Genomic DNA, 118915 nt, shown 5'->3' on the forward strand with positions numbered 1-118915 from the left:
TTCCACAAGTTTATATATATTGGTTTTCATAATGAGAACGTACCTAATAAAATTTACTATTAAAAAGTCACCTATGTGAAAGAATAGTCTTTTCAACAAATAGACATTTTTCTGAAGAAGATATATAAATGGCCAATAAGCATACAAAAAGATTCTCCACAACATAGTCATTAGGCAAATGCAAATCAAAACCACACTGAGATACTGCTTCACGTACATTTGGATGTCAGTAAAGACAGACAATGTAAAGTGTTGGCAAGGATGTGGAGGAATTGGAACCCTCTGCACTGATCGTGAGAATGCAAAACAATGCAACCACTTTGAGAAACAATTTGGCAGGTCCTCAAAATGTTAAACCTAGAGGTCCTATATGACTGAGCACTTCTACTCCTGGTATCTACCCAAGAGAAATGAAAACATACGCCCACAAAAACACCTGTAGGAGAATGTTCAGAGTAGTATGATTCATGATAGCCAAAGGGTCAAAACAACCCAAATGTCCATCAACTGATGAGTGGCTAAACAAAATGTGGTATATCTATATAATAGGATGCTATCTGGTGGTAAAAAGGAATCAAGTATTGATTCATGCTATAACATGCATGAACTTAAAAGCATTTGCTGACTGAAAGAAGTAAGTCTCAGAAGATCACATATTCTATGGTTCAGTTTATATAAAAGGTCCAGAAAAAGCAACTCTGTAGAGACAGAAAGTAGATTAGTGGTTGCCTAGGGCTGGGAGTACAGAATGAGGGGTGACTGCTAATGGGTATGAGGTTTCTTTCTGAGGTGATGATATATAGACCATGGTGATGGTTGCCTAATTCTCTATGCTTTTTAGGCATTGTGATGAGTGCCAGAGCATTCAGCTTATCCATATTTTCAGTAATAAGGAAACATTGTAACCAGGAATCATCATAATTTTCCCATCATCAATGTCTCCAAATAAAGTCTGATTACCTAGAGGAAAAAAACTATGAAAAATATCTTATATAATATTGTTAAATACACTTGTCTTTTATAAAATTAATACAAGCTCATTGTAAAATTGATAAAACAGAACAAAACTAGAAACTGCTATTATCCTCATACCCAGCATATAATTGCTGTTAATTTTGTGGTCTATTTTCTCAGTTTTTATGTTTTAAATAAAAGTTGTATTGTCTATTTGGATTACATAGAATGTAGTATTTTATAATTATTTTATTCTCTTAACTCTGATTTAGAAAACCTAGATCTGGGCACTAGATGCACTTGTCCTTACTGGATTATCACTGCTTGTATGACCTCTCAGAGGGCAGAGATGGGGGAGGGGACACACGCTAACCCATCCATATCAATGTCTATCTATTAAATAAACCCGAGTTTACATTTCAGACATAAGACGTCTGCATACTGAGAGTGAGGGGATGGAGAAACATTTATCATGCCAATGGATGTCAGTGAGAACGCCAGAGTAGCAATACTTATATAAGACAAAATAGACTTTAAAACAAAGTCTATACATGTCTCCAAAGAAGACATCCAGATGGCCAACAGACACACGAAAAGTTGGTCAACATCACTCATCATCAAGGAAATGCAAATCAAAACTATAATGCGGTATCACTTTGCACCTGTCAGAATGGCTAAAATCAAAACCACAAGAAACAACAAGTGTTGGCGAGGATGTAGAGAAAAAGGAACCCTAGTGCGCTGTTGGTGGGAATGCAAACTTGTGCAGCTGCTGTGGAAAAACAGTATGGAGGGTCCTCAAAAAGTTAAGAATAGAACGACCCTATGATCCAGTAATTGCACCACTGGGTATTTACCTCCAAAATACAAAAACGCTAATTCAAAGGGATACTTGCACCCCCATGTTTATTGCAGCACTATTTACAATAGCCAAATTATGGAAACAGCCCAAGTGTCCATCAATAGATGAATGGATAAAGAAGATATGGCATGTATATGATGGAATATTATTCAGCCTAAAAAGAATGAAATCTTGCCATTTGCAATGACACAGATGAAGCCAGAGAATATAATGCTAAGTGAAATAAGTCAGAGGAAGGGGGCGGCTGGGTGGCTCAGTCATTAAGCAGCTGCTTTTGGCTCAGATCATGATCCCAGGGTCCTGGGATCGAGCCCCGCATCGGGCTCCCTGCTTCTCCCTCTGCCTGCTGCTCTGTCTGCTTGTGCTCTCTCTCTCTCTCTCTCTCTGTGTCAAATAAATCAATAAAATCTTAAAAAAAAAAAAAAGAAAGAAGTCAGAGGATGACAAATACCATATGATTTCACTCATATGTGGAATTTAAGAAACAAATGAGCAAAAAGAGAGAGACAGATAGAAAGACAGACAAACCAAGAATCAGACTCTTCACTAGAGAGAACAGATAGTTACCAGAGGGGAAATGGGGCCGGGGAAGGGGTGAAATAGGTGATGGGCATAAGAGCACATTTATTGTGATGAGCACTGAGTTATGTATAGGATTGTTGAATCACTAGGTGTACACCTGAAACTAATATTTATCTTTTTTTTTTTTTTTTGAGAGAGAGAGTGCAAGTGGTGGGGGAGGGGGCAGCAGGAGAGGGAGAGAGAGTATCTTAAGCAGGCTCATGCTGAGCATAGAGCCTGATGCGGGGCTCAATCTCACAACCCTGAAATCATGACCTGAGCCGAAATCAAGGTTTTAGCACTTGGGGTGCCTGGGAGGTTCAGTGGGTTAAGTGTCTGCCTTCGGCTCAGGTCATGATCTCAGGGTCCTGGGATCGAGCCCTGCATCAGGCACCCTGCTCAGCGGGGAGTCTGCTTCTCCCCCTCCTTCTGCCTCTAGTCCACCCCCTTGTGCTCTCTCTCTCTTGAATAAAAAAAAGTCGGACCCTTAACCGACTGAGCTACCCAGGCACCACATACCTGAAACTGACATAACTCTATGTTAGCGATACTGAAATTAAAATCAAATTAAAAATTTAAAAACCCCTGAGTTTATACTAATATCTCCCACTTTAATCTAGCATCACAGGGTTCATTCTACCTTCTCTCCCTCTGCTTCTTTGTAATTTGTTTCTCTCACAGTGAGAAACTGGGCTCCTATAATCTACACTTTATTTACTTATGTGCTCAACCCTAGAATACACATTAAGTAATTTCAGGATTTCTAATCTGTACCCCTTTAAGAAACAAACTTAACATCTAGAGTACAGTATTTATGTCCAGTTCATTTTGTCTTCAGCCTTACAGTATGCAGTCAAGACACTTCTTTCCCCAAAGTACGCGGGTCACCTCCTTTTCCTTCATGCAGTTCATTAAGATCATATCAGACATTTGCAATACATTTGTTACAATGTGCATTCCATCCTGAGATCCCTCAACATCCTGGATGATGTTTTAAAATGGTATACAGTTAACTTCACCCTTCGTGCTATGTATTTCTAAGGATTTTGATAAATGTAGGGTCATATATCCATCACAAAAGGATCAGAGGCAGTTCCATTACCCTAAACACATCCAAGTATGACCCCTTTGTGGTCTGCCTCTCCAACTTCCCCCAATACCAGGCAGCCACCAATCTGTTTTCTGCCCCTCTAGTTTTGCCTTTTCCAGAATGTTGTGTAAGTGGAATCATACGAGAGTATCAATATAGGCTTTTGGGTTTGGATTCTTTTACTTAGCCAAATACATGTAAGATTCTTCTATGTTGTTGCATCACTTAACAGTCCATTCCTTTTTATCACTGAATAGTATTTGCTGGTATGAACAGGTTGTTTATTTGTACACCAGATAAAAATGTTGAAGAACAGCTTGGTTGTGTCCAGCTTGGGGAATTATGAATGAGGCTGCTATAAATATTTACATTCAGGTTTTGTGCTAATATAAACTTTCAATTTACTTGGATTAATATCTAGAAGCGGGATTACTAAGTCAAAGTGTATGTGTATGTTTATCTTTCATAAAACTAACAAATTGTTCTCCAAAGTGGCTGTACTGTTCTGCATTCCGACCAGCAGTGAGAAAGAGTTACTATGACTTTGGCACCACATGGGTATTTGACATCATCATGTTGCTTCCTCCCCTGCTTCCCAACCCCCACATTATATTAATGCTTATTTGCCATATGTATATCTTCTTCTGTCAAGTGTCTCTTCAGATGTTTTGCTGATTTTAGAGGTTGTTCATTTTCTTCTTGTTTAAAGAGTTCTTTATATATTCTGCATTCAAGGTCTTTACTGGATATATGACTTGCAAATATTTTCTCCCAGTCTGGTTTGCCTTTTCATTTTCTTAATAATGTTTTTTGCAGTGCAAAAGTTATTAATTTCAATAAAGCATAATTCATTATTTATTCTTTTATAGATTGTGCTTTCGTGTCATATCTAAAAACTCATCAGCAGGGGCACCTGAGTGGTTTAGTCGGTAAGCGTCCGACTCTTGATTTCGGCTCAGGTAATGATCTCCGGGTTATGAGATGGAGCCCCACACTGAGCTCTGTGCTCAGGATGAGTCTGCTTGAGATTCTCTCTCTCCCTCTCCCTCTGTCCCTGGTCACATGCTCTTGCTCTCTATAAATAAAATCTTCTTTAAAACTTCATCAGCAAACTTGAGATCATGCAAATTTTCTCCTATGTTTTTTTTTCCTAAAAGTTTTTTCTATGATACATTTGAGTTAATTTTTGTATAAGATCGGGAGCGTTGAGGTTGATTTTTTTTTTTGCATATGGACATCTAGTTGTTTGAGTACTACTTACTGAAAAGGCTTTCCATTCTGTTCCATTAATTGATGTATCTGTCTTTTCCCCAATACCACACTCCTTTGATGACTGCGAAAACCTATTAAGTCTTGGAATTGGATGGCATGAGCAACCAAATCTGTTCTTCTTTTTGAATTGTTTTGGCTAATCTAGTTCCTTTGGCTTTCCATATGAATTTTAGAATCAGCCTGTGTATATCTATAAAAAATTTGTAGGATTATGATTGGAACTGCATTTAATCTGTTGATCAAATTGGAGAGAGTTGACATCTTAAAAATAGTTTTTAATTCATCCACACAGTATATCTCTTCTGTTGACTTAGATCTTCTTTGACTTACTTCATCAGCGTTTGTAGTTGTCAGCAGATAGATCCTGCATGTATTAGATTTGTTTATATATGTTTCTTTTTTCTTTGAGAGTAGAAATTGAAATTAAAACAACAGTACCTTTTACAATGGCACCAAAACCATGGTATACTTAGCAATAAATCGTTTAAGTTGTGTGCAAGTCCTATATGCTGAAAACTAAAAAAGACTGATTAGAGAAACTAAGGAAGATCCAAATAAGTGGAGAGAGGTGGCATGCTCAGGAGTTGAAAGACTCAGTACGGTTAAGCCTTCAACTCTCCCCTAATCTAGCTATTGATTCAACACAATCCCAACCAAAATCTCAGATTTTTTTTTGAAATCACACCAAAACATGTACACAAATGTTCACTGCACATTTATTCCTACTCGCCAAAAACTAGGAACAACCAAAATACACTCTCATTGGTAAATGGTTTAACAAACTATGATTCATCTATAGACTACTACTCAGCAATAAAAAAACAAACTACTGAGACACACAATATAGATGAATATATATATATGAATAGATGAATCCTAAGTGCATTCTGTGCAGAGAAAGATGCCCAACTTACAAGATTACATACCATACAATTCCACTTATATGACCTTCTGGAAAAGAAAAAAGTTGCAGAGTCAAAAACATACCCACGGTTTCCAGGGAGTAAGAGTGGGGGAGATGTTAACTACTACGGGTCAAGAGAACTTTTTGGAGTGATGGGATCTTGATTGTGATTTTGGTTATGTGAATGTTTACATACGTTTCTCGAAAACCTTAGAACTGCACACGAAAAAGGGTGAATTTTACTTACATATAAATTATGTCTCTCTAAACTTAAAAAAGAGAGAAATCAAAATAACAAAATTAGACAAGTTTGAGTTCCAGACAAAATATATCAAATGAGACAAAGTGATATAATAATAACAGAGTTAAATAGTTATAATACAAACTAAAGCACCAACTATTATGAAACATTTATAAACCAAGTCAAAATATGGTAGGCCTACCATTGATATAGCTTTACTAGTGAGTTTATAAAATCTTTATGGAACAGATAATCCATACTTTAAAGGAACACTTCCATAAGAGAGGGAAAGCGGCCAAACTCATTTTATAACAGAACTAGAATAAAATATTAGCTAGCCAGACTCAACAGGGTATTAGAAAAAGAAAACATCACGGTCAAGTAGGGTTTATTCTAGGAATGCAAGAATGGTTCAAGTAAGGTCAAATTACAAGTCTAGAAGGCAGAATGACTTGTGGTTATAACTTTTCCTCTGCCAGAGAAGAACTTTTCCATCCAACAAAGAAGACTTTCCTTCCACGTGCCCAGGAGCCTACAGTCAGCGTAATTAACCAGTAACCTCTCCAAGGTCAAAGAAGAGGCCTCCCTCATTACAGATACTGGAGCATGATGCAGCACAAGGAATCACCCCGAGGATCACTAGCTGCTATTCTGATTCTCCTGAAAACACTAGTGCATTCACTAGGTCTTGAATTGAGAAGGGAAGAAGATTTTGCCATTCCAGAAAGGAGAGTGCTGGTTGCCACAACCGGAATAAGGTTAGCCATCACCAAATTGAATTATGTCATTACTATTATTACCCTGAAGTCCTACCATTACAGTAAAAACTTAAACATATCTAAATACTAGATATTTGTCTACTTTCCCCATGGCATTAAGGGTGTTCTTATGATGTGAATATCTTTTACCTAGAGTGTCAGTAATCAACAAATCATAAATGAGAACAGTTTTGAATAGGGAATGAACCAGAATTATTCATAAAATATAAGTAAGAAAGCCCTCGCAGGTGATGACTTTGACTTCGTTAGTTTCTCCTGCAGACACCAAAGGGTCTGATGCCCAAGGGTCTGATAAGTACTTGTTAAAACTGATTTGAGTTAGAGGGTAAAAATTGAATAGGTTTCTATGAGTAAGACAGCAGCTGCTTTATTAGGAGGTTTAAATGTATGTGTCCTCCTAAAAATGTCGAAGTCAAGGTCCTTGACCCCAAGCGAACATTGAAGGTGTTGTAGTGTGATTTTTCATTCTCATGGGAAAAGTACCAGATCACTGAGCACAGAACCTGTAATCATTCACTCCCTTATTTCAACAATTACTTTTTTTTTTTTTTTTTGAGAGAGAGAGTGCAGGGCAGGGGCAGGGGCAGAGAGAGAGGGAGAGAGAATCTTAAGCTCAGCAGGGAACCAATGACACCGGGCTCGATTTCACAACCCTGAGATCATGACCTGAGCTGAAGTCAAGGGTCAGTTGCTTAACTCACTGAGCCACCCAGGAGCCCCTGACAGTTATTCTTTCCATAGCCATTCAGCTAATTTAGATTGAGGAGGGGAAACTAGATACAACCAGAAAGAAAAGTATAGAAGGGTCTTCACAAGATTGTTAACGTTTATAATAGACGCGGGGAACTGCAGGCAGAAAAAAAAGGCTGGGCCTTAAAAAAACTCACACTATTTACATTGTCGGAAAACCTTAGATCCTTTTGTCATTTTCTTCTTTCAGACATGCAAACTGAAAGTAAAGAATGTCTTGAACAGATCCAAATCTGCACACAACCTGAAATGATTTGCACACATCCTACCATCTTCTATTCTACACGAGGCTAGTCAATGTTCATTTATTTCTCTGAAATTTTTTCTTCCATTTCTTTGTTACTGCTTCTTTTTGACTTCTCAAAACCTTTATCATCCTTCGAGATCCAATTTGGCCATTTCTGCTTCACATGAGACTCCTCAAATGGCAACCCTTTTTCCTGGGCTCGCCCCTGGCCACCCCAAAACAAGCTACCAACCAACCAACCAACCAACCAACAACGGGCACTGTGCTTACTGACGTGCAGGAACCATTAAGATGTCGGGCCCCTATGCAAGGATTATTCTAACCAAGCAAAACATCAACATAATGGCCATTCGTGCCAACGAACACATTTCATAATTTTAAGCATCTTTAATAAAAGTCACACTGAATAAATCTAGACATGGAGGGTTTTGTTTTTGTTTTTGTTTTAACTAGGAGAAACCTACATATAGTAAACTACAAATGTCATTTGGCAGTAATGTTACGTAATATACACATATATACACACAGATCCCAAACTTAAAAGATTAAGAAAATATGCCAAAATTTTAAGTGGTATGATTTTAATTTTTCTTTCCTAGACTTTTATTTTCTAAATTTTCCTGTTACTACTCTTAAAATCAGAGACAAAAAAACCCCACTCCTTTTACTTTTGTTAAACTCATATCCCATCATAAATTACAACACATCAAAATCATAAGGATTCCCCGAAGCTTCTTCTTTTGAGTCCTTTCTTTGTATTCATTTATTAATTTATTAATTTTTCAACAAATATTTATTATCTACTTTGTGCCTGTGGGATGCTAGGTATTTTGCTACTTTATCTGAACTTCTCTTATAACAGGATGCTCTTGTGTTGTACTTATGGTTTCCTTTGCTCCCCTGAATTTGATAATAAAGTGTTTTTATTCCTCAATCATTTATTGAACACCAGGCATGCAGTAGTCACTATACTAGATGGGCATATCAAGGAAATGTGACAGCAAATTAGCACCATACCCAGTGCAGGGGCAGACAAGTGTGTAAATAGCAGAACTGGGCTAATAAGCATGATAATATAGAAATGAGCACATAAAATCTGACTGCTTTGCTCAGCCAAGCAAATACCGTCTAAAGTCTTCCTTCAGTGAAACCTTGACAGCTTCCTGATGGGCCTCCCTTGCAGGCTGAATCTCAAAATCCCTCCTGTGCCTCACTCTTTGGTGGATTCTGACTCAAAATAAACAGGAAGGTGTTAAACAGAAAAGAGTTACATCCCAGAATTGCAGTGCTCCTTTTATTGTCAAAACCCTGGGGAAATTTTTATGGGCCAGGAGTTTTGAGGTGTTTGACCAAAGACTGAAGAACATAGTGCTGATTATCCTCAATCTGTTGTCATACTGATGCTGTATTTGGTATGCTAGCTGAGGCTGCTAGCTGGGGTTCTAAGGGATTGGATTAACTAATGCAAATCTGGCCCAATATGTGCACCACGCCAGGTGACACTGAAAGGCCATATAGCACCTGACCAGTGGAGAGGAATTCAGACCGATGACACCTGGATGTCTCTTTTTTTCTTTTTTTTGGTCACTAAGAGTGGATTGATAAAGGAAGAATTTGAATCTTTCAAGGCATGCTCCCTGACCTTCCCGGTACAGAGGTAATGTTTCTACAGCCCTTTCTAAGGGCCAGGCTCTGTTCTAAGCACTTTGTGTATTAAGTCCTTTAATTCCCAAGCAATCCAATGAAGTAAGTCACATTACTATATTGACAAAGAAACTGAGACACAGAGAAATCGGTTTCTCAAGATAACACAGCTAGAAAGTGGCAAAGACAGCATTCCAACCCAAGCGTTCCTACCTTGGAAGCCAAGCTCCTACCTGCCATGCTGTATAGCACGACTGGACGAGGGAGCGTAGGGCTGCAGTTAAAGCTGGATGCCTGGTCTTGATGGAGATGGGAGGTGCCGAGGACCACCATGTCCAGCAGGCTCATAACGACAGCAGAGTAGGCACAGTGATCGTGGTACAGGGGCAACCGATGAAAATCCTGGAACTTGGCCTATTGCTCTAGTTCAAGCTCAATCCTTCCCTTGGCAGGGCAGCAATGTACCTTTACTATTCTACTGCCTCTGGCCCTGTGCCCCAGTCCGGTGGGAAGCAAGTTGACCACCTCACTATGCTATAGAATAGTAGGTTTCATGGACCTGAGGAGCATGTAGAAGCAACTTCTTAAGATATCTTGATATGGTACATGTGTGATGGAGTAGGAAGTCAAACTCAACAAGAATACACTTTGGCAAAGTTTGGGCTAATTCAGGATTCTGGAGCCTGTGGGCGCCTCCTAATCCAGCGTAAAGGACAGGCAAGGGCACCTTGCTTTCCCTACCACATAGAAGGACAAACAGTACCCGGTAGGTCGTTTGGGAAACGTGAGGCAGCACACATCACCTACCATTTAGAATATTCTGCTCTAATGCATTTTGGTTCTAAAAGTGGCAGCTTTGAGTGGCATCTAGTCCAATAGAGGCTGTGGTGCAGATCTGGTTACTCTCTTCTCATGAACCAGCAGACCCATGAACAAATTTAAGTCTTGTTTGTATCGATCTCTGTGAAGAGTCTGAGATTTTATCCTACTTGCAAACTTACAAGGTAGTTCTGGGTGCCGGGTGAAGACACCCAGCCTGCCCATTCGCTCCAAATGCCTTATATGCTTCCATGGTATTCTTCCATCTCTGCCCTTTTATGCCCCAACACAAGGAATGGGGCAACTCTTGCCCCCCAAAATGTGAGTAGTAAAGCCCTGATGAATTTTTTCAGAATTTTCTAATCAGAAAATCTAGACAGAAGTTATTCTCACTTCCACATATGTTGAAGTTTTGTGTTACATCAACATTTTATTTTAATTATGCATGGGGAGACACAATCATCTTTTCAGCGCGTATGGACTCTTAAGTGTTTTGATCTCTCAGAGGCAAATTTGCCTCTGACTCTGTCCTCAACTTCACAAAAACAAGTGAGGCAATGCGTTGATGTTCCGGGATTCACTGCGTTATTGTTACTCTGTCACCCAGAAACAGGTGGTCTTATGATAAGGAGAAGGTCTGTTGAAAGTTCATGCACAATGGCCCCTTGGACACTGGCAATTTCCCTGGCTGGCTGGAATATATGTCCCATGCCATAATCCCCAGTACAGGGTGGTTTCCTACAGCTACAGCACAGTCACTTGGGAGACAAGGGATGGAGAGTGAATGGTTTCACTTAATAAAACCCTACTGAGATTTCTGCTTTCTGTGTCCTGAACAAGGGGTCTCTCTAGCCAGTGTAGCAGAGCTTCTACCCGTCAACATGATAATGATTCTACTGAATTGGAAACCAAGACTGCCATGTGGCTTTTCTTGGCTCCCGGCGTATGAGGAAAACACACTCTTCTGGACTAGATACTTAGCTTCTCCTTACATTGTCAAAGCAGTGTGCCACCCCTTCAGAGCTTTTCCAAGAGACTGTAGCTCTGATCTCGGAATGTATTGTCATCTTCTGGCTATTTGGGAACGGGTGCTCTGAGAGAGCACGCAGAGGTACATCTTTTGGAATTTCACATGCTTGTATGTAGGTTTGTAAACCAATACCTTGCCCTGTGTTCTTCCAACACCCCCATAATGGAGGTCACATTTCCCTCTTTTTAGGTACTACTATCTGGTTTTGAAGTTGCTTCAAGAAACCCAGATGGCTTTCCCTTTAATTCCCGTGAAGCCCTGCCAGCACACTTGCAGATGAGCCTCCCCCATACCTGCCTTTCCCCGGCATGACTGCATTCTACCCATGTTCCTTCTCGAACAGAGCAAGGCTCGGGTGTCCTGATCCCACAGCATGGGCTCTGGCCAATAAAAGCCAAAAACTACCAAAAACCCATTCCAAGCTAAAAAATACAGAAAACCCAGTCCACACAGAGATGCTTATTCATTTTATAGTTTTGTAAAAACCTCAAGGAAGATCTTCTACGTAAGCATTAACAGAAGAAATTTTCCACGTATTTAAAATAAGAAAACAGAATGGTAAACATATTTGACGAGTAGCAATTTGAGTTATAAATGGTCATCCTGAAGTATTTTATCTTGTTTTTATATTAACATTTAAATATATTGTTCTAGAATTGTCTCGTAAAGCCAGCACATTAAGAGACAATTGTGATTATCATTGGTTCCCTATTCAGATTTTCATCTGTGAGCCATCTGATTCATGCTGAAATTTGACAAGTTCACTTTGTTTCTCCTCATAAATTTTCGGCATATATCACTTGGGTGGATGTTACGTATTTGAAACATAAATGTTGTGAAAATTAATCCCCCCAGCACTACAGCCGCTGCAACAGCTATGAGTGTGTGTCCTGGAAATGGCAATGGTACTTCATCAATATAAATCTGCAACAGAAAAAGCACCGTCTTTTAGCTTTCTGAATCTAGTCATTTAAGACGCTGAACTTTATAAGATTTCCATAACAGTGGAGACACTATTAATCAATTTAGCAAACTTCTGCTCAGATACATATAGATATTCAGCATCCACAAAGCCTAGCAACAGTCTCTGGACAATCTGGTAAGTAACAGTTTGCACGCAATACAGAATATAAATTCTATTGTCCTAGGTCTTTAACCGCAGAGGTCGGCAGGATACTTAGATGGCAGGAAAACACTCTGTGTTCAGTTACAGAGGAACGGACAGAGTGCCATGGGAACACAGTTAGGAAATGCCTAACTGCCGAGGGTGACCAGGGTATGTGCTTCCTGAGCTGCATCTTGAAGAATAAGTGGGTTCACAGAAGACAAGGAGAAGAACGGGCATTCCAGGGAGAGGGAATAAGCATGTGCTCCTTCAAGCTGTCATCTTTTTAGAAAATCCTCTATGTGCTAACATAGGGAAACTTCTGTGTATTCAAAATGCTTCCTACACCTGAATGGATAACTAATAAAAACAAGTGCCTAGAAGAGAGACAGGATTGTTGACAGAGAGGCACAGAGGTGTCTTTTTCTCTGAGACTTGAGGCCAGGATGGGTACCATATACGTTAATTCTAGAAGCAAGGGCATATAGAGAGTAAGGTGGTTCGAGCCCAGTGACTTGGGTTTTCTCTGTGAAGTAGGAAGCTAGATCATATTTTGAGGTAGAAGAAAGTAGAGATGAGTGGAAATAGGACAGTGGAGAATGTGGGAAAATGCTAAGGATGGGTAAGCTGCTTTAGAATACAGCTCAAGTTAAAGGTACCACCATCCTCCCAGTGCCCAAAGGAGGTATGCCTTTTCTTTGAAACAACCCTCGTATGCCATCGAATCTTTTACAATTTCTCTCAGATTCGTTCTTTCCATTCCATTTTCAATCCTGCTACTGTGAGCTTTATTACCTCACTGTGTATGAACAAACCGCTCAGCCTCCTCTCTGTGCTGTCAATCCATGTTGACATAATAACATTGCCAGATTCATCTTTGTAAGACACCCGTTTGTCTAAAAAACACTTAAAAAAAAAAAGTGAAGTTGCTTTATTTGCAACGAAAAGAATTTTGATGATACAGAACTGGTACCGGAAGTGGGATGTTATAAGCAGCAGAATTGAAAAGGTGGTCCTGGCTAAGTGGTGTGGAAAGCAGTGAGAAACCGTTCTTTCCCATCTGGGCAGATAAGTATCCTCGTGGTAATGGATCAGCTGGCTTAGCCGTCTCCTGTTGTACTTTAGAGCCAATGGTGTGTGCCCAACGGTACTGGGATTATTGGGAATTTGATAGAAAATGTTAGATATTGGATGTGATATTCCACTTGTGGTCTTCAGGATGGTACTACAAGAAAACAAAAATCTTCCTTCTAAGCAGGACCATCAGAGGAGTATGGATGATTAGCTTTGTTAAGAAAGATCTAATCTGTTTGTGGCCAATGAGAGAGACAATTGTATGCTACATGTAATCACAAAAGTGAATTTTCTTTTCCATGCTGAAAGAGCCAGAGGAAACAATTCATTGTAATCTTGGTCTATTTGGCTTTTGTTTGCATCTTTCCATTCTGCTTCCTCAGTGTTGGTTATCTCCCCTCTTAGTCTCCACAGCCCTCATGGCTGACAGCAGCTCTTGGGGCCATAAACTGTTTTGTTCAATATCATCAAGAAAGAGCAAATCCATGTCTCAGCATTTGGCGCAAAAATCCTGTGATTCACTCTGACTGGACTGCTGTAGACCATGGTCTCCATCCCTGAACACCTTTTTTCAAAAATGTTTAATAGCTTCTTCTTGCTGACAGGAACATCCTAAAGTTCTTATTATGAGCTCTCAGGTCTCCCACAGTTTGACCCTAACCTACCCACTTTCTTCTACAGAACCTTACATTCCAGCCAAATGGATAGAAGCCGTTCAAGAGATAAGCTTGACGCTTTCTCTTACCTGTGTTTTTGCTGCTGCTGTCCCCTCCACCCAGAATGCCTTCCTTACCCATTTTTTACATAAAATAAAATTTTCGTCACCTTACTAGACGCTAGAAACATTTCACTTGTTCAGTTAAGCCATCCATTATTTTTTAAGAGTAGAAGGCTGTATCACCTCTGAATTCTGTATTCGCCAGCTAAACGGCCACCTCTAAAGTTCTGGAAAACAGTTTTTCTTCAAATGTTTCCCTTCCACTCTTCTTTGACTATCCAAATATTCCACACCATGTCTAAAAAAAGGTTAAACCCCAGAATCATAGAAGTGTGTCTCCTAGACACAATATCTCTTTACTGCCAAAATACTTCAATTTGTATTTCTTAAACACAAAGAATTCACTTAAGTAGCCACAGTGTAATTGCCAAAATCAAGGCATTAACACTGAGACAGTGCTGTTCTCTAATCTACAGACGTTATTCAAATTTTGTCAATTATCCCAATAATGTCCTTTAAGGTGCGCAAAAATCCCCATTGTTTCAGGATACTTTCAAAAGCAGGTGTCAACAGTCCCAAGAAACTTACACTCTTTTTCTACTGTTGTTTAATGATTCTCCCTTGGTTAACTGTACAATCACTTCCTGTCTTTCTTTTATTTTTTTGTGGTTCCTCCTTCATTCCAGAAGCTTTGTCTCCTTCTGTTGACACTTCTTTTCAGCCTGAAGAAATTCTTTATATGTTTTTTTAAAAAGAGAAGTTCTGCCAATAGTGGATTATCTTTGTTTTCCTTCATCTAAGAGTGCTTTTATTTTTCCTTCATTCCTGAAGGATATTTTCACTGAATACAGAATTCTGGATTGGCAGTCCTTCCTCCCATGTTGGGCAACTTTCTTCTAGCTTCCATGGTTTCTGAGGAAAAATCAGCAGTCATTCAAATTATTGTTCACTTACATGGCTTTGTTGTTGCTGTTGTTTTGGCTGCTTTCAATATTTTTTTCTTTATCTTTGATTTTTAGTAGTTTGGTCATGATATGTTTAGGCAGAATCTCTATATCTTGCTCTGGATTCACTAAGCTTCTTAAATATGTAAATTTATGTCTTCACCAAATTTGGGACATTTTCAGCCTTTATTCTTTCCTCTTTTCTCCTCCTTCTCCTTCCCCTCCCTTACCCCTTCCCTCCCCTGCACTCCTCCTCCCACCTCCCTCTCCTCCCATTCCTCCTCCCTTTCCTCGCATTCCTCCTCCTCCTCCCCCTCATCGTCCTTTTTTCTGCATCAATCCCTTTTTCCTGTCCTGCATGGACTCTGGGGACCTAAAGGTCAGACTTTCGATACTATCACATAGATCCCTGAGGCCATTCTTTTTAAAGTCTTCTTTTCTTCAGAGTGGATTTCTACTGATTTGTTTTCAAATTCACTGATTTTTTTTCTCTGCATATTTGTTCTGCTAGCAAATCTATCCAGTGATTTTTAAATTTTAAATATTGTATTTTTCAGTTCTAAAATTTCCATTTGGTTTTCTTTTTTATAGCTTCCATTTCTCTGCTGAGAATTCCTCCCTTTCCCTTTTCAGTCATTTCAAAACTCATTTACCTTTACCTCACAGAGTCTGGTTATCATGGCTGGTTTAAAACATCTGTCTGATCATTTCATTTGCCATCAATTGCTGATTGTCTTTTCTTTTGAGAATCTATTATATTTTCTTAGTTATTGGCATATTGAGTAATATGGGATTTTATCCTGGACATTTAAGATGTTTCTGTCGTGAGACTCCGAGTCTTATTAAAAATTCTCTGGAAAATATTGGGGTTTTGTTTGTCTTAGCAGTTGGCTACACTGGTTGGGTTCAGATCAAGTTATGCTTTACTCTCGGTGGTGGCTCCGGTGTCAGTTCAGTTTCAAAACTTTGCTATGCTCTTGTGTCTTTCTGGTTCCCGTGCCACTCAGGGGTTATTCCAGAACTTAAGTGAGGTGTTTATATTGCAGGTTTATTTTGAAGCCTTTGCTATGCTTCTTTGTTTTTGTTTTTTGAATGACTATATTTTCACCAATTTTATTTTATTTTTTAAGTTTTTATTTAAATTCCAGTTAGTTAACACACATTTACAGCAGTGCAGATCCATTGCTGGGGCTGGCCTTAAGGCAGGGTCAAGATAGAAAAAGGAGAGGGGCGGGGGAAGAGGGAGGAGGGGGAGAGGGAAAGAGGAAGGAAAGGAGGGAGGGGAGAGAGAGAGAGAGATCTTGTTTTTGATAATGTGGTATCAGTATTTGATAATGAATGAGTCATTAATCAATTTAATCAAATCCTCATTCCTTCTCATCCTGGTAGCAATTGTCGTTATGTGAAGAAGCATAACTGAATTATTGCACATCATGGGGTAATCTGGGGAGATTGATTTTGGTTCCCAAAACTTTCAGATCTTGATGGCTTTTGGCATATTAAGACTCTACCATTACAATGAAGATAATCAGGAAGATTGTAATGGAAACTAAAATGTTATAGACGTATGTTTCTTTGGGGACATGGGGTGAGAGGAAATGTGGTAAAAGTCTGAAAATGAGTTAAAAATGGAAGGTGGAGAGAGAACAAAAACAAATACAGGCACTTATTAAAATTTTCCCACCTCTGATGGGTCCTGTTATGTGTCATACACTCTACCTTCATCATTACTGACAATGTCACCCCCCTTTCTCCAGGATCCCCTGTCTCCAGGCCCTGTCCATCACACAAATTTTGCCATTTTTCTCTTTTGTGTCTCTTGCACTGACACTTATCATGCTACTTCCCCAGCCATCACCCCATCGGTACCTTGTGCATTTACCATACCTGAAATTCTTCAACTAAGTTACAAAAAGTGACCCCCGGAACAACGGACACTCTGAAGTGAAAAAGCTCAGAGCCCTGTGGAAAAAAAACACCTGGTCATTAGCAGCATAGACACGTATGTTCCTTTAAGTTAAAATACACACTGGAGCCACTTAACCTATAGATATTGCATAGAAAGAAACAATCTCCTTCCTAAGGCATCTACTTCATGTATCAAAATAAAAATGGAGGAAGAAGGACAATAGCTGAAACTTGGTTTTAGAGTGAAGAAATATAAGGCGCCTGGGTGGCTCAGTCGTTAAGCGTCTGCCTTTGGCTCAGGTCATGGTCCCAGGGTCCTGGGATCGAGCCCCACTTCGGGCTCCCTGCTCAGCGGGAAGCCTGCTTCTCCCTCTCCCACTCCCCCTGCTTGTGCTCTCTTTCTCGCTGTGTCTCTCTCTGTCAAATAAATAAATAAAATCTTAAAAAAAAAAAAAAAAAAGAATGAAGAAATATAAACATAAAGCCTAACATGACCTTGACAGGTAATTTGGGCTAATCCTCATATTCATGATCTTGATATGTCCGCTTGTTTTTATCGGCTTTTATAACAATTACCTGGATTATATCAACTTCATGTGTTCTTACGGGCAGCTAGAACCAGAAGACATACCTGTGTACATCCAGATGAAGGATACCAAAACTGTTTTATTCCCTTAATTTTGGAAATACCCTTTCTACTCCATCTTGAAAAATAATCTATTAGTTTTGCCTATCAGCTCAAAAAATAGTAAGTTAATGTTAAATTCAACTTTCAGATACTTTTAGAAATAATAATATCAAGAGAAAGGGAGGAAAAATAAACACCCTCCATATATTTTAAAGATGCAATTTCTACCATTGATGGACACTTATACTTTAAAACTTAAACCAATCTTTATTTAGACATATATGTTTTACTTCAACGCAAAACAGGAAAAACAAAAGTGCTGTCAACTCACCTTTATACTTAAGTTGAGGCCTAAAGGATTATACACTGGAGCATTAAGACGTGGTTCTAAGTAATTTTTCAACTTTTTTACATTGTCTGGTACACTGTGTTCTAAAAGTACATGAAGTATATTTTAAGCACACTGATAATATTTTCACATTTTGCATAAAATTTGCTACATCATCAAGGTACAATGAAGGATTTCACTCTGTAACATGACTAAGTTATCCCAGACTTTTGATTCGGCTTGACTATATAGAAAATATATTTAGGGAAAATTAGGCCTTGTAGCTAACATTGCATCTCCTCAGGGACACTATCAAGAAGAATAAGACCTCTGGGGTGCCTGGGTGGGTCAGTCAGTTAAGAGTCTGACTTTTGACTTCAGCTCAGGTCATGATCTAAGGATTGTGAGGTCGAGCAGCACATTGGGCTCTGAGCTGGGCGTGGAGCCTGCTTAAGATTCTCTCTCTCCCTCTGCCCCTCCCCAAGTAAAAAAGATTTTTATTATTTATTTTATTATTATTTTTTTAGTAGGCTACATGTCCAGCATGGAGTCCAATGTGGGACTTGAGCTCATGACCCTGAGATCAAGACCTGAGCTGAGATCAAGAGTCAGATGCTTAACCAACTGAGCCACCCAGATGCCCCAAAGATTTTATTGTTAAGTAATCTCTACACCCAATGTGGGATTTGAACTTATAACCCCAAGATCAAGAGTCGCATGCTTTACTGACTGAGCCAGCCAGGTACCCCTCATTTTTCTTATTTAATAAAATTTCTGCATCTCTTAAATTATTTTACCATAGAAATTTGAAGAAACTTTGCTTGTAAAATTAGAAGATAGATTCTTTTTTTTTTTTAAGTTTTATTTATTTAAGTAATCTCTACACCCAACGTGAAGCTTGAACTCATGACCTGAGATCAAGAGTCGCATGCTCTTCGGACTGAGCCAGCCTGGTGCCCCTAGAAGACAGGTTCTATAGGCTCTCTGGCTATACTTTTAGAACTTCCTCTGTAATATCGCAAAAGCAGTCAAAAGAGACAATTAGACCAACATGTAGCACAAACTCAATCATTTTTGCCTCTCATCTACAAAACGGCTTTTCAAGTATTTTACCAAAAATGCTTTTATGCCATGAAATCCAGGGCACCGAAAGTAATAATGAAATACATGGGAGAAAGAGGAGGGGAGTGAATAGCAACGTGCCAGTTGATTCAACTTCTTCTCCAAAGAGGGGCGCCTGGGTGGCTCACTCAGTTAGGCGTCCGACTCTTGGTTGTTCCTTGTGTAAACAGATTTTATAAGCCACTTACCTAGGTAGTAACAACATTAATTATAAGACAAAATAACCGTAGAAGAAAGCAAACCCTACTTAGTTTCCAGTTTTCCCTCCTATTCACTTCAGTCACGGTAACCAGATATGGAGTTTCCACTGGGATACGTCCATCCTCACTGTAAATTTCCAAAGAAACTGGATATTGTGTAACTGGAAACTTAAAACGAGGAACCTAAAGTTCAAATTCCAAGAATGAATGTCAATTTGGAAAATTCAAGACTAATTTCATTTCCTCGTAAAGGGTGAATAAATACATTTCCCCAAGAGTTTGGCCATTCTTAAATGACATGTGCCTCTTAGGATTCCTGCCTTCTCAGCGCATGAAAAACAATCTGTCTTACAGTAGAATGAATGTGAACTCCAAAAGTAATACACAAATATTGTGGTAACAAAATTTGTAACTTTCTTTTGGCCCTTTTCAGGAATTTCTTATGATGGTATTCAAACTTTTTTGGCTAACTCATATCTCATAGGGCACTGCATGAATTGGACCTTGACCACCTCCTTTCTGCCTCTCTCCCATCCAGCCATGATCTTTCAGCCACACTCTTGAAGCTCAGGCTCTGGAGTCAGAGTTCAAATCTAGCTCTCTCACATATTGATGATGTAATCTTTGGCAAATTACCTGGCTTGTCTGTGCCTCAAATTAAATGAGGCAAATCATGGAGAATGCTTAGAGCAGTGTTTAGTAGATAGTAAATGCTCAAGAAATATTATTGCAATTCAGTGAGGGGAGAGTTGTAGGGGTATATATAACAACCCTCATAACTCACTGCGAATGCTATCCTCGATATGGTATTAAGTGATTTTATCTTTATATAAAGGATATATATATATATATATATATATATATATAGGGAGAGAGAGAGAGAGAGAAAGAGAGGGTCTATAATGCTATTATATAGTCTTACAAGGCCTTGAAATAGATCTACTTAAGCGCACATTTAACTTAGCTAATACAAACACCAATATCCATCTGATACACCTCTGAATGCTTTGGGACTAACAGAATCAAATATTTGACACAGAACCCATTCTCTTAACCAACATACTATACTGTCTTCTATTTTGTCAATACTACCAAATTGAGCTCCTTGATTACAAGGACTTCAACTTCTATATTCCCAGTACTGATACACATTAGATACTCAATAATTTCCGAATGAATCAATATCCATCGTAATCTAGTGTAGTGTATGACAGGTTACAAATTGTTTTCATATACACACATGTGTGTGTATCTTTATCAGAATCCTGTGAAATGGACAGTGTGGGCAGGTATTATTCTATTTTGCAGAGGTGGTTTGTTACCTTGTTTTGGGATATTTAAATCCAGATCTTCCTAGCTCTGTGTCCTGTTTAGTTCTATGTCATAATAAGACATTAGTTCCACGTCTTAACTTTCATATTTAATCAAAATGCACACTTCAAAATCTTATATTAATAGGAAAGTACTTAGTCTTCAGGCAATTAAAAATTACCTTACCTTTTCTCTGCAATCTGAGAAAGCAACAGCATGTGAAAACTTCTGATCATTTGTGCAGTTACACTCCTCCCGAGTAGACATGTTAGCGCACTGCTTGAATTTACCAGATCTCTGCAAATAGAATATAGGTTGACTTGCTTTTTTTGTGGCAGGACTTCTGCAAATGGAGTAAATGTTCACTAAATATTTGTTTCCTGAATGAATAAAATCCCTGAGAAGGTAAGAGGCGGGGGAAAAGTCCATTAATAATGGACTGTAAGTACAGTATTTCTGAATTTTGTTTCCTCGCTTGGTAATTTGATCTCAAGTATCAGCTTCTTGCCAGGTTGATGATTAACATGCATGAGACCTACAAAGCCTGTGTTATTCTGAATGCAGCACAGGAGGACCACCAGACTCCCTGTTCTGGGCCCCTCCCATTGCAGGCATGAAGACAGAGACCTAGAAGGAGCCAATGTGATATGATGGGACTGTGGACTCTATGGAACCCTCTCCAAGTCTACTGTTTCAAACTGCCTTTCTTCGTGGCATTCACTAATGCCATTTAAAATCTCCATTATAACTGTCCATTTGTCATTCATTTTTTATTTGATCACTCTTGCTAGAGATTGGCTTTTGATTTTGATAATCAGCTCTATTTTTTTAAAATGTTATTCTTCCTTTTACTTTTTATTTTAGGATTACCATCCCCCCCCAGCTTCTTTTTTCTTCTTCTTCTTTTTATTGAGATAAAATTCACCATTCTAACCATTTTCAAGTGTACAATTTGGTGAGTTTTAGTACATTAGCAACGTTGTTCAATCATCACCACTGTCTAATTCCAGAACATTTTCATCACCCCAAATGGAAACCCTGTACCCATTCATAGTTACTCCCCACTGGGGCTCCTACTTGGTTCAGTCAGTGGAACATGGGACTCTTGATCTCGGGGCTGTGAGTTCAAACCCCATTGGTGGGTGTCGAGATTACTTAAAAATAAAATCTTAAAAAAAATAGTTACTCTTCATTTCCCCTTCCCCCAGCCCATTTATTCATTCTATTTTCTATCTCCATGAATTTTCCTATTCCAGACATCTTATATAAGTGGAAATATACAATATGTAGCCTTTTGTGTCTGTTTTTTTGTTCAATACTGTTTTTGAGGTTCACCCATGCTGTGGCATACGGCAATACTTCATTCCTTTTTATGACTGAGTAATATTCTATTGTGTGGATATTGCCTATTTTGTTTATCCATTCATCAGTTAATGGATATTTGGTTGTTTCCCTTCTCTGGCTATTATGCATAATGTTGATATAAATTTTCTGTTTGAACATACATTTTCAATTTTTTTGGGATGTGTATCTAAGAGTAAAATTGTTGGGCCATAGAGTAATTCTATTTGTTTAACTTTCTGAAGACCTGCCAAAATGTTTGCTGCACCATTTCATATTCTCCTCAGCAATGCATGAGGGTTCTAATTTCTCCACATCCTCACCAACATTTGTCATTTTCCATTAAAAATATTATAGGCATCCTAATGTGTGTGAAGCGGTATCTCATTGTGATTTTGATTTACATTTACGTAAGGACTAATGATATTGAGCATCATTCATGGGCTTATTGGCCATCTGTATAGCTTCTTTGGAGGACTATCTATTTAGAGACTTCATCTATTTCTGACTGAGTGGTTTGTCTCTTTGTTGTGGAGTTGTAAGAGATCTTGAGAATGTCTAGATACTAGATCCTTATCAGATATATGAATTGCAAATATTGTCTCCCATTCAGTGAGTGTCTTTTCACTTTCTTCACAGTGTCCTTTCAACCACACACAAAAGTTTTTAATTTTGATGAAGTTCAATTTATTTATTTCTCTGTCATTTCTTGTGCTTTAGGGTCATATTTAACAAATCATCACCTTATCCAAAGAGACAAAGGTATACACTTATAGTTCCCTATGAGAGTTTTGTGTTTTAGCTCTTACGTTTAGGTTTTCAATCCATTTTAAATTAATTTTTGTAGATGGTGCAAGATAGGTGTCCAAATTCATCCTATTGAATGTAGATATTCATTCAGTTGTCACGGCACCATTTGTTAGAAAACCTATTCTCTCTCCTTTGAGTGGCCTTGGCACACAGGTCAAAACTCAGTTGACCACAGACGTATGGGTTTTTTCTGGATTCTCGATTTTATTCCATGGATATATATATCTATCCTTATGCCATTATCACACTGTTTTGATTACTATAGTTTTATAGTAAATTTTGAAATTGTGAAGTATGGGTTCTCCAACTTTGTTTTCTTTTTCCAAGATTGTTTTGGCTGGCAGAGTCTCTTGAAATTCTTTATGAATTTTAAAATCAGCTTTTACATTCATGCAAAAAGGCATTCAGAATTTTAATAGGGAATGCATTTAGTCTATAAATCAGTTTGGGGAGTATTGTCATTGTAAGAATATTAAGTCTTCCAATCATGAACATGGGATCTTTCCCACATTTAACTCCCTTTTAACTTCTTCGGCTATGTTTTGTAGCTTTCAGTGTCCAAGTCCTGTATTTTCTGGGCTATATTTATTCCTAAATATTTTATCATTTGTGATGCTATCGTAAATGGAATTATTTTAATTTCACTTTTGTTCATTCTAGTATACAGAAATACAATTTTTTGTGTGTATTGATCTTGTGGCCTGCATCTCTTTTATAAACTCTAAGTTTTTTCTTTGTTTTTGTGGATTCTTTAAAATTATATGTATCTTATTAATATACATATTATATATAATTATAACATATATATAATATCATGTCATCTGTGAATAAAGATTTTATTTCTTCCTTTCTAATCTGGATGCTTTTTATTTCTTTTCCTTGCCTAATTGTCCTGGCTAGAACTTCCAGTCCAATACTGGATAGAAGAGGCATGAGCCTTGTCTTGTTCTTGGTCTTAAGGGAAAAGCTTCTAATCTTTCACCATTAAGTATGATGTTAGCGGTGGGTATTTCATAGATGCCCTTTATCAGGTTGAGGAAGTTACCCTTTATTACTAGTTTGTTGAGTGCTTTTATCATGAAAGGTCATTGGATTTTGTCAAAAGGCTTTTCTGCGTCAATTGAGATGATCATGTATATTTTCCTTTCATTCTATTAATGTGGTGCATTACAGTGATTGATTTCTTATGTTAAGCCACCTTTGTGTTCCTGGGACAAATCTCACTTGACTCACTTGGTCATATTCTATAACTTTAATGATTTAAATGATTTAACTTTAAATCATTAAAGTTATAGAATATGGACTGTAAAAAATGAGATTATTTTTCCTTTAATCCATTTATGATCCTTTTACTATGCTGTTGAACTTGGTTTGCTAGTATTGTTGTAGGTTTTTTTTGTCTCTAATATTCATAAGGGATATTGGTTTGTAATTTTCTCTCAATGTGTTTATCTGGCTTTGGTATCAGGGTAATGCTAGCCTCTTAGAATCAGGAAGTGTTCCCTTCTCTTCTATTTTTTTGGAAAAGCTTGAGAACTATTGGTGTTAAATTTTCTTTAAATGTTTGGTAGAATTCACCAATGAAGCCATCTGATCTTTTCTTTGTTGGGAGGTTTTTGATTAGTGACCAACTCAATCTCTCTACTTGTCTTGGAGTTATTTAGATTTTCTATTTCATTTTCAGTCAGTTTAGGTCATTTCTGTTTTTCCATGAATGTTTCCATCTCATCTAGGTATCCAATTTGTTGACATACAATTGTTCATAGTACTCTTATAAATAAATATATATATTTTATTTTTGTAAAGTTTATAGTAATATCCCATGTCCATTTCTGATTTTAGTTGTCTTTTCTTTTTTTCTTTGTCAGTCTATTTAAAGGTTTGTTGACCTTTTCAAAGAACCAACTTTTGGCTTTGTTATTCTTGCTACTATTCTTCAATTCTCTTCTTTATTCACCTCCACTCTAATCTTTATTATTTCCTTTCATCTGTTTACTTTGGATAATACCATATTATGTTAATTACTCTTTTTGATCAATAGGAGGACAAATCCCTCATTCATTTCCTGTTCTTCAAATTATTTATTTATTAATACCTATTTTCTTTTCAGTACGAACTTTAGATAAAGCCCGTTCTGTTCCCTCAAACATATTCTGTTGGGGTTTAGACTGTAATTGCACTGATTTTATAGATTAATCTGGAGAGAACTGAGCTTTATAATGGTGAAGCTTCCCATCAAGAACGTGAGACTTCTCTCAATCCAAGGTGTTTTTTATATGTTTCAGCTAAATCATATAATTTTTTCCGTGCCTGTCTTGCACATATTTTTAGATTAAATTCTACATCTATTATTATATACAAATGAAGAGTGGGTTTTTTCCATTATTACTTCTAATTAGTTATTACAGATATATAGGAACATTACTGATCTTTCTTTGTGATTTTATATCCATTGGGCTACATTATTGATAATAATTATTAGTTTTAGTAGTTTGCCAGTTGTTTCTTCCATATTTTCTAAGTAGGTAATTACATGTGGGAATGGTGAGTTTTGTCTCTTTCCTATGTTTATACTTTATTTTTCTTTGTCACATTGGCTTAGCCTGACTTTACAAAATGAAGTAGAAGCATTAAAGCACGAATGCTTCTAATATTTAATTTTATATGTTTGCTAAATACTTCTCACAGATTTTATTTATTAGATTGAGTAGTATCACTTCTATTTCTGTTTTACAGAAGTTTATTCAGAAATGGATGTTAAATTGTATCAAACATGTTTTATGGCTTCTAATGAGATTATTTTTCCTTTAATCCATTTATGAAGTGAATCAATTTAAAATGTTTCATATGCTCAAACCTTCTCACATTGGAGAAAGTCTAGTCTCCTGAAATATCAGAGTTAGTATATTCATGCATTTGCCTTACTAGTATTTTAGCTAGGATTTTTCACAAGTCAGACTAGACAAGAGATTTAGGGGTGGGTGAATTGACGATATAGGTGTGTACGCATATACTATTTTTTTTTCATTTTTAAAAATTTTAATTTTAATGATTTAAAGTTATAGAATATGGACTGTATTGAGCCTTTTTGGAATTCATTAAGACTTTATTACAAAATAAGCAGTCACTTAGTATGGATGTTCCATGTGGACTGAAAGGAATGTACATTCTCTGTTTTATGCAGATACATTCACTATGCCCCAGGCTTTCTGGTTCTCCTGAGTCATGGAGTCCTTTCCTATGAATGCCCTTGCGAGAATACCTCCTTGCCCGGGATGCTCTTTTTCTCTCCCTTACCCTCCTCTACACTCCTCCTTTGTTGGTTCACTCCTACTCATCTTTCAGTCTGACTCCCTTGGACTAGGTTCTATACCCCTGATCCACAGTCATATTGTGTGTTTTATGTCTGTTTCTACTACTTGTCTGTCTTAAACTTAGGGGCAAGTAAGGATTAACTGGGAGATTTTTTTTTTAATGGAAATTTCAGGATTGCACCATAGTTTCTGATTCAGTAGCTGTGAGGTACAATTGAGAAAGCTACATTGTAGAAATATTCCTAGGTAATTCTGCTTCAGGTTATGCATGGTCATACTGTTCAGAAATTGTATTGAATTTGTACAACTTCTTGTTTAATTCCTATTCTCCCCCGTTACAGTAAAGATCCATGAAGGTATCGTGCTTATCTTGTTTGTTGCTGTATCCTCAGAGAAAGTTGATTTGTACAATGCCTGATAACACTGGAAATGCTGAAATTAACATGTGTTGAATGCATAAAAAAGTGCATTAAAAAACCTATTGACTTAGCTGTAAACGAGGTACATTTGCTATTCAACTCCTAAGAGAATCCTGAAAACATAAACAAACAAACTAAGGATTTCCATGTAAATATAGTAAAATCATATTTCAGTAGTGGACACAACAGGGCTTATCTTTGGAAAAGACTGGAATTGAAGAAGAATGCAGTATTATAGCTCGTCATTGCCTGGAGCAGAGCTTCTTACCCCAAAATGCAAGATTCAACAAGAAGTCAACCTCCTCATGTGTTGAGTATATAATAATATATGTACAAATGTGCATTATCAGATTGTTCAATAGTCTGAAAGCACTCCTTGTGTCTGGCACTGTTCTAGGTACGAGAGATGCAGTAAAGAGTAAAATAGATTTCAAAACAACAACAACCCTGACTTAATGTAGTTTACCTTTTTATGAAACACAGTAAATAAATGAGTAAAACGTTAAAATTGTAATAAGTGCACTGAAGAACAAGAAAGGAGAGAAGGGGGACAGGGAGTGGGTACCACTGGGGGTGGGGCTTCCAAGTCTAAATAGCATGGTCAAGGCAGCCCTCACAACGATGGTGACGTTTAAGCAAAGACCCGAAGACAGTGACAGAGTGCACCATGAACTATCTGGCAGAAGAGCGTTCCAGACAGAGCAATTTCTTTGGCTTCAAAGGCCCTGAGATGGAAATTTGTCTGGCATATTTGAAGAACTACATGGAGGCCAGTGTGGCTGGAGCAGATTAACCCAGGGGGAAATCAGGTCAGATGGAATGCCAAGGCCAAATCATGAAGGACCTGACAGACCACTGTGAGAATTTGGCTTTAGCTCTGAATTACATGGAATGACAAGGAAGAGTTGTTGTTGTTGTTTTAAAGATTTTATTTATTTGACAGAGAGAGTACATCAGGAGGAGCGGCAAGCAGAGGGAGAGGGAGAGGCAGGCTCCCCACCAAGCAGGGAGCCTGATGCGGGACTCGATCCCAGCACCCCGGGATCAAGACCTGAGCTGAAGGCAGCTGCTTAACCAACTGAGCCACCCAGGCATCCCAACAAGGGAGAGTTTTGAACAAAAGAAACAAGCATTTTATGTCTTTCTATATGTGTGTGTGTGTACTTATACAATGCATGCACATATGGAATGGGTGTGAATGTTTGTGCACATCTATAGGTAGGCAGGTGTGTTCTTCTGGAGAGAGATTCCACAGGCATCTGTGAGGTTTCCTCAAGAAGCTACCCCATCATGTACTCTTCCTCTCAACCTCATGGTTTCTGTCTGTTCTTTCTATCTTGTTCACTCCATACTCCAGAGAGGCAGAGTGCTGCTGGGTTTGGTTGTTTTCTAAGCAGACCATTGGTAGGAGTTTAAATGTGTTGTGTTGGATCAAATTGTCTTCTTTCTATAGGACACCTTTCGTTTCACTGGGCTGGCCATGTGAGATGGGTCTGGGGGCTCCTTTCATCTGAGAAAAGATGCTGTCACCCCACTAATCCCCTTTGAAATCCAAAGAGGAACCTAGGAGACGTCAGCAGAAAGAAGTCCATTTAGAGTTCTTGGCTCCAAAACCACATCCAGAAGTAGCAGTAAGAGGAAAGGGGTTAATGGGGCATCTGGGTGGCTCAGTCGGTTAGGTGTCTGACTTCAGCTCAGGTCATGATCGCAGGGTCCTGGGACTGAGCACCGCATCAGGCTCCCTGCGCAGTGGGGAGTCTGCTTCTCCCTTACCCTCTCTCCTTGCTCCTCCCCATTTATGCTCTGTGTCTCTCTTAAATAAATAAAATCTTTAAAAAAAAATGAAAGGGGGGACTAAAAGAGGAGGAGGAGGAACAAGGTAGTAGGAATAGTAATAAACACTGACATATCAGGGCAGATGGAACATTATTTTGAATGAACCTTCTCATTTAGTCCCTAGAGCTAGGTCCATCTGTAATTTCACTGAATGATTTCTTGAATTCAAATAAGAACTGGTTTGTATGTTCAAAAATTATTTACCTTTGACTTAGGAAATAGATTTCTTGGTATAGGTTTGCTGGGATCCACATGGTAAAAATTGTCTGTGAGTGGAATAGCAATTCCCATATTAGATGGAGGCCTGTAGTTTATCTGTAAGTGATTAAGCAAAGAAAACATGTAATTTATAATTATTTACTAAGTCTTTAACTTTAAAATCTTGGTTTTCCAGAAAAGCATTCAAAGCAAATATTTCATTTTTAGTTCCAGGCATTCAAGTAAATTTCTATTCTCCTTGCACTCCCTACACCTTATTTTTCTGGGATTTCAACAACCTTAGCCCACAGCGATATAATTGTTTGGAACTTGTAAATAAGTGAAAAAAATTTTTAGTATGTAAAATAGCTACCATAAAGTAAATGCGAGAAAGTTTCAATACCTTATAAAAAGTCTTAGTGGTGTATTTAGTAAATAAATCTTCAAGTTCAGTCAGTTGCTTTTTTTGACACAGAGAAAATCATAAGTAATAAGTTCATCAGCAAAGAATAATAATACACATTTTTTAAAGTGTCACAGATTCTGACAAGGCAGAAATTAAAACTGTAACTACATCGAAATGGAACCAGTAAGATGGAACTAGGACAGGTCAACAGAATGGCCAATAACTGTATATAGCACAAAATCCCCAAGATTATGCCACCATAATATAGCATAAAATAATTTTTAAGATGGTGAGACTGAGTTACCAGGAAAAGTCATTATTTCAGGAAGTGTTAGCATTTTAGAAATTAATAATTGTCACATCCTCAAGATGACAGGAAGATTGAACCATAACTGGAGTGTTTTGTGCATCTCAGGAAAGAAATGCTAAGATGGGATGGCCAGCCAACCACACAAAAGTAATATATCACAGGTAACCTTAAAACAATCTGCTTAGGTTTCTTACCGGTAAGGTTTTGATCATATTAAAACCCTGACTGTCTTTGTGAACACCGCTAATCCAGTCTTCTAGTGGGATGAGTTTACTAGGAATGTGATGCATAGATTTGAGATAACTACAGCTGTTTTTCAATGTTGGCACGACTGTCGTGACAAAGCACTCAGTAGATGCTCCCCAGACAACTAATGCCAATGAGGTTGAACCCTGAGAACATCCAAAGAAATGAAGGTTATTGAAAGTAACTGTTAAATTACTATTTCAATTTCCTTGCTGGTTATGGGTGTAGTGATCCAAAGGGGCACCAGCACCCCAATGTCAATGTCTATAGCAGTAATGTCCACAATAGCCAAACTATGGAAAGAATCTAGATGTCCATCAACAGATGAATGGATAAAGAAGATGTGGTATATCTATACAATGGAATATTACTCAGCCATCAGAAAGGATGAAATCTTACCATTTACATCGACATGGATGGAACTGGAGGGTATTATGCTGAGTGAAATAAGTCAATCAGAGAAAGACAATTACCACATAGTTTCACTTAAATGAGAACTATAAGAAACAACGCAGAGGAAGGGGATTAAGCCTCACATCAGGCTCTGCACTCAGTGGGGAGTCTGCTTGTCCCTCTCCATCTCCCTCTGGCCATCCCCTCACTCATGCTCTCTCTGTGTCTCTCTCAAAACAAATAAATAAAAAAATTTTTTTAAATGTAGAAATACTAATAACTGTGATGATGTTGTAGACTCTGGTACATCTATCCCCCCATACTCTGTAGCCATTAAAAATGGTATATTTTAAAAAATTTTTACCAAAACACATTGAACCAGAATCTATGCAGGATTCTACTATTAAAGGAAATGTGGCTGGGGGTGGGAGAGGCACAAATTAAGTAAGAGACAAGGAAACAAACATAAGAATCCAAAATGTTAGACAATCTATAACACAGCTGATCTGATTTCTACAATTCAATGGCAAATGAAGAAAATGGACTAGTATCTAAGACACTTAAGAGAAAATAATCACATACCATGTGAATCTTGTTTGGCTCCCAATTCAAACAAAACAACCATAAAAATATCTTTGAGAAAATTGGGGAATTTGATTATGGACTAGGTTTTGTAGGATACCAAAAAAAAAAAAAAAAAAGAAAAAGGAGTTTTAGGAACAACAATGGCATGATAATGGTTATATGAGAGATAATGCACATATTTTTTAGAGATGTGTATTGAGCCATATAAAGAGTGAAATGACATGATGCTTGCTTTCATTCTAAAATATCTCAGACTATAAAACAAAAACCAAAATGTTGGGGGGAGGATGATAAAACACAAGTAGCAAAATCTTGACTACCGTTTGAGTACTAGGTATATGGAAACTCTACTTTGGTCTATATCTGGAAGTCTTCATGATAAAGACAATTTTGGGATATGCAGAAAAAATATTTAGTGACTCAAAAGGATTAAATCATATAGTTAAGTGGAAGGGGAAAAAATGTTTAAAGTGTATGTACAACGCTCTCCCAGTTTTAGGGAAAAAAGAAAAGAAAAATACTGTCAGTTCATAGTGATTGAGCCTTTTCCATGTGCCAGACATTTATTTTTTTTAAAGATTTTATTTATTTATTTGATAGAGAGACACACAGAGGAGGGAACACAAGCAGGGGGAGTGGGAGAGGGAGAAGCAGGCTTCTCACGGAGCAGGGAGCCCGATGGGGGGCTCAATCCCAGGACCCTGGGATCATGACCTGAGCCGAAGGCAGACAGTTAACGACTGAGCCACCCAGGCGCCCCTCCACGTGCCAGACATTTAGACGCCCTACTTGAATGATCACGTTGAATTCTCAGAAACTACCCTGTGAGGCAGGTATTGTCATTATCATCTCCAATTCATAGATGAGGAAACTTAACCATAGTAAAGTGACCTTCCCAAGTTCACAGACGGCACCAAAAGTGAGATCTATACCAGGCAGTCTTATCCAAAGCTCATTCATTCTATAATGCTAAGGTTTTATTTATTTATTTGTCAGAGAGAGAAAGAGAGCACAAGCAAGGGGAGCTGCAGGCAGAGGGAGAAGCAGACTCCCTGCTGAGCAGGGAGCCTGATGCGGGACTCAATCCCAGGACCTCAGGATCATGACCTGAGCCGAAGGCAGACGCTTAACTGACTGAGCCACCCAGGCATCCCTCGTAATGTTTTACTGCCTTTTTGTAATTGCCCAAATGTTAAAAGTGCTTAGTCATTCTTGAGAGGTAGGATTATGTGTAATTTTCCCTTCTTTCTCTTGGCTTATATTGTAAGTTTTCCATAATTAACAGACTTTTTTGTAATTAAAGAAAATCTTACTTGACGTAAAGCTTTGCTAGCTGCAGAAATTTTCATTACGTAACTATCAGTATCATCAAAAGAGCCTTCAGCTTTAACTTCCAACAAATTTGCATTTCCAACAATGACTTTCAGTAGTGGTATTTCGAGTGTTCGAACACCTATGGAAACAAGGCTAAAGGTTAAAATTAAATCATAGTGTGTCAGTTATACTAAAAACATCTGGAAACTAAAAAAGAAAAATAATTAAATCATGAAAATTTTAAACAATTTCATAATGTCTAGCTAATCAGGATTCTAGAACAGCTACAGACTCTATTATGAACGCTTCATAATGGCTACAAATATAGTTAGGAATTTATATGGAGTTAACTTTGATGGCTCTTGGAAAAATTTAACTTCACAAATATTTTCTCACAGATATATTGCTCCCTTCCATTTCTCATTCTTCAGCCAAGGTCTCAAATGCATGAAAAGGTCACTTGGACTGTACTGGTCACACTGAGCTGGATGGCTTAGTGAAGAAACTGAAGGATGCATGCTCAACTTCAAGAGCCATCAGCCCATGGTTGCCAAGACAAAATGAGGCAGGTAACATGACCTGGCATCAGGCCTATTTCTGCCTGCGGGCCACCTGCTTGCAATCGCTCCATACTGAGAAATTTACTAGAAAAAGAGATTTGACAGACTATGTAGTCTATCTGCCATCTTTACTAATCAGTAAATCAGGGCTGAGAAGTAGGAAATGATTTGCCTGAAGTCTCATCTGCAACCGTTTCCCTTAAACCAAAGTGAGCTGGTTAGTGCTTCCTAAACAGCCACTGGGTATTACTGTTAGAATGCAGATTCTGATTTACCAGGGTCTGCAGAGGGGACTGAGTTTGTACATCCTCTACATTAGCTGTATTCAGGTATAACTGATGAAGAAAATTGTATATATTTAAAGTGTATAACGTGATGATTTCATATATATAGATATCATATATATATTCATTTATATATATATATACACACACACACACACACTGTGAAATGAATATCACAATTAAATTAACACATCCACCACCTCATAGTTACTTTGTATGTGTAGTGAGAACATATAAGATCTACTCTCTTAGCAGTATTATTATTATGATTTTTTTTTGAAAGCGGGCAGAGAGGAGAGAGGGGGAAAGGGAGAGAGAGAGAATCTTAAGCAAGCTCCACGTCCAGCACAGAGCCTGAAGCGGGTCCCAATCTCATGACCCTCTATCTCAGGACCCTGAGATCAGGACCTGAGCCAAAATCAGAAGTTGGATGCTTAACTGCCTGAGCCACTCAGGCACCTCCAATACAGTATTATTAACTATAGGTCCCATGGCATATGTTACATCCCCAGAACTTACTCATTTTACAATGAGAAGTTTGTATCCACTCACCAACATCTGTACATTTTTTTCTACTCCCTAACCCCTGGCAACCAGCATTTATTCTACTCTCTATTTCTGTGAGTTAGACTTTTAAAAATTAGATTCCACGTCTGAGTGAGATAATATAGTACTTATCTATCTCTATGTGGCTTATTTCATTTAGCATATCCTCCAGATTCATCCATGTTACTGCAAATGGCAGAATTTCCTTCTTTTTATGGCTTAATAATTAGCCATCTCTCTCTCTCTCACACACACACACACACACACACACACACACACACACGTTTTCTTTATCCATTCTTCCATCAACCGACACTTAGGTTGTTTCTGTATCTTGGCTATTATAACCTGCAATGAACATGGGAGTGCAGATACCTCTTTGAGAAACTGATTTTGTTTCCTTCAGATATATAACCAGAAGTGGGATTTCTGGATCATATGGTAGTTCTATTTTTAATTTTTTGAGGAACTTCCATACTGTTTTCCATAGTGGCTGCCCCAGTTTTCATTTCCTCCAATGGTGCATGAGGGTTCCCTTTTTGTCTACATCCTCACCAATGCTTGTCATCTCTTGTCTTTTTGAAACTAGTCATTCTAACAGGTTTGAGGTGATATCTGTGGTTTTGATTTGCATTTTCCTCATGATTTGTGATGTTGAACACTTTCTCCTATATTTGTTGGCCATGCATATGTCTTCTTTGAAAAATGTCTATTCAGGTTCTTTGCCCGTTTTTTAATTGCATTATTTGTGGGGTTTTGTTTGTTTTTTGCTATTGAGATGCATGAGTTCCTTATACATTTTAGATATTAACCTCTTATCGGATATATGGTTTGCCCATATTTTCTCCCACTCCATAAGCTGTCTTTTCATTTTGCTGGTTTCCTTTGCTGTGCAGAAGCTTTTTAGTTTGATGTAGTCCTACTTATTTACTTCTGTTTTTGTTGCCTTTGATTTTTGTGTCATATCCAGAAAAGTCAGTGCCAAGACCAAAGTCAAGGATCTTTTCCCCTATGTTTTCTTCTAGGAGTTCTATGGTTTTAGGTCTTACATTTAAGCCTTTAATCCATTCCATTAATTTTTGTGAGGGGTGTAAGATAAGGGTTCAGTTTCATTCTTTTGGATGTGATTATCCAGTTTTCCCTACATCATTATTGAAGAGACTATCTTTTTCCCCACTGTGTGTTCTTGGCTCCTTGTCAAATATTAATTAACCATATATGTGTGGGTTTATTTCTGGGCTCTCTATTTTACTCCATTGGGCTATGGTTTTTATGCCAGTACCATAATGTTTTGATTAATATAGTGTTGTAATATAGTTTGAAATCAGGGAGTATGATGCCTCCAGTTTTGTTCTTCCTAAAGACTGCTTTAGCTATTCAGGGTTTTTAATGTGATATATGATATTAACATAATGAAGGGTAAAAATCATTGATCATCTACATCACAATAGATGTAGAAAAAGCATTCGACAACATTCAACATCCATTCATGATAAAAACTCTCGACAAATTAGGTATAGAAGGAATGTATCTCAACACAATAAAGGTCATATATGACAAGACCGTAGCTAACTTCATACTCCTATGTCATCATACTCATCATACTCAAAGCTTAAAACTTTGCCTCTAAGATCAGGAACAAGACAAGGATGCCTACTCTTGCTAATTCTGTTCAACATGGTACTGGAAGTCCTACCCAGAACAATTAGGCAAGAAAAAGAAATACAGTGCATCCAAATCAGAAAGGAAGAAGTAAAATTGCTTCTGTTTGCAGATAACAGGATCTTATATAGAGATAAGTAAAGTTGCAGGATTCAGAATCAAAATACAAAAATCAGTTGTGTTTCTATATACTAACAATGAACTATCCAAAAGAGAAATTAAGAAAACAATCTCATTTACAATAGCATCAAAAAGAATAAAATACATAGGAATAAATTTAACCAAAGAGGTAAAAGACCTGTACACTGAAAACTATGAGTTTCAGTGAAAGAAATTGAAGAAGATACAAATAAATGGAAAGATATCCTGTGTTCATATATTGCAAGAATACTGTTAAAATGTTCATACCTACAGACTCAATGCAATCCATATCAATATTCCAATAGGGTTTTTCAAAGAAATAGAAAAAACAGCCCTAAAATTTGTGTGGAACCACAAAAGATTCTACACTTCTAACAAGCAGCTAGGTGCTGCTGATGTGGTTGGTCTAGGCACCCACACTTTGAGTAGCATGCACTAGGCTTTTCTTCACAAAGAGGCAATTGAGTTGATTTGATTATTACTATTTGTTTCCATCAAACTGAATGAGTAAAACTGTACCATTCAACAATGAATTTGGTATATTTTAAAGCTGAAATATTTAGAACACTGTGGGACTTATACCAGAATATGAAGAGATAACAAAGGAACAGAGTTTTAACAATCCAGAATGGTGAAGATGATAGGTAAATTGTTTACTGTATTCTGAAACCAGTTAAGAAAGATCACACTATTCAAGAAGTGATATTGGAACAACTAGCTAACCACCTACAATATACCAAAGCAAAATCTACATAAATTAAAGACTTAGATGGAAAGTTAAAACTATAAAATTAAAACTCCAAAATTACTTGAAGGAAATATGGACAATTAGTCATCTAATCAATGAGAAAGGATTCTAAGAGTTTCAAGAGGAAGTTTCTTTTTTTTTTTTTTACCGGTATTTAAGTCCACAATCTTGATTGAAACAAAGAGTTGTCCTCCAATTTTTTTTTTTTTTGGTAATTTTCACTTGTATAAATTGTATTTGATTCTGTTTTTCAAATGAGCCTTTTTAAAAAAAATCGTGTTTTGCCGTTTCATTATGATTCAAAGATCTTCTTTTGTCTCTTTAAGAGTTTTACATATAGTTGGTTTATAGTGTCTTTCTGATTTTTCTATTGTCTCAAGTCCTTGGAGATTAAAGATCAAGTTCTTGGGGTGCCTTGATGGCTGTCAGTCAAGCAGCTGACTCTTGATCTCAGGTCTTGATTTCAGGGTCATGAGTTCAAGCCCTGCATTGGGCTCCAGGCTGGGTGTGGAGCCTACTTTATAAGTAAGTAAGTAAGTAAGTAAGTAAAATGAAAATAAAAATCAAGTTCTCTTTCTTATGTTAGGTCATTTCATTACATAGTTTTAAAATGTTTTCCTCAATTCATGTTCCATGGAGATTGATTTTTCCATGGAAGTCTATGTTCCCTGGATTATGGAAATATTCCTACCAAGGGTTTTATGCTTGTCTAAGCTGGAGCCCATGTGTTATAATTATTTCTCAGCTTGGGATTCCTACAACTAGTGTGTTTGTCTCTAGGGGTTACACAGCCTTGGACTTTGGGGTTTTCACAGGAGATCCTTTTTTTCCACTTTGAGTCTCATGGAGATGATAATCCCCTGAACTCCCTCTTTGGATTGGTAGAGTTTTCATAATCCCCCTTTCATGATTTAAGCTCCCAGCTTTACTTAATGGTTTTGGTTCCAGCCTTCTACCACAAAGTATATTCTGCCAATGCCTGGGCATTAAAATCCATCCCTTTGTCTATATGGCCCATACTTGAGCCTCACACCTTTCAGGGTGCCACAAAGTAGCTAATTTCTTTGGCTTTGAGTTCCCTCTTCATTTCTGGTGACAGGATTTTCTTCTCTTTCCCTCCCTTCCCTCCATCTTTCCCTTCTCTCTTTCTAGCTCAGTTATTTACCAAAATTTTTGTTTTACTTTTCCAGTGTGCCATTTCTCCAACATCTTTAGTAAGTTTAATGTTACTTTTGCAATAAATAAATGCCATGGAAAAATGGAGAAAATAGAATACTATTTAAAAGCTATTTTTTGGCTTAAAATAAATACTTGAAATAACTACAACAATATCAAAGGAACGAAAGAGTTTTCTTTTCAGAGGACAGTAAAAATCTAAACTAAAATCCTGTGTAAACTTGGACTGCTAACTTAACCTCATTTTTCTCATTTGTAAATGAGGATTAAAATCTAGCCTTTTAGAGTTGCTATAAGTATTAAATTAAAAATACATAAAAATAATTTAGTACAGAGCCTCACACATAGTAAGTGTTCAATAATTAGAAGCTAATACTGTTATTAACAGAATGCCAGCTACTATGTAAGCCAAAGATAATGGAAATATCAAAGAGTATATTTTACATTCAAGAAAAACAACATCTCCTTTTGATGTTTCCCAGTAAAAATAAACTTACCTTTTGTATTAGGTATGACCTTAACTTCTAAAGTACGAGATTTCCCCAGATCAATGTATTTCAGGATATTGAGGGATAGGGAATGATCATGTTGAAACCAATAATTACATGGTTTTGCATATATAGACCACATTCGTCCATTCCTGTGCCCCAAGTTGTATAAGAACCAGGAGTCTTTTGGGAAGGTCATATTGTTGCGTACACTTTCAGGCATGGTAGCAACAGCTAAAGCATTCTTAGCATCTAAAACGCTTATGATCAGGAAGCTGCTGTAACCAGGAATCACCACAGTCTTCTCTATATCCAGATCTTGAAATGAGGCATTAGTACCCGGAGCTAAAACAGGAATAATTTATTATAAAATAAAATAGCCAATGTTCTTCAAGCATACTGGTGGACATAACTGATGAAAACATTATTTGAGTTTTTAAACTATGGTCTTAACCAGAGAACACAGTGGCCAGATATGAGGTTAGAATTCAAATTATTTTGTAGAAAGTATATCACAAATATGCCAAGCACAAACCTATACTTAAACCTTTACTATGAAACTAGTTCTATAAAATCCTCAGCAGAAAAAAAAAAAAAAAACACCCATGTAGGGCTAAGTAATTATAAGAAAGCTGACTTCTCTACTTTAGAACTGCCAAGAGCCTTAATAACTTAGAATCTTTATTGTGATTCTACAAGAGAAGGATAATATAGCCAGTGTTTCCCCAGGATATTTATTGATAGATGAATAATTGATTGTTTAGGAAGAGCATTAAGACTTAAAAGAAACTAGACTTTAGGGCAGGACCGTGAGAAACATTCCCACATAAGAGGATGTGAGAGGAGCCGCAAGAGGGCTGTTTCAAGGAAGGGGAGGTCGCCATAGTCAAATGTCTTTGATAGGTCAGGAAATATACCACCACACCAATGTTCTCCTCATTCTGAAAAAATCAATAGAAGTAGTCAGAAGAGACCATCATAGTTCCCTTTATTGTATATGCATGATCTAATTCCTCCCACTCTATTATTTTTCTTATGTATTGGAGAGAGAGAGAGAGAAAGAGAGAGTGAGGGGAGAGACAGAGTAGGAGGAAGAGAGAGAATCCCAAGCAGACTCTTCACTGAGCGTGGAGCTGGACACAGGGCTCAATCCCAGGACCCTGAGTCCATGACCTGAGCAGGAACCAAGAGTTGGATGCTTAACCGACTGAGCCATCCAGCCGCCCCATTATTTCTCCCACTTTATACAAACCAACAAAAATCCTTTCCCACATTCCCTCCAACTGCCACATAATCTCTCCTTCCCTTATAGCAAAATCCCCCCCCCCAAAGAGTTGCTTTCATTCACTGTCTTCAATTCCTCTCTGTTTAGAGAAATTCAATTCCTACTGTTTAGAACCTAATCCAATCAGACTTTTTGTCTACACTACTCCACCCAACAAAAGATTTTGTCAAGGTTACCAATGACTTGCCCACAGATCTGCTGGTTGGTTTTCCTTCCTCATCTGACCTGACCTACTGGTTCCCTCCTTCTTGAAAGACTTTCCTCACACTTTCTCTTAATTCTTCTCTGAGCAGACCATCCACTCTCCTGTCCTGTGGGAGAAATTATGGGGCGGCTGGATGGCTCAGTCGGTTAAGCATCCAGCTCTTGGTTTCTGCTCAGGTCACAAATTCAGGTCCTGGGATTGAGTCCTGTGTCCCCCGTCTTCCTAAACACTAACTGTTGCAATGCCAAGGATTGCAACTTTGGCCTTTTCCTTTCCATATTTGTACTCATCTTCCAGGTGATGTCATCTTGTCTCATAGCATCAACTATCATACATGTACTGACTGCTCAAATTTCTCTCTCCAGTCCAGATGCCTTCCCTGAACTCCAGGTTTGTCTTACTAAATATGAACCTCATTTCTCCACTTGGATGAGTAACAGTTATCTTAAATTTAATATAATCTCTCACCTGATTACTGCAATCACGAAATTGATTTCTTTGCTTTCCTTCTTGACTTCTATCACCTGCCCAGCCCATTCTCAACACAGGAACCAAAGTGATCTTGTTAAAACCTAAGGCCAATCATGTTACCTTCTGCTTGAATGCTTCCAATGGCTTCCCATTTACTCACAATAAAAGCCAAATCCTTACAATAAACGATACTAATGTTGAATTTATATCTATTGTATATAATCCTTCAAATAGAAATATCCTACCTAATATTTTTTTTAACATTCTATTTTTTTTAAAGATTTTATTTATTTATTTAATTGACAGAGAGAGAGAGAGAGACAGCGAGAGAGGGAACACAAGCAGGGGGAGTGGGAGAGGGAGAAGCAGGCTTCCGGCCCAGCAGGGAGCCCGACGCAGGGCTCGATCCCAGGACCCTGGGATCATGACCTGAGCCAAAGGCAGTCGCTTAACCAACTGAGCCACCCAGCCGCCCCCCTACATAATTATTTTAATATGTAGGGCAAAATCTACATGGACTTCGTATTTTTTTTTTTTTTGGACTTCCTATTTTCTTTCACTTCTCCTTAATACTGTTTAAGACAAAATAACATTATAGGAATAAATGACAGGCACTACTATTGATGAAATATTAATGAAGTTATAGCTAGATTTTATTATATTAGAAATTAAAAATTCCTCCAGGAACCTAAGTGTATGTAGATTTCAGCAGCTTGCCAATTGGACTAAATTTTGAAATCTACTGTTCTTCTATAAATGAGCATGAACAATCTTCCCAAAAGATAATTCATTTTTTTCTAGCTATCAGAGATGTACTACATTATTACACTTACTTTGTGATTGAAGAGTAAGTTTATAGAAGACATTTCCAGTTCGATTAATGGAAAGGGAACTAGACAAACAAGGGCTCGTATTCACTTCTTCTATTCCAAAAGGGTCTATCACTTCCGCAATAACAGAGGACAAAAATCCATCAGGAGTGCTATGTTGTAATACCTTTCTTATGTAAGCTGTTCCAGTTTTCCTAAAAACCAAACCAACAAACATCAAGCCATCTGGATAAAACAGTGGTTTAAATGAATAAGCTTGTGAACACATGATTTACAAATATACCACAAACAGCCAACAAATGAATAATTGGTCAACATTTGTTCAACCTCACTAGCAATCAGTGAAATGCCGGCTATAGCCACTGGATACAATTTCCCGCCCATCAAATTAACAAAGATTTTTAACTGACAGGGTTCAGGAGCAGCAAGGATTGAGTGGAGATAGGCACTCATCCACTACTGATGGACCATAAATTGGTACAAGCTTCCCAGAAAGCAAACTGACATTATGTAGTAAGAGCTCTAGCATTATATTTTTTCCCCTCTGATTCCGTAAGTCTACTGATAGGGCTCTATCCTAATGCAATAACTTGAAACACAGAAAAAAAAAAAAAAAAAGCTTTTCATACATGAGATGTTCATCATGGCATTATGATAAAAATTAAAAATAAATGACAACAATAGGAAAATTAAGTAAATGATAATACATTATCTACTTAGAACAAATGCAACTATTAAAATCATATTTAGAAAGTGTTTTTAATTACATAAGGAAAGTGGTCATATTATAACGTCTAAATGAAAGAAGCAATGTGAAAAATGCTAATTAAAAAATTAAAAATGCATATTTAAGAGGTTAATTGGTAATTCATCAAAATATTAACAGTTGTGATTTTAATTCGCTTCCTCATGTTTATCTGATTTTTTTTTTAAGATTTTTAATTTATTTGACAGAACAAGTAGGCAGAGCGGCAGGCAGAGGGAGAGGGACAAGCAGACTCCATGTTGAGTGCGGAGCCCGATGTGGGGCTGGATCCCAGGACCGTGAGATCATGACCTGAGCCAAATCAAGAGTTAGTCACTTAACCCACTGAGCCACCCAGATACGCCCATGTTTATCTGACTTTTAAGAAATTTGTACAATGAGTAAGTACAAGGAAAAAAATCTGTTTTTAAAATGTTAACTTGGGATATCCACATGCAAAAAAAATAAATAAACAAACCTAAACAGAGACCTTACACCCTTCACAAAAATTAGCTCAAAATGGATCACAGACTTAAATATAAAATGCAAAACTATGAAGCTCGTACAAGATTAACACAGGAGAAAACCTACATGACCTTGGTCATGGGAATGACTTTTTAGATACAACACCGAAGGCACGATCCATGAAAGAAAAAAACTTGATAAGCCATACTTTATTGAAATTAAAAACTTCTCCTCTGTGAAAAACACTATCAATAGCATTAGAAGACAAGCCACATATTGGGGGGTGGAGGCACGGATATTTGCAAAAGACACATGTGATAAAGGACTGTTACCCAAAATAAACTGTAGAGCAGGAAAAAAGCCTTTTTTTTCTCTACCTCCCTAGATTCTGCACTTGGGGCCCTGGAAGTTAAACTGACAAAAGACAGATTACAAGAGGAAAACAAATAGAGTTTATTAACCTGTGTGTCACGTTCACACACGAGAGACATGTCAGTGACGAGGAACTCAAGGGGATGGGTAGAACCTGGGGTTTACAAAGCATTTTAACAAAGAACAGTAAATTTCTAGAGCAGTGACAAGACAAAGGAAAAAGGGTTGAGGCTTTCAGGAGTGCCAAACTGTGGAAAAGTTAATATACGAGGGACACTAATGAAAGCGAAGTCTTGCTTAGTAAGATTTGTTATGTAGATGCCACTCAGGTCTCTGGGCTGATAGAATCTCTGGAGATTAGGGATCATCTTGCCTTTCCTAGGAGGGAGAGGAAGGGCAGAGATTTTTTTTTTCTTTCTTTTTTATTAAAGATTTCTTTATTTATTTTAGAGATAGAGCTTGAGCATGAGCAGGGGGAGGGGCAGAGGCAGAGGGTGAGAGGGAATCTCAAGCAGACTTTGTGAAAAGTAAATAAAAACAGAAGGGCAAAAATACAAAATGCTGACAACACGAAATGTCTACAAGGATGCGGAGCAACAGGAACTCTCATTCGTTGCTGGTGGGAAGGCCAAACGGTACAGCCACCTTGCAAGACAGTTCGGCAGTTTCTTATAGAACTAAAAATGTTCTTACCATGCTCTACAGTTTATTTTGGGTAACAGTCCTCTATCACATGTGTCTTTCGCAAATATCCGTGCCTCCACCCCCCAATATGTGGCTTGTCTTCTAATTGCTACAACTATTTGTGGAAGAAACGAGTGAAGGGCTCCCCCTGATCCAAACGCCTGACTCTCTAGAACCTGCCTTGGCCTGTTGCTGACTTCGGGATTTGGGGTCCCCAACCATTGACCTGCCCGGTTGACGTCTGGCTTGTCTCCAGTTCTCTGACCCTGGCTCTGTGCTCCCCTTTCCTGACTTGGAGATGCCCATTCCCTAGTTTCTGCCCAAGTAGGGCCAAGTTACGGAGTCTGATCACAGATTGTGCTGTTCCGGTTTGCAAATGCAAGTACCTCGCTTTTCCAAAGTTCACCTCACCCCACTTCACTTGGACAAAAGACCTACGTTAGCACTTGTTTTTGCTAACTGAAAGAAATCTGAAGAGAATTTTCCCTTTTACGAGAAAACGCCAAAAGTAAAAACAGCATCCAGCTTTTGTTTTGCAGCGAGCAGATCTGTTATAGGGGCCCCGCCCAGCCTCTTCCCTGCAAACGCCCCGCAGCATCTCAGCGTCAAGCCGCCAGAGCGCTGACCTGGGTGAGCACCTGTGCCTTATCCCCACTTATTTTGTGCATCTGTTAGCAGGATGTGTCCTAAGGTATCAGAAAAAGCCTAATAGAGGGTATTTTGTGGGGTCTGGGAATACTCAGAAATTTTTCCATATAAGTTAAGGGTAATTGCTTCTTTGCTTTACTCCAGTTCGACTTGTGAAAAGTTTCATAGGCATGCTCTACTTTCAGATAGTGAGGGAAACTTGATTTGGATGCTTAAGAGAATGATCATATGCTTTTAAAAATAATCAGGGTGTAAAAAATTAATATTAACATTGAGATTATATTAATCATGTTAATCTTTTAAAAAGTGATTCTATATGGTTTTTAAAAAAGACTTTATTTATTTATTTGAGAGAGAGAGAGAGAGCGCGCACAAACAGGCAGAGCAACAGGCAGAGGGAGAAGGAGACTCCCCGCTGAGCAGGGAGCCCGATGCAGGAGTTGATCCCAGGACCCTGGGATCATGACCTGAGCCGAAGGCAGATGCTTAACCTACTGAGCCACCCAGGCACCCCAATTCTATGTTTTCTACAAGGACATACCTACAGAAACTAAGTGGCTTGGAATGTCACCCATACAAAAACCACTGAAAATAAAATATAGTTTTAGAGATTACAGGTACTTTTCTTCAACACAGAAAGCTTTATAATCCTTGTAGAAAAAATAAATAAAACCTACATCAGCACTTTTTCTATCATATCTGATTTCAGTCTTCACCTCCACTTCTGTGTGAGCTGTTCCACGATACATGGAATTGTTGGCTATGGGACAAGGTGCATACTGACAGCCCAGTACAAATATAATAAACAGATATCAACCTGGTAGAACAGGACCCACTGTGTTTGGAATAGGGTGAGTTTAGGGGTGCCTGGGTGGCTCATTCAGTTAAGTGTCCAGCTCTTGATTTCAGCTCAGGCCATGATCTCAGGGTTGTGAGATCGAGTCCTGTGTCCGACTCCGCGCTCAGCTAGTAGTCGCTTAAGATTCTACCTCTGCCCCTTTCCCCCCTTAAAAAAAAAAAAGAAAAAGGTGAATTTCTGGTCATCCGAAATTGTTCCTTTTCTGGTTGTTAGATATTTCGGGAGTCGTAAAATTCATAATGTTCTTCAAAGAAAGTTTTCAGACCTTAAAGGTAGCTTTAAGGGTCAGTGGCTCTTGCTGATACCTTAGAAGCAAGCATTGCTCGGAATACCTCATACCTGGCCATGCAGTATTTCATGCAAGATAGCCTTCACTCTGTTAGATGTGTCTGTCTTTAGGACATGTGACAATGGCCATGTGTGTGAACCCTGTGGACAGTGTCCAGTGAAGCCCAGAACATATTTGAGACTCAAGATGACACAGCACATTTCCTGATAGTGCCAACATAATCAGCCCCGTGTTTCTAAGCTTGGGGCATCATTCAAAGCACCTTGGAGTCTATACGTGTATTTGGCCTTCTGAGGTATCAAAAAAAGACGTACTCTATTTCACCAAGAAAACTACTCAAAGAAGTTGCCTCAAAATTTAGAGTTTAGTAACCAGTGGGCAATCTAAATAAATGGGAGGCAAATCAGTAACTACCTGGAGTGTATCACTTTTCCCAAGTGCATGTTGCTGAATTTCTTGGTGTATGTATTTCCTTGAGGTTCATTTGCAGGCACATACGCATAAAAGATCATTTCTTTTAAGGTGACGAACTGTGGTGCAAGGGCAGTTTCAAAGCCCATATCAGGAGCCTGGAGAAGGAAAAGAACAAAAAACACTGCATTTATACTACTTTATACTTCAATTAGGGCAAAATGCAAATATCAGATTGGTTTCCAGTGCATGTCACAACAGTACTGTTTTGCTTATCAGTAAGAGTAATATTTCAACATGTTCTGTTCCTATATCCATGTGTGTGCAAGGGATAATGCATTTTTCCGTTAAGGAGGCAAAGAAATTCTGGGGAGTAAGGTTCAGTTTTAGGGTTCCTGTGCCCTTGGTAGAAGCCTGGAGTGCAAGGGTGCGTGGAAGCATGTCTTCCATTGTGTAGGAGGGGTTTGGAGGTGCAGATTTTAGAGCTCAGTTCTTACTGGAGTTTTTTTTGGTTGTTTTTTTAAGGAAGGGGCTGTGACATATGTCTCCTGACTTGAAAGTGGCTGCCAATTCTCCTTGCCTTGGGATGGTCCCCGAAGTTCCCAAAGCTGGACAGAATCAGGATCAGAGAAGGATGTGTTGAAAAGATCATCCCGAAGGGGATGTTGGGGTTGACCTGGTGGCCATGACATGAGTAGGTGGTAGATAGTGCAGACTGATTGGGGGCACAGCCATTCAATGGTGCCTCCAAGACCCATTTTCAGTCATGCCTTGTCCCCTGGGCTCTTGAGAAGAGGAAAGAGTGGGAAACAGAGGCGAGGAGAACTGGCGTGAGACTGAATCGATGTCCCAAGGCTCTTTGAAGAGCCTCTTGAAAAGGCTGAATGTGCTTTAGAATTCCCAATGCCATTCTAGCCTGGGAGTGACAAGAACATCCCACAAAAAGTGTATACAAGTCCAGCAAAAGGCCACACACGGACAAAAGCACAGGCCTTGGGACCTGCTGTCCGGGTAGATGCTTGATCCAATAACTACCCAGTGGTGTGTATAATTTGGGCTAACTTATTTAGCCTTGCTGTGCCTCGTTTTCCTCATCAGTAAAATGAAGATAAATAGTTGTTATAAAGATTTAAGAATGCACAACAGCGCCTGGCACATAGAGCCAAATAATGGCTAGTGATTATTTTTATCCAAAGAGGATGCATGCAGGGGCGCCTGGGTGGCTCAGTTGGTTAAGTAACTGCCTTCGGCTCAGGTCATGATCCTGGAGTCCCAGGATCAAGTCCCTCATCAGGCTCCCTGCTCAGCAGGGAGTCTGCTTCTCCCTCTGACCCCACCCCCGTGTGCTCTCTCTCTCTCTCATTCTCTCTCTCAAATACATAAATAAAATCTTTAAAAAAAAAAAACAAAAAACAAAGAGGATGCATGCATAGTTAGTTTTGGGGATTGGGAAGCGAACTCATCTTGAGGCTAAAAAATCCCAACTGGCTTTTAATAATTTAAACTTTCACATAAGAGAACTAAGACATTTTCTACAAGTTGTGTAGTGAAAAACGTAGGTTTCTGCTTTTTTTTGATAACTCCCACCCTCCCGCTCACGTCCTTTGATTTGTGTCTCCGCAGAGCCCACGTAACAGAGGGCAAATACACGGCAAGTCACGTGGCTGCACTGGACGGTCACGGGGGGGTCACGTGGCCTCACTGGACGGTCACGGGGAGTCACGTGGCCTCACTGGACGGTCACGGGGGAGTCACGTGGCTCCACTGGACGGTCACGGGGCGGGGGAGTCACGTGGCCTCACTGGACAGTCACGGGGGGAGTCACGTGGCCGCACTGGACGGTCACGGGGACGTGCCCACCTCACTCTGCGTTTCTCAGACGAGAGTGAAAACACGATCTTTTCAACTCCGGTCTTGGCCTGGTTAATTCGGAATGATCTATTAAAACTAGAGCCAGCCTTTATTCTCTTTCCTTTAGGACAAAGGGAGGGTTTTATTAAGCCCCAGTTTAAAACAAAAAATCTGATTCTTTGCTGACATACTGAGGAAAGTCCATTTTCGCGACTGTGTGCCCAGTGATGAGTTCTTAGGCAGATGTACCTTCACAAGTGGCACATTATACATTAAAATTATTAGAAAAACCTGTGTGTATTCTCACCTAGGAAGAAGATAATATCTCCTTTCTATATCGGCATTAGAAAAGGAAAAAATGAAGGGGCAGGGTGAATACAAAAGAGGAAGGGTAAACCAGTGGGAAAAAGGTAACTCGTGTTTCTTGGTCGACCTTGGGAGGTAGAAAAATCAAACCTACCATGAACCTGGGTTGGAAGTAATAGGTCTAAGTAATAGCTTAGAATATCTAATGGTGTTGCTGTGAAGATATTTGTAGGGACATATTCTGGGTGGAGTTAAATCTATAGAACCCTGTATGGAACTGGGAAGAAGGTTTTGGAGATGTTCTCTGGTATATGGAGGTTTCTCCTATAGTCAAACGGAGCAAAATGCATTGATAAGAGTTTGTCCCAAGCAAAACACCTTCTCCTTTCCCCATAATTCTGTGTGTAGAGTGTGGCATCTATTCTTAAAACAAGGCAAACAGTCTCAATGCATTATATCACTAACCTGTCCAAAAATACCTTTAGAATTCCCAAAGGTTCTGAGTGACACATCAGCTTCAAAATGGTCTGGAGTCAGTTTATGTATAAAGCCCATGTGGTCGTAGTACAACGTGAAAATCTTATCGGAAATAGATCCAATTTTACTATATCTTGTTAATCCTATTAGGAAAGAAACAGAAGTTTCTCGATACAGTACAACTAGAGAACTTTCAATACCATACCTTGGGGGGGGAAAAAACCCTTCACTTAAACTAAGGGGTGGGAGTAGGGCTTCGAGACTCCAGAATTAGTAAAACACATATTAGTCTTTGTTAAGTCCCTGGGAAGTCCTTTCCAGGCTGCATCTCATTACAGAATCTGTTTGCTAAGAGGTGAAGGACCGAGGCGGACGAGGTAGAAGCCTAGAGAAGGAGAGGTGAGCGCCCTCTGGTGGCGGTTCCTCTTCCTGATCCAGGAAACCGGACACCTGCATAGGTAGGAGGCCGTAAGAAAATAACCCCCAGAGACGCAAGGAGAATTATCCGCAGAGACCATTAGGTCATTAGCTATCCTAGGATAAATATGTTGAGCCAGATTTGGTGTTCTGTTTCTCTCATGCCTTAGGGCAACATGTTAAGCAGGACTGGCAGTAATCTGGTAGTCCATACAACAAGCACGCACCGAACCAGACACTGGTCCAGAGAGAGAGCCACCTCCCCTGACTGGAGCCAGAGAAAAAGCTCACGTCTTGAGATGCAAAAGGCTGATTTCCACACCCCCACCCCAATTTGGCCAGACTCTCCTGGTCCATTCTTCTGTCCCTGACCCCTGAACGTTGGAGCACCCTAGGACTCAATTTTTCGATCTCTTCTCTCACGATCTCTGGAGATCTCACCCATTTTTATGTGAATGATTCGCAAATTTAAACCTCCTGTCTCATCCAGATTTGCATATCCAGCCTCCTGCTGACAGCTCCAGATCCATGGCTGTCAGGCATCTCACAGCAAACTCATCCCAGACTGAGTTGCCAATCCCCAGGCAAACTCCTCCACCCTAGTCTTCCTCTTCTCCATCACAGCAATTGCCATTTTTCCTGTTGCTCAGTCCAAAACCTTGGTGTCATTCTTAACTCCCCTCTTCCTCTCACACCCTACATCTGATCCATCAGCAAATCCTACTGACTCCCCCCTCAAGATAGAGAACCCAACTTCTTCTCACCACTTCCTCCTGTCACCCTGCACAAGCCAGTATGATATGGGAAGAGGTTTATTATGAGGAATTAGCTCATGCAAGCATGGAGGCTGAGAAGTCCTGTGATCTGCTGTCTATAAGCCCGAGAACTGGGGGACTGGCTGGTGGGAACTCCCAGTCTGAGGACAAAGACATGAGAACCGAGAACCAGAAAGACGACTGGTTTAAGTCCCAGTCCAAAGACAGGAGAAGACTGATGTCCCAGCTCACAAGCAGGCAGGAGGCAAACAGGGTGAATTCCACTTTCCTTTACCCTTTCGTTCTACTCAGGCCCTCGACAAATTGGATGATGCTCACCCACAGTGGGAGGGCAGTCTGCTTTACAGAGCCCATTGATTAAAATGCTAATCTCATCTGGACACAGACACATTCAGAAATCATGTTTCCTCTGGGTACCCCTTGGCCCAGTCAAGTTGACTCATAAAATGAACCATTACAATTGCTGTGGTTCAATATGCCATAGTTCATCTGTAAACATACAATACACTTCTTTCACATTTTAACTTTTATAATTGCTGTGTCTTGCAATCATTGTCCACCAGGTGGCAGCCACGCTACAGTGGTCAATTTGCTACGCTTGCGTGACTTGGTATCAGCTCTGTATTGTCTGTCACTTGGAGTTTCCTGAAACACTAGTATAATAAATGTTGAATTTTATTGATGTTTAAAATGCCTTCAAAAATATTATAATTTGGGACGCCCTGGGTGGCTCAGTCCGTTAAGCGTCTGCCTTCGGCTCAGGTCATGATCCCGGGGTCCTGGGATCGGGTCCCGCATCCGGCTCCCTGCTCAGTGGGGAGCCCGCTTCTCCCTCTGCCTGTCATTCCCTCTGCTTGTGCTCTCTCTCTGACAAATAAATAAATAAAATCTTTTAAAAAATATTATAATTTGGCGTTGAAACAAACTTACTGTCGGTGCAGTAAGAGGAAAACAAAGCAGGGCATATATATATATATCAATAAAGCAAATGACACTGGAAGAATTACTGCGATCTCACATTTCCTTGTACAACCACAACCAAGTGTTTTCTAGGACCTAAGAAAGGAAGAAACTCACAAGTAGACGAAATTGCATTATCTTTTGCTAGTGAAATACACTCAAAATGATCGCCTTATCCCACACCAAGCAATGCAATTGTAGGCAGGGGAAATAATGTCAGAGTAATCCACCCATCACTCAGGATCACTGTTAAAACGCTGTGTTAAAGTTTAATTGGAAGTTTTTCTTTGTGTTAATAGAACAAAGTCATCTTAAAATCAATGAATCTCAGATTTGGTTAAATAGAGGTTTTACAACATTCTTCTGTTGGCTTTGCATATGAATAACTGGTTGAGTTGGTTCCAAATTCTTAGGTAATATTATTTTTCTCTGAAGGTTCTGAGAAGAATATGTGCTTGCTATTCATTGTCGTGGCAGCAAAATCCAAGACTGGCTTGTTTTTTTGTGCCTTTAAAATTGATTTACACTTTCTATTTCAAATAATTCAGATGTGTTTTTTGCTTTTAGTTTAAAAAATAACATAATATTATTGTCAATTTTTGTTTCCTTTATTTTTTTCTATTTTCAGTATTTATTCATTCACCCATCCAGCCATTCATATCAGAGGGAATGTGCTAGGAACTGTAGATGGATGAACAGCCACCACCTCTGCTCATCACTGGAAATTCCTCCAACTTGCAGTTTCTCAATCTTTAGCATCTATATTTATCATTGGAGATTCTTTCCACTTATTTATTCATTACACATGTGGACGTGTTTCTTATATCTATGATATGTAATAGTTTATCACTTATATGGACAATTTAGTTCCATTTTCTTTGGTGTTATTTTCACTGTTTCCAAAGTAATCTTGCTTCTTTTTGTTTCACAATATGTGCTATTTATTCTCTATTTGCCTGTTCCTCCAGATCCATCCCCAGACTTTCTTTTCTCTGCCTGCTACACTGGAAGGCTGACCCCTATGAATTGTATTATTTGTGCTGTGTTTCCAGATGCCTTCTGGTTGGATTTGACCAATGAAAGGCACTAGGAGGAGGTAAGAACAAGGGAAGGAGAGAAAAGTCTAGGTAGTTCTTCCTGCCTTTCTCCCTACTTTAGTGATGCAGTTCTGACACTAGCTTTGAGCCTCCTACGCTATACCTCTTGCAGGGTGGCCCCTGTTCCATTCCAGCTTCAACTGGGCTTAGGTGATGCTATTACCTATCTACTATCTTCTGTCTGTCTGTCTATCTGTCTATCTATCTATCTATCCATCTATCACCTATTTATTAGCATTATCCCTTAAATCAAAGGGACTGTAATGGTTTTCTTCCATTGCTAATCTCTGGTTATTTTAAGATCATTGTTGGTTCCTTTAACTTGGTCCACTGCTCTGCAAATAGTCCCCTTATAAAGGCTCTCCAGGTGAAACACTTGAGTGGAATTATGTTTCCTGCCAGGACTATAAGTGACACAGATTTTTACTAGAAGTATCCCTGGAAGATAGAATATCGAGCCTGGATTCTAGGACTGAGTTGCTCACATATTTAAGGAATACACAGATGACCTCTTTGCCTGGTAGCTACTGTGAACTGGTAATCCACAGCAAGCAAGGGCATCACAATTATTCAGATTATTACTGGTGCAGCATGAGATGGTATGTCTGTGGAGGGCAACACTTTAGATGATCTAATAGGGTGGCTGTACATGACAACAATGACAGTTATGGTTTTTACAAAGACCGTCAGGTGGTATGACTTGTATGGATATATTAAAGAGCTTACCAAAAAAACCCACTACTCATGACCTTGAATTATCAACTCAAGGTCACAGTAGAAAATCTGCCAGCTATATAGGGAGAAAAGAACCCTCACTTCATACCACACACAAAAATAGAAATTTCACACAGACCTATATAACAAATCTAAAAACAAGCTTCTAGAAGAAAACAGGAAAATGCCTTCATAACTTTGGGATAGCCAGGACTTCTCAAATAGGATATAAAAGAAGCACTAGCCATACAAGCAAAGATTGACAGAATGAACTTTTAAAAATTAATAGTTTTGCCCCTCACAGGACACCATAAAGAGAATAGAAAAGACAGAGTATTGGTTGGGCAAAGATGTTTGCAAGTTATGTTTCTAAAAGAAGACTCATGTCCATAATACATTAAAAACTCATAGAAATCAATAAAAAAGTCATTCCATTAAAAACTTGATTAAAAAGAGACTTGAAATAATTTACCAAAAAAAAGATGAAAATCGACCAACGAATGTATGAAAATGTGCTCAACATCATTACTCATGCAAACTAAATCTGCAGTGGGTACAATTACATGCTCATCACAACGGCTTACTATTTATTTTTTTTTAATTTAATTATGTTATGTTAGTCACCATACAATAAATGGTTTACTATTTAAAAGAGTAACAATATGAGGGCGCCTGGGTGGCTCAGTCGTTAAGCGCTTGCCTTCGGCTCAGGTCATGGTCCCAGGGTCCTGGGATTGAGCCCCACACTGGGCTCCCTGCTCTGCAGGAAGCCTGCTTCTCCCTTTCCCACTCCCCCTGCTTGTGTTCCCTCTCTTGCTGTGTCTCTCTGTCAAATAAATAAATAAAAATCTTTTAAAAAATAAATAAATAAAAGATGAACAATATGAAGTGCTGGTGAGAAGGTGGAGCAACTGGAATTCCTTCATATTGCTGGTAGGGCAGTCATTTGATATAGTCACTTTGGGAAAATGCTGACAGTACTTAATATTTTTTTCCACAAAAAACTAAACAAACATATACTTTATGATGCAGCGGTTCTATTCCTAAGTATATACCAAACAGAAGTGAAAGCTCTGTCCAGCAAAAGACTAATACAAAAATGTCCATGGCTTCTCTATGGTAAGCCCCAAATAGAAACAATTCAAATACCTACTAGGAGTGGAATAGATAAATATAGTATTCAGACCATGCAAGGCTACACAGCAGTGAAAAAGAACAAATTGCTAACACATGCATCAATATGGAGGAATCTCACAGTTATAATGTTGACTGAAAAAAAAGTCAGACACAAAAGAATATGTATACTGCATAATTGTATTTATGTGAGGTTCAAAACCAGATAAAACTAATCTATGGTATTAGAAGTCAGAATAATGGCTACCCTTGGAAGTATACTGATGGGAAAGTAGCATGAGGGAGCTTTCTGGAATACTGCAAGTGTTCCATACCTCACTCTACTTTCCAACCCCTCCTAATATTACTCATAGTCATTTTTGTTTGTTTTGTAATCATATGATGGCTGATCATTAGATTCTTAAATGCTACTGCACAACCATTGTCTTAAGTATTCCAGCAAATACACCAAAAGATTAACCTGATACTAATAGAAATTGAATAAAGGTTTTGTTGACAGAATAGAGAATACATAAACACAGTGGTGAAGATCTGGGGAAACAGAGTAAGAATTTGGTGTTTTCTTCTTATCCTTGAACAAGGAAGGACCAATGAGAAGATTTTATGATGATAACACTGAATTCTGCTGGTGGGTGCCAAGGACACAATACTGAGGTCAAGGAAACCTTGCTTTTTGAAGTCATATCAGAAACCTTTAGAAAGCGTGTTTAAAATCATATCAGAGACCAGAAGAAACTAGTTTGAAGCTAAACAGTCAAGAATGCTGACATATTAAAAACAACAACAACAACAACAACAACAACAACCAAAACCCAGCCTCACTCTTGTCTTGAAAACAATGTTTTTCATACTCTGGTTAGACTTAATCAGATAGCTCCAAGTTTAGCCCAAATTCCAAATTTACCCAATAATCTACAAAAGTGCTACTTGAGCATTGTTTGGAGAGACCGTATTTCTGAAGGTAGATCTCCTTGCCTATTAAGTTCCTGAATTTGAGCTTTATTTCTTTACACAATTGATAGCTTCATTGTATTATGAATACCTAACAAAACGGACCAAAAAAATATGTATGAAAACTTTCATCCTCTTTGAAGAAACATAGGAGTAAATTTTCACGACCTTGGATTAGGCAATGAATGGTTCCTTAGATAGGACACCAAAAGTATAAACAACAAAAGGAAAAATAAATTGGACTTCATCAAAATTAAAAATGTTTGTGCATCAAAAAGCACCATCCAGCAAGTCAAAAAGATAACCCACAATGAAAGAAAATACATCCAAATCATATATATGATAAGGGACTAATATCCAAAATATATAAAATACTCTTACAACTCAACAATAAAAAGACAACCCAGTTTTAAAATGGGCATCGGATTTGAACAGACATTTCTCCAAAGAAGATGTGCAAATGGCCACTAACATGGAAAGTTGCTCAACATCATGAGTCCTTAGTAAAATGCAAATCAAAACCACAATGAGATACAATTTCTTATCCACTCAGGTAACCAAAATAAAAAAAGACAGACAATAACAAGTGTTGGTGAGGATGTGGAAAAATAATGCTCCTGTGTTGCTGGTGGGAATGTAAAATGGTATGCCACAGTTTGGCAGTTCCTCAAAATGTTAAACACAGAGGTACCATGTGACCCAGCAGTTAAGACTCCTATGTATATACCCAAGGGAACTGAAAGCATATTGCTACACAAAAATTTGAACATAAGTTGTTCATAAAACCATTATTCATAAGAGCTAAAAACTGTTTAAATGTCGCCCATCAACCCAAATGTCCTAATAAACGAAATGTGCCATATCCATAAATTGGAATGTTATTCAACCACAAAAAGGAATGAAGTACTGATACCTGCTACAACATGGATAAAACTTGAAGACATGCTAAGTGAAATAAGCCAGTCACAAAAGGACAAAAAATGTATGATTCCACTTATATGAGGTTCCTAGAATAGTCAAATTCATAGGGACAAAAGTAGTTGTGAGGGGCTTGGGGGAAGGAAGAATGGGGAGTTATTGTTTAGTGGGTACAGAATTTTAGTTTGGGAAGATGGGAAAGAGGGATGTGGATGGTGGTGGTTGCACAACAATGTGTGTGCACTTGATGCCACTGAACTATACACTTAAACATGGTTAAAGTGCTAAATTTTGTGCTTAGGTATATTTTAGCACAAAATTAAGTAGCAAAAAACAAAACCAAAATCACCAGCAACAATCAAAAAAGAAAAAAAGAACAATATGCCAAAACACACAAAAGAAAGCACTAAGGAAAGAAAGAGAAAATTTTGATGTAACAGGTCACACTACTCTACACCTAGCCCTCTGAGGTCATAATAAGAGAAGGAAGCTAAATCGACAAAATCCTGAGGACTCTCAGTAGTATGCTCCTAACAAGAGAGAAGTTGGCAATGGATAAGATGGTACTCAAAGGAAAAGAAATCAAGCCCTCTTGAGTGTAGCCAGGTCTATCACCTTCCAAGGCACTGTACTGAGAGAACAGGTTCAAGTGCTACCTTGAGGAGGGGAAGCAAACAGGTCTCAAGAATAATCCACCTACAATACATTAGAGCAAATAGAAGGTCTGACCAGTGCTGCACACACTGTAATGATGAACTAGAGAAAAAGAAAGGAAGAGCAGGGATAGAAAGAAGACCTGAAGAAGGAAAACGGGTAAAGAGGTAGGTGGGGGAATAGCAGAGGGGAAGGGGAAAGAAAAGGCAAGGAAGGTACTCATAGCATAAAAATATATAAAGAATCCAGTGGAGACAAAGCCTATCCCAAGAGGAGGTAAATTTTCCCCCATATTTTGCATCAAAGGACCTTAATAAATTAATAGATTCAATAAAACAAGATCTCAAAGACCTAATAATTGAATAACAAAATAAAATGAGAACGCAGATCATAGAGATACAGACATAAATGGAGAACCATGTTCTTTTATCATTCTAGGCTCCAAGACTGATTAACAAAATTCAACCAAATTGGAAAAGATTGGGCACCTGCCAAGAAGGTCAATCAATATGAGTGGTTCCTTTTACTGCACAAATAAATTGAGAGAAGCTATATAGCCTTGATCAATGAAATCACAAAATTAAAGTAGACGGAGAGCCATATATCATTTATACAACGCCACCTCTTACAAGTCATGTGATTTTAGTTGCATCAATTTAATTTGTAAAAGTAGGCTAATATTAGCAATGTCCACAATAGCCAAACTGTGGAAAGAGCCAAGATGTCCATCAACAGATGAATGGATAAAGAAGATGTGGTATGTATATATATATATATATATATATATATATATATATATATATGATGGAATATTATGCAGCCATCAAAAGGAATGAGATCTTGCCATTTGCAACGACGTGGGTGGAACTGGAGGGTGTTATGCTGAGCGAAATAAGTCAATCAGAGAAAGACATGTATCATATGACCTCACTGATATGAGGAATTCTTAATCTCAGGAAACAAACTGAGGGTTGCTGGAGTGGTGGGGGGTGGGAGGGATGGGGTGACTGGGTGATAGACACTGGGGAGGGTATGTGCTATGGTGAGCGCTGTGAATTGTGTAAGACTGTTGAATCACAGATCTGTACCTCTGAAACAAATAATGCAATATATGTTAAGAAAAAAAAAAAAGAAGATAGCAGGAGGGGAGGAACGAAGCGGGGGAAATCAGAGAGGGAGACGAACCATGAGAGACGATGGACTCTGAGAAACAAACTGAGGGTTCTAGAGGGGAGGGGGGTGGGGGGGATGGGTTGGCCTGGTGATGGGTATTAAAGAGGGCATGTTCTGCATGGAGCACTGGGTGTTATGCACAAACAATGAATCATGGAACACTACATCAAAAACTAATGATGTAATGTATGGTGATTAACATAACAATAAAAAAATTTTTTAAAAAGTAGGCTAATATTACCTACTTCAGCCAGTGCTGTGAATATTAAACAAGATGGTATTTGTAACGTGTTAAGCACAAATGCAGCTCAGTAAGTAGGAGCTATTATTGTCTTTTAGGAAAGTCAAACATCACAGAAATCGTAAATGAGAACATAGCATGATGACCCAGGGTTCTGTTCTTTAGGGCTGTTCACAGGACCCTACTTTTGTAGACCCTAACGCTCCATCACACCTTGGAGGTACTGGGAAGACAGCAGAGCAGGAAGTGCCAGGAATCTGTCTGCTCACCTGGACAACAGTTGCACTGGCAGAATCTATCTGATGTAATTATTTTAGAATTCTGGAGTCTAGTGAAGGCTTGCAACTTCCAGAGGAAGACTTGGATGGTAAATTGTGGTTAATCTCAGCCCTTAGCAGTAGCTACCCATCTTCCACCAAAGGCACCCGGCAGGGCTGTGCACACATTCCTGGGGCAGTTTACAGGAGCCAGGGTGCGCAAGAAGGACCCTGTCCTCCAAATATTGGGGATCTGTGTTCTGATATTTTCATGATAAAAATACTTAACAGACTAGGAATAAAAGGAGATTACCTCAACATAATAAAAGCCATATATGAGAAATCCACAGTGAACATTATACTCAATGGTGAAAGACTGAAAACTTTTCCTCTAAGATCAGGAATGAGGCAAGGATGCCTGCTTTTTACCACTTCTACTCAATATAGTATTGGAAGTTTTAGCCAGAGCAATTAGGCAAGAAAAAAATAAAAGGCATCCAAATCACAAAGGAAGAAATAAAATTCTCTCTCTTCACACTGCTATGATCCTATATGTAGAAACCCTAATGATTCTTCAAAAAAAATTATTAGAATAAATGAATTCAGCAAAGTAGCACAATATAAAATCAACACACAAAAATCAGTTGTATTACACTAACAATGAATAATCAGCAAAGGAAATTAAGAAAACAATTCCATTTATAATATCATCCAAAAAAATACACAGGAATTAACTTAACCAAGGAGATTTAAGGCAACCCACAGAAGGGGAAAAAATATTTGCAAATGTTTGATAAAGGATTAGTATCCAGAATATACAGAGAACTTCTTTAACTCAGCAATTAAAAAAACAAGCAATCTGATTAATAAATTGGCAAAGGACCTGAATAGAAATTTCTGCTAAGAAGATATACAAATGGCCAATAAACACAAGAAAAGATGCTCAATCATTAGGAAAATGCAAATCAAAACTAAGAGACACTACTTCACATCCATTAGGATGACCACTATCAAAACAAAAACAAAAACAAAACTGAAAATAACAAGTGTTGGCAAGGATGCAGAGAAATTAAAACTCTCTTATACTGGCAGTGGGAATGTAAAATGGTACAGCTACTGTGGAAAAGAGAATTGTAAGGTCCAAAAAATTAAAAACAGAATTACCATGCAGCAATTCCACTTCTGGGTATATACCCAAAAGAGTTGAAAGCTCAGGGTTTCAAAGGGATATTTGTACACCTATGTTCATAGCAGTGCCATTCAAAATAGCTAAAACATGAAAGTGACACAAATGTCCCTTGTTGGATGAATAGATAAGCAAAATGTCATGTATATACAATGGGATGTTATTTAGCCTTACAAATGAAGGAAATTCTGATACATGCTACAATATGGATATACTTGAGAACATTCTGCTAAGTGAAATAACCCAGTCACAAAAGGACAAATACTATATGATTCCACTTATATGAGGTACCTAGAGTAGTCAAAATCGTAGAGACAGAAAATAGAATGGTGGTTCCTGGGGCTGTGGAAAGGCAGAAAATGAGGATTTATTATTTTATTTTTATTTTTTAAAGATTTATTTATTTGAGAGAGAGAGCGTGTGCACGCGCAAGTGAGAGCATGCGCGGGGGTGGGTGGAGGGGTAAAGGGAGAAGAGACTCTTAAGCAGACTCTGTGCTTAGCATGGAGCCTGACAGGGGGCTCGATCTCACAACCCTGAGATCATGACCTGAGCCTAAACCAAGAGTCAGTCACCCAACTGGCTGTACCACCCAGGAGCCCCATGAGGATTTATTTTTTACGGGATATAGAGTTTCAGTTTTACAAGACAGAAAAGAGTTCTGGAGATGGATGGTGCTGATGGCTGCAGAAATTTTGAATGTATTTAATACCACCAAACTGTATACTTAAAAATGAGTAGGATGGTCAGCTTTATGTTATGCGTATCTTACCACAATGAAAATAATTTTTAAAAACCTGTCACCTCTAATAGGTTTGAGACTTTAAGATTAGTTGATTAACATGGCAGATTTTTTTCATCTATGTTCTAATCCCTGGCTCACATGTAGTTCTTACACCAATAAAAGTGAATTTCTCACCTGCCTTTGTCAAGTAAACATCTCCACTTTGGGAAACAAAAGTAATATCTGAAGTATAAAAACTATGGTAAGTATTCTTTATGATATCATCATGAAAATCAGCCAATAATTCGAAGGTGTTGCCGCCATCGATTGAAAGCCATACCTAAGGGAATAAAAAGATAATACCTCTCAAGAGGCTGCCCTCTGTCGGCATTAACCTGTCAGCCTGATCTTCCTACATAAGAAAAGTCGGACAGCATGGCCTTTCTCATACTCCCACATCCATCACATGCGCGCATGCACATACAGACTCCTTACCCACTTGGTCAACACTCTCTAGTTCCTTCCTAGAGTTTGGATGACAGTGTATGTGGCAGAGTCTCAGGTCAACACAGTGTGCATGGTGAATGTGTAAAAGAATGAAGTTATCCAATCATCTCCCAAGTGAGGTCCCCTTGGTCATAAAAGGATGAAGTGCTGGGTGTACTTGGATATGAAGGAGAGAGCTTACCTCATACTGACATAAGACTTTATGTTCCAGGCATCTGGAAAATATGTATGTGAACAATGAGCCCATTGACACTTGCAAGAGTGGGTGTCCTGGGACCTTAGTAAATCTTCAAATATCCTCCACCACGTAAGTTTCTCTATTCCCTCAACTTTCAGTTAAGAGTTGCTTGAAGATAAATCGAATCCTGTATTGGATGAATCCTGCTTGCTTGGTACCTCCTTTAATGGTCTAAGTCTTATTCAGATGAAGATTTCAGGTTTTTAAAGTTCTTTTTAAAAATTAATTTTAATGACAAGTTATACCTGAAAATAGGGTTTTCTTAAATTTAAAACATTGTAAATGCAGCTGAAGTCTCTTTGACCACCATCCAAATAATTTTCCTTTTTTTTTAACCTTATGTTATATAATTGTGGTCTCCTCTGTCCCAGAGGTAACCACTGTTTTATATTTTAAAATTCTACATTTATATATATGTATATATATTTTCTATAACTATGTCTTTCTATATCTGGTTGCCATACTAACACTTTAGGCTATCTTTAACCTTGTGCTGGATTGCATGTTTAGGGCACGCATATTACAGAGAAAATGTACTGAAGAACACATGGAGACTTCTATCCCTCAGAAATTAGCGCTCATTGCTGACACAGCACAATCCATACCCTTAGACACAAGATACAGGAACCTCCAATTTTACTCTGGCTTTGGCTCCTGCAAATGTTACTAGTGAGCATGGTGGTGGGTGGGTGGGTGAGGGAAGGTGCTTTGAACAATACATTCAAAATGTCATCATACTGTACCTATTGTTCTATAAGTTACATTTGCCACTCAACAAAAATATCTCAGATCATTTTATATTAGCTCGTGTAGATCTTCACATTCTTCTATTTTGCTGCATAGTATCCAATATTATGGATATACCATACTGGAGATACTCTATTTTCCTACTAATGGACACTTAAACGTTGTATCAAAATGTTCACTGTTAGAGACAATACCACAAGCCCCATTCATTGACCTGTCTCTCTGTACTAATGTTGAAGTATATCTCTAGAGCAGATACTGAAAAATTCAGTTGCTGAGTTAGAGGCTATGCATATTTGTATAATTTTAATAGAAATGCTAAAATGCTTTTCAATTTCCCTGAACCACTTTATATTCCCATTAGCAGTGTATTCCCAAACCTCACAAATACTTGATATTATCAAAAATTTACTTTTAGGGGCACCTGGGTGGCTCAGTCGTTAAGCGTCTGCCTTCAGCTCAGGTCATGATCCCGGGGTCCTGGGATCGAGCCCCACATCGGGCTCCCTGCTCAGCGGGAAGCCTGCTTCTCCCTCTCCCACTCCCCTTGCTTGTGTTCCCTCTCTCGCTGTATCTCTCACTGTCAAATAAATAAAATCTTTAAAAAAAAAAAAAATTTACTTTTAATTTTTACTGATTACCTGAATGAAAACAATGGCATCTCATTGCATTTTTTCAATTTTAAATTATTGATCCATGTACAGCTCACTTTTACTTTTCTTATATTATTTCATAATGAACATGTGTAAACTGACATTCTAACCCAAGAATTAGCATGTTGCTAGTACTTTGCATTTTCTTCTTTCTCTCCAACCCTATCATCCTGCATCTTCCCTCAGAGATGTCCCATATTCTGAAATGAAATTTGTGTTTTCACAATTTTTTTTTTTAGTTTTAGCAATATATATGTATGCATGTTTAAGTAATATATTGCTTAAATTTACTTTTTGCTCTTTATAAAAAGATATCATCCATATATTGCCTTCTAAAACTTACTTTTCCTCCTCTCAACATTATTTAGTTATATTCATACTTGTTGCATATAGCTCAGTTCATTTGCTTTTATATTGCTGTATAATAGTTCATTATGTGAATGAACTGCAATTTATTTATTCATTCTCCTATTCATGGTCATCTGGATTATTTTCAGTTATTTAATGCTATTACTAACAGTGTCATGATGAAAATTTTATGATTTTTCCTCATATATGTGTTTCCCTTGCCAAAAAAGTGAAATTGGTGAGTCATAGCATATGCAACCATTGTAATTTACAAGATAATAATGCCAAATTGCTTTCTAAAATAGTTTGTAGTAATTCACTCTCCCATCAGCAATGGATAAGAGATCTGATTGATCCATATCCTTGTCAACATCTTATGTTGAGATGATTGTGTAGGTTTCCATCTTCCTTCTGTTAATGTGGTGTATTACATTTACTAATTTTCATATGTTGAACCATCCTTGCATTCCAGAATTAAATCCTATTTGTTCTTGGTATATATAATCCTTTTAATGCACTCTTTAATTCAGTTTGCTAGTATTTTGTTGAAGACATTTGCATGAATGTTCTTTGGGGATATTGATTTCTAGTTTTCTTTTCTTACAGTGTACTTATCTGGCTTTGGTATTAGGGTAACGCTGGCCTCAGAGAGTGACCCTGAAAATGTTCCTTCTTCAATTTTTCGGTAAGAGTTTGAGGAGGATTGGTGTTAATTCTTTAAATATTTAGAACGATTCAACCAATAAAGCCATCTGGTCCTGGGATTTCCTTTGTTGGGAGGTATTTGATTACTCAAATTCCTATTCAAGTCCTTTGCCAATTTATTAATCAGACTGCTTGGTTTTTTTATTGCTGAGTTGTAGAAGTTCTCTATATATACTGCATATTAATCCCTTATTCAATCTTGTAACTAGTTTTTGGTCTGTTCAGATTTTCTATTTCCTCATGATTTACTATTGGTAGGTTATGTGTTTCTAGGAAATTATCCATTTCTTCTAGGTTATCCAGTGTGCTAGCACATAATTTTTCATAATCTCATAATCCTTATTTCTGTGGTATCAGTTGAAATGTCTCATCTTTAATTTTTTATTTTAGTTGACTCTTCTCTTTTTTTCTTAGTGACTATAGCTAAGGGTTTATCAATTTTGTTGAACTTTCAAAGAACCAGCTCTTAGTTTTAATGATTTTTTTCTATTATTTTTGTATTCTCTATTGCATTTATTTCTGCTCTAGTCTTTATTATTTCCTTCCATGTGCTAATTTTGGTTTGATTTCTTCTTTCTATAGTTCCCTAAATTGTAAAGTTAGGTTGTTGATTTGAGGTTTTTCTTCCTTATTAACCTGTGTATTTATAGCTATAAACTTCCCTATTAGTATTGCTATTGCTGCATCCCATAAATTTGGTGTGTTTTGTTTTCATTTTATTTTTCTTAAGATATGTTTTAGTTTCCCTTTTTTTTAATTATGTTGTCAGCCACTGTATAGTACATCATTAGTTTTAGATGTAGTGTTCAATGATTCATTAGTTGCATATAACACCCAGTGATCATCACAACACGTGCCCGAGTTTCCCTTCTGACTACTTCTTTGACTCACTGGTTGTTTAAAAATGTATTGATTAATTTCCATATACTTGTGAATTTTCCAGTTTTCTTTCTGCTATTGATTTCTAGTTTCGTTCCATTGCGATTAGAAAAAACATTTTGCATAATTTTAGTCACTTTAAATGCGTTGAGACTTGTTTTGTGGCCTCACTTATGTTCTATCCTAAAGAATGCTCTGTGTGTATTTGAGAAGCATTTATATTCTGCTGTTGTTGAGTGGAGTCATCTGATTATGTCTATTAGGTCTAATTGGTCTACAATGTAGTTCACGTCTTCTATGTCCTTATTTATCTTCTGTCTGGTTTTTCTATCCATTATTGAAAGTGGGGTATTGAAGGCCCCAACTGTTATGTTGCTGTTTCTCCCTTCAGTTCTTTTAAAGTTTGCTTCATATATTAACTCTGATGCTTGGTGCATGGATAATTTTAATTGTTATATCTTCTTGGTGAATTGACCTTTTATTATTATATAATGACCTTGTCTCTTATAACACTTTGTGACTTACAGTTTATTCTGTATGATATTAATATAGCCAGCCCTGTTCTCTTTTGGTTACCATGTGCATGGAATTTTTTTTTCAATCTTTTCACTTTCAGCTTATGTGTGTGCTTAGATGTAAAGTGAATTTCTTGTAGACAGCATATGGTTGCATCCTGGGTTTTTTTTTGTTGTTGTTTTTTGTTTTTATGCATTCAGCTCATTTTTGTCTTTTGATTGGGGAATTTAATCTATATGCATCTAAAGTAATTACTGATATGGAAGGATTTACTATTGTCATTTTGTTTATTGGTTTGTTTGTTTGTTTATTGGTTTTTTTGTGTCTTGTAGATTTCTGTCCCTCCTCCTTTCCTCTCTTACTGCTTTCCTTAACATTTCATTGATCATTTGTAGTGACATTCTTTGATTCCCTTATTTTCTTGTGCATATATCCTAAATATATTTTCTTCATGGTAATCATTGCAATTACATAAAATATTTTAAAGTTATAACATTATTTTAAATCTGATAACAACTTAACTTCATTGCATGCAAAATCTCCTCTTACACAGCTCTACCTCCCCACTTTGTGTTCCTGATGGCACAAATTACATCTTTTTATATTATATAGTCATTAACATAGATTTTGGTTTTTAAAAGTTATCTTCTCATTTAAATTCTATACAAGAATTAAAAGTGAATTTATGCACCACAATTACATTAATACAAAATGCTAAATTTGTCCATGTATTTACATTATTGGAAAACTTTTTATTTTCATGGGACTTCATGTTGCTGTCTGATATCCTTTATTTTCACCTTGAAGGACTCTCTTCAGGTTTTTTTTTTTTTTTGTCCCCCCAGAACATAATCTTATGGAAGTTCTCTGGTATGTAGTGAGTCACTTTTCTCTCCTTTCTTTCAAGATTCTCTCTTTGTCTTTGACTTTTGACATTTGATTATGTGTCTCAGTGTTAGTCTTTTTGATTTATTGTGATTGGAATTCTTTAAGCTTCTTAATCTGTGTGCCCATTTCTTTCCTCAGTTTGGGAAATTCCAGCCACTATTTCTTTAAATAAGCACTCTCTGCCCCTTTTTCTCTCTCTCCTACTTCTGTAACTCCCATATTGCATTGATATGTCTGTTTGACAGTCCCTATAAATCCCTGAGGTTCTCTTCACTTTTCTTCATTCTTTTTGCTTTTTGTTCTCTGATTTGGTGATTTCAAACAGCCTCTCCCCAAAGTTTGCTGATTCTTCTGCTTGATCACGTCTGCTGTTCAACTCCTCTAGTGAGTATTTCAGTTCAGTTATTCCATGTTTCAGCTCCAGAACTTCTGCTTGACCTTCTTATAGTTTCTCTTTTTTATATTCTCCATTCGTTCATTATTTTCTAGATTTCTATTAGTGTTCTATCTGTGTTCTCTTCTAGCTCATTGAGCATCTTTTTGTCAGGCAGCTAGTAGGTCTACATTTCTTTAGGGTCATTCTCTAGGGATTTATGCTGTTCCTTTGATTGGGCCATGTTTCCCTGTTTCTTTGGCATGCCTTGTCATGCTATTATTTTGAGATGTGGGCATTTGATTACACAACCACTTCTCCCAGTGTTTATGGACTGGCTTCATGCAGACCCTTACCAATCAGACCAGCTAGAGGTTCTAGGACTTCTGAAATCTCTTATAAGGATGTGTTTTCTCTGGCTTGTGCTGTGTTTTTAGTTGTCTCAAATTGCCTAAGCAGTTTATCCCTCTCCTTTCAGACACCCATAAGCTCTTGCTGCCCCTGGCATGTGGGTGTAGAACTGCAGCTCTGAAGTGCTACAGTGATCCTGTTTTCAACAGATTCTCAACAAGGCTGCCAGTTCCATCAGTGCTCTGAGTCAGATGAAACAGATCCCCCTGCCCAGCCAGAATGTTGGGCGCTCAGTTAATTATTTTGTTTCTATCCTGAGGGAGGATCCCTGGTGGGGGAGGTTTCCTCCAAGTTGTGCTGCATTAAGTCATATAGGAGGAGAGGTGTGGATGGATATGGAAAATGCTTCAAGTTTTTGTACCCCTTTTGTTGGAATCTCTTTGGCTTTAGGTTGGTCTGGATGCTGTAGTTTCTCAAATGGATTCCAGAGTTCTTGCAAAGGTATTCTGCTCGGCATTTTGTTAAATTGGTGTCTCTGGAGGAAAGGGAGGGTCTGAACGTTCCTGCTCTACCATCTTGCCAACATTACTCCCCTTGTTTCGGCAGTTTCCAAACAAGTCCTCTCAGTGCTCTGGGTTAGGCAAGATAGAAACCAGTCCCTTGAGTAGCCCTCAGACAAGCCAGAGTGTTGCATGCAAGGTCCACTCTTGTTTCTATCCCAAAGGAGGATCCCTTGAGCAGGAGGATTCCTCCTGGTTGTGCTACACTAGGGTGGCTGCAGGTGGGGCACAGATGGGCAAATTTTCCTGCCACTTTTATTAGAATCCCTTTTTGGTTTTGCATTGGTTGGGGTGCTGTAGCTAATCAACTGGTCTCTAGAGTGCTTGCAAAGGTACTCTGATCTGTATTGTTGCTGACTCAATGTGTGTGGGAGAACAAATGCCTAAACCTTCTTAATCTGCCATCTTGCAGATCCAGAATTCTTTTTAATGAAAGTGATGCTATTTTTTTTTTATGGTTACTGTTTTTTTAAAGTCTTGTTTTAAAATGCTTTCCCTACCTTGATTTGAGAAAGATATTCACTTATATTTTCCTTTAGAAGTTTTTATATTTAAATTATTAATCCATTAGGAGTTGGACTTGATGTATGTTGCAGTGTGGGTATGTATTTCAACATTTTCCATATGTAACCAATATTTCCCATCCCATTTTGAGCAATCTCTTATTTTTCCCTCAGAAGAGTCAAACAATTTTTGGCTTCTATCAACATTCTAGATATGATGGGGCTATTCATGGGCTTTCTGTTTCATTCCATTGGTCAATCTGTCTGTTCCTGAGTCAAAACCACATTATTATAATTACTACAACTTTTTAAAAAGTGTGAATATCTGGTAATGCAGATCCCTCATTCTTATTCTTCTTTATAAGTGTCTTGGTTATTCTTGGTCTTTTGTTTTTCCATATATACTCTTTTTTTACTTCATTTACATTTTTTAAAAACTGAGGTAGAATTGACATATACCATATATACTTTAGAATTAACTTAAACCCTACAGCAAGCCTTGAGATTTTGATTAAAGTTGTATCAGATATAGATTAATTTGAGGAAGAAATTATAAGACAAGTTTTCCTATCCACAAGTATGTTTATATCCATTTCTTTATAAAGTTTTAAATGTCCTTCAGTAAAGTTTATAATTTTCTACATATAGATCTTAGGAATCCTAGATTTATTCTTATGTATAGTTTTTTTTAAAAGGTACTATTTTTAAGTAATCTCTACACACAACATGGGGCTTGAACTCACAACCCTGAGATCAAGAGTCACATACTCCACTGACTGAGCCAGCCAAGTGCCCCACTTTACAGTTTTTTTGTATGTCATTTTGCTTTGTTTTGTTTTTGCTATTGTAAATAATGTCATAAAAATTATGCTTTTAAATTTGTTGATCATGTGCAGAGATGAAATTGACTTGCCCTTCCACATTGTTTAACTTTTCTGCTTCTTTTAATAATTTGCATGTATCTTTTAAATTTTCTATATGGGCAATCATATTTTCTGCAAGTAAATAGTTTGTTAATGACTTTTTAATAGCATGCCTTTGATTTCTTAATTTTTTTCTTTGTCTTATTGCACTCCCTTCTGGATACTCTTTTACTTCTTAATAATTCCCTGATAAAACTCCAACTGTGGTTAAATACAACTCTCTGTCTTTTCCACTGTGTATGGGCTCCCACAACTGAACACAGAGAAGAATATTCAATAATGCTGAATTGGTTGCACTTGGAATTCATAAGCACAAAGCATACGCAATCATACTGACTTCCCTCAGTCAATCCACTCTCCCACCCCCCACCCCCGGGCAATTATTTCATTCTGTTCTCTTTTTTCAAATGCCTAACACTCCTCCATCCTCACTCTCAAATAATAATTTTGATTTTTGTTGAGAAAATAAAAGATAAATTCCCACACCCTTCCATTACGTCTACCCAATTATCAGCTTTAGAACCCAAAAACTCCCCCTTCTTCCTTTTACTATAGGAGCTCCTAAGACCAACCTGTCTTCTAGTTCATAGACTGCATCTCCTCTCATCTATTTAGAAATGTCACTCCAGCAATTCTTCCTCTCTCTCTCTCTCTCTCACCTGCACCATCAGTTTTTCTCTCTCTACTGAATAATTCCCATCACCACAGCCTAATTCCTTCTGTCTCTTAATCTTTTCTCTTGACCTCCCTTCCTCCTGCTACCATTGCTGCATTTCACTGCTCTACTTTTCACCAAAACTTTGCAAAAGATGTGTTTCTATTTGCTGTTACTAATTCCTCTCCTCTCATTCTCTCTTCACTGGGCCTTTGACCTCCCTGATCATCAGAGTGACTCTGTTCTTTACCTGATGTACAACCACTCACCATAGAATAAGTGAATGATTCACACCTACACTAGAGCATGAAATTTCATGTGTACGCACCTGATTACCATAAGCATACAGAAAATGGCTTCGTGGATGGAATACCATTCCAACAGGAGACGAGAATGATGAAGGAAATACGAAAAGTGGAAATTTTGGTTTTAATCCTGGTTTGTTATTTTTTAGGATGCTCACCGAGGCAGTGGTGCTTTTCTAGAAATAGATAAGCAAACCACGAACAAATCAGAAGAATATTACCATTAATATTACTAGACTATGTTACAATTTCTTGTGTTTCCTGTTACTTGGGTTTTGATTAAGATAGGGACACATCCATTAACATAGCATAGAACTGGAAGGATTAACAACCATCAATATGTCTTTGTTCTGCCTCCCCCTGCCTTATGTGTCCATTTTGTAAATGTTGAACATGAAGTTCAGGAGATTAAATAATTTGTCCAAGCTTCTATGATAAATGGCATGGGAAAATTTTATTATAGAACCATAGCTGAACTCCAAAGACAGATTCCAACGCTCATGCTTACAACTGTGACGGCAAACTACCTTTTTAAGTGTGGTTGCCTGGGCTACATTCTAGTTTTATTGGATCATGGTGTTGTAGGAGGTCAGAATATGTATCTCAAGATATGCCACTGTGGTATAGAGATTATTGTTAGCTGCAGACATTTAAGATTCAACAGATGCAGAAAAAAAGCCTTCCCTTTTCTGACTAAAAGCAGGAACTTCTGAGAAATAAGGCTACCATTAATTCTTCTTCAGAACAGATCTACTCCCAGAAGGGAGAATGCAAATAAAACCTACCCCAAATCCCTCCTCCTGGGGAGTTTTATGGCCCTGAGGAGATGGGAAAACCACTCATAGCTGTATAAACAAATATTATCACAAACTTTCTTATCTCCTATTTGCTCCCTTGTTAACCCATTATCTTTTTGCTTGTTTTTCCTTAAGTGCCTTTCTCAACTGTCCCCTTAAACTACTAAGATGATATATAGCCCCCAAATTTTAACCACCTTTTAGAGTTTCTCCTCACTGATTTTCACCTACGTGTATGTATACTGCATGCATAAATCATTTTCTCTTCTCCTGTTGATCTTTTATCAGTTTAATTTGCAGGGCCCCAATCACTGAACAAAGGAGGGTAGAGAACAATTATTTTTTTCTCCCCTAAGATTATAAGTCTAAGGCTAGTTCCATTTTTTGTTCCTTTAAACTATCTAATGGAACCTTAACTTTATATAAACCAAGCTCAGCTTATATACTCCTGGAGAATAAGGAAAGAAGAGTCACTATGCAAAGAGCATCCTGTTTTCCACTTTCATCAAACTTTCATCAATGACCAGCAGAGGCAAGGAATCTCTAGAGTGCCTTAAACTATATTATTAACCATAAATAATTTTGCTGTAACTAATTTTATCAACTTCTACTGCCACAGATAAAAAAGACTTTGGAAATAAATGTTTGCTAAGATAAATTTTCATTGTTGTATCATCAAGAGCAATCACCTTATGGCCTACTTGGCTGGAGAAGAGGTAGATTCCGGCACTATGCTCTTGGTCAACAAGAAATGTTATCACAGTTGAAGGAAAAGATTTCATTCCTTTTAAAATATGAGGTAAGCAAGGTAACCATTCATGAAATGGTTCTTTGGTATAAAAACAAGAGCTTGACTACAAAAAGAGAAGGAAAAGTTAATGCCATTTTTTAAAATGTAAGTTCTAATCAGTTATCTTAAGCACACAAACTAGCAAACCACTGTGTTGTCCTGACAGACCACAAATAATAGTGATAACTCTTTGATGTCTATGCTTCTCTTCTGGGGATGGGAGTCCAGAAAACGCTACAAAGCATCTCTTTCTGGCATAGGTTGTTTTTCTAGAACTACTGTGTAGGTCCGGGTTTAACATCACTAGGTAACTGCCACTAAACCCAAGTATAGGCACAACTGGGTGCAAAGAGGGATGAAGTTTTTCAGCCTGTAGAATTGCCATCTTTTAGGTGAATAACAATTCATGAAACAATCCAAGAAATAAAATTTCTTAACTTTTAAAATATTTAATACCAAGGGCACCTGGGTGGCTCAGTTGGTTAAACGTCTGACTTTGGCTCAGGTCATGATCTCAGGGTCCTGGGATCGAGTCCTTTATCAGGCTCCCTGCTCATCAGGGGAGTCTGCTTCTCCCTCTCCCTCTGCCCCTCCCCCCTGATTGTGCGCTCTCTCTCTCACTCTCTCAAATAAATAAATAAAATCTTTAAAAAATAAAATAAAATATTTAATACCATACCTCACTTAGAGTCCTGTTTCTCTCAAAGGTGATAGTAACATAATCAACTATAAAACATAAAGGTACAGAAATTACAAGCAGTATCTATATTTCTAAATGTATCATTAATTAAGTATATGCAAATATAATTTTTTTTTCACTTATAACAGAGCATGCCTATTGTCTCAGACTTAATTTTTCCCCTCAGTTTTAGGCCACTGACTTATATAAAGCAAGCCTACCTTTCTACTTTATCCTATTTTTATTTTATGTCATTTTATTTAATCTTTATATGCCATCTATGTTGAAAAAAGCCTGTTTATATCTCTTCTCAATTTACCTTCAAAGTGTTCTCTGTTAGCAAAACATTTTTCATTATACCACAATTTTCCTTTGACATAGTCAACCTACACGAATAAATGGAGAAATAAAAACATCATTTAGGGAATAGGTAGACTTAAGGTATAAAATTGAAAAACTTAATAAAAAAATTCTAAAGTATGATAGTTTAGGAATGGGAGGCAAATAAAGGGAGAAAAATTGTATGCCAACAAAAGAAAAGGTTGTAGAGTGAGGGCAAGGGACAAGGATATGCATTTTGAACAACACACATGAAAGGAATAAAAAGGAAAAAAACGTCATGTGAATTGGCCTCTGTTAGTGACAGATGCTGGGGTCGGTCATATAAGACTGTCATTCTGGAGCTACCAGAAGCTGTCAGGCAGTTACCACAGTCATGATGGGTCACATGTTTATAGATTGTATATGTTGGATATGAATTATGTGTGAGAGTTTGAAGATGGTTTTGTTATAGCAAGAGTCCCGTGTTCAAAGTATTGTTGAGACAAAAGGAAGACCTTGAGCTTTTATAGACCAGCAATAAAGTCTTTATAATCTGTGCATTAAAAGTCTTTTAAATAGATGTCCTAAAATAGATTGTGGTGATGGTTATACAACTCTGTGATTGTACCAGAGGCCATTGAACTGCATACTTTAAATGGGTGAATTTTGTGCTATGTGAATTATATCTCGATAAAACTTCCAAACAAAAAAAGCACTTCAAAATGGAATGGACAATTTATTTGAATGGTGCAGTATCTTCAGGCTAAGCTGTTACATCAAATGAACCTTTAGAGTTCTTATGTAAATCTTTAGGTTTGCAGGATACTGTAATTATCATTATAATATCCAGGCAATTGATCTAGAATTTTTATTGGGCCTTGACTTATTCCTTTTCTTTCTTTTTAGAGTCCTTGTTTTTTTCCTACCTGGAAGCAAACTGGTAAAAGTCCACTGAATATCCTTGGGAATAATTTAAGCTGACCAGGTTGGCCTCATTCCAAGGATGAGCTCAGGATGCAGAGATTGGTCAGGAATGAGAACATGATCCAAGTCAGGTTAATGAGTCGGCCCAGACCTCCCAGAGCTCCAGGGAAAGAATAGCTCATTCTCTACTACTAAACTGATGACATCAAACCCTAGTGCCTATTCCTACTAACAACTGGAGAAAACCAACTGAGAATGAAGCTAATTTAGAGGAAAACAGACCCAAACGTGGAAAAGACAGCGTCCTACAGACATCTATTAGGCATTAAATCCAGTCTGTCTGGAAGCTGGATCCAGCGCCACCTTGAATTCCCTACTTATATGAGCCAATAGATTCTCCTTTGCTAAAATCACTTTTAGTTTGGTTTCTGTCATTTGCCTTCCGAAGGTTCTGACTATCCGTGTAGGGGCGAGAATCCAACTATTTTTCTAAGTTTGTATCACGGACCGTGCGGAGGTTGTTCTTATGTGATATGACTTAATCACTTCACCCGACAGGTAAGTATTGTTATGCCCATTTTAAAATGAAGCAGCTGAGGTCCAGAGGGTGATAGAGCTGGTTCAAAGTTCACTGTGACATGGCTAATAAGCCAGTGCAAGATGTGGCTCTCAGTCTCCATTTACTCATGCACTGATTCCGCAAATATTTACTGAGACCCCCAATCTGCAAGGCGGCGTGGTACCTTACTCACATACGATGGCAGATAAGACAGCCCTTGACATGACACTTCTCAGGAGGCTGGTCAGTGGGCCACTCAGACAGAGGAGGGTGGTGAATGACAGGAAGTAGTGTTGAAAGCTTTGGAGATTGCACAGGAAGGGCACCCTGGTGGTCAGGGGAGGGATTCCTGAGGAATGAGGAGAAATTCTCCAAGTGAAATCAAAAGGAGAAGGAGGGAGAGCCTGCTGAGAAGATAAAACATCTTATACAATGGAGTCAAGGTACCGGAAGTGTTGGTTCATCTCACGGAAGGCGAGTGTTTACTATGGCTGGTGAGGATAGCTTGTGGTAAGAGCAGATGGGACAAGGCTGAAGAAGGTAAGGAAGGCTCTGACTGGGAAGGCTTCTGTACGTCTCACAAGAGTCTGAATTGTATCCTTAAAGAACTGACCTCAAGTCCCTGCTATGTCCATGGAACAGATTGGGGGCACTAACAGACTTCGCCTCATGACAAGTTCCCAATTTGGGGCCTTCGCACTTCTTATTACCTCTTTCTGAACATGCTTTGTTAAAACCATTCCTTGAGGTCATTTGAGTTTCTGTTTAAACTTCACCTCCTCGGAAGGCCTGCTAGAATCACCCTGTTTAAAATACTGTATTATCTCTTCTTCACTCCCTATTTCTCTTCCCTGCTCTCATGTCAACAAGCCCAAATTACAATCTGCAGACACATTATGCATTTGTTTATGAACTTGTTTGAAGTCTACCTCCTTCAATAGAGTCGTAGGCCACAGGAGACTAGAGGACTTCATCTATCTCGTTCCACAGATAGAATCTCCCTTGTTGAAACAGGCATGGGGTATAGCAAGTGTTCAGCTGATATTTGTTGAATGAATAAGTGAATGAATAAATCAAGTATTAACTCCTTCAACTTCCTGCCCAAATAGCCACATATATTCCATTCCTACCATCTTTCCTTCAATCATTATAAAGAAGTTCTTATCTAAAGATAAATCCCTATGCTTTTAAGAAAAAGTTAACTTGTTCCCTTTCCTGCCCTGCCACACTACTTTGCTATTTTGGAATACTTGTTCTTCCCCCGTCTCATCACTACCAAAAACCCCTGAGTTTTGCTGATATATTTTAGTTCAAGAAGATTTATTACAATATCCTTGCAAATAGTAAAAACCTCTATGAAGGGTAATTTGCATATTTATTCATTGTCTAAGTATTTATTAATTGATCTGCCAGTCCAAGTTCTAGAAATGTATTATACCCATATACTTGGACTACAAACCTGCCACGTACAAAATTATTAATGGCAACATTGTTTGTAATAGCAAAAGATTACAAAACTACCCAACTATCCATCAACATGGAACAGGTTAAGTCAACTCTAGGAAGTCCACAAAATGGAATACTTACAGCTATAAAGAAAGAAGGGGGAAAAAGGCCATTCTTTATGTACTAATATGGAATTTCCCCCCCAATATGTTGCTAAGTGAAAACAACAGGTATGTATATATTTAGAATATTAGTGTAAGAGAGGACATTTTATATTCGTAATTATTTAAATTTACATTTAAAAATCACTGAGAAGATAAAAGATGGAGGGGACGGGGAGAAGCAGGGTGAATATATACACAGGAGCAAGTGAGACTTCTCAATGTAGATCTTTATACAACCTTTTTGGTTTTTAACTATGGGGAATGTATTACTATTTGAAAATAATAATCTTTAGATGTTGAAAATTCTAATTTCCCTTACAACATGTTCTCTCTGTTTCAAGATCTTCATCTAGCACTCCACTTTGATCTATATAGACAGAAAACATAGATATTAGATAAAATGAGAGAAACCATTGCTCATCACTGTTGGCTCATCTCTTTATCTCCCCAATATCTGTGCTCATTGGTTTATTTTGTTCAAGTTCTGTCTTGAGTATTTTCCTTAGCTGGGACAACTGGGTGATGTATTCTCCGAATTCTTTCTCAGTCTTAAAGATGAATAATCTCTTGGCTGGTAATAGGATTTTTGGACCTTGGTCCCTTTGTCTTGATAGTCTGTAGATGTGGGTTTTACTATTTTCCAGCTTCTTTTGTGTAAGTGAAATCTAATACCAGTGACATATATTTGCCTTTGTTTTTTCTGTTTGGAAACTTGTAATATTTTCCCCTTCTCCTCAAATTCAGAAATATTATTAGGATATGCCTATGCATACATCTTTATCAATTTTTCCAGGATTTAGTGGGCCTTTTCAATAGATAGTCTTGGATCTTTAATTTCAGTGTAATCTTTTTCTATTATTTGTGTTATTATTGTCTATCTGTTCCTTTTTTATTCCTTCCAAAAATTCTCTCACCTCTAGACCTGGATTATCCTCAAAGACTTATCTTTGCCCCAGTGATTTTTACTCATCTTTCCTAGATAGTCTGAGAAGTTTCTTCCTCTTCATCTTCTCTGCCATTTATTTGCATTTAAACAGTGGTTATTCTATCCTTCAATTTATTCCATTTTTCATCGCAATTTGTGGTATTTAGTCCCAGAAAGTATTTTTATGTGGCACTTGAAACCCTAAGCTAATAAATATTAGTGGTCTTTTTTTTCTTGCTAATATCTCAGTGCCCAGTAACAGGAACCACATAAGAGGTGTTCACTGGATCATTGTTAAAGAAGTTGATTGATTAGGTTCTGCTGTTCTTGTTCAGTTGTTGTCTTCTCCATCAGCAACTCCGGTGTATGTTCTGATTCTAATGATCTTATGCTCTCAGGATGCTGGGCTGGCTTAGATGTGTTTTCAAGGGAGTGCTCAGGTCTGGTTTGAGGAACACCTCAGAATGTAGTGATATCGGAGTGACAGAAGGCCAAGAGGTCTCTCCACCTCTGGGCTGCCATTCCCACCTCACCTCAGAACCAGAAAGAGGTTTCCTTGCTTTGGTCTCCTTCAACTTGTTCACCTCAGATGCAGGGAGAATAGAGCCTGCCCACTGGGCTTCTCTCCAGGAGACCAGCCCCTCTCTCAAGGTTGACAGACACTTTCCCTGTGGGGTTCCCAGAGCTCTGCAAGCCAAGCTCTCTCCAGGAGCCCCCACCTTCTAGTCCTCCACCTACATGTCTATGTAGCCAAATGCCTTGTTCTCACATGACCCATGAGAGGAAAGACGTGCCAGGTTTCCTCAGTAGGGTTCTTCAAAGCTTGGGCTTCGAGTGGAGTCCACCTGTCCGGCATCCCCAACACCCTTAACAGACAGGTGGACAGGAAATGGAAGTTAGTGGGAGCTGAGGGGTAAGGAACAAAGCTCAGGTTATAGTCTCCTTTGTCCTTTATCTTATCACTTTTTGTGTGATTTAGTTTTAGCCGATATATTTGGATTGATTTCTGACATCTTACTTTATAGTTGGTTTTCCATTCTTTTATCTTTGCATCTGTTTTCCTTTCTTGCTTTTTGTAGGAACCGATGGATTATTCTTTAATCCTCTTTTCCTTCCTCTGGTGGGTTGGAAGCTTTAGGTTACATTTCTTTTTCTTTTACGGTAATTATCCTTTAAACTTTATCATTTGTGTGGAACTATACATTTTTCTGTCAAATTCCAAAATTATTCTGCATATTGATTCTCCTACCAAACAAGGATCTTAAAATGGGTTGGTGATTCACTGAAAATTATCTCCATTCCTCCTTGTATTATCTGGAGTTTTGGTTCCACTCAAGTACGAAACACAAAATTTGTAACTGTTGCTTTTTATACCAACTCCATTCTTTGAACAAATATTTAGTAAGTGCCTACCTTGTGCCAGGCACCATCCTAGACACAGATCCCAGAGTGGAGATCACGGACCAGGTGCCTGCCTCTGTTCGAGCTGAGAGCTCACATTCTAGCTCTGTCACTGTTTCTGGCATCCCACTCCTTCATGGGGATCTCTGGGTGGTAAGCTCTCCTAATGTCTTATCTGTGCAAATTTCTTTTCTTCACCCTCATTCTTGAATGATAGAGTTGAGCTAGGTTTGGGGTTCTATTTTGACAGGTGCTTCCCCCTGTTCTTTCTAATGTCCATCAGTTTTGACTGTCTGGCCTCCCTGGTTCTCTGCTTCACATTTCCTGCAATTAGTATGGCAAGAAGTTGATCCCATTTGCGTCCTAAGACATAAGTGCTCCTTCTTTCTAGATGGTGTGAGTGAGCATTTGTGTGCCCACCTGGGTGTGTGCCAAGGGGACTGTATGAGGATGGACGGGGGAAGGCATGGCAAAAGGCTAGGAAAAGTCATAATTTTGTTGTGGTTTACAAATTGAAGCATGCTTATGTGTTGATGGGAATGACCTAGTTGAATCACAAAACTTGACTTTGTAATAGGGAGGAAAGAAAACAAACTGATGGAACAATCCTCCCCCCCTCCCCCAAAGGCCAGAAGCAGAGCTACGGCTATCCTTTCTCCATAGGCACAGACCCACATGGGAGTAGGTGGACTGGGGAGAGAAGTGTTAGCCAAATTTCAGCCTCCACTCTCTTTCTAGCTGGATGCCATTGTGCAGAATACACCTCAACAACCACAACAATCCGGACAGAACATACAAAGAAGGGGTGGGGGCGGCCTCTGAACAAGGAGAGGCACTTCTTCCTTTGAAACAGAAGGGGAGATCATTGCTTAATGTTTGCTGGAAACATGTTTAAGTTCAAACTGTAAATCAGATCATAGTAACAGGAATGATCTATGTTGTGGATTCTTGTCTTGCACCTCATCTCTTAGGTCATCGAGGAAACACCTATCTTCTAACCAACCCTTGGGAATTTAAAGCTTCTTACCCTTTCGAAACCACAAAAGTCTGCCCTTGTAAACTACAAGAAAAAAAGAAAACACTTTAATTTTGGCTTGCATATCAGAAGTCATAACAAAACATAGCAATTTGAATTATACTAAAGGAAATGAGGCTTTTTGTATCCCAGCAGTTTGGAGCATCACACACTAAAACCAGCCTCTAACATAGTTTATATAATATTCTGGGGATTTCATCTTTGGTCTTTGCTTTGTTTCACTATTTTATTAATTTATTTGTACTTGAACTTAATTTCAGAAAGGATCTAAGATTTTTTTAAAAATCATGTAATGAAAGGCACCTGGGTGGCTCAGTCAGTTGAGCGTCTGACTCTTGGTTTCAGCTCAGGTCATGATCTCAGGGTTGTGGGATCAAGACCTTGTCAGGCTCTGTGCTCAGTGGGGAGTCTGTTTGAGATTCTCTCTCTCCCTCTCCCTCTACCCCTCCCCCTTCTCTTTCTAAAATAAATAAATAAATCTTTAAAAAAAAAAAAAAAAGAAATTCGTGGTATGCATATTATATATCCTCACCAAAATGTATATTCCCCTTCTCTCAATCCCAAAACTAACTTTTTAATTTATGTTAATTTGTAATACTATATTTAGCTTTATAAGTTACCACAAGGTATTTTGGGAACATATGTAACTATAAAATAGATAATCTTTTACATGTACATATTTAAAACTTACTATAAATTTTTATAGCAATAAAACCAGCACCATTTCAAAGGATATATTCAACACTAGAAGGCAAGGGAAAAAGTCACTTCCATTTTTTAAATGGAAAAAGCATTTAAATTCTAAGATATACCACACACAGCTCAAGTATCAAGAATCTCCACTTTATGTTACAGAAGATATTTAACAGCAATTCACGTACCGTTAAGACAGAGGATGACGGATAACGGAGATCTCCACTTACAAAGAGACCCAGAGAGGTGAGGATAACTAAAAAGTGATTTGTTAAAACCATATCCACCACTGAAAGCTCTGTGTGTTCTAAGGGAAGAAATCATACCAGGGGTTAAAAAGTAAGGAAAAGGTGAGATCCCCAGCAAAGCAAAGACATTTCATCAATACTGATCAAGTGCTGATATACACGGGATACTGAAGAAGGCACAGTTAGAGGAATTACCTTCTCCAACTTGGGAATAGATCGTATCTGTCAGGTTATACCACATGGTATCATTATAATCCCAAAATCCAGAAAAGCTGAGGCCTATGTAAATACCTAACATGAGAAAAAAGGAAGGTTAAGTCTAGATAACTTTACAAAGCGAGTAACCAACTCCTATGGTGCTCAGTCTTCTGGGGCCAGACCGCTCATCTGCCCCACCTCAACTCCCCTCCCCTCAGATGGGATCTCACTTCCCAAGCAATGGAAAGATCAAGTGACTTCAGGTTAACGTAGGAGTTTAGCCAACCAACTGATTTAAATTTTAAGGATTTTGTTTTATATCGAAGGGGATCCGAATATGCCACCCCAAAATATGCCACTCTGGCTTAAGGATTACTTTGAGCTGAAGGCAACTGAGAATCAACAGACTCAGGAAGAGTTCTCTGCCCTCTCCTTACCTGCCTAAAAGCAGAGCATAATTTTCCCTTTGGGAAACATGCCTCCCCACCCCTGTACCAGGAAGAGAAGAGCACCAGAGATGGGAGGGGAGTCAGCGCTGAGACAAGTTTGCATAAACAGACTTTACTAGAATAGCTCTTTTCTTTCATTAGTCCCCCCACATATTTCCTAGTCACTTCCCCATAATTTATCATCCCGTGAAGCCCAAACTTATTTCTTTTCTTAAATGGTATCTATGCCCCCAAGTTTAACCACTCAAGTTTCACTTCTATTCAGTTAACTCCTGTGAATGTAAATATTAATAAAAATTGTATGCCTTTTTTCTTGCTAATCGGCCTTTGTTAATTCACACACCTCATTCACTGAACATAAGAGAGTAGAGGAAGAGTTTTTTTCTTTTCTGACGGTATTTTTGTAAGCATAAATACATTCCTATTTCAGAAATACAATCTTAGTCAATACTTTAAAAACTTCAAGAAAAAAATTAAAATTCCAAGAGGAAGAACCTATGTTTGATTTACTTTAATATTTGTGATTTAAAAAACAGAAAAAATATTTACTAATGCCTCCTGAGAGCCTAGTAAAAGAAGAAGATGGAACACACTGCATATACCTTGATCTCGCCTTTCTTTGGCCATGGCTAGGAAGGTTGAGAGTCTTTCGTTTTAAATACAGAATATTAACCTGAAGTCATAGGCATAAGTATTGAGGGCAGTGGGGGAACCTACAAACGGTTGATAATCTAATGCATATACTCTGTTTCAAAAAGATGAATGTAGGACCGCTCATATCATGAAGTGTGTATTTTCACTCTCAGCTGTTTTCTGTGTAGGGAAAGATGTAGCAGGAAGTGTTGTTATCACTCACTTTTTCCAGGAAGAGGAAAGTTAATGACAAGCATTGTCTTTCTAAGCACTAAGTCTGTTCCACAGATAACACTATCCTATATTCTAAGTAGGGATGACTACCGGTGTCCCGTGTGATATCACATGACCAGACCCCTGCAAAGTTTAGAAATATTTAATTGAGAAGTAAGCAGTGCAATAAATGCCTTATTCTGGTTAATACTTTTAGACTCAAATTAAGTTCCAAGCCACTCTGTATAACAATTGACCACAACTGCACCCCAGGCTTACAGAAGCTGATGTAGACCATTGTGAAGAGTTTGGATTTTATTCTAATGGCCAAAGGGAAGTCACTGGGTGTTTGATGCCGGGAAGTGATTTGGTTTATATTTAAGAAGATCACCCTGGTGGCTGTATGGAAGGTGGGCTGTACTGTGGCAAGAATAGAAATAGGGAGACCATTTAAGCTGGAGTGGTGGGGGGTGGGAGGAATCGGGTGGCTGGGTGATGGACACCGGGGCGGGTATGTGCTATGGTGAGCGCTGTGAATTGCGTAAGACTGATGAATCACAGATCTGTACCCCTGAAACAAATATTATATGTAAAAAAAAAAAAAAAAAAGATAGTAGGAGGGGAAAAATGAAGGGGGGGAATCAGAGGGGGAGACGAACCATGAGAGACTGTGGACTCTGAGAAACAAACTGAGGGTTCTAGAGGGGAGGGGGGTAGGGGGATGGGTTAGCCTGGTGATGGGTATTAAAGAGGGCACGTTCTGCATGGAGCACTGGGTGTTATACGCAAACAATGAATCATGGATCACTACATCAAAAACTAATGATGACATAATAAAATAAAATTAAAAAAAGAAGTTATGAATTAGTCTCGTGGAAAACCAATGTTGATTTAAGATTTCAGTAGAGGGGAGAAGTGGTCACGCTTGGGATATACACTGGGTACAGCACTGCCCTGGAATGTCGTGAGAGTAAGAGTGGTCAGGAATGGGTTTTAGATTTTAATTTTGAGTAACTGGATATGAACTGGGATGAGGAATACTGGAGAGGAACAGATTTCAGAGGAAGATGAATCAAGAGTTCTGGATCAGGGGCGCCTGGGTGGCTCAGTTGGTTAAGCGACTGCCTTCGGCTCAGGTCATGATCCTGGAGTCCCGGGATCGAGTCCCGCATTGGGCTCCCTGCTCAGCAGGGAGTCTGCTTCTCCCTCTCCTGCTCCCCCCTCTTGTGCTCTCTCTCTCAAATAAATAAATAAAATCTTTAAAAAAAAAAAAAAAAGAGTTCTGGATCAGACTTACTGTATTTGAGATGCTCATTAAGCATCTCAGTAAAATAGACAACTGAATAGAGGCGTTTGGTCTCCAAGGAGCAGTCAGCACCAGCAATAGAGATTTAGGAATCACGGGCCTGGAGACGGCAATTCTACCCAAGGACTAGGTTAAGTTTCTCAGAGAGAGAAGTGGTTCCCTAAGGAAGGAGAGCCTAGGACAAAGTCTGGAGTTCAACAACACTTGAGGGATCACACCAACGAGAAGCCCATCTAGAAAACCAAGGAATGACTGGTGTGGTAGGATAAAACCAAAGATGGTATGGAGCAAGCCAAGAGAATAAAGTATTTTGAGGAGAGAGTGGTCAATTGTATCAACTGCTGCTGGGAAAGAAAGTAGAATGAGGATAAAGAATTGGCTGCTGGGGGTGCCTGGGGGTCTCAGTCTGTTAAGCGTCCGACTCTTGATTTTGGCTCACGTCATGATCTCAGGGTGGTGAGATGGATCCCTGTGGGCAGGTTCCGCTCAGTGAGGAGTCGGCTTCCTCCTTCTCCTTCTTTCTCTGCCCCTCCCCCAGCTCGTGCATGCACTCTCTCTTTCTCTAAAATAAATAAATAAATAAATCTTAAAAAAAAAAAAAAAAAAGAATTGGCTGCTGGAACTGACCATATGGAGATCATGGGTGATCTTGGGAAGAAACGTTTCAGAAGAGCGACAAGAACCAAACACTGGTCTGTAGTGGAATGAAGACAGAGTGGGAAGGTGGAAAATGTAGTACCATCTACAAAAAGTTCTTTGTGTAAATTTTGCTTTGAAGGAGAACAGAGAAATGCTTAGGATGGGAGATATTAGGGTTTGTTCGTATGCTAATGAACCCAATCCAGTGAGGAGGGAGAGCAGGTGATGCAGAAGGAAAGGTGACATTTACAGCAGAGATGCAGGCACGAGGTGCCTTGGATGGTTGCAGGGAGGATCCAGAAGAACAAGGATTGGGGGTGGCTCTGACAGATGCAGACACTTCTCATGATGCAACAGGCGAGAAGGCAAAGTGTGCAAGTATGAATGCAAGTAGACTGGCAGGTTTGCAGGTGTAACAATGAAGGAGTTCCTTGTGATCCATCATGGTTCTCTACATGAACTATGAGATAAAGTCATAGCTGAGAGCTGAAAGGGGAAGAAGGCGATGCAGAGGGTTGGAGGAGTGGGAAGAGGTCTGAGATAAGGTCATTTTGCAGTTGGAAAACAAACTTACCAGCAAAAAGAGACAGGATTTCTGGGTGGTGATGAGTGCCCACTTGAGATGTGTGATTATGAATTGACAGTGAGACCAGTCAGTGGGATGTGAAAGTGAGAATGGTGTGCAGTGTTTTCTCTGGCAACATTTGGCCCTTCCAGTGCAGGAGTAGAGGTGGTTTTACCCAGAGTTGGGTCTGCACGAGGATGCAAGATAGAGTAGAACAGGGGAGTTACCGAAGTATCGGTAAGGGTGGGCTATGCAACCTATATGGGGGGTAGAGAGAAAATTAAGGGTGTTGAGAAGTGGAGAAAGTCTCAGTGAAATCAAAGCAGTGCTGGAGTAAGAGCACTAGGAGAGACTGACTGAATGGGGAGGTCGTGGACGGTGTGAGATGCTCATGGCAGAGATTCTGCAGATAATATTATTGGAGACGGTGAGGTCCAGAATGTGGCCATAGAAGATGGGGGAAGATCACTGGAGAAGAGGAGGCCTCGAAGCTGAGTATTGCATGGGATGGTGAAGTCACTGAAAATAGTGACAAAAATAGCGTGGAGATAAAGGCAGGGGTCCAGAGGCTGAAGTGATCCATGAGGGAGTGTGAGTACCAGGGAGGTCAGCATACGCTAGCAGCCAGGAGTTACAGGGAGGTAGTCTGAGTTCAAGCAGCTGGGCGTTTTGCAGGGAAGACAGAGTAGATACTGAGAAGTAGCCCCAAGGAGCAAGGACGATGACCCCACCCCTGGGCGTGAGACATGGGGAGGCGCGTGAAAAAGGATGTTACTGGGACCAGCCAGCTGACTCTCTAGGGCAGCAAAGGGAAGGGGGGGCCATTCAGAGAAAAGATGAGCAGTACGGGGGAGATTGCTGCTGACAGACCACAAATGCCAATGACTGGATCTGGGTGGATGGACAAAAGCTTGGGTCAAACTCAAGGAAGTCCAGAACAGTGTGTGGGATACGAACCATAAGTGACCCAGGAAGCTTAGGTTTCTGAGAGTGACAGACAAAACTGGGATGAGAGGCAGGGCAGATGTGCTGGGAGCATCACGGAGGAGGTAGGTGGGTAGCAAGTCCAGACTGGAACCCAGGGGCTCCCAGAGACCTGTTCCCACCATTAACCTCATGTGGTATGGGGGCCAGGGGCTGGGTGCGTGGGATGGGGGAGGTGGGTGGGTGGGGTGGGGACAGACAAGGGCCTCACAAAGGAACTGCAAGTTTAGACAGTGGCAGCTCGATCCTATGGGAACTGCTTTTTTGCTTCAGTAGAGTGGAAGGCAGCTGGCAGTGGGGCGGGCGGAGTTGCTAAAGCTATTTCTTTTCTCAAGAGGTTGAGTGAGATCCCAAGGAGTGGAGGCTGCCCCTTCTCTCCCGTGACTCTCCACTGCGTGGCAGGTTGGAACAAGAGCGTTGAGGAAGTCTCCTCTCCTGTGGCTCAGGGCAGGCAGGCAGGTTTGGAGAGAGAGAAGGAGGGGGTCCTAGCCTGGCATCCACGAAACAAAGTTAGAAAAGGAGCTGAGTTTCCATCTGGCTGACAGAGGGGGACGAGACACAATTTCCAACTAAACCAGTTCAGCAAAAGCAGGCTCTCAAAACTAGAGAACACAAAACAACTGAGCCATTAGGAATTCAAAGACATTTGGGGCAAGGCCATTTGTTTATGCCTATACCAAACACACTGTCTGAATCTGTTATTTTATAAGTCATGGGAGGGCAAGTTTTTGTTCTTCTTTAAAATTATGCTATTCGCATTGTTTCAGTCTCCCATATGAATTTGGGGATTGGCTTGTCAATTTCCAGACACACTAAAAAATACTGCTGTAGTTTTTCTTGGAATTGTATTGAACTGACTGATAAATCTGGAGAGAATTAACGTCTTCACAATAGTAGAAGTTCCCGTTCATGCACATAAATATCTTATTTATTTTAGTATTTTTATGACTTTCGTTCAAGTTTTATAATTTCTGTCCAACAGGCCTTACAACTCTTTTGTTTCTTTGTTTATTCCTAGGTACCTTTTGGGGTTTGTTACTTTCTGAGTAGGATCTTTAAAAATTATAATCTTTAGTCTTTGGTGGAGTGGTTTTTAGATGTTATTTCATTCCTCAATTTTATAGCACTCCATATTTGTTCTGATAGCTTGGCTACTGGTTCTTTCAGATTTTTGGATGCACATATTATCTGTGAGTAATGAAATTTTGTTTCTTATCTTTTAGTTCTTTTATTTCCCTTTTCATTCATTGGGTTAGGGACTTGAAGGTCACCAATGACCTAGGAAAAGCAACTACAATAATACATTAGTAGTTGAAATGCATAAAGATGCTATTAAATACTATGGTAGTAATCTAAAAACACATACATAATAAATAAAATAATGTCATGGTGCCATAGAACATGATACTTATTTACACATGGCAGGAACAGCAGATGGATTAGAAATGCAGTGAATAATCTTGGAGAGGAAATAGCATATTAAGAGGTGGCAGGGGATACGTGAAATTAGGAGAGACACTACAGTCACTATGAACATGGCCAAAAGTCGCACCTGCAGGTAGACAAGGGGAAGTGACAAAGAGTAAAGTCACAGGTATTTTTAGGAAACGGTTTCACTCCCTTATGTTTATGCATCTAACTTGCTCTGCCAGTGAAAACTCACTGCTACAAAATACAAAACTCCACCTGCAGCTTTCAGTAAAGCCCGTGAACTTACCATTATATGTTGCATTCAAAATGAAGCCAAGTAATGCTACATCATTAGCGCATGGACACTTTGCCACTTTGAGATCCACCACATGTGGATAGACTTGGGTGATATCATTTTTTGTCATTATAGTCCCAAGATCCCACTGAAGAATAGGTTCTGTAGAAATCAAATTTAGGTGTTTCAATTGTGGCAGCAGTCTTGAAAAGGGAACGTTGTTGCTTTCCTTTCAGAGTTTTTTGTTTTGTTTTCCCAAGTTTTTATTTATATTCCAGTTAGTTTAACCTACAGTGTAATCTTAGTTTCAGGTGTAGAATTTAGTGACTTAACACTTCCATACAACACCCAGTGCTCATCACAACAAGCGCCCTCCTTTAAGGGTTTTAAAAGTATTATATAAAGGGCCTATGCCATTATCCCCCCAAATGGGTATATTACCTCACCCCTCAACAGTTAAGAAATAGGTTGATTCTTATTTTCCAGAGTAGAAGGAATGAGGTCTAACTGCCCTTGATGGGGGCTCGGTATGGTCACTACTGCAGAAAAGCATGTGGGAAGGGAGACGCTGCTTTGACCATCTTTGGAAAGTACAAGCGGTCACAGGACCTATCCCTAGAAATGGAATTGTGGGATCACAGGATATTTATAATTCAGAGAACTTCTGCTTGCTTCAAAAGCCCACGCCACACATTCACTTTTCCTCCCAATTCCGCGAGGGAAAAATCAATCAGAGGGGGACACATTCTACCCTTAAACTCGGCAATCTATTCTTGGATATGCGTGCAAAGGTTTGGAGCTGGATGAAGTTAAATTTTAATGATAAGAAAATGGGAGGATTTTTTTTCTTCTGAAAAAAATGAGGAAAGGGAGTACAAAAAGCAAGCCAGGGCAATTTGACAAAATACTGCTGTCTGAATTTCAAAAATAGTCAAAGGACTTTTAAAAAGAAATATATAATAATCAGTTCTTTAGCTGTTTATATTTCTACAATGTAAATCTTCACCATCTCCCCCAAATCTGCTACAAAACCCTAAAACTTGATGTAATATATTTTTCACTTTGTGGAAAGCAAGAAATGGAGCTAAGTTTCCATCTGGGTTGACACAGTGTAACTTAGAACAGAAAGAGATACAATTTATAACCAAACTAATTCACTCTGAAATTCAAAGAAATTTGGGGTATGGCAGCTGACTCCCCAGGGCGTAGCATGTCTATGCAGGCAATTAATAACCAGATCTTAGAGGACAGGGAGATTAGACCTTGTATCCAGGGTATGATCGCATTGAATTGAAAACACCTTTTTAATTATGTACAAGCTCCTTCAAGTCAGATACTGTATTTTAAATGCTTTAGAATGAGGGAGTGATTAAAAGTCTGGACTATTACTGAGAAGCCAAGAAGGAGACAGAAAAGTGACCCATATGAAAGGGGACGAGTGCCTGTGATTAGGAAACGTTGTAGTGGAGTGGTCTAGGGCATGGATTGGAGATTAGGAAGTAGGGTGATATTTTTAAACATCTCTTTTGAGTTAGTAGTGAATAAAGAGTTCCTACTATAACCCTAACTTTAACCCTTAATTGCCACTTCTCAATGCTTTCTCCCCAGTGTCTTCAGCATTTCAGGAAATGAGACCATCATCCACTTGATTGCTCAGTAAGAAATCTAGGATTCATCCTGATACCTCTGTCTCCTTCACCCCCAATCCGCCAGGAAGCCCTACCAGCTCTACTTCCAAAACGTATTCTGAAGACTCTTACTCCTCACCATCTCCACCACTAATCCCCCAGCCCACATCCTCTGGACCACCTCCCGAGTGGACCAGGGCAACAACTGCTAACCAATCTCCCCTCCCCCCCATTCTTGCCATCCTTCTCCAAGGGTCCATTCTCTGCACAGCGTCCGAAATGATCCATTTAGGAAGCATAAATCTGAATTTGCCTCTCCTGCTTAAAACACTAGAACAGCTTTTCATTATAATTAAAATAAACCCCGCACTTCTTGCCATGCTCCCTGCCAGCTTCTCCACACTGATTCCAAGCCACTCTGTCATTTACTATGCTTCCACATCACTGGCCTCCTTGCAGTTGCTCAAACAGATGAATCTCATTTCTGCATCTGGAACCTTTAACAACAACTAACTTGAGAAGCTCTTTGCTGCCACAGCACCTCCATTCATTCTAAATAAGTGTACACTAAAATTTTGATGCAGTATATAATATTCTGGGTACATTTCAATGTGTAAATGACTCACACTTCAAATTTTTTTTAAAAAACTGAAATAATTATAAGTTGTTATTTTAGTCCTTAAACGTAGCTAGCACAGAACTTCAAAATATCAGTCTCAAAAAGCTTGCAATTGCTATTGAATAAATGACTATTTTTTTTAAAATTTGGACACTATGACAAAACAAGAAAGCACAATATTTTGTCATTTTTGTTGCAGATATTTTAATTTTGGTTAAAGAAATAAAACAATATAGATATGACTGAAATTATCTCTGTCCCCTTCATGGCCCCATTCCCAAATCCTCCCCAAATGCAACCATTATCATGAAATTGCTGCATCTATTTCTAATCCACATTTTTATATTTTTACTACAATATATATGTACTCATGAACAGTATATAGCATTGCTTTATGTGTTTTCTGAATTTTAAGAAAATGTTCCCCTATTGTATTCTGAAACTTGATTTTTCTTTCAATGCTTTGATTTCTGTTCCTGATAATATATGTGGGTCTATTTCCTTCGTTTTAACAGATACACTACAGGTATTTGTCTTTTCCCCTACTGATGGACATTTATGTTATTTCTCATTTCTCCTATTACAAATAATACTGCATTAAATAGATTGTCAGTTGTCTCCTGGCACACGTGCAACCTTTTCTCTAGGGCAGTTAATCCCCTGCACATCAGAATCACCTGTGGGGATTTTTTTTCCTTTTTAATTACAGATGCCCAGCTCCGCTTGTAGAGGTCTGATTTTAATTGGCACATGGTTGGGTGGAGACATTATTACTCTTCTTAAAGCTACCCAGGAAATTCTTTCCATAAAATGTAATATTTTTGATTTTTACTCTGCATTCTACATAGCACCAAATCAAAGTGGGAGTAAAAGAATAAAAGTAAAAAGGACCTGAAACTTATATTACATCATATGTTAACTAACTGGAATTTAAATAAAAACTTTTTTTTAAAAAAAGGAAGGTGAGGAAAGTAAAGATAAATACAAGGTCTGGGAATGAGGACTTTTAAAAAATTTTATATTATATTGCTACAGATGATCCAAAAATCAGACTATAAATCAGACAACTGGAAAAGAGAAGCCTAGACAATTATATCACTCAGTGTTCATAACCTTAAAACAACCAATTTTTCATGGAAAAAATGTAAATGTTCTAATAAAGAATGAGCAAGAATTTTTGCTGATGGTCATCATAAAGAAGACTGTAATGCAATGAAGAGTATCTTTTATAACATGTTTCTAGAAGATGCAAAAACTAACTTTATAAAGCCATTGTTTATCATGACCCCAATATGGGTATAGAAAAAGATATATTTTCATATTTCTGTAGCACTCTTTGCAGATCTCCATTAACAATTAACCACGTGTATTTAATTCTTTGTCATTCCTGGAGGATAATGTTCATCTCACTCTCTCTCTCTCTTTAGGACTTAGCACAGAGTCTGGCATATAGTAGATTACAATGTTTGTTGAAAGAATATTATGGATTCCATTTTACTTTTATCTGTTGGCATTTACCTCGAACATTATCCAATAGTGTTCCTTCAGTAGTATAAATATTTAATCCATGTTGTAAAGTGATCCTTACTAACCATTCTTCTACAGCTGCAATATCTGAAAACAAAAGGCAAATCAGCCATTTTTTTGTATGCCAAGTTGGTGAAATTTAAGGCTATATAAACACGACCAACAACATTACTGTTCATTTCCCAATCAATTTGACTGCATTTATATTTAAGTTTCCCATGTTTTTTTCCTACAGACATTTTGATGGTAAAATAAATATAAGAATTATGAAGTGATCTTACTACCACAGCATAAATCCAGATAATATTTAATTAATTTATGTATGTATTTATTTTTGTAGGTAGCCTCCATGCCCAGTGTGGAGCCCAATGTGGGGCTTGAACTCATGACCCTGAGATCAAGACCTAAGCTGAGATCAAGAGTTGGACACTTAACCACCTGAGCCACCCAGGCACCCCTGGATAATATTTTAGATCATAATTTTTCTCCAAGACCTGTTGTGGCTTAAAAAGCAAGTGATGACACTTCATGTGCAATGGTATACTACTATTTTAAAGTAGACCATGATTAATTAAAATATATAGTGTAACTCATAGGGCCAACGCTAAAAAAAAATTTAAGGTATAATTAATAAGCCAATAGTAGAGATAAAATGGAATAAAACATAATTAATATTAAGAGAAAGATAGTGAAAGAGATGGAATAGAAAATAGCCTGATGACAGGTTTCAATGCAACCATATCAACAATCACATTAAATGTAAGTGGTCTAAAAATACCAATTAAAAGATTTCCATATTAGATGTAAAAATCAAGATTGAACTATATGCTATCTAAAAGAAACCCACCTTAAATATTTAGAAAGGCATTGGTGGGTTAAAAGTAAAAGAATGGGTGGCGCCTGGAGAAGCCATGCGTGGTGAACTCAGCCTGGGAGCTCTTACGACATGGGCCAAGGCTGAGGCTGAAATCAGGGCACACTCATGAAAAACATGCCTGACCCAAATGCCTTGGCTGCACAGGCCTTCATGTATACCCAGGCATCTAGTTGAGTCTGTGCACCAATCCAGGGAGGATATGCCTCTTCCAGTGGTTCCAAAGCAGCTGGTACCTGGGTAGATCAAGTGCTATTTGTGTTTTTTGCTGTCACTATTTTCCATCAAGCAATTCCTGGACTTTGGGAAAGATAATGGTGTGAGAAAACATCATATAGGTTTCTATAAAAGGAGCTTCCCATGTGATGGCTAACCCAAGAAAAGAAGTCAATCTTCTGATATATGACTTAACTGGCCTTCAGTGGGACGGGTTCAAAGTTGGTATGTGCATAACTATCTTTGACTTTTAAAATATGAAGAGCCCTGAGGATCCACAGGTCTTGGATAACTCTCTGCAAGTTCTGACTGAAGTCAGAAATGGTGTGGTTCCTATGATGGTACATGGAGTGATCGAATATAAGGAAAAGCATGGATTTAATTCTTTATTAACAGTAACATCCAATTATTTTCTGGATTGGTTTTGTATCAATTGCATCTCTTTCCACTTGTGTATTAGCCAGCACACACTGCTGTTTGGTGGTAATACTAAGCCTGCTCATCCTGAACACACAGGAAATATGAATCCCACCTGCAATGTGGCTAATAGAGTGAAGGATGTATAGGAAGCAGCCAAGAAGCTGTGCAAAACAGGGCTAGCTGGTCGTTGGAAGAGTTCAAGAGCTGGGAGAGGAAGAATTCAATGGCAAAGCTCCAAACAAACCTTGTCAGGTAGTGGATGTGCCCTTACACCTGCTTCAGGTGCTGTGCAAGAACTCAGAAGTTCTAACAGAACTACATGAAGAGTTCTAGGAAACAGGGATGTCTGGCTATGAAGACCCTAGGTGCTTTGGGTGAAGAAGACTTGCCCATTAGATAAGCGACCAAGGCGATGGTATCCCAGGCTGAAAAAGAGCACCATAGTACTCCAGTGCTTGGATGTTTATTTTGGCTCAGACCAGCTCGTTGTTCTCCATGGAGTCCCTCCTACAGCTATAGCTCCTCCATGAAACCAGTGACGGAGTCATTTTTCATCGGATCTTGCTGCCGTGTGATTAGTGCCCGACACCAAAGAGCACAGAGCCCCCTTACAGCTCTTGTGACCTCACACCTCCCCCCTCGTTGTTACAGAGTTGAGTGTCCACAATCTTTACAGCACTGTGAACTTCTTCCCCATTGCTGACAGCGCAGATACCTCCCGTTGCTCTTTGTGGCCCCTGGCCATGCTTGTCTCAAACCTTATCAGTTAGTGCCAGCGGCATCTGGAAGTTAAAGACATCAGCTGAGTCTGCCTTGATAATTCGGTCCCAGGGTCCTCCCCTCCCTACAGCATCCCTCCTCTACTCTTGGATTTAAAGTTCTGCCTTCCTCCATCTGATTATATTCTCAGTGGGAGGCATCAGTACTTTTGTGTCAGATCTTATTTACTGATGCATCGGTTTTATTTCAAAATTCATTTGTGTGCTTCCACTCTGTGGACTAATGTGCTCCAAAGGTTGTTTTGGGAAAACAAGGCAAGAGGGTGAGAAAACACACGTCACGCAAACACTAATTCACAGACAGCTGTAGTGGGCTATATCAATCTCTGACAAAGATTTCAGATGAAGGTAGTATCAGGAATAAAGAGGGGCCAGTGCATATGATAAAGGGATCGATTCACTAAAAAGGTGTGACAACTCTAAACGTGTATGTGCTTAACAAGAGGTCCAAAATACAAAAGTCAAAGGCTGATAAAACTGAAAAGAGAAATTTAAAAATCCACAACTATAGTGGGATATTTCAACTCTCCTGTCAATAATTGACAAAAATCAGTAAGAATCATGAAAAGCTGAACACTATCAACCAACTGAGCTAACCAACATTTATAGAACGCTCCAGGTGAGAAGAGCAGAATAAATACTTTCTTCAGGTGCACATGGAAGATTCACCAAATAGGCCATAGGAAATATCTTAACAAATTATCATATGAAATAGGTTCTCAGAACACAGAATTAATCTAGAAAAAAATCGATAACAAAGATATCTGGAAAACCCCCAAGTATCTGGACATCTTACAACATCTAAATAACCACAGGTCAAAGAGAAAGTAGCATGGCGAATTAGAATATATTTTGAATTGAAAGAAAATGAAAACACAACCAAATCAAAATTTATGAGATGCAGATAAAGCAGTGCTAGAGAGAAATATATAGCAGTAAAATATTTATAGTGGATAAAAGAAATAAATAACCTATCTGAAGCCAGGGTTGAAAGAGAGTAACGGCCTTACACAGAGTCAAGTAGTAAATACTTTGGGCTTTATGGGCCGTATGGTCTCTGTCACAACACTTTTAACTCTGCCATCAGAGTACAAAAACAGCTACAGGAAACACAGAAATTAATGAACATGGCTGTGTTCCAATCAAACTTTGTTTACAAAAACAGGCTGCAGGCCAAAAGTGTAGTTTGCTGACCCCTAATCTAAAGGTTCCCAATTTAAGGAACTAGGAAAAAAGCAGTAAATTAAACCAAAAGTAAGTAGAACAATGAGAGTAAAGGTCAATGAAATAAAGGACAGGAAAACAATATTCACAATCAATGAAATCAAAAGATACTTCTTTGAAAGGGTCTATAAAATTGATGAACTTTTCAGACTAATAAAGAAGAAAAAATGGTACCAATAAGTCATATATTAGAGATGAAATGGGGAACATCACTGCAGACTCCCTAAGGAAAATAAGAGACTATCACAAACAGCTCTTGTGTCATAAATTCAAGACTGTAAACGAAATGGAAAAGTTCCTTGAAGGATGCAAACTGCCAAAACACACTTAAGAAAAAAAATAGAAAACATGAGTATGCCCATATCTATTAAGGAAATGGATTTTGTGGTTAAAAGCTTTCTAACAAAGAAAACTCCAGGCCTAGATATTTTCACTGGCCTGGAGAATCCCACCAAACATTTAATGAAAAGATGGTACTATAAAATCTTTTCCATAACATAGGAGGGACTCTTCCTCATATTTATCTATTTATGTACTTGTCTATTTCTCTTTTGGGAAATCAGCTTTACGTTCAGGGTTACTTAGTTCTAAAAGCCTCTGTACTTACTTTTCCTTCTCACCAGGTTTACCCGCAAGTCAGGATTTCAAAAACCACAACAAACACGCAGCTTGGTGCGGGGCGGGGGTTGTTGATGGTTCCAGGCAGTGATCACCTGTATTTCATTTTGGCAATGACACCAGGACTCCCTTTCAAAGAAACTTCTGTGCAAAGTGCCGTATTTCCTAGAATGAGGCTCATTGTTTTTCAACCTTGAAATCACCCTCTTGAAAAGCAGACCCAGAAACCCCAGCTTTCAGAAGTTAGTCACAATATCACCATCATTCTAGCAATTATACATTAATAGCTCCCGAAATTACTTTATTTAACAGAGGGCCTCAAGACAAGGCGAAATTTGTCATAGCACTCTCGTCTGCCCCTGCTGACTGTTCTGGGTCTCTCCTCCATGGGAATTTTCACCCTTAAAGTTCTGGGGATGACCCCAGCTGCACTGAGTTGCCAAGCAGAGCCCATCTGGAGGGTGGAGGGGGGATTTGGACACAGGGCCCCTTGCTGGTCCCAGGGGTGCTGTCAGACCCAGCAACAATGAACTTGTTCATTATTCATAAACACTGTCCAATAAAGAGCATGAATCAAAACTAAAAAGCCAACCTTTCTGCCCAGATTCCTGGATGAAAATGATTTTTAAAAATCTGTATAATTTGGGGCACCTGGGTGGCAGAGGTGGTTGAGCGAGGGACTCTTGATTTTGGCTCAGGTCGTGATCTCAGGGTTGTGGGATTGCCAGAGGATGGGCTCTGCTCTCAGTGCAGAGTTTGCTTGGTACTCTTTCTCCCTCTGCCCACCTCCCCTTGCTCACACACACCGGAGCTCTCTCTCTCTCTCCCTCCCTCCCTCTAAAATAAGTAAAATCTTTTTTAAAAATCTGTATAATTTGAACCCAAAAGATGGCTATTAAAAATAAACCAAGAAATATCCAGAAACTGGTTTCTAGTGAAAGCTTGACTTCCAATACAATAAAATGATTTAGACATGTTCACAGCCCCTTATTTAAGCCTTCCTGAAACTCCTTAAGTAGACAGCATTTTTTTTGATGTATTGTTCCATGATTCATTGTTTGCATATAACACCAAAGTGTGTTATTGTAATTGTAATACGTGCCCTCCTTAAAAGTAGACAGCATTTCAATTCAGAGACCAAAGTGAAAATACCTTTGAAAAGAAAAGCAATGTGGCTGGGAAACCTTGTGCATCTTGCCAAACATTCTCCGCCCTGCTCACCCACCCTCCTGCACCCCCCGCTGCCCCATCATGAGCTTGGGCTTTCTGGGAAGGTCAGCGGTTTCCCAGTCAAAAACACTCTTGAAGTCATCAGGTATGGAGGGATGGAGACTCGGCATCTGGGCAGGTGTGTTCCTAGTTCCACACCTGGGGCTCAAGAGCCAAACAGCTTGATCCTACAGGGCATCGTGAAGACATTCCCCAGGGTGATGAAGATTCTAAAGCATCTGAGGCTCCATAAGAACTCCTGGATGTTATCACCTGTGCTGGGCTACCTCTACTCCTCCACAAAGCACTGTATGTCCTTTTTCAACTTAAAGTTGAGCATCACCCTGGCGTTCATCAGCAGGACCAAACAGCAGAGCAAATCATTTTATAACAATAGCATTATCGGATCCCAAAAGGAGATAAAGACCTTAGGAGAAAATTAAACTCCAGGCTGATAACCACAAGAACCTACTAGCCAAATGAGTCCAACAATATATAAAAAGGATAATACATCATAACCAAGAGTTGTTTATCGTAGGATTGCAAGGCTAGCTCAAAATTCAAAAATGAATCAATGAAATCCACCATATCAACAGACTGAAGAGAAAAATCCTTATTTTCTCAACAGATGCAGAAAGAGAATTTAACAAACTTCAACACCAATTCATGATAAAAACTCAGCAAACTAGGAATAGAAGGGAACTTCCTGAATATGATAAAGGGCATCTATAAAATACCTACAGTAACATTATACATAATGATGAAAGATTGAATGTTTTCCCCCTAAATTTGGAAATAAGGCCAAGATGTCCTCTTACCATTCTTATTCAACATGGTACTGGGGTCCTACCACTACAAATAAGGCAAGAAAAAGAAATAAATGAATACATACTGGAAAGGAAGAAATGAAATTATCTCTATTTCTGGATGAGTGATTTTTCTATGTAGAAAAACCAAAGAATATACAAAAAGCTACTAGAACCAATAAGTGAATTTAACAAGGTTGCAAGACACACAATCAATCTACAAAAATCAATCCTATTTCTACATATTAGCAATGAACAGTTGGAAATTCAAATATTAATAATAACCACATACAATACACCAAAACATGAAATACTTAGGTATAAAATTGTTTTTTAATGTGTAAGATCTCTATGCTGAAAACCACAAAGCCCTGATGAAATAGTTCAAAGAAGATATAAATAAGTGGAGAGGTATACAATGTCCATGGATTGAAAAACTCATTAGTAAGATGTCAATTTCCTCTAAACTATAGATTTAACGCAATCCAAATTTAAAAACCACAGGATTTTTTATAGAACTAACAAGTTTATTCTAAAATTTATAGAGAAAGGCAAAAGAAGTATACTAACCAAAACAATTCTGAAAAAGAAGATCAGAGTTGAAGGATTAATATTACTTATTATAAGCTTATTATTTATAAAGGCTTAAGTAATCAAGACAACGTGGTATGGGTGAAAAGACAGAGAACCCAGAAATAGTAATACAATGGAGACAAAATAGTTTTTACAACAATAGTGCTGGAATAACTGGGTATCTATATTCCCCCCAAATAAACTTCAGTCCCTATAACATACAAAAATTAACTCAAATTGAGTCATAGACCTAAATACAAAACCTGGAACCATAATCTTCTTGAAGTAAATATAGGAGAACATCTTTGTGAACTTGAGTCAGCTATGATGCCAAAAGTGCAATCAAGAAAATAAAAAACTGATAAATTAGATTTCACCAAAATTAAAAACTCTGATCTGCAAGAGATATTAAGAGATGAAAAATACAAGCCACAGACTAGAAAAAAAATATTTATAGATCATATATCTGATGAGGGACTTATATCCAAAATACATAACAAACTTGCAAAAGATTAGCATAGGTAATTCAAATGGCAAATAAGCACAAAAAAATGTTCAATGATTAGGGAAATGCAAATTAAAATTCTTAAATGCCACTATACACCTATTAGAATGGCTAAAATTACACACACACCCTTATACAAAGTGCTGGCATGGATTCAGATAACCCGATGGTGAGAAGGCAGAATGATACAGCTACTTTGGAAAATAGTTTGACAATTTCCTATAAAGTTAAACTTACACTTACCATATAACACAGCGATCCTACTACTTGGTATTAGCCAAATACAACAAAAGTTTATGTTCACAAGAGAGCCTGTATGCTTGTAGCAGCTTTACTTAAAATAGCTAAAAACTGGAAAAATCCAAATTGCCCTTCAATAAAATTAACTCTGGTACACCCATACAATGGAATACTATCCAGTAAGAAAATGGAAGAAATTACAACATAGATGACTCTCAGATGAATTATGCTAAGAAGCCAGATTCAAAAGGATACATTTTCCATGATTCCATGTATATGACTCTGGAATAGGCAAAATGATAGGAACAGAAAACAGATCCGTGGTGGTGGGGGCTTGGGCAATGGGGAGAGGTCTATTACAGGTGGGGTAATGTTGTTGGGTGTTGGAGCAGTTCTGTATCTTGATTGTACTGATTACTCAACTGTACATATTTGTGCAAACTTACAGAACTAGATGCTTTTCAAAAAAGGATACATTTTACTGAATGCAAATTATATCTTATTTACAAATGATAAAAAAGGACAAATTATGAAGTCTAAATCAAAGAGGAACTCTTTTTACTTTCAACAGTTGTATGCTGTTCAAATTTCAAACTGCCTTCAGCACTTTTTGGCTATTACTGCATCTCCCTATGGCTCCATGGGTCTCAGTTAAATCATTTGAAAATGGACATGATGGGGCATCTGGGTGGCACAGCTGGTTAAGTGACTGACTTGATCTCAGCTCAGGTTATGATCTCAGGGTCATGGGATTGAGCCCTGTGTCGGGCTCTGGGCTCAGCACGGAGTCTGCTTGGGACTCTCTCTCCCTCTCCCTCTGTCCCTCCCTCTCCCCTCAAATAAATAAATAAATGTTAAAAAAAAGAAAAGAAAATGGACATCATAATGGTACATAGCACATAGTGAGGGATAGATGAGTTAGTATAGGTAAAGTGTTTAGAGTAGTGATGAACCTGCTAGTTCTACTATCATGACAATTTTGTTACCTTTGTGGTTGATGTGTTCTCAACTACCCTTCCCAAGATGTCATGCTTACATGATACAACAATTCATGGCAGGGCAGTAGATAAGATATGGTTGAGGAAGAAAAAAAATGAATGAGCAAGTATGGTCTCCTTCCCCTGAATATATTTTTTCCTGATTTCTAGCATATTCCTAATTAGGTGCTGGCCTAATTCTTAGTCCTAATTCCTTCCTATAACCTGGTTGCATTTTATCTTTGGGCTCCATGACAAAAACAAATTTCTTCTTTTTTCTTCAGTGAAGCCAAGTTGGTTTCTGCTTTTTGCACCTATCATATTAAAATAATATGCCCTCCATCATTTTTAAAGTATGAAAATGTATTTCATGCCTCAAGATCTACTAGCTCAGTCCACTAGCTCAGTACTTATAACTTCTGGAACTCTACTTTCCTCCTTTTTCCATCTGGGTATTTACAGTAGCATATAAAGCTATTCTACCACATAACACTTAATAGTAGATTCCATAGTGAATAATATATTTCATATTACAGACTATTTTAAGGTAACCTATTGGCTCCTATTATATTATGAGCTCAAATATATTTCTTTTTATTCAGTCCAGGGAATTGTGTCAAGCGAGGCAGAGCTCATGTGGTGTCTTTCCATAAAATACTTAAGTTCTCAGGTCACCTTTGTTCCTGTCTGGGTGACCCTAGAATCACTGCATTCCTGAAATTAAAGTTTGTAAATAGAAAGAGCAAAAATAACAAGTGATCTTCACTTTTTCCATTCTCAAACTAATGTCAATCTTATGCCAAGGAGCTAGAACATTCCATCCTAATACTGATGAGAGTTAAGTTAGATTTAAAAAAAGATGAGTATAATTTTCAGGATGAATTCCTTGAAAAAAAAAAAAGTTACCAAGTTTCCAACAGATTAATTTGGAAAAAATTAATATGAATATGGGATTAAAATGCTATCTAATTCATATCAGATGTTACAGCACTGGGGCTGCTTTTGCATTTTTGTCTTTGACACTTCCTTATGTGGAAACTTCTCTATCATTTCTTCCTTACTCTAACCTTACTCTAACTCTGAAGGACACACAATCCCATATGCCCTTTAATTACTCCTGTACCTAGAGGGGTTGGCCTGTTGGATTCCCATTGTCCTGGTCCCTCATCACCATTTGATTGATATACAAGTGTGTGCTAGATCAACAGTAGGCCAATTAAAGGTACTCTCCTGGGAATTTGGAATTGGACTGGCCCCTAGGAAATGTATATTTAAAAAAATTGACTAGCAGTGAGGCAGCTTTAGAAAGCTAGTCTGCAGAGAGAGAAAAATAAATGTAGATTTACAGAAAACAGAAATGAGAAATAGGGTGAAAGTCTTGATGGTTGTCCATCTCTTAGTCCTAATTCCTTCCTATAAACTGGTTGCATTTTTATCTTTGGGCTCCATGACAAAAACAAATTTCTTCTTTTTTCTTCAGTGAAGCCAAGTTGGTTTCTGCTTTTTGCACCTATCATATTAAAATAATATGCCCTCCATCATTTTTAAAGTATGAAAATGTATTTCATGCCTCAAGATCTACTAGCTCAGTCCACTAGCTCAGTACTTATAACTCCTGGAACTTTACTTTCCTCCTTTTTCCATCTGGGTATTTACAGTAGCATATAAAACTATTCTACCACATAACACTTAATCGTAGATTCCATAGTGAATAATATATTTCATATTACAGACTATTTTAAGGTAACCTATTGGTACATGAATTTCTCCATACTACAATTTTTGAGTTCTTTCTAGAAAATGAGTTTACTTAAAGAACAATATAAATGTTATGTGTGTTAAACCAATCTAACTGTAATAGAATTGCCAGTTACATGTGAATTCTAGATGAATTATAATAATTTTTAGTGAGTATGTCCCAAATATGACATGAGACATTTATATGGAACAGCAAATAATTTTTTAATATAAGTGCTTTTTATTTGCTACATTTGGCAACCCAGACCCATGAGTAAAAGTTAAGTCAGATCATTCTTACCTGTATTTTTTGTAATGTTTTCTCTGGGAATATTGATCAACCAGTAAACTCGATCACTGAACTTGAATAAAGAAGACGTCAGAATACAGTGTTTGACAATGTCAATGGCAACACTTATTTTGCTATATCCCATCCTATCTTTAGTATATGTGCTGCCGAAGCGAGCACTCCCATCCTATCTTTAAAAATGGAAATTAAATAAAAACATCTAATGCATATACCCTTTACCCAGAAATTTCACTGTTTGGAATTTATCCTACATTATACTCACATACGTGTGAAATAAAATGTGCTCAAGAATATTTTTCATCATTGCTTGTAATAGTAGAAGACTGGAAATAACTAAAATGTTAATTGATTATGTAAAATGCTATATAGTGGCGTATCATGCAACCGTGCTCAGGTAGCACAAAACTGAGGCATTACTGGCTTGATGTGCCAGAGAACAGAGCTTGGTGTGGACAGAGAATTGGGAATTTAAGGGGAAAATCTAACAGGCAAGGGAACTGCAAGAGTGGTGAGCTCAGAGCTAAATATAAATTTCCCCAAATCCTGGGGAAATGCAAGTGCTGAGGAGACCAATGAAGGCCATGTTAAAAAAAAAATCAACCATGGAAGCTTAAAAAACTGAACAGAGATAACAGCTGCTGAAACCATAGATAAGACAGTTTACAGTTGTGTCAAGGCAAGAAAGAGCCTTTTACACCACAACCAACAACTTCCCCGCCCCCCCCCCCCCCGTTGCTACAGCTTATTATCTTAAATGTCCAGTTTCAACCAAAATGATATGACATGAAAAGAGAAATATGTAACTGATAAAAAAAAAAAAGTTAGATGATAAACTTGATAAACTGACCCAGAGTGAGTCCAGAGAGCAAATGAAGACTTCAAAGCAGCTATTATAAATATGTACACAGGCTTAAAGAAAATGTCCTAGTGAAAGAATGGACAGGGAATCCCAGCACATAAATGAAAAATATAACAATAAAACCAGATGAAAATAATGAGGCAAAAAGTATAATAACTGAAATAAAATATTTACTAGATGAGCAGATTGGTGATGGTAAAAGAATCAGTGAATTTAGAGATACAGCAGTTGAAATTATCCTATCTGAAAAAGGGGGGAAATGATTAAAGAAAAATGACCAGAGCCTTAGATATCTCCAGGACAATGTTGTATATTCTAAAATGTGCATAATTTGAGTCCCAGTAGGAAAAGAGATAGAGAAAGGAAAACATTTTTTAAGAGAAATAGTGGCTGAAGACCTTACAAATTTGATAAACTTATAATTCAAGAAGCCCAGAGAAACCCAATCAGGGTAAATACAAAGAGAAAATCTTAAAAGCATGTAGAGGAAAATGGTACATTACACGTGAGGGACAATAATACAATTAATAGTTGACTTCTCATTCAGAAACAATGGTGTCAGTTGACATATTCAAAATGCAGAATAACATATTCAAAATGTCAAAAGGAAGTGGGAGTCAACCAGAAATTCTGTATCTGACAAATGTATCATTCAAAAATCAAGGTGACCACTAAAAACCTATTAGAATTCATAAATGAGTTCAGCAAGGTTGTAGGATACAAGATCATTATATAAAAATTAAATGTATTTCTACACACTTGCAAAGAATAATCTGAAAATGAGATTAAGAAAGCCATTCCCTCTACAATAGAATAAAAAAGAGGGGCACCTGGGTGGCTCAATCAGTTAAGTGTCTGCCTTCAGCTCAGGTCATGAACCCAGGGTCCTGGAATCAAGCCCTGCATCGAGCTCCTTGCTCAGTGGGTAGCCCGCTTTTCCCTCTCACTCTCCCTGCTGCTGCCCCTGCTTGTGTTCTCTCTCTCTCCCTCTGTGTCAAATAAATAAATAAAATCTTAAAAAAAAAAATCAAAAAGAATAAAATATTAGGAACAAAATTAACAAAAGCAGTATAAAACTTATACTCTGAAAACTACAAAACATTGTTGAAAGAAATTAAAGAAAATCTAAATAAATAGAAAAACATCCTATATTCATGGATGGGGAGATAATATTATTAAAATGGCAATACCACCCAAACTGATCTATAGATTCAACACAATCTCTATCAGAATTCCAGCAGGCTTCTTTGTAAATATTGACAAGCTTATCCTAAAATTCATATGGAAGCCAGCAAATTCATATAGAGCCTAGCAAAAACAACCTTGAAAAGGAACAGCAAAGTTGGAGGACTCATGCTTCCTATTTCAAAACTTACTACAAAACAACAGTATCAAGACAACACGGTACTGGCATAAGGATAGATGTATGGATCAATGCAATAGAATTGAGAATCCAGAAATAAACCCTCACCTTTACAGTCAATTGATTTTTCAACAAAGGTGCCGAAACAATTCAGTAGGGAAAGAATAATAGTATTTTCAACAAATGGTGCTAAGACAGATGGATATCCACATATAAACTATGCATATGGACCCCAACCTCACACCACACACAAAAATGAACTCGAAATGGATCAACAACCTAAATGTAAAAAGTAAAACTATGAACCTCTTAGGAGAAAACAGAGGGGCAAATCTCTGTGACCTTGGACTAGGCAATGGTTTCCTACATGACACCAAAGAACAAGGTCAACAACAATGAAATGGATAATTAGGCTTCATCAAAATAACTTTTGTGCATCAAAGGAGACTGCCTAAAAACTAAAAAGACAACCCAGAAAATGGGAGAAAATATTTGCCAATCATGTGTCTGATAGGGGACTTGTATTGAGAATATAAAGACAAGAATAAGAAGACAAGCCAATTAAGAATGGACAAAGAATTTAAATAGATATTTCCACATAGAAGATACTCAAATGGACAATAAACATGTGAAAAGATGCTGAACATCATTAATCATCAGGGAAATGCAAATCAAAACCAAATGAGATAGCACTTCACATCCACTGGGATGGCTGTATCACCAAACACCAACAGTAACAAGTGTGGGTGAGGATGAACCCTAATACAATGTTGGTGGGAATGTTAAAAGAGTGCAACCACTCTGGAAAACAGTCTGGCAGTTACCAGACTGTTACTCTAGGACCTCACAACTCAATTTCCCAGGGTAGACACCCAAGAGAAATTAAAAAAACATATTTCCACACAAAGATTTGTACACAGATGCTCATAGCTACGTGATTCACTGCAGCCCAAAGGTGGAAACAACCTAAATGTCCAGCCACTGATGAATGGATAGACAAAACGTGGTATTGATACACTGGAATATGATTTGACAGTAAAAAGAAATGAAGTCCTGACACGTGCCACCACATGGACGAAACGTGGAGAAGTTATGTTAGCTGAAGGGAAGCCAGTCACAAAGAGATACATGTTGTAGGATTTCATTTATCTGAGACGTTCAGAATAAGCAAACCCAGAAAGACAGATGTAGTTTAGTGGTTGCCTACATCTGGAGAGCAGAGGGTGGACGGGGAGTGACTGTTAACGGAGATGGGCTGTCTTTTCACGGTCATGAAAGTGTTCTAAAATTAGATAGCAGTGATGTTGGCGCACTCTGTGAATATACTAAACACGATTTAATTGTGCATTTTAAATAGGTGAGCTGTATGGCATGCAAATTATATCTTAATAAAGGTATAATTTTTTTTGTTGACCCCAAAAATGAGGGTGAAAGAAAGACATTTTCGAGGGGATAAATCTCCCAGAGAATTCATTGCCCACAGTCTTGCACTGTAAGAAACGATAAAAATTCTTTGGGCTGAAGAAACATGACACCAGATGGCAGCTCCCATCCCAGGAAAAGAATGAAGAACGATTCAAATCATAAATATGTAGGTAAAAAGTAAAAAAACCACACGTATTTTTTCTTTAATTTCTTAAGAACTAGCGCTCACTTCAGCAGCACATATACTAATTTCTTAAAAACTATTTAAAGCAAAAAGTTTAACATTGTATTGTTAGGTTTAAAACATAAAACATATATAGGTGTGACATTATGGACTATTTAAAAAAAAAACACATCCTATGAGAAAGAGTATATTTCTCATTAATAATATCAAAGAATAAAATAAAATGTTATTACCAAAGTTAAATTAAAGTGGAAGATGCCAGTGTATGTACTATTTATAATTCCCAGGCTGGGAGCAAGTCCTCCTGATGTGAACACACCTAGAAATTCCTTCGAAGTAAGCTCACTTTCAGATTGGAAAGAACACTCGATTTTCTTTAGGAAAGAGGGGAGAAAAAAAAGTAACGACAACTTGATGGAGAGAAGCATATTTTACATTAATTTAAAAGTGAGGGGAAATCTATGAAAAGTAGATGCTGCTGAAGACGGCTATCTTCAGTAATCCTCATCTCTAACTAGGAAAAAAAAAATCTCTTTTGAAATAGTACACTTCTAGAACTCAGTCATCCATTATGCTAGTATCATAATAGGCTTTAACTCATCGATACAATAATCTTTGCTGTCAAAAAATTTACATAAAGTTATTATGTTTAATAAATATAGAATCAAAGCCATCTGCCGTCACGTGTAGAAATCCCTATTTTATTAAAATCATTATTTTGTGTTAAATTTTGTGTTAAATCCCTATTTTATTAAAATCATTATTTTGTGGTTAAAGGAGCAAATGTATAAGGCAAAACTCATTTTAGTGCATTTTATTGGCTATTTCCCAGCTTTGAGAAGGTAGATGAGAATGCAGCAATTATACATGGTAGGTTTTACTGAAAGCCAACATGAGATGGATGCTAACAGCTTCCACTCATTTGGTTATCCTAATAGTGAAGACCACTTTGGGCAAGTTACCTGAGTTTCAGTTTCCCTATCTATAACACAGGGAAACAGATTGATTCCAAAAACATTTTCCGAGCTCTTACCACGAATCTGGACAGTGTTATGGGGGCTGGGGAAACAGAACTGCATAAAACAGACAAAAATCCCTGCTCTCAAAGAACTTACATTCTAATGGAGATTGGAGGGAATATAAACCCAAACCCCCTTTCCCCTGTCTTGTCACTGATTTACAATATATTGCCCTTTGTGAAGTTGGCATAGAAGTCCCAAATTCTAATTCTCAGCCTTTTGAGTTACTTATCACTGAGTTTTCCTGTGGCTATCCGCAATGCATGTGTAAATAAAGTCTGTTTTTTTTTTTCTCCTGTTAATCTGTCTTTCATCCGTTTATTTTACAGGCCCCAGGTACTGAATCTAAGAGGGTAGGTTCAGTCCTCCTCCACTAATCTTTTTTTTTTTTTTTTTTTTAAAGATTTTATTTATTTATTTGACAGAGAGAGACATAGCGAGAGAGGGAACACAAGCAGGGGGAGTAGGAGAGGGAGAAGCAGGCTTCCCCGCCGTGCAGGGAGCCCGATGTGGGGCTCGATCCCAGGACCCTGGGATCACGACCTGAGCCGAAGGCAGACGCTTAACGACTGAGCCACCCAGGCGCCCCAGTCCTCCACTAATCTTAAGTACTATATCTTACAGAAGATTAAATGTCATCATGAACATAAGATGCCTGACAGACATAAACATTTTATAAATGTTAGGCATTATTTCTACTAATATCACTTCTAGAACTACTATTTCACAACTATACAAAATGTAGGTTATAGTTAATTCCCTTTCAGGAAGACAAAACTAGAGATGAGAAGGGTTAGGTAACCTGCCCCAGGGCACACAGACCATGTATGTCCATGCATAACTCCAAGATTTGACCCCAGCTCCGAAGGTCTCCCTTCCTCTAAAGCCCATTCTTTTTTCCATAATATGTAATCACAAAGAGGAAAGGCATTTTTGACTCAAAGGGCATGCACTTCACAACAGTTGTGAATAAAAAAGTAAATATATGTTTGGCATATCAAGAAGGAACTGCGAACTAAGTCAAGAAGACTGGGGGAAAATGTATTTGTCCTTGTGGGGTGTTTATCTTTGTTTTTATTATATTTATCATAGATTTCAAACAATCTGTACATTTTTTCTTAACTTAGGTTTTTGCTAGCATTTGCTGGATGGCTATCTTAATAGTATATTTTATTTTATTTTGGGTTTGTGTGTGTGTGTGTGTGTGTGTGTGTGTTTAAATGCCACTATATGAATTGTAAAAATCAAATCATCCCTTACCCAAATGACAACCGCAATGTGGTACTTGTTATAAAAGGGAAAGATTCTTTCTCTGGGTCATGTGAAGTAAATTTCTCTAACAGGCTACATCTGTCAAACTTCAAAAGGACAAATCAGATCCATAAAAAATAAAGATCATTACAACCAACCTTTTAAAAAGGGAAGGGGGCTGTAGCTAAAAAAAAAAAAAAAAAAAAAAAAAAAAAAAAGGTGCCTGGGTGCCTCAGTGGGTTAGGCAGCTGCCTTCAGCTCAGGTCATGATCCCAGGGTCCTGGGATCGAGCCCCAAGTCAGGCTCCCTGCTCAGCAGGGAACCTGCTTCTCCCTCGCCCTCTGCCTGCCGCTCTGCCTACCTGAGCTCACTCTCTGTCAAATAAATAAATAAAATCTTTAAAAAAAAAAAAAAAAAAAAAGGCAAAACCACCCAGGCTGTTCAATGGCTAAATGCAATATTTCACCTGATCCAAGTGGAACGGAATAGAAAAGATCATTATTTACATAGGATTTTACCTCCCCAAGTCTGAACACAGTAGAAGGCATTTGAAAAGAGTACAGTGCGACTGGTTTTCCATGTGGAGTTAAAAAGACTGTGAGGGGTTGTTGCATACTATTAGGGGACCTTACCAAGTCATCTGAGGAAAGATACAACTTGATTATTTCATTCTTTTGGGGGAACCCTTTGCTATCACAAGCAAAGTGTATCTCCATATCACCTAATAATAAAAAAAAATACATTATTTTAAGTCACTGACAGAAGAATTTCCATATTTTTTAAACTGACAAAATAATTTTAAAAGAGTAAGAATTATAATTGTATATTTTAAATTCAGAAGTGGTCAAAAACCAGTTCTTGACTTTTTTTTTTTTAATTTTTAAAAAACTTTCAACAAATTTCATTATCCAGATGCAAAGTCAGTAAGAACCTTTTTTCACCTGAAGCATATTTCAGAATACATGGTTCTAAAAGATTTATATAAAACATTCCATCCAAGAAAAATAGAATACACATTTTCCTCAAGTGCACACAGAAGAATCCCCTGGCTCAATCACATAAAAAGAGACATAACAAATATAAAATTTAAGAAGACTGAAATCATACCAAGAATATTTTCTGACCACAATGGTACAAAACTAAAGATCAACAATAAAACAAAGCTGGAAATTTTGCAATGTAAATATTAAATAGTTCTTGACTCTTAAAGCCCTTGAGGAGCACAGAGAAAGGACAGGAGTTGGAGATTGAAGAGAGAATTTGTATTTTAATAGAGAGCTATTGATAGGAAAGAGACTCCTCTCCCAAAAGGAGGGAAAAGGGGTTGGGAGGAAGATCTCTTCCCTTTATCTTGATCTGAAGTGAATCTCTTGTAGACAGCAGAGTTGGATCATGGGTTTTTATCCATTCTGTCAATCTCCATCTCAATGAATTTAGGCTAAAGCTCAAATTCCAGCCTGGCATTCAAGTAATTCCATGACATGAACCAGTTTCCTATCTTTCCAAAATATTTTACTTCTTCTATCCCTTCATTCTGGCCAAACTGAGTATTTACTGCTCCCCTCACATTATACGATTACCTACCTCCATGACTTTACCATCACTTACCCTGATGTTGTCTCCCCCATGCATGCATAGACACACTCATTTTGGGGACCTAGATTGATTGCTCTCTTTTGTACAAAGCTTTCCCTGACCAACCCTCTCAGGTGGAAGTAAACACTCCCTTCTCTGAAATCTCGTAAGTTGGCCTGTGACTCTCTAATCTTAGATTCTACCCATGTGTGTGTTATATATTCTACAGTAGAACCTAGGAACTGGTAGTGGGTCATCCCAGAAATCAAGCATTTCTGCAACACACCTGTGAATAGAAGACAGCCTGAATCCATCTCTTCATTAGTCAGTCAACAATTTTTTTTTATTAAGCATCTACTGTTCTAGCAGATCCAATCCAAAATGCTAGAAAATCTAACAATCTGCACAAGTGGAGGTGAATTGCCTTGTCTTATTCCTCTTACAAAGCATTTCCACCATAAAAGTCCTACCGGGTAATTTAATCCATGTATTACTTTTAGAAAATGATCTTCAGTCTCAATCTGTTAGACTTATAATTCAGTTTACAATTCATACCACATGTAACCATGTAGGAAAAAGCAAAAAAAGCTATTTAAGTAATTAAAGTTTTTCAAATATAAAATGCTCCTTAAACTTTAAATATTCTATGACTTATAAGCGATGAAACACTATAACAAAGGTGTCTATGTACACAACTTAATACCAATAGATTCACAGTGATATTATTAGAAACCTCTGGACAAGAGCACAATAAATAATACCTGGGAAAAATTGGAAGACAAGGTAAAGAAGTACCAAAAAAAGTATTTTAATTGTTAGTGAGGAAGGGAATAAAGGAGAACTCCTACAAGAAAACAGAGAGTAAGAGAGTCTGAAACTTACCTTTATTATATATTATTCCTGATGAAAAATCAAATATGTTCACAAGTAAAATTATAATATATAAAAGTAGCAATCCCATCTATTGAAAGAAATAAGAATTATTTCTATTCAATCACTCTGAACGTATTTTTCTACAAGTTCCTTTTTCTACAAACAACTAGAAAGTAAAGAAGTCATCTATACCTTGAAGTTAAAAATATTTCTTTTTGTGACAAAGCAAATAATGTAACAGTTGACTAAGCTCTACATTTACTTCCTAGTTGGTATTAAAGATATTTATAAATATCATTATTCAAACTAAAGAGTGGTGGCTCTGGTTTTTCTTCAATGTAGATAACTGTTGGGAGGTGTAATCAATTTTATAGCTGTGTAAAACAGAGCCTGACTTGATAAAGACTGAGGATGGTAGAGCTGTACCTTGATCTGATATTTTGACTGCACTGCTTTTGAGAGAGATAATCCACATGGATCCTGAGCATCCCTGCATGTTCTTCCTGTGTGCCAGGCATGCAAAGCCCTGGACACTCTTTACCCAGGCCTTTTTTAAGATTTGTGTTTGTGGCAAGAAACCTTGAGGGATGGGGCACCTGGGTGGCTCAGTCGTTAGGTGTCTGCCTTCGGCTCAGGTCATGATCCCAGGGTCCTGGGATCGAGCCCTGCGTCGGGCTCCCTGCTCGGCGGGAAGCCAGCTTCTCCCTCTCCCACTCCCCCTGCTTGTGTTCCCTCTCTCGCTGTGTCTCTCTCTGTCAAATAAATAAATAAAATTTTTAAAAAAAAATTAAATTAAAAAAAAGAAGAAAAAAAGAAACTTTGAGGGATGAGGTAACATCCTCCTCGGACAAGAGCAGGCTTGTTCCCATGGTGAATCTCCCAAGCTCAGAGTTCTCCTATAATGCACCCCACTATGTGTGTAAGCAAGCCTCTTTGACGGGCTGAAATGTGTCCCCCTAAAAATTCATCTGTTGAAGCCCTAACCCCCAGTACTCAGAATGTGGTCATATTTGGAGATACGGTCTTTACAAAGTGATTAAAATGAAATCATTAGGGTGGGCCCTGATCCAATGTGACTGGCGTCCTTATAAGAAAAGGAAATTTGGGCACACACATGTGCAAAGGGGAGACGATGTGAAGACACAGGGAGAAAATGACAAAGGAGAGAGGCCTGGAATGGATCCTTCCTTCTTGGCCCTCAGAAGGAACCAACCCTGCTAACACCTTGAACTCAGACTTTTAAGTGTCCAGGAGTGTGAATCAATAACTTCTGTTGTTTAAGCCACCCAGCCTGCCATATTTTGTTACTGCAGCCCTAGTAAGCTAATGCAGCTTGCAGTGATGGATATCTGCTCCATGGCACTGCGGGGGGAGGGGGGCATGGGGAACTGGAGTGAGCAGCACGCTGACACTCTGGCTACTGCTTTTGCTGTGAGTGATTACACTCTGGCTACTGCTTTTGCTGTGAGTGATTAAGTCTTTTGTCTCTGACCTAGAAGTCTTGTATCTTTTGCCAGCATCCAAGAAACAGTAACAGACTGACTTGCCAGATGTAGGTAAAGCATAATCGAGATCCTGCAGGTTCCTGACAACGGCTGAGTAAATTATATTTAACTGATGTTATTCCTCCCTCAAAATTGGTTTGCTTGATTCAATACATTTAACCAACAATATAAAGTTCAAACATTCACTGGATTTTTAAATTCGTCATCTTTATCACATGGTCAGGGAAGAATTGTGGGGTTTTTTTGTTTGTTCTTTTTTTTTTAAGTGCTCTTTTTCGGTCACCTGAGAAAACAGTTTGTTTTCACAAGGTAAGACAAAATAAAAGTATAGCAAAATTGAGCACAGCATGGTGCTATGCTCAATTATATTTTTGGTGCAAGAATGAATTTAACATTAAATGGAGAAGTCATCACAGTCAAACTTTGAAAATAGTGCCTTTGCCAGGAAAATCTTGTAGTATTTCGCTAAACATTCACATTAAATGACATAACACCATTATAAGAACCTATCAGTTTTTCTCCTCCCTAAAAAATGGATTGAAATGTATTATGCTCCTGGGCTCCAGGATGGATGATCTATTATTACGTTATCCTCAGAGCTGTTCCAATTCAGTTCTCTCGAATAAATATAAAATATCTCTCATTTCATTTGAGTGGATTTGGTTGTATCTATCTTTGACCAAAGAACTAAAAACCTACTTTAAAAGGCTTTTAAGTGCTTTCATTAAGGGCAGGAAACCTGAGAGAGCATAATTGGAGGGAGAGACAGCTAAGGAAGGACCTTTGTGCTCTCTGTGGATTTGCTAGTAGTTACACATTCTCTTGTTCTAGTAATCCAGCCCATATTCATTCTTTTTTAATTTAGACATGGAAAGTACTTTAGAATTAATATATGAGACCCAAAGTTACATGTCTAAAGTCCATTACTAGCTAGTAACAGAGTCAGACTTAGAACCAAGATCTCCTGATTTAAAATATTTAGTCAGCATACATGGATGCCACAAAATGAAAATTTAAAAACACAAAGCAATGAAGGACATGATTAGATTTGATCTCTCACCAAAACTACTAACTGTATGCACCATAATTCTGTTCCATACATTCATTCATCTCCTTTTCCCCTTCTTCAGTATTACAAATTTGCTCAATTTCATACTACCTTCTTTCAACAACCAACCATCTCCTGGTTAAAGAAAAAGCACTGACTTTGGCCTAAGATCGGCTCTGCCCATTGGGATGTCTGATCTTTGGAAAATTACTTAACTTTTTCAATTCAGTAAAATAGCGATAATAGCTACTTCACAGCGTTGTTGTGAGAACTGAACGAGTAATAAACTTTACACGTTTAACAGCTGCTTTACATAGACTAAGCAATTGATAAGTACTAGCTCTGAATCCATGTCTTGATATACTGAAGCAACTTCTTTATCCTCATCCCACTCCTTACTCACTCTGTGAAGCAGTAAAATTACCTCCAGTTACCAATGCCATTTAATTATCATGAATTTTATATAATGACCAGGTGTAAGTCACATATCTGGGTATTTTCTATTCTCTAGCAAAAAATATTGAGAATTGTCCCAAAGAAGGAACCTACATTTTCCACCATCTGATTCATTTTTAGTCACTCTGTTATAGAATAGTGATTACATTATCAATATGTACTAGAGTAGGGCCTTTATTTTAATATTTCTTACTGTGACTGCCTCCTAATAGGACGACCGACTAGTTGCACTTTTCTTCTTTGTATTTTCCCAAGTTTCTTCCATCCAAGCTGAGAAAGAAGACCCAGGTCTGAGTTTTCAGTTTACTGGTTTAGTAGTCCACTAACTTTGGTAACAGCCAATCAGCTGCTACCAAGTGCAGAAGCAGGCTTAGAAAACCTAAAGGGTAGGCAGTTGGAATTTCCAATTAACTGCCTCCTTCAGAGTACCAAAGGTCATTTTCTTTCAAAATCTAAGAGATGGTGTTTCTCCAAACTTATCATCTTTAATACATCCACCAGGAAGGCTCAGAAACCTACATATGACTATTTTCAAAATCCATAAATCCTCATGGGACTACTGAGTGCCTGAGGAAAAACAAATGCCAAAAAGAAATGCCAACTACATACAAGGAGGTTTAAGAGAAGAAAATCTGTCAAAGAGAGCTTCATGACCATGTCTTCAAGGAAGATTGGGACTTCAAAAAAATAGAGAAGACCTTGTTGACAGGGTAAACAGGATAAGTAAATACACAAAGCAAAAGAATGAGAATGAGCCGGGTATGCATGGGAATCAGTAAGACCAAGTGATATGCTGATCTGTTCTCCAGATTCATCTTTCTGTGAATGTCCTTTGTCTGGTTGATTATATCTACTTAGGCTGCCTTTGGCTACTGAGCCCAGACTGAACCTGTCTGACTTACTAAGCACCCCAACAAGTCATGAATGGTCACAGGGGCTAGCAATTTCTTTAATAATGATGATAAAACCTGTGTTATACTCATGTTCTCCTTCAGACATCCTTTCACATGGCCATGTAGAACCTGCTAGTATGTGGGTTTCATCTACTCCTGGAAGAACCTGTATAAGACACACTTTTCCTGGGGTGCCTGGGTGGCTCAGTCAGTTGAGTGTCTGACTCTTGGTTTTGGCTTGGGTCATGATCTTGGGGTCCTGGGATTGAGACCTGTGCTGGGCTCCGTGCTCAGCAGAGAGTCTGCTTGAGATTCTCTCTCTCTCTCTCTCTCCCTCTGCCCCTTCCCCCACCTGGCTCTCTCTCTCTAACAAGTGAATAAATCTTTAAAAAAAAAAAAAGAAAGAAAGAAACACTTTTCTCTTACCTTTTCCAGTGACCTTGACCTAAAGAAGGAAGTTATTCTTCAATCTGAAATAATGTGCAGAACTCAACAAAATGTTTCTTCTGTAATAGAAACTCAGTTATCAGAAACTCCTTTGTGTTGCTGGTTTCTGATTACACAAGGTGATGAAGTTTTCGTATGGAAGCAAGCTGTAATTCTCAGTCTCTGTAGCAACACTGTGGTAAGCTGCTTCCCCACACTGCATCAAAATAGGAATGTCTGAGCACTGTTGTAGGAATACACTGATGGCCTTCAGGAAAACTATGAAGGTGGTGACATTGCCCTCTATTCCCCCAGCAACGCCTTTGTTTCCCTTCCTCATTTGTTCTCATGGGATGCTTCCTCCCAGGCTTGAGTAATGCTTTCCTTCCCTAGAAGATAAGGATCTGCATCAGTCAGACTTACTGATGAATTAACTTTGATGCAAATGAGTACCAAGAGAACTCCCATGGCAGATGATTTACCTATAACAGCGCAATGAAAGATGTTCCTCCCCCAAAACACAAGTCAGGCACTGGGTATCTGGTTAGGAGGTTTGGGAACCAGGGAAGGGGCTGATTGGAAGGATGACTTTCACTTTTTTTTCTTTGTAATTTTTCTCTGACTATAAAAGTGCTCATTATGTGAAACTGGAAAAATACAAACAGGTATAGGGAAATTAATTATCTATAAACCAAGAGTCAGATAGAACCACTGCTAAATTTTGACATATTTATTCAATCTCTTCCCTACATGTTTATATATTTCATGTAGGATCTTTCTATATATAGTTTTTCAGTCATTGTTATTCTGACCATTTTCTCATGTAATTCACGTGTTCTTTCAGAAGTTTTCAAATTATACATCTAAAATAACTACACACAATTTATTTAAACATAAGACACTCAGCTGTTTTCGGTGTTTTCATGTTATGAATAATGTGGTAATAAACGGTCTTAAACAGAAATCTGTCCCTACATTTAAAATGTTTTCTTAGGATATGAATATACTGAAGACAGGCTGACAAACTGCTTTCCAGAAAATGCAGCACTGAGAATGAGATGTAATCTATAATAATTTGATAGGCAATAAAGTATCTCATTTAGTTTTACTTGTTTTAGTATTGGTGCAACTGAACATATACAATATATGTGTTAACATTTTTTCTGTGTGGTCATATATTTTTTCTTCTATAAATTGTTTGGACATATTCTTGATCATGTCCTACTGGAATTACAGTGTTTTGCTTGTGAAATGGTAAAATAATCTCTTTCAATATTTACTGTGAATATTAAAACAAATTTGTCACTTAATTTTGTGTATGATGAGCTTTGATGTAATTCAAATGTGATACAGTCAAATTTATCAGTATTTTCCTTTCTGGTGATTTCCCTCACCTCATGGCTTCAAAGACCACCCCATCCAGAGACAGACTTTGATCATACTTCCTTTATAAGAAAACTTAAAGACTCAGAAAGTTCAAAGAATAAAATAACAAGGACATTTTGATCACCCCAGATTAACAATTCTCCCAGTTTTAAAAAATGTTTTTTTTTTTTGTGGGGTATTTCAAACATTAGAAAAAGCAGGAAGAATGGCATGATTAGCTCCTTTGTATCTATCACCTAGCTTTAGTCCTATTTCATCGATACACCCACCCATTCATCTTTCTTCTCCAGGATTATCCTGAAGATATCTTAAACATCCATATAAAGTTCAGTATACATTCCTTAGAGAAAATGACTTTTTAATTAAAGAAAACCACAATACCATTTCATGCCTAAAGATGAGAATGATTCCTGGATATCTATCCAGTGACTGTTCTTATTTCCCCAATTATCTCATTCTTAAAATCGTTTATACTTTGTATGAATCAAAATCCAGTAAGGTTCATACTTTGTAATTAAGTGATAGTATCTTTGAAGTGTTTTTTTTTTTCTTTTTCAAGTTTTTATTTAAATGCTGGTTTGTTAACATATAGTGCAATATTAGTTCCAGGTATAGAATTTAGTGATTCATGACTTACACAGAATATACAGTGCTCATCACAAGTGCCCTCCTTAATCCCCATCACCATTTTAATCCATCCTCCCGCCCACCTCCCCTCCAGCAACCCTCAGTTTGTTCTCTATAGTTAAGAGTCTGTTTTCTGGGTGCCTGGGTGGCTCAGTTGGTTAAGCAACTGCCTTCGGCTCAGGTCATGATCCTGGAGTCCCGGGATCGAGTCCCGCATCGGGCTCCCTGCTCAGCAGGGAGTCTGCTTCTCCCTCTCCCGCTCCCCCCTCTTGTGCTCTCTCTCTCTCTCAAATAAATAAATAAAATCTTTTAAAAAAAAAAAAGAGTTTGTTTTCTGGTTTGCCCCTCTTTTTTTGTTTTGTCCCCCTATGCTCATCTGTTTTGTTTCTTAAATCCCACATATGAGTGAAATCATATGGTATTTGTCTTTCTCTGACTTATTTTGCTTAGCATTATACTCTCTAGCTCCTTCCACATCATTGTAAATGGTAAGATTTCATTCTTTTTGATGGCTGAGTAATATTCCATTACACACACACACACACACACACACACACACACACACATATGTATTTCAAACATTAGAAAAAGCAGGAAGAATGGTATGATTAGCTCCTTTGTATCTATCACCTAGCTTTAGTCCTATTTCATCGATACACCCACCCATATGTGTGTGTGTGTGTGTGTGTGTGTGTGTGTGTGTGTATACACCATATCTTCTTTATCCATTCACCAGTCAATAGACAGTTCCATAATTCGGCTATTGTTGATAATGCTGCTATAAAACATCAGGGTGCACGTATCCCTTTGAATCTGTATTTTTGTAACCTTTGGGTAAATATCTTGTAGTGCAATTGCTGGATTGTAGGGTAGTTCTATTTTTAACTTTTTGAAGAACCTCCATACTATTCTCCAGAGTGGCTGCACCAGCTTGCATTCCCACCAACAGTGCAAAAGGGTTCCCCTTTCTCCACATCCTCGCCAACATCTGTTGTTTCCCATGTTGTTAATTTCAGCCATTATCTTTGAAGTTTTTAAATCTGTAGGCCACTCCCCTCTCTCTCCCCAATCATTTTCTCTTTCCCCTTGCAACTTGTTAGTTGAAGAACTAGTTACTGTTAATATGTTTCTCACAGTCTGGATTTTGCTGATTGCATCACCATGGTATCTTTTTACACCGTAAATCTATCTCATTTGTCCTGTAAGTCATTAAGTTGATTTAGAGGCTTGGTCAGATACAGCTTTAATTTTTTTGGCAGGAATACTTCATAGGTGTTTTTCAGTACTTCCAACAGGAGGCACATAAAGTCTGGTTGTCTCTCTTTTCATGACATAGCAGCCGTTATTTCTTTCCTAGATTTGTTAAATTCGTTAGAGGTTGCAAGATGGTGATATTTTATCATTTGATCTTCATTTATTTGCTGGAATATTTCTGTAAAGATAAATTTTCCTTCAACAACCATCTGGTTATTCAGAGGTACCATTCCTAAGTAAAGGAAAGTAAATGCTTCATTCTTTCACTTACCAGTTTGAAAATAATGACGTGATTCTCTAGCATCCTCATAGAAGCAATCAATAAGGTTTGTTTTTTAGTATCATTATGAACTCATAGGTTTTGATTTAAATATTTGAGTGTTTCTATCTTTTAGAGTTATTATCCTTGGTATTGCTCCAAGTGTGCAAATTTGGGCAGGTGTGGTCTTAAAGTTGGCTCCTGGTCTTTTTGACATGAGCTAGTACTCTCTGAGAGCTTCCTTCCTTCTTTCCTTTCTTCTTCATTGGACAAGATATTCTAGGCTCACCTTATACATTTCCTGTCACAGACAGGGAATCAGTCATTTCTGTATGGAATTCTGATTCCTTTTACTGAGAAATGGCATGTATAAACCATACTCTGGGAGCTAGGCAAGACTTTTTTTTTAAATAAATGAATATATAAAAACCTTATGGAAGATAAATGGTAGTTACTTACAACTGAATTTCCTCATATATTCTCCCCCCAAAATCACAGAAAGAGAATTAATAAAACAACCCTAGAGCAACTAGGAAACACAGATTACTAACAATTTCAATTTGCATATAAGTAGGAAAAGCAACATCCAAAACCAGAAGAATCGGGGCACCTGGGTGGCTCAGTCAGTTAAACGTCAAACTCTTGATTTTGGCTCAGGTCATGATCTCAGGGTCATGAGATCGAGCCCTGCATCAGGCTCTGCACTCAGCACAGAGTCTGCTTGAGATTCTCTCTCTCTTTCTCCCTCTGTCCCTTCCCCGCTTACACACACACACAAACACACACACACACACACACACTCTCTCTCTAAAATACATAAATAAATCTTTAGAACCAGAAGAACCAACTCCAGAGTCCACACCAGATAAAGGTCAGGTAGAGACTCTATGGAAAAGAACAGAGAACAGCAGGAGTTTGCACAGGTAGAATACAGATAATCTCTCTAATAGAGTCCTACCTAAGAGAGGGGGAATACCAAGAACAGGTTTGAGAACTGGCAGGTTAGAGCACTAGCTTGAAAGTCTTCATGCAGTTTGAGGAGAACAGCACTGTGAAGAAGAGGTTAGATGCTGTGGAAGGTGGAGGAATCTCTCAGATGTGTGATGGTGAAGAGAAAAAAGAAAGCAATAGAAATTAAAGGTCTTACAGAAATAAAAGAGAACCACAAAATTGGGAAACACACTGACCCTACCCCCCAAAAGTTTTCATTTACTTCAAAACTGAACAGAAAACAACAGAAGAAGATGCTTTTGAATTACGAAACCCAGCTAGACACTCAACTCGCACCCCCTACTTGAGACTTGTCCAGATAAAATATGATGTTTGAAAATGAACACAAAGTGGCAGGCAACATCATACAAAGCTGTTAGAAGACAGAACGTTAGAATTCAAACATTTCCTCAGACGAAAATATTCTCCCTGCCAAAAGCAACAAACAAACAAAAAGTACGACGGAGAGAAAACTGTAACACAACACTCTAACCTGAATTAAAATGTTAAAACAAGAATTTGCACATTAAAACAAAAATCACCTTGAATAATAAGTTTGAAATAACCCAGAATAGAAACAGAGAAAAAACAGGATGGTATGAAATGAGAGTTGACCAAACTCAGGAAATGGAAGAAAAAGACAAAATAATCTCATAAATAAAGATTAATTTCAAGCTGTCCAAGAGAAAACAGTTTTGACCACAAATATAATAAGGGTCACAGAGAAGAGGAAGGAAAACTATCAAGAGAATAAAACCAATTTTAAAAAAATGGTAAAATCAATGGAGAAAAAGTAATAAATATAGACAATGTACAAAGAAAATTCAACATCTCTAAACAAAAGAAAGACACTGGTCTTTTTGTCATGAGTCTAGTAATAAGTATACAGACTGAAATGTCAACATGAAAAATGAAAACAGGCTCATATCTGGTCACACTTGATGAAATTTCAGAACAAGGATAAAGATGCTTAAAAACTTTTGGAAAGCAGCCCCTTCTCCCTCCTCCCTGCTCCAGCCCTCCCCGCCCATGGTTCCCTCCAGCCTCCCTGGCAGCTGCCTCTTGCTGGGGACCTGGGTGTCCTTGGCCGCCTGCCATCCAGTTGGGGCAGTCCATGACGAGCACATCATGGAGACTGAAAGTGGAGGAAAAACCTGTGGAGTACTTGAACTTACCTGTATCAGAGAAGAATCTGGAGTCCGAGTGCATGCTGATCTCCCATTGACTTCTGTTCTATTACCATACCCCATTAAAGAGATGTGAGGGGTTGGTTGACATTCAAATCAGGAACATGTCCAAAGCATCCTTTGACACACCAACAATTGTCTATGCTTCCTTAGAAGGAGTCACCTGACAACTGGGTTGTTTAACAAGATGGTCCTAAGAAAGTATCTTTGGAGGCAGTTGTATTTTTATCAGCCACTGGATTGTTTATTAAACAAGAACCCAAAAAAACTTTGAGAGACATTCCCACTACAAGGGCTGGCATAAGTCCTATCAGCAGTACTGGATGATGGAAGAGACAGAGGAAATGATTTTTCAACCTAAAATTCTATAATCCATCACACAGGGAAGTATGAGAACAGAACAAAGACATTTAAAGACATTTTAACTCAAGTGGAGTATAACGAACATATGTCATATTTTACTCAACAGCTATTCCACCACTCTTTGCTAATAATTATTTTTTACTTTTGGGGACTCACCCTCCCTGTATAGTCTCATGGGACTGCTAATCAAGATTCCCTGCCTTTCCATAGCCAAGAGGCAAGTTTGTGACCCACATCAGAAAAAACAGGTGCTCCTTTCTTGGACTGGGAATCAGAGCAGAACAACAAGAAGAGTGACAATGGTGTGAGTCCATTCTTGAGGTAGGTTGCAAGCAAGATGGATGAGCACTTTTTGCTGTGACCTTCCCTGGACCTGCCTGATCTTTTTCTTTTTCTAAGCCTAAGTCTCCTTGAGTCTCTGAGCTCCCCATTACCCTTCAAATAAATTCCTTTTGGATTAAGTGGGGAGTCTATTTCTACTTCAGTATCTAACTGATCAGGTAGGACTCAGAAATTTATATCCCATGTAACATTCTTAGAAATTGCTTGAGGATGGGGCGCCTGGGTGGCTCAGTTGGTTAAACGACTGCCTTCGGCTCAGGTCATGGTCCCAGGGTCCTGGGATCGAGTCCCACATTGGGCTCCCTGCTCAGCAAAGAGCCTGCTTCTCCCTCCGACCCTCTCCCCTCTCATGCTGTATCTCTCTCTCTCTCAAATAAATAAATAAAATCTTTAAAAAAAAAAAAAAGAAGAAATTGCTTGAGGACATACTCAAGCAAAACAAAAGACATGGGATCCAGAAAGAATTGGAATCAATCCAGGAGAATAGTGAAAGGTGAATCCTGGGATGACAAGTGGGCAGCAAGCCTGGAGGGTGAGCAGTCCAGACTAGAAAAGGATCACAGAGGACTCCTGCTGGAAAAAAAATAAATAAATAAGAAAGAGGGGCGCCTGGGTGGCTCAGTCGTTGAGCATCTGCCTTCGGCTCAGGTCATGATCCCAGGGCCCTGGGACTGAGCCCCGCATCGGGCTCCCTGCTCCGCAGGAAGCCTGCTTCTCCCTCTCCCACTCCCCCTGCTTGTGTTCCCTCTCTCGCTGTGTCTCTCTCTGTCAAATAAATAAATAAAATCTTTAAAAAAAATTTTAAAAAAATAAGAAAGAAACCCCATGAAGTATAAAGTATGACTGAGCAAGCAGAAAGCCTGCAGATAATAGAGGCACACTATTCTTATCTTTTATAATAAACGGCAAACAAACTAATGTGTATGGACACATAGGTATATAGGTCTATATACAGATAGAGAGCTAGATTGATACCTAATAGCCTGATAGCTGGATAGATATAATCTCCTACTCGTTCTGTTTCTCTGGTTGAACTCTGATATAGTCATAATAATGTAAATGCCATTTATTGGTTTCCACCATTTAAACTGAACTTACTGACAAAACGTAGTTTGGCAAATCAAGAAATAGAGGAATTAGCATATTTTGTAAGGTTATGGGGTGGAGGGGTAAT

At 38.2% G+C, this 118915-nt stretch overlaps 1 protein-coding gene and 1 pseudogene across 1 annotated transcript; one reads left to right on the forward strand and one right to left on the reverse strand.

Annotated features, from left to right (window-relative positions):
- Positions 1 to 11688: 11688 nt before the first annotated feature.
- Positions 11689 to 107093, reverse strand: CATSPERB (catsper channel auxiliary subunit beta). Its single transcript, XM_036097514.2, has 26 exons — positions 107015 to 107093; positions 105190 to 105278; positions 102521 to 102661; positions 98448 to 98508; positions 87960 to 88055; positions 84207 to 84356; positions 77698 to 77793; positions 77443 to 77561; positions 76553 to 76585; positions 70105 to 70171; positions 69786 to 69832; positions 69006 to 69170; positions 67543 to 67695; positions 58564 to 58708; positions 47155 to 47309; positions 44536 to 44690; positions 40063 to 40253; positions 37278 to 37613; positions 31663 to 31802; positions 29320 to 29517; positions 28416 to 28526; positions 20678 to 20788; positions 19228 to 19363; positions 17862 to 17962; positions 16882 to 16956; positions 11689 to 12077 (listed from the first exon to the last, which is right to left on the reverse strand). Exons 1-26 carry the CDS (start codon positions 107091 to 107093, stop codon positions 11874 to 11876), a joined length of 3354 nt encoding a protein of 1117 aa, XP_035953407.2. The 3' UTR covers positions 11689 to 11873.
- On the forward strand, positions 88686 to 89878 carry LOC118539145 (pyruvate dehydrogenase (acetyl-transferring) kinase isozyme 3, mitochondrial pseudogene; annotated as a pseudogene).
- Positions 107094 to 118915: the final 11822 nt, after the last annotated feature.

The sequence above is a fragment of the Halichoerus grypus genome, chromosome 8 (genome assembly GCF_964656455.1).
Source record: "Halichoerus grypus chromosome 8, mHalGry1.hap1.1, whole genome shotgun sequence".
Classification (NCBI taxonomy): Eukaryota; Metazoa; Chordata; class Mammalia; order Carnivora; family Phocidae; genus Halichoerus; species Halichoerus grypus.

Coding starts and splice junctions, on each gene's coding strand:
- CATSPERB (XM_036097514.2), bottom strand. CDS start 107,093: ATGGGATTGCTACTTTTATATATTATAATTTTACTTGTGAACATATTT. Junction 69,833..70,104: donor TAACAGAGAACACTTTGAAG/GTAAATTGAGAA, acceptor TATGTTTTATAG/TTGATTATGTTACTATCACC. Junction 44,691..47,154: donor CTAAAGGTATTTTTGGACAG/GTTAGTGATATA, acceptor TTCCTTCTCCAG/GCTCCTGATATGGGCTTTGA.